Source organism: Orbicella faveolata, unplaced genomic scaffold (assembly GCF_042242905.1).
Source record: "Orbicella faveolata isolate gen_17 unplaced genomic scaffold, um_ofav_v1 contig_26, whole genome shotgun sequence".
Taxonomy (NCBI): domain Eukaryota; kingdom Metazoa; phylum Cnidaria; class Anthozoa; order Scleractinia; family Merulinidae; genus Orbicella; species Orbicella faveolata.
This window is the reverse complement of record NW_028301554.1, coordinates 20,876,514-21,018,019: the sequence shown is the minus strand read 5'-3', so window position 1 is coordinate 21,018,019 and position 141,506 is coordinate 20,876,514. Positions and strand designations below refer to the sequence as shown.

The following is a 141,506-nucleotide window of genomic DNA, read 5'->3' as shown; positions in this document are numbered from 1 at the left end:
ATTTCAACCAGTCACACACAGATTTCGACTGATATGAGGTTTACATCGATTTACAAGTTCGACACGAGGACGAGGTCTGTACCCTGGAATCCGCCGGTCAGATGGCTCTTGGTAGAAGGTTTTAACCAACAGAGTGAGCTATAACTTATTTGGATAAAATATTTACGTATTTACCTACAAAATGAGCTGCCTGCATGATTAGAGCAAGATTGCGACGACATAAACGGTAAGTATGGCAATCCTGTCCAGGAACTTGTACCTTGAATTACGATAGGTTGCGAATCTTTGCTTTTCACGTTCACCACTGCAGAGCATGTCGGCCAGCTCGAGACTCCTTTGAAAACTTTCAGGAACGCATAAGCAATGAATAATGTCATCTCTGGCGGTATTTTCAGAAGAAGAACGCCAGTTCTCCAACCTCTGTAAGACATGCATCTACATGTGTTCAAATTCAGCCGCCATCTTCAACTCAAATAAGCTTGGTAACCATTCCTTTTGTTCTAACCGGGGCAACAGGGGCAAATAATAATTCGCCCGAGGGAGGGGCGGGTAACCACTTCCGAAAATTGAAAGACATGTAAACGGTAAAGACAGAAGCAATTATGACCTACAGTGACTTTTGCACACTGCAGACTGCAGACCGCAGACAGCAGACGTTTTAACTAATATCATTAATCTCATTTCTATTACAGAGACCTAACCGTAAACAGGCTAACCTGAGCGCTATTCAAGATTAAAAGTTACCGAAGTATTAATTTTTCTTGCTTGAAAAAGCTTTTCACTAAACGTTACACGTTACACGACTGAAATCAAACTTCTTGCCAATCCTAGGCTAGCTTAATGACCTGAATCGGGCTTTTAATGAACTCGGCCCAGTGATGTTCAGGCAAATTATAAAATTTCAGGCCTAGATGTAGTTTGCAGTCTGCAGTCTGAACCAGCTGGTGTTCGAGTGTTCATATCGTCTCTACCTTTAATACGGACACCTCCATAATGCTACACTTGGTTCTGTTTCCATCAGTGTCCGTATTTTAAAAATCTCACCACCCCACCAGTTGGTGCGTCATCCCTCAGTTTTGCACGTATTGCGGGCGTATATTTGTCGCACGTCTAGTACAGCCCTTTATCCCCCGCCCCTGGTCTAGTATTTATAAAGGTCGCAAACATTTTATCCAAAAGTATTTGAAATTGCCCCTAAGTACAGGTTATTAGGGGTCCAAGAGATGATTTTGCTTAAGTCTCAATGGTAGACACTTGAAGGGTTCTTACATGACATAATTTCTTCTACTCGGGGAACACCGCTAATTTGAGCTATCGATGCATCTGACCCCTCGAATCTACTGTGAAAGACTGTTGCAGCTGAGAAAAAAATTCGCTGTTGTGGGTAGTATAATATTTTACTTCCTTTCCCGTGTTAAAGCTTTGACGGCTTCACAATATACAGCAAGTCTTATTGGATTGACCAAATTAACTTCAGACTTTAATCAAGAATTGTTTTTTACCGTGCCACGTGACCAAAACACCGTAACTTCCTTTCTTGGAATTGGAGAACGCTTTGTGATTTGTGGAAATGCTTCGCCGAACACCTTGGTTGTAGATTCAGCAGTAGATAGTGTAATGACAATTTAAAGGAGAGTAATGTGGTCCGACGACGACGACTATTTTTCATACTCGCCGTATTACTTCGGCTCGAACGATGACATGGACGATGACAGTGACGATCATTACCTCGAAGATGCGTATGATGATTACTACTATAGCAGCGGCGAGGATTGCTCCGGCCTCGTTCTCGCTCGTAATCGTCATCGAGCAATAAGCAACGAAAGCGTACCGCTTTCAGAGACAGATTCTATGCCAATTTACGAAGTGTCTTCTCTTCAAGACTTGTGCTGTCGCTTCATTGCAAGAAGATTTCCGTTCGCTTTTGTGGAGCACCGCTCGCCTCCCATTCCAGACGAACTCCAGCTTAAAATCATTCAGTTTTCATTTCCTGAAGATGAGAAGATGATTCAAAAGTATGCCGAGTTTAGTCGAAGCAATGTCGATTACTGCGCTGCGAAGAGGATGTTTGACAATGGCAATGTGAAGGACATGAATCAGATTGGTAGGTGTGAATGATAATGCTTCAAACAATGACACTCTGTGTTCCCAGGGTCACCCCCCTCCCCTCCCCGCTTCCTCCGCCTTAGCTAGAGCTGGTGTTCAGCTCAGTTTTAGGGCTAACATTGTGGCCTTACATACAATATGTGGAAATTTCCACGTTCACTCACTGTAACAAAGATGCTCGTTAATGATCTGGAGTGTTGCAATGGCAGGGGAAAAAAAGAGTGCTTTAGGATATTTGACTGCATAAAATTCCCCTCATGCAAAACATGTACTTCCAGGAGAGTTGACAGGAACATTAATTGCTCATATATGCTTACAATGTGTACATTGTATGAAATGGGTGGTGAAGCCCAGGTAGAGTGACTCAAATTTTTGCTGGTGAGTGGGATGCTTGCCCGGGGGGAGGGGGGGGAGGCACTGCCATATATGGGCTACATGTATATAGGTTTGTGCCGCTGTGAAGGGTATGGTTTTCAAGCAGTTTACTCTAGGATAGGGTATATAAATCAGAGCGTTTGGGTCTAGAATAGGGTATCATTTTTCCCAAAACTGACTAGTTGGTTGAAGATTTTATCTAGACTAAGGAAACCAGGAATTGCCACTCAAAAATATAAACAAATCAAATCGGCAAGTTTAAATTTACACAAATCAGCCTCAACAGTGTCGATAGATAGGAGGATTTGGGGAGTTTACTCTAGTATAGGTTAGTAAAATTCAGCTGAACTAGCTCTGGTATAGGCTAAGGGTTCCAGGGTCCCAGCGGCACATCCCCACCCAGAAATTCCTAAAGTACCTCCCCCGGGGATGCTTGTAGGTGAAGCTCTAGTGCTTTTATCTCTTAAAGCAATAACAAGTTATTGCAGTGGTACAAGTTACATTGTAGATCCATATCAGTCTGCATAACATGTGTGTTGTGTTGATGTGCCGTGTATGCATTACATTTGTGATACACCGACCAACACTGTCATTTTGTGTTTCAAATTAATACAGGCTTTCGTCTGAGTGCCTCTGTAGATGACAGGAGAAGCAGCATCCGAAGCTCTGACAATGGAAAGTATTATGTGACTGTCCATTTTGACCGAGGGAAGATCACATCTGCACACTGTTCTTGTGAATTGTCAACAAACTGGTGTTCACATGTCGTTGCAACATGTTTGGCTCGAATAAAGAACAAAAATGCTGTGACAATTCATATGCCAGTCTCAGATTCATTGAATTCACTGAACAGAGAGCAGCTGTTGAAATTTGCACAGTACCTTCTGTGTGAACACCAGAATGAACGTATTGTAGAAACCGCACAGCAGTTGCTTGGAAAGTTGTTATCAAGACAACAGAGAGACCAACAAGAGGACATCAATATGATTGCTGGTGCACCTGATCCAACTGCTGGCCCTGGTAAGGATGTTCATTAAGCTACAAGTAGCATAAGATTGTGAGTTCTAAATGTGCCATAGGGGAGCCTCAAGTATGTTTCTCACACATGTAATGGACAACGACAATTGTCAAGCTGACTGCTGCAAACAGAAAGAACTGCTCTCCCCACAGGTCACATGACCTATACCCAAGCCCCAGCAGTGTTTGAGAAGAACATTTTACACTTATTTCGTTTCATTCAGCAGTGAAAAATTACTCGTAGTCATAGGTGAGGCAAACTTTTCTAGACACTGGCCTGTTGGCTAGTGACTCATTAATTGTGACTGCAGATACACAAGACAGATCACTTTTTCAGTAACCAAAATTTTCCATGACTGATTTTGTTACATTAGCCTATGAGTCATATGTTCATGTACATCAATAAATACGCTAACCTGCTAAAAAATTCAGGTTTGGATGAAGAAGCTCACTGGTTTGTGTCTAAGACTGGATTCAAGTCTCGATGTGAAAGCCTGATGTATGAGTCCCAAACGGATCTGGGTTTTGTGATGTACAATGACAAGGACAATGAGAGAGGAAGCTCCGTAGCTGAACTGTGGGATAGGAACTGCCTTCAACGAGCACTTGTTAGAGGTACATGTACATATTAAACACATATGAATACTTTAGTGACGTAATTAAGTAGCAGATTATCTGTCCTGATTTTTCTGTGGTATTCAATGTAGACTGCATTTAAGTTGATTTATTGTGTGCTGTTGTAAATTAAAGCTACATTTCTTTAATTGCAAACAATGTAGAAAGAAATAAAACTTTAAATGTTTGGACATTGCCTATGCTAAGAAAATTAGTATAAATATGCACAGGTGTACATTTATCTGACTTTTGTCTGTCAGAGAGTGGTTTAAGAGAACTGGAAACAGATACATTTTTGCAAACATTAATTAACACAAACTCTTTAAAATTCTACTGTTGACTGTCCTTACAATCCACTGCTGTTTGAGAGCAATGTAATTTATCATGTTATGTGTAAACAGTGTCATTGTTAACTGTCATCTTTGAAAACCTTCAAATTAGATGAAATGGACCTACAGCTTGACAACGAGTATTGCAGCTATTCTTCATCCCGACGCCACAGTGTTCTTCAAGTCCTGGAAACCATAGCTGATCTTCTTCAGGATGATTTTATGAGTGCAGTGTCAGCTTTGACGATGTGCACAGAGCAGCTTATTGAAAAACTGACCAAGATCTGCCGTGTGGACTCTCCTTATGACAGATACAGAACAGTTCATAGGAGAAAACAAGAACAAAAAGAAGCCATTACATTGTGTGGATCTCTAGCTGGAGGCTTTACTCCAAGAGTTTCAGGGTAAGAGGGTACAAAATGTATAATGTAGAATTCCAAAAGTAAAGGCCCCCCTGAAAATAACAGCTCCCAGGAAGTAATGTTAAATTTTTACCTTTTTATCAAGCCCCAAAAGCAACGGTTCCCCCTGAGAGTAGGGGCCCTCCCAAAAGTAGTGGCCCTTTGGAGAATTCACTAAAAGAGAAAGTCTCTGTTCTCAGACATGGGTCATGCAGATGGAACAGCCTGACTGCAGGACTGAACATTGACTTGAAGAGTTATCTGTGATTTTATTTCGAAGTTGACTGAAATTTTCTTGAAACTATGATTTATAAGCCACAATTAGGAGCTGTGCTTTTAGGCTTGGCTAAATCTTTTATATATTACGTATATCATGTTTTTTTTTATGGCTTGTTCGCCATAAGATGCAGCCAATAGTAAATTAAAAATTGCCAAACTGAGAATTTTCTTCAGCAAATCAGTTTGCCTCAGATACTGCAATTTTGCCCCCCAGATTGTCTTGGAAGGGTGGCACTTTAAGCCCAAGAGAACATTTGGATGTTCACTTTTTCAAAACCTGGTTAAAAACTTGATATGCCTACATGTAATAAGTACTTTTGTGTACTAGTATTGTATAACCTAAAACAGAATGTGGATTTGGACAAAGGAAAAATAAAAAACAACTTGATTTCCAAACTTTATTCAAACCAAGAAAAACCTTGACACAATATGTCAAGCCTTCTTGAAAATTGCAAGTTTTTGACAATGCCCATAATTTCTCATCCAAGTTGTAGGACATTAAGTGATGAACTTTCCAGACTTTGGCGACTGGCTGTCCTCAGTCCTGGCATTCCCACCAAACAGCGCCAAGGGATGATTGATCAGCTGAGAACGTTGAATCAAACAGGTGATATATACAGTATATGTTCCAGCATGTACATGTCTAGGCACTAGGAAGATACAGGACTGCATCAGGCCAACTTATCATCTTACCAGAGCTTTTAAGCTTTCATTTTCTTTCCTTTTTTTTTTAGTGTTTCATTTTTATCTCAAGCAAGGTGTAAAAATGGACATGAAAATGGCTTTTGACTGAATAGCTTTTGGCTGGCATGCTTTGTATTTGTTGTAAGAAGATAGCAACAACTCCAATTAATTGTAATTTGGGTGACATTTTTTTTTTTTGTGCATTAACACAAACAGCTGGGGTTATAATAATAATAATAACAATAACAATAACAATGACAATAACAATAATAATAATAATTATAATAATAATAAGAATACTACTAATAATAATTATAATAAAAATATTTTATATTGTGCAAAATCCATATGTTCAAATGTGCATAACTATATTGAAAATGGAATAAATAATTAATTAATAAAAATGCTTGACAAAAACGGTGAGATTTTAATTTGGATTTAAAAGTACCCCTAGTTTTGGCACTCCTTATGTTATATGGTAGTGCATTTACCAGTTTTTGTTGTGTGGTCCCTTTTAGTTTCTGTACCTTTTGTAACTGGCACGTTACGTCCCTGGCAAGGCCTAGAGGTTGCTATTCGATTATCCTCCATCAACTGGCATGCCACTGAATTCCAGAAGGTGCTCAAAGGAGAATGGGTGTGGCTTCCTGTTGTAAGCAGCTGTATGGCAATCCAGCTAACCTGTCAATCAAAGAATCAGCATGTGTCAGAATGGATGGCAATGGAGGAAGGCAAAAGAAATGAGAATGCTGCTCAAAGTGGTTCAACCATGTCAGTAGCATTTCACAATCCTCACTGCATTTCATTTGGTGCACATTTTCACACTGACATACATTCAGTTTCCTCCATGATCGAAACTTTGAATACAACCGGTTATGAAGTGGGAGCTATGCGCCTGACAGTAGCACTATCCGCTGCCCTTGTGGCATTCTACAGGAGTGTTTTCTTTGGAATTTGCGATGTCAACGTATTGCCCATCTCTGCAAGATGCTTCCTGGGAACGGTGCATAAGATTGGAATGAAGCCTGAGGAAAAAGGAGAATCACCTATGGAATTTGAGACGTCTCATGGGAAGGCAAACAATGGGCTTGCCTGGCCAGAGGATACCATTTTGTCGATAACAACATTTGCATTTCTGTATCAGCTGCTTTCACAGAAGGCTGACCTAGCTGAATCATGTCTGGTAGAAATTAGGTCAAAGCTGGGGTCTGCAGAAACTGTCCCTGATCATTTAAAGAGTGTTCAGTCTCTCAAGTTTCATGTAGGAGTTCTTGGTCTGTTTTTACAGAGATTGCCAGCACCATCCCTCCATCATGAGGTGTGTGAAATTTTCTGCAACATGACAATGTACCTGTGCAGTATATGTACTTATTACATGGCTAGCTCCGTGAGCGGGCAAGATGAATCAAATCCTGCGCTGTGATTGGCTACCCGAGCAGGCAAGATGGAGCTATCTTGCCCGCTCAGGACTATCCGCCATGTCCCACAAGAAAATTTTCCCCAAAAGCCATATAATAAATCCTTTATTGACCAAGCTTGTTCGGTTAAGATGGCTTGATATTGGCCTCATTCTTTTTTTTGCAAGTTTAAAGACCTCGACTGCGTCTCGGCTTGTAAACACGCAAAAAAATAACTTGGCCAATATCCAGCTATCTTGACTTCACACTTGGTCAATAACCCATACATGTACAAATAAAGGTGTGCCTGGAAAAAAGCCCCAAGTGACTTCAGGTAAACTGCTAGATCCCTCTTCCAGATTGCCTTGTATTCCCTTGTGAAGCACAAGGAGAGTTTGCTGTTACATCAACAGTCACTTAGGACTTTATTCTGTGCACCCCTTCAAATGTACTTCAATTCCTTGGAGAAATTGAGACCTCAGCTCTGTTTTTGATTGCTCAAAAGAAAAACTCAGAGATTAATTTCAAATGTTAACGTACAGGTACAAATGAACTGACAGTCAGCACTTTTTTTTTTGAAGTATAGTTGGTCTAATCGTCACACAGGCAAAATAGTCAAAATGTAACGAGGAAAATTCTTTTTTTTGTACAGTGTAATTACATTTTTGTTACATACAGTGTGTACTGTTGATTATACATGTACGTCCACAAAAGTGGGTACCGGCAAATTCTTTTTAAGTGGTCATTTAAAATAGGTAACAGCGACATAACATAACCCAGTGACAGAATATTAAGTAAACGCGCAATCTAATCAGCTACACAGGCGTGGTCTAATTGTTTAATATCCGACAATGGGCGAACCAATGAGATTGGTTAAAGCATTCTCCTGATGTTGTTTGCTCATCAAAGGTTACAGGTTTGATTTTATATGCAATATAATGAGCCAGAGGATCGTTGTCATACATGTGTGTACACGTACTTAGAACTACTGAGAATTTTTCTTTTCTATCCTCAGGTAGAGCAGTACAACTATGAGTCCTGGCTGACTTACCAGCTGATCTGCAGTTCTCCAGCCGACTCTGAATTATCCTTCCTCACACATCTTGGACAACAAGTCCAAAGTACGACCACACCCAGGGTCACCCCACCCTCGTCTCTATGCCGTGTAATATTCCACCACCTCTTCAAGGGGGCCCCTGCTGCACTCAGTAAGTGTCTGACAGAACGGCAAAGCCAGGGGCTCGGAGCAGCGTTTCATGTCCTCGGACATGTTAACAAGTACACTGTTGAGCAGTGCTCTTCGTCTTGGATGCTGTTTCAGTATGCGAACTGCAGACTTTGGGCCAAACTGGCCGAAGTTGTTCTGCGCTCGCTTTCTGACTCGCAAGAGCTGTTGGAGAAAGCCATGGGTTACATTCATCAACCAAATGGAATGCTCGGTGCACAGTCCTTGCAGGACTTGCTAATTGAATCGACGCCTGTGAACGTGCTGTCGCGCTTGCGTGACGTGGAGTTTGTTGGAGCCAAATGTCGTGTTGCTTATTGCCTAGCCAAGTCACTCAGCGAGAAGCAGGGGAACTCCATAAAGATGATACAGTACAAAACGGAAACTGGTGATCGAGGACCGCGAAGCGAGAGCTTTGAGATGGGAATGCCGAGGAAGATCATGAAGTCGGGCGTTGAGAACGCACTTAAGTTGTGTGCCGTCCAGATTGCTGCTCACAGTTTGTGGTTGCAGAAGCTGTCTGACAGAAGCCGTATTCACAGCGATATCGTCAGGTATGTTACACAGTTTGTCTCCGATATTCCACTTGCGCAGAAACTGGCACAAGATTGTTTTTATAGTATGAGATCGAGGCTTGGTGTAGGTTGCCCTTCTTATTGAGTAATAAGCCCCATTTTGGCAGACATAAAGATCAGACAACGAGACTAAGACCTGTAAATTGAGAATTGAGCCTTAGCGAGTCTTACTGTGATTTTTTGCTTACGAAATGTGCGATGTTTTACAGATATCGATGCCATTGTAAGAAAACTACGTGTACATTTGTTCCTTGTGCTAAGCCTTGGGTGTATTTTCGCATCTACAAATGCCACACACGTAAAAGAATGACTTACATGTACACTATACATGTAGGTCACATTAAGTGTTCGATGTATAATTTTGTTCTTTCATTTCTTGAGGACAAAGGAATTGTTCCTTATCCCCGTTGACTGCAATTTTTAGGAACTTATAAGCTAACCTGACCATCGTATGCCTTACTGTACATGTAGGTGGTTGACAGACTTTGTGGTCAGTTCTGGAATGGAGACCGTGAGGTGTCTTGTAAAGTGCAAAGATAACGTCACTTCCTTTCTCGCGCAGAGCGAGCTTCTGGATCTCTGCGAGAAAGTCCTAAGGGTAAGAACATGTACAGTGCAGTAATGGAATCTACCATTTATCAAAATATTTTGGTAGGAGTTTTATGAACACGTTTTCTTGGCTCCTCTGAATAGACAGTCCTCTTTTGTCGGTTAGACGATCTGATATGCGATGTTTTTAACTCCTCACACGTCTCAAGGTTTTGATGTGGGTGGCTACTCAGTTCGGGTCCAGGCTTCTAGCCTAACTCAAGGCCCTCTGGAAGATGGAACAAACCAATCTTTGCCATGAGCTGTTCCTTTGTTTTTGTTTCTTCTTTTTTGTCTGTTTTTAACAGTTACAGAACGCAGTGAAGCAAATTAAAGTAAATCTGGGTTACTATCAGGAAACATTTTTTTAAAAATTGCTCCCAAAGAGGCTTTTTCAGCACATACAAGATAATTTTTATGTGTGTGTGAGTGAGGCAGTTTTTTTGTTTGTTTGTTTGTTTTTATCCTTGTAGAAAGAGAATCATGTAGTCACAAGTCACGGCCAGGACATCGTCCAAGGCATTCTTCTGTCCTTGTTGCAAAAGGCCAGTCAATCACAAGCTTCAGAAGACTTAAAGAGAATTGTTTCATTTTGCAGGTATATTTAAAGAAATGGTTTCACGGCTCGGTTCATGTACAATTTATAATGTTAACCCATTCGATTTCGTTGTGTATGAAACAATCGGAACCGAGCTGATCATTAGTACGGATAATATTTTTTTGAAAATTTTCCGGTCAGTTGTGAAAATAGGCTCGATTACCAGCCGCTGTTCGGGAAAGGAGCCCGCGCTCCTCCCCCGAACTCACTCTCTCTTCTCGGGGAGGAACTTAGACCGGACTCGAGAAAGCGGCGGAAATCGAGCCTATCGTGAACATTCGTTGATCCAGTGTTGCTTTTCTACTATGTGATTTGAATGACGTTGGCTGGCTTATGATCGTATTCATTTTCTAACTGTGCTCGCAAAAGGGAGATGCAACATACAGTGTTACTACTTTCTAAAGGAAGTTGGTACCGGCCGGCCGTCTCGGATACGTTACACAAATAACTTGATCGTGAAGACATAGGAAAAAGTCGGACAGGAACAAGGTCAAGGCCTCTCGAAACCAACCCAACCTTCTTAAGTGAATATTCGTTATGGAGCCTACAATCAATATATTGTCGGAGATTGGACTCTTTGTGAGTAAGCAGTATGCTTATAACAGAGTAAGTCACATTTTAGTAAACCGATTTTTGGAATTTATTGTACATTGTGGTAACTGTTTTTTTTTTTAGAGAGAAGCGATGTGCAACTAAAGTGGATTTACTGCCTTGGATCTGCAAAGGACTGCAATCTTTAGCATATAACAATGGGTTTTTACCATTTGAAGTACTTATGGACGCAAGTCACGGCATGCTTGAACATTACAAAGGGAAGCTTGCAACAACGGAGAACCTTAACAGGGTGCTGTGGAGTCAGAAAGGAGCGCTACATCTGGTAAGTGTACGTGTACGTGTATCTCTTGTTACTGCAACTTGAGAAATTACCGTTCAAGTGTAGCCTGCGTCGCAGACAGTCCAAACCGCCGGTGGATGTTATGGCACGTCCGGCTGCAACGCAGGCTATTCAAGTGCGGTTTCTGGAGAACAAATCAATTGGTAATATTGTGACCCTCCGTGTATGGCATCCGTATTATTATTATGTACTTTTGCTTGGAAGCCTGCCAATAAAAAAAGTTTAATGTTCCAGCGTAATTCGTCATTAGTCGAGAAGTTTTGAAAAGCTTTCAGTTTTCTTTGTCTGCTGTTTTTTCTTATTGACGTTTTACTGAGTTCTGTTAATGGTTCAAAACGCTCGTGCAACATGGTTTGACCGATAAGAAAAAAACCGGCTACTTTCTCAACCAATAAGGTGATAGATCAAAACGAATCTTAAACTTTTGGTTCTCTGGGCTCTCTACGTTTCCCGCGCTTTTCACCGGTTGCAAGGTTTCTCCGCGAGCCCTGATTGGTTGCAGTATTTGGCTGCGTTGTGATTGGCCAGGCAATACTTTGGTTTTGACTGATATGCAGTCATTTATTGAAAACCTACAATTAATTTTGAATTTTGTTACAACTATTTCTTTCTCATGCTTTTCAACCTCTTCCTTTCAGGATAGGCTATTTAACGAAGGTGTGCACGTCGAAGACGACTCAGACAATGAAGATGGTGAAAGTACGTTTGTCAACAGGAACCCGTACAGAACTCCCGAGCCCCATCCTTTCCTTCAAACCGCCTTCGATCTGGGCATGATGGGATTAGAGAAACTCAAAGAGAAACCTGATTTGTTAGATGGAGGGTATCGTCACTATCGGCGCTGTCCAGTCAAGGAACACTTGAGTGAATTTTGCAGGTGCGTGCTCTTGTTGTCTGTTTTGCTTGCATTCAGTACGTTCTAGTCGCAATGGCTGTGTTTTTTTTTTTAATTTCGAGCTGTAAACGACGTAAAAAATGGAGTCAAATTTTGATTCAAATACCGTCAAATATCGATCAACCACCCCTGACGTCAAACTTGGCCAGTTGGTCCCGGTGGTTGAAACTGATGTGTCTGACTCCTACAGCGATGTTTTTCAGTTGTGGGTTATTATGAACTTAATTTTCACTTGAATGGTCACGCACAAAGGTTTCCTCAATAGACTTACAAAGTTACTGTTTCATTATTTGGGTGGAGTCCTTACACTAATTTTGGTTATGTAGGTATGCTAGGGGTTAATACAAGCTTTTACTACGGGAAGATCAACGTACTCACATGTACCTTGATCATCTCTTGCTTTTTTACCACACTTCAGTTTATGTTTTGGGGTGAGTGGGGGGCAACCTCTTCTGTGGATTGTGACGGAGTATGTTTTCGACTTTACAGACTTGTGTGCTATATGGTCAACAAGAAATGGCTGGCAGATGCACCAGGAAGTCCCACGCAGATCAAAAAATCACCAAAGAAAGCAGACGAAACACCTCCGTCTGTCAGTGCTAAACCAGGCTGCAGCCATTGGATTGATGGTGAGCTGTGACGTCTGATGATTCTTGTATAGATGATTGAACCTGTTTTCCAAAACACGGTGTGAGCGATGTGATTTTGAATTGAGTTTCGTCAAAGAAAAATTAAAATAATCACTGGCCAATCACAAAGGACGTGGACAATCCAGTGAACCAATCAAAACTGGAAGCAAATACATGTAGCTGACGCGAAACGCGGGAAAACGTGTGCGAGCGAGGCGCGTACTGAGTATTTCAGCATTCCCTTCCCCCGTGGGGTGTGTAGCTATAATAATTATTCGCTGTTGATTACGGAAACAATTTTAGCACATCAGTGGAAGTCATGATTATTTTAATTATCCTTACAACCTGCTTCATTTTAATTGTAGCCAAATCTCAGCCTGACTCAAGGACGTCTGTTGACAGTTGCTATCTTCACAAGTTCGTTTGTTCTTTGATCAGTGGCGTTAGTAATCCCTTGTGGCTTTTCGAGGTGCTTCAAGAGGTATTTCAAAGGAACCGTTAATTTGTTATTTGTTTGGGGCGTTCGAGTAATTCAGCTTATGGATAATACACTAAATTGTTGTCAACACACTTATGCATAGACAGATAAACAGCCCATTTTCGTATTCCCGGTATTGGACTGAAACTAGCTTGCAACTGAGGCTAATGCAGGCAGGGAGTCTTTTCAACAGGCCAATGTCGATATATCCGAGGCTTAGAGAATAAAACAAAAGTAATTGAATCTAGCATGACAGATGAAAAGTTCATTTCTTTTGTTTTATTCCCTTTAAGCCTCGGGGCTAAGTTAGAATTTTAATATATTTTAATATATCTTAATATCTATATAATATAGAAATTAATATACATATATCATTCTCCCGCATGAGTCCCCATTGCAAGCTAGTTCCAACTCAATACCGAGCATACGCAAATGGTCCATTGCATTTCTTTGACTAAATCTACTTGACTAAATGAAGACTACACGATGCAGTGAATGAGACTTTCTTAGTATAACGGTGATGACCCCACTACCCCAGGTGTCCCGTTTTACGCAATATTCGACCAAGCTAGACGTGGAATGTCGCGTTTTTTCTGACTCAGTCGCGGCGCTCGGCATGGCTAAGGTTTGATATCTCTGGCAAGTTCCTCTCTCCTCTTAGTCCCCGTCCACATTCCGCCGGAAGAATTTGAAAACGGAGCCGGTTTCACTCTGAAAACGCATCAAATGTTAAAACGCAACAATCACCGGCCATTTTGGATTTGTGTGTGAGGAAAACTCGGTCTGGGAAATCACGTGATTATCGTGATGTCATCGTTTTCGACAAGCTCCGTTTTCAAAATGTTTTCTGTCCACCTGATAATGAAAAACCGGCGTTTTGCTCCGGTTTGAAGAGCGTTTTCGAAAAACTCTGTTTTCTTTACGGTGTAGTGTGACCGGTAGCCCTAACCGTAGAAATAAAGCTGCGTTTTCAAATTTCTCCGGTGTAATGCGGACGCTGCCTTATACAGCATCGTCAATGTTTTTCGCCCTTGATTTTTTTTTTTTTTTTTCGGTTTTAGCTTGGCGATCACTTGTGTACGGAAGTCCTACGTAGCAGTCCAACATCAAGGCAAGAAAGACAGAACCTTCAGATCAAAGAGGCTTGTCAAGGTTATCCCTCGGTGAAGCTTCTACTACAGAGGTAAGCAAACCTGTTACCAACTTACAAATTCTCTTTACTGGTTTCCTGCATATTTCTTATAGCATTAGTTGGGAGAATTTTAACTTAAGATCAGTAATAACTCTTGGGACTCGAAGGGATATGCATAAGGGCTAGGGCCGGTGGAACAAGTACATCTTGATGGCGAATTGACAATTTTCTAGATGTGTTTTGCCTCTGTTTGAAAACGAATTCAACGTGCAAAGCTTTACGTACAAAAATATGTTTAATTTGCACGAAAATGAACGTGCAGTTGAAATAAATGTTCGTACGACTGGTTTCTCACCAAGATTCGTTGTGACAACGAGGCAAAAGGTAACCCGAAAATAGCCGTTGCTTTCGTGTGAAAGTTACCTAGAATTTTGACTAGTCCTTCGACAAAGATTTGCCAAAAACAGCACTTGTTACTCCGACTGGACGCGAACAATAACGCCTGAGGGGAAAAAAATTGTTGGAATTATTGTCACTAATCGAAAGTGAGGAAATACGTTTGGGTAAGTTGCAAATTATGAATTGGTTTGGTTTGCATGAAAACTAGGCTTAACCAAAAAAAGACACTCTTGTTCTGGTTTTGAGCCAATTACGAAGCTTCTTAACGCAGAGATGAAACATCCTTTCCCTTATGTTTCCAGGAACTTGGATGAATTTTCCAAACTTCTTCTGGGCCCTGAAATGTCAACCTCGATCGATGAAGTTGTTCGTCGTCGCGATCGACGCCGACTTGAGCAGTCAGAATTCATTTACGAGCTGAGTCACTGTCAGCTAATGAACACAAGACTCAAGGAAGTGCTAAAGACCGCCAAGAGAGCCTTCAGTATCTCCGACTCCAGCGGATCCTTGTTCAAAAACCTCACTGACGAAATAACTTCTCAGCACTCTATTCTTCAACCTCTGGTCGATCGCGTTTTAAAAGACAAGGAGCTTTGTTCTTCTGACGAGCGCGAAATGGCCATGTTTCCCCATGCTAGTATTCTACCCGCTTTGTTTGCCCAAGGCTTGTTTCCGGGCCTGTTCGAGAGAAGTCCCATAGAAGAGTACTTTTAAAAACTTTTAAATGCCTCGTTCGGTTTCCTTATAAACCCGATAACGATTCATATCCTTGTGGCCTTTGTTAGTTTGATCATTTATCTGAGTCGGAGAAAGGAAGTTCATGTTCATTTGTTTAGCTTATAGACCGTTACTGTTCAAGAAAAACGCTTCATTTCATGCAAGGTCTACTCACTTCGATTCTTTTCGCTCTTCGAGCGGCGACATAATTGTTCCACCAGGTTCCACGCGCGTGTAGTGAAGAGCTGAGCCACGCGCGAAGCTCACGCTTCGCTTGAATGTTTGTGCGATTACAGAACAAAGTCTCCATCAGTAGTGGCCGCATTTTGCTCTGTATAATTTGCAGAGCTACCTCAACACATCGCAAAGCGACTCTGAGAAAAATCAGGGCAAACGTGTTGAATATTTTTAAAAAAAAACTTGCAACATGTTTACTGCACTAAGCGGTAAAGTTACACAGTTTGACTTTAGTATGTAGTTCAATGATATTGCGCTGCCAAAACAAGTCTTCACTTACTATGTCCGATCAACCCTATTACGTCGGTACGAAGTAGTCGTGTGTTAGTATTATGGATTAACTACAGACAGGCTTTCAGTCTCTACGTTTAGCGGAACATTAACCCATAAGTTGGTGAATTTTATCGACGAAACAAAATGCTAGAAGCTTCTCGGTCAGTTTTTCTAAAAAGATGGTAGATCGTATTTTTGAACCAATGTTTCCGTTATCGTTATCGAGTCGTTGTAAAGTGAAGGCTATATTTTTTACAGTAAGCGATAACTGTCTATTTGTTGTTTGGTTTTAGGGATCCCAGTTCACTGCATGGAGCTTTATTATGAAGTCCTTCCTGACTACGTAATGCAAATAAAACAACTTTGCTCTGAAATAATAAGAATTTGGTCTGGTTTTGTTCTTGTTTGGCTGAAAATAAATAAAACAAACAGAAAAAAGAATGAACAGTTTCTTTCACTCAAGAAACTCAAGCCCAGGCAACACAAATCCTTCGAGAGTCATCTAAAGCCGCTCGAAAAGAAACCGCAGTCTGTTCAACCTTAAGAAAAGTTTCAATATTCCATGGAAAGAGCGGGTTTTAAACTTGGTAGTTGATAGACCTGCTATGAAAATAGAGAGTCCAGCAGCCATGCAAATTTATTGGAACAAAAGAAATTGTTTACATAACAAAAGAGTTTAACTCCTACAGGATTGGTTCAGCACACCAACATGGCCGCCGTTTCATTGTTTTCGAACACCAATATAGCTGCTGTGACGTCATTTGGTATAGTAGAGAGGTTAAGCATGACGTTAACGGCAGACGGCAGACGGCAAACGGCAAAGAAAACTTCTGATTTTCAGTTCTTTTCTCCTAATCCGTAAATAAAGCACACAAAAATGGAATAACGTCTCGTACTATTCATTGCAAATACAAATAATTTCACTCTACTGTACACACAGCTGAAGAGAGACGACAAAAGTTTCATTTTTGCCGTTTGCCGTTTGCCGTTTGCCTTTTGCCGTAAACGTCATGCTTAACCTCTCTATTATCACAACGTCAATACGTCGCATTTGAAGCCTCGTGATTTAAAATGTTGGTTACGGAAAATAATCCAAAATGATTTTGTGGGTTGAGGCTCCTTTACCTACTCAGACCCTCTTAAACTCAATTGCTTACAAATTTTGAATTGCGATTTAAAGCGTGATGGACTCGATTATCCAGTTTCCACTTGGAAAAACCTGCATGTTTTAATTCCCGTCATGTGATGATAGGTTTGATTCGACAGCTCTGATAAATATTGTAGAATGCTGAATGGAAATACGTTCATTAACATTTTCTTCACCTGCAGTCCTCTTTCCTAAACATTCTTTCATTGTTATTTTATTTCATTTTATTTTTACTGTAAATCCTGATAATTTTCGAAAAAAAAAATGAAACAAAATTTTCTTTCGAAATAACCATCATTTATTCGCGGACTTACAATTTGCTTCTCATACTCATTTGTAATTCATCAAGTTTAAACCAAGAAAATCATGAGCGTGACGGTGTTTCGATATCTGATCTTAATTAGCATAGATTTTTACGATTTTATTCACGGCACGTTTCCTCCTTAGTTTAAGTTTCGATTGAGAAGATATATCAACTACTCAAGACCGTGTTTGACCTCATTTCCAAACACCTTCAAGTTCGTCAAAAATGCTCCGCTAGGCGTTGTATAGCCAACTTTCTTCTCGGTGTTTGGAAATGTGGTCAAACACGGTCTTTCGTGTTTAATATATTACGTATATTAATTTAAATTTCTATCGAGTTCTTTTTAGGTTTGTTTACAAATCATTAACTGATGTCATTTCAAACATTTCTTAGCGGAAACATCAGCTTGAGCTCGGGTAATTCATGGTCTACTCTTAGTAAGGTTGAGGTTGAATTCATAAAAAAGTCGCTCAATATAATTTACAACTGTGACCAAAATTATAACACTTGTTATTATAAAATCGAGCTATTCGCCTCCAAAGAAACAGCAGCAACAATAAAAAGTTCTTTATATTTTAATGCGAAGAGCTTTATTTTGTTGCGCCCGCCTAAATTGAGACAAAGTATGATTTTGAGCAACCGATTATTAACTAACTAAATCGAGTTGCCGCTTTATACACGAGAGTTTCCTCTTGCTCTTTTGAGATCAGTAAAATCAAAAGTTACTGTCAGAGTTTTTACTCCATAGAATACTCTTGACTCCTGTCTCACTCCTCTTCTGTTAAAACCATTCCCGCCTCCTGCTCTCCTTGGTGAAACCCAGTTCCACTCTGCACGACCTCCTAAATTGTTCGTAACAAACGCGTTCGAATATTCCGCAATACCTGCCTTCTTTGCAAAACTACAGCACACAAGTTTGTGAAGGTAGCTGAGAACGAAACGGTTTCTCAAGATGTAGAGGATTGGTAATAGAGATCCTTTCAGACGAAACAAGAAGTACACAGCAAATGCCGTCCCGGGGGCGAGAACGCGAGTTTTCGGGAACATCGTCCAAACAATTGCGACGAAAAACGGTGTCATGCATAAAATATACACCAGGAGCAAGATGATGGCCGTAATCGGTGATCTGGCATGCGCGCGCGTCACGAAACTTTCCGAAGGGACTCGTCTTGCGACTTGTAATGAACCTTCGTGTGTTTTAACTTTCCGTCTCCGCCGCACTGTACTAAAAACGCGGTAAGAAACGTAGCAGATACCGAGTAAAGGAAGGAGAACGGAGACCATCTTGTAGAACACGGACAGGGCTTTTAACGGTAATCCAGCCTCGAAAAGGCGTGGGAGTGTATGGCATAAAGCTCCCTTGTTTACAATTTTCTCGAGTCTTGCCAGTTTGTTCCATGGAGTCGCCACGACTGCAGACTGCAACCAGCACCAAGTTATGACCACCATTGTTCGCTCTTTGGACATTCGCTTACGAGAGTTTCTAACCAGGTGAACGTGTCTGTCGAGCGCTATGCCGCACATGCTTAGAATCGAAGCTGCTTTGAACAAGTTATCGAAGAAAGCTGACAGAGTGCAAAAGACATCGCCGTCCATCAGACTTGGGATGTAAGCTGGCGTTACATAAAACGCAATGTCTGACAAAACCAGGAACGTGTCTGCGAGGCAATGGTTCAACACCATCGTGTTCGTGGCAGTCCTCATCTTGTAGTTTTGGCAGTAGGAAAATATAATTACCGAGTTACCTAGCAAAGTGGAAGCAATTACTAGAAAGCTCAAAAAGAACTTGCCGTAATCATATTCATGCGGCAGATTATTCTCCACTGAGAGCGATCTGTTAGCGGAATATTCCAAATAAGATTGATTTGCCATACTATGCCAGAAAAATATCCGTAGAGGAGCTGAAGACGAGAAATGTACGCTTCGACGGTACTGATCTTTCATATGTTCGGAGCTTCATTAATATTCTGATATAGAAAATCAGTCCCTTTTTCTCCTTGCCGGTTTTGTTATCAACATGGAAGTCAGTTTTTGTTCCAGAGACGTAAGCATCGTCTATTGACTTCCTTCTCGTCATTGTCATGTAGATATCACTAGTTCCGCTGTTTTTTAACGCATTTATATCAAACGTATTACCAGAATATAAACAGCTGGCCTAATCTTCTGTAAAACACAAGAGTTATCCACGGTCTTTTATGATTCGCTGCTGAAAATAAAAATCAAATGTAAGGTTTTGTCCGCAAATGGGGTTTACGAACAGCGGAGCCAGTTACAAGCAAGCTCTTAGTTGTCCAGTCTTTAGCACGAAGCGTTGAGACAAATTAATAATCTCTAGAACTGCGCATTCTAGAAACTGTCACGAAGCCCATTTAAATCCAATGTTTTAATTTCGTCACGATTCTGCCAATATATTTAATTTTATTTAGCATATTTGATGTAGAAATACCGTCGGCGTTTTTGATAAGGCCAAACTATGAATTATATCTGTTAAATGAATTTACATGACGTTACGACCTTGTTTATTACATCACGCGCGGTTATCAAGGCAAGGCATGCCTTGAGTACTTTGAATGAAACTCGGCGAAATCATAAAATGTTGAAGTGCTCCGTCTTTTCCAGTCGAATCGAAAATATTTCAGTGGTACGACATATCCAAAGTTTTAAATGTCCTAAATTTAGACTGTGGTTACTTGTAGTTCTGATTCTATGCTTTAATTTTTGACCGAAATCTTGTAACTCGAGATCACTTTTCCTTGAGGTGCCCAAGCTGATTTTGACCTCATACCAACTATAGAAGTTTCAGAATACTTCACTGCATGGAAATGTTTTCAAGGAATTCGAGTTATGAAGCATATTATTGAAAAAATTTCATATTAAAAGGTTGATCGTAAATATAAATCAGTGTACATATAGTCTTCACCGCTCGCGAGCGTCTTTTCCAACAACAGTTACTGTGGGATGAAGACGCTTCAGTTTATGAGCTAGAGATAAACTAAAGAAAATATTTCTTTACTCTCGTCTTGTTTCTCCTTAGTTTATTTTTGAAAGTGAACCTGCATGTAAGTATAGTCTTTTGTCAACTGAAATGCTTATCAAAATATTGCTGTTTGCTTCTTCTCTTAAAGACCCTTTAACTTTCTTTTTCTGCAACTTTATAACCAGCTGAACTTTCTAATTTTACAGAACACGAGTCGACTTAGATGAATTAAAGAACACCACTGTGTTTTTGCAACTGATTTGAAATACAGTCATGCCTTTAATTTTGCATCAGCTCAACGGAGCAGTCTGTAAATCCCACCGAAAAAGCTGGTGCGATTTTACTTTTTGTCTATCGATATACATGAAAACGCCCTGAACTGATTCGATTCGGCCAAAGATGTGAAGCCACTCATTTGAACCACTCTATTTTGCATGCATTCTGTGTTTTTATCATCAAAGACCGATTCTGTATTGTTTTGTATATAGTTTGGCTTCTGTTCTCTGCAGGTGCTTTCCGCAAATGCAGTTTTCCAAATCCGCCTGTCCAAATGAACCCATTCTTCCTTGGTACAATGTCACGTTCATTTATATCCGACAAATTCGAAGTTATAGTGCGGTCTCTTGAGCGTTTAGCGGATACAAAAGATCCGCTCATTTGCTCTTGACGGATGATGCTTCAGTCAAATTCAAATGCGGTTGAAAATGAACTTATAGTGGTATTTTGTTGATAATTCGTGAATAATTAAACGATATGGCTTGAGGTAGTTCGTATGGCTTGACGTGTTGTTAAGTTATAAAGACATCGAAGCCGTGAAAGGGGACATTGCACTCTCAACCAAAACTGAAGAGTAGAAGACTCATCTTAGGAAAGCGTTGTTCTGCTGTGTCGGGTTGTTCACGAGTATCCCTAGCAGCCCTTCTCTTAAGCTTTTTCTTTTTATCATGATTTCGTGTTTGCCAGACGTGCTTGTACAGCATGTATTTTCAATTATTTTATCGGTATATCTATGAAAGAAACTGATAAACGGTGCAAATAACGCTTTCACGAACGAGATCGAAATCCTTGTGTCAGTTCAGGCAGCGTACACACTACGCCGAAGAACTTTGAAAACGCAGCTTTATTTCTACGGTTAGGTCTACCGTCCACACTGATCCGTCACGAAAACGGAGCTTTTCAAAAACGCTCTTTAAACCGGAGGAATTTGAAAACTTCGGCTCTTCGTTTTCTTGTGGGCGGAAAACACTTTGAAAACGGAGCTTTTCGAAAACGATGGCGTCACGGTTATCATATGATTTACCTGACGGAGCCGTTTCCCCCAAACATGAATCCAAAATGACCGGTGATTGTTGCGTTTTCAAATTCCTCCGGCGTAGTGTGGACGGAAAACATTTGATGCGTTTTCAGAGTGAAACCTCCGTTTTCAAATGCCGCGTAAAAATCCACCTGTCTTATAAAAGAATTAGAAAGGTTTTTCATGGACACGTGCTTTAGATTCCACGCTCATATCATTCGTGGGCCCCCAGAGTCACCTGTTCTGTTCCCTTAGACGATGGGAACCTGGGACATGAGAAAGGTGGCACTGAAAATCCTTGACTAAGGGTGCGTTTCTTTAAGAAAATCCAAGATTGAATTCTTAAATCCGAAAACGGATTTTGCGTTTCTTTTCTACACAGATTAATTTCCTTACTTAACAGATCAATCCGGCAAGATCAGTCGGATCATGGTGCATCAAAGGAACCGTAGAATCCTTTCCCAGAGCGGATTCTTCGGTTCCTTTGACGCAACATGATCTGAGAGATCTTGGATTGATCTGTTAAGTGAAGAAACGCAAAATCCGTTTTCGGATTTAAGAATCCAATCTTCATCACTGGTTTTCGTCCCTAAAATATTCCTATTCGGGAGTTGACCGAAAATTTTACTTCTGGTTAAATTCCCTTCTTTTAAAAAAATATTTTAAGGTCTGTAGGTGCTGCGGTTGAACAGTTTAAGGACTTTTAGCCAGAGATTAATCCAAACTCAGAGGAAACCGGTAAAAACCATGGTCCAAGACTCCTTTGGCTCAAGTTGTCCCCAGGGCCCCTCAGGGCAATGATTGGTACACGGCTGACCTGGGCACGAGCAACATTTCGACAAGAAAAGCAACATGGCTACCAGTGGTGACGTGGATGAACTCTTCGAAATCAGGAATTCCTTCTACATCGGCAATTATCAGTTCTGTGTAAACGAAGCCCAGAAGTTACATGTAAGTTTTGCAACTTATGTTACATTTTCAATCTCTTCTAGTGAAAACTTCTTGAGGTAAGGTTGAAATATTATGCACTGTGACTTGTCTGAATTCAGCTGCATTGTCTCTTATAGCCTTCCTCTCGTGAATTGGCCATTGAAAAGGATGTTTACATGTACAGGGCTTATACAGCTCAGGTAAGTAACTTTCAATCTTGTTAAAGACATCTGATTGCCAAGGAAATGTCGTAAACAAGATTCTGGCTTGTTCGTGTACATGTACTGTATGGTTAGTGTAACGGGTTGTTCGATCGTGTTCGAATTAACTTTGTGGTGACCGACAATAAGCTTAAGCCTAGTGGAAAAGCGTTTATTACAATTCAGTGGGTGTTGAATACCAAGTGCAGAACTTTTCGCGCCGAGTTGTAGATACAGCAGTCATCAATAACTCGCTGATGATTGCATCTTGACTTCAGAAAGACTTAAGATTGATTCAAGGTATCATGTTGATCCTTCAACCTCTGGACATGTATATACTGTAGTCTTAGCACAACAGTGCTGAGGCTCTTTACCTTTGTTGGTTTAAGTGATATCACTTTCTTTTGTTTTTACTTTTAAAACCAATTTTTTTTATCAAAGTCTTTTTCACTTTCTTTTGTTTTACTTTTAAAACCAATTTTTTTCTATCAAAGCCTTTGGTCTACACCATGATAGTAATGGTCCAGTTACAGTCAACTCTCTAGTAAGCCTCGGGAACCCTAGGGAATTGGAAAAAGTATCCGTTAGTAGAGCTCTCCTCTTACGAGAATTATACCCATAAGCAGACATCAAGAAAAATATGGCAGATGTCCACTTACAGGAGAGTTACATGTACATTGATCAATAATTGATCAATGTAATATACATGTAGGGCAGTAAAACGCCCAAAGTTTGTACTTGGATTCTGCATTGAATTTTATGACCCCTTGAACATTTGAACATTTGAACATTTTAAGTTAGAATTTTTCACATCTCGGGTGGCGCGTTTTTTATTTACGTATTTATTTGTTATTTTACTTAGGGTAAGCACAGAGTTGTTTTGGATGAGGTGTCATCATCATCTCCTCCTGAAGTACAGCCTGTCAGAATGTTAGCCGATTATCACCAGAATCCTAGCAAGAGGTATGTAATGAGTAATGTCTCTCACTTGTTGTCTCTCAGTCACCTGGTGATGGCTGCTATACAGCTACAGTACCACTCAAAAGAAAGTTTCTGTCTGTAATAATAGCCTGCGTATGTGTAGCTGGCGGGATTTTGTGCACAAGATCCCTTGCACACCTGAGAGGGAATAAAATGGTGGCTCTGCCGCCAGAACTTACTTAATTGCGAATCCCACCAGCTATACAGGCTACTGTAATAATCAAGGCCTTCATGGGATGCACTGTACAGTGCAGATATATGCAGAAGATGATGATATAAGCAGATAATGATGATCCCCTATCACCTCTCATGTCAGGAGGCACTATATGGCTGTACTGTACTGTGCTCTGTATATTATAGATACAGTATGGTGAAAATAAAAAAAATAAATATTTTTTGTCCATAATGATATTTGTATTCCTTTCACAATGTGGCTCAATATAGGGATTCAATCTTGAAGTCCATAGAAAAGAAGTTAAACTCTAGTGATCTCAATGACTATGACTTGTTAATGGCTGCATCTATATACTTCAATGAACAGGTACAGATGTACATTGGAAACTTAATCTCAGTTTTGCTTTTTGATTTACAATAGTCATACAACTTTACTTTATATGTACAGTTTTTTTATGTGAAGTAAAATTTTTCCTATAATTAATTACTATACCGTTCAACTGATTCAAACATTGTACAACAGTAATATCAGGGCTTCCCACAGGGTATGGGAAAACAAATTGTATTGTGTGGGATTTTGGAGGCAAATTGAGTGGAAAAGATAATTCAATTGTGTGGTGAATTGTTCGGAATTGTCTAATCAGGGTTTCTGTCGACAAAAGAGGCTTCTTAAGGTAATTACCTACACACATCTGAATATACATGTGTGTGCAATAGTGCAAGTACACTGTATAAACAGCGATGTTAGAGTTTCCATGCTCAGTTTAATAAACTTGTGTAGCAGTGTGGATTTTAAACTTTTAAACCAGAATTTATGAATTCCAACCTGATGTTGTTTCTGTTTTGAAACAGAATTATGAATCTGCATTGCGATGTCTTCATCAATCAGAATCACTGGAGTGGTAAGCAATACACGAGTTTTTTGATGCTTTAAAATATTTCAGAATCAGTTGGTTAAAGTTGTATCTGTTAACATGTAGAGCAATGTGTCCACTGCAGACGTACATGTACTTACGTGTACCACCTCTATTGTCTGTAATTGTCAGCTGTTAGGTTGGGTTGTCAGTTGCACTGTACATGTACATGTAATATTCTACATTACCTTTGACTTCAAACCAAAAGAGGCCATCTATATTTCTACTCTACTACATGTACATGACTCGTGTTCTTCTACATATACATGTACAGTAGCACCTGTTTTCTTGTTCTAATTGCAGAACTTATGTTTTTTTTTTTCCATTCCAGCTCATCACTGTCAGTGCAAATTTACATTAGCATGGACAGAATAGACTTAGCCAAGTGAGTTGAATTTTTGATAAAAGAATGTGTTTTGAGATATGTTTAAAAATCCCTAAAATTGCTGGGCTAATCGTTGTCATGTTAATTATTTTGTTTTGGTAGGAAAGAACTAAAAAGAATGCAGGTATGTCTTCTTAGTTACATATTACTTGCATGACTGATTGGACATTGGTTCAACTCAAGTAAACTATTTGTAATGTAGTCATTGCAACCTTGGTACATGCTCATGCTCATGCAAATGTCTGTAATACCCTGAATACATAGTGATGCTATGACTTTTTGTGTTTGTGGAAACTTCAATTTCTTATTTGTTAATGTAGAATGCCTTCAGCCAGGTTAAATGTACAATGTAGTTTAACTCTTCTGTAGGACCAAGATGATGATGCCACTCTGACACAACTCTCCCTGGCATGGTTCAATCTTGCTGTGGTAAGTGGGAACATGCAATAAGCTGTACATTTTTTAGTGCAGAGTGCACTATTAGGATGGTTTAGGGGGCTGCTGTCCGCTAAGGTACTAAGCAATAAGGCACTAATGCAATAAAGCAATAACGCAATAATGCACTAACACCATAAAGCACTAAGGCACTAGTGCAATGAGGCACTAGTCCAATAAGGCGATAACGCAATAAGGTGTAAACTTTAATGTTTGTTTAATTAATTAATTTCAATTAATCAATTAGCCTTGTGGGAAGGGGAGGGCTGGGTGGGGTAGCTATAGGTGTCCGTGTGCATTACGCAAAACGTTTCATACTTACAATGTACGTTACTTTCTTTGATAACATGACAAAAATATATATATATGGTTTTGCAAATCTCATGCTATCCTTGTGGTGCTATTCTCTTAAGAACAAAAGCAATTTGCCCTAAACGCATGCGCAGATTAGTTAGCATCAAAGTTGACCATATGTTAAGTGAAAGATACATTTCATACAAGACTACCCACGAACGTTGAGTTCTTTTCCTTGTGGTAGAACATAACATGTAAGACGCATGCATTCTGGCATTGCTTGTGTGATAAAGTCCATTCTTGAGTTCAGATGCACGCATTTTTTATTTTTTGCGATGAGTGATACCACACTCTCATTTTGGCCAGGGATAGCAGCTATATTTCAGGTAACATCAGTTCTCCTTTTTTGTTGCAAAGAATGCTACTGTAGTTTCGTATCTTCTGGAATCTTCCATAGCTCGATTCAAGAAATGTTGTCCGTTGTGTGTTTGCCAGGGTTCAAATTAAGAATGGAAACATATTGCTTCTCCTTAGGAGCTTGAAACTTTGTTATTATTGTGGCAGACTCCGTGACACTTATTGAAAACCGCCAATGAATTTTATCAGTCAATGAGGTGACTCCCTCACCAATGTGGGATATAATGTTGGTCAAGTAAAGATCTCTTCCTTCTGTCAATACTTCTTGTTGAAACGCTCCTCAGTTCTATTAATCCATAGCATTGTGTATTAGTTTGACGTGTTTTATTGTTAACACCATAGCTAGCAACAGAATGAGAACGCAGTATTCTGTGACTCGACGTGACTATTTGATAATTGCATTAGCTCTTGTTTACTGGTGAAATGAAAATTTGCGTTTTGAATAAAACAAAATCATTCCTCTTCAACTTTTCAGCAGATAACTTTTATATTCCATTTATCTCTAGCAGCGAGTAAAAAAATAGACATCTTTCTTATATTTTCGTGGAAAAAAAAGTATCTTGTTGCATACATTGGCATGGAAAACAAAAGTATCAAATTACAAATGTTGCCGTGAAAAGTAAAATTTGCTAACTCAACATAAAGTACAGTGTACCATGATAAATTTAAAATCGTCTTGACAAACGGTAATTGTAAGTTATCTTTGGGCCTTGAAAGAAAACATAAACATGAAACATAGATACTGCTAAGACTACATGTATGTCTCATCAAGTTTTTGTCCGCCTAGTTGACTACCAAGGGAGAGAACAGCATGGGTTAGGACCTGTGTGACTACTGTTTCAGAGCCGTAAATTACACTCTGCAGTATCTGAGATTGTCTCTGTAGTTAAATTACCTTTAATACCATACTGTCATATCACCATACAACACTGTAGTTGGAACTGAGTGCTACAATGCAGCATTAAAAGTAACTGAGACACCTCCAGTGTACAAATGTATGAGGAAATGACACTTAACAATATTTCACTGCTACTTCTACTTATTCTTTTAATGCATTTAGTGTACCTCTGTTGTCATAAATCTCTGATACCCCTGCCCTTTGATGTAGTTTACTGTTGTGCTGCTGCTGAGGCCTGTGTCATTTTAGAGATAGAAAATCCAATATTGCTCTTGCAGACAGAGTAAAACATGTCCATGGTACTTGCAGGGGTTTCATTAAGGGCTGGGCATGGGGCAAATTGATGGGCTGTGAGGATGACTTTTCCCACCTGGTTTGAGCATCTAGCGGAGCAGTTTTTCTTATAAAGAAGTTTAGTTCAAATAGGTTTGCCAGCCTGTGAAAATCAGTGGCCGTCCTGCTGTCTTAGTAATGAAATCCTGTGAAACTTGAAAATAGAATTTGAAATAATTACATGTATCAGTGTCTGTGTCGACCTTTGTTGCCCATTGTACACTGTACATGTAGCTTTGGGGGGTCTTTCAACAACATTTTTGAGTTATTTGTTTGTAAAAAAAAATACCTCTTAGTCAGTGAGTCGGGTATGTTATGGACGGGTCAATGGAATTATGAGTGAGTGAGTGAGAGAGATGTATGTATGTCACAGCAATCAGATTGGATCTACTATAAACAGCCAATCAAATTTCTTGTCGTAAAGGTAAATGGCACGTGAGAAGATTTGATCCTGATAGAGTTCAGAACGGCCATATTTATTGTTCTGTAAAAGAGGAGGAAATATTCATATATTGGGTTTACTTCGACATTTTTTGTGGGCTAGGCTGAGGATTTTAGTTATGAACAAAATGAGCCTTGAGGTTTGAAACATTTCGTGAGTTAGTAGTATGGAAGTGGAACAAGATATTTTCATTTTTAGTTACTAAGGTAACTTAATACTTTTGTTTTTCACAAGGAATAAATTCAGTTAGAGGTCACCAATCGTCACTTCTAGTTCTTAGGACATTTGTTTTGGAGGGGACGAGATTATTTAGATTTGAATCAGTTCTAACATTTACAATATCAAGTGCAGGTAACGATTGTTTTGTTCTTGTTGCATGCAAATATAACGTGATATTTTTATTTTTTAGTTACAAAGGGTAATTTGACACTCTTGTTTTTCACAAGGGAGTAAATTCAATTAGAGCGGACGAATCGTCACCACTCTTTCCCATGAGATGTTTGCTATCTTTAGTTACAAATGGTAACTTAACACTTTTGTTTTTTAAATGGGAGTAGATTCAATTAGAGCTGACAAGTTATCAGCTATTGTTTCCAGGGTATTAAACAAAAAAGAAGCTTTCATTTCTGGACGGTTTTTACGTCTCTTCAGTAGCAGTTTAATAGTTTTATTTGATGACATTCATTTCAGTCCGATATTTTTAAAGGTAAAAATCATGAAAACTGCTCAAATGTTCTTTGAAGACTGCGTTGCACCAAGTTAAAGTGCAATTTAATTAAATCAGACTTTCAACATGTCAGAGAGGTTTTTTTTCTCTTTTTTTGTATTTTCGGTGAGGTAGTGTCGTGTTGTGTTGTGTAAAAAGGGTAAACTTACGAGTTGTATAAAATGGGAAAAGGTCTCTTATTTAACTTGAGTATTTTTGAGCAAAAATTCCTCTTGGGGCTTGGAAGGGCTATGTGATTGGTGAGTGAGGGAGTTATGCATGTGCGTGTGTCACACCAATCACAGTGTGGGTTGTATCAAAGAATAAATCAAATTGCCTGTTAGAAAATAAGATGGTATCTACATTAATCTGGAGACATGTCAGATTACTGTAGTTTGTTCAGTCAAGCATTTTATGGCTTACTATTTAACTGTCTCACCATGACCGATGTAACATTGCGTGTACATCATAAATTAACAAGTCATTACTGTAAACAGCACCATGAATGCTCCTATCTCCGACACTGTTAACTGTTGCACGCCTTGCCTGCCTATGTTTCTGCAATGCATTCATGTACAGATAGTGTTTGTGCATGAACGTTATGCTTTTTTGCAAAAATCTTTGTACAGCTGTAATGTCACTTTGAGTAGGGATTTTGTCTGTCATACGCAATAGTATTCTTGCAAGAAATTAGTGTAATGCAGTAATTGGGCGGTTAACATATGCTGTATTGGAATCAACTATAGATTTTCCTTTCATCATAGGGTGGAGAGAAATATCAGGATGCCTACTACATTTTCCAGGAGCTTTCTGACAAATACACTCCTACAGTCATGTTGCTCAATGGCCAAGCCATTGCGTACATGCACATGGGAAAGTTTGAAGATGCAGAGAGTTTGCTGCAAGATGCGCTGGACAAAGTAAGAAAAATTTTGCCTTACTTGTATTTATAGCCTAAGAACACAATTATCTCATTGTACACCTTCTTACATCTCTCATTAGAAAGATGTTTGTGATTCAAGCTAAGAACTTCCATTGATTTTTCAGCGAAGAGATTTTGGAAATGCACAAAAGAGCATGTCTCTGGTTGAGTTGTTGAAACTCAGTAGAACATAACCAATTGGTAGCTAACTATAATGCAGGGACTAGTGCTTTCTAGAATTTTTGGCTGGAATCTTAGATGTCATTCTTGCAGAAGATGGATATGAGTGACCAACAAGAGAAATGAGACATCATCAAGGCTACAGTACATGTAGCTTATGCAAAATTCATTGTATTTGGCAGTCGAATCCCATTAAACTTCTACTTGATAATGCAAGCTATTATTTGGAAAAGTGTAGAAAATTTCCTTTCTTTTGTTTTGTTTCCCTTTGTAGGACAGTAGTAATCCAGAGACTCTAATTAACATGGTAGTTTTGTCACAGCACTTGGGAAAAGCCCCCGAGGTAAGTAGGACATCTATGCGAACTTGTATTGATGGCATGCCTGCAACATTGCTCTTTTAACTTTTCAACCAATGCCGGTTTCCCCTCCGAGGGAATTCCGCTGAACTTCTATTTTCAATTTTATGCTAAATTAGCCTTAAATAATTTTTACAACAATGCTGGCATTAATAGTTTCTCACTTTATAATTGTACACCCTTCAGGTTACAACACGATACATCTCTCAGCTTAAAGACAGTCACCCCAATCACCCCTTTACCAAAGATTTTGTAGCAAAGGTAGGTCATTTGTTCAGCTTTGGCTGGCGGTCTGTTGTTAACACAACCACACACCTTAAGACCTTACGGGCTTAGCAATATTCCTAACAGTAATGGGAAAAGGTTGGCAAAAAATTTTACTTGTAATTGTACTATTTGTAAACTAATTCTAATTGTAGATGTATACATGTATTGGGGTATCTCATGGGAAAAGTAACTGAAAATAGTTAGACCACTTTATTTCAAACACTTGTGCCTCAGAACTAATGCTTGAGAGTTCTGAAAGGAAAATTCTGGTAACAAATTTCTGCCCGGAGATGCAAATTAAATATTGTTGGGATTAAACTGAGTCAATATTTATTATTTGTTTTTATTCAGGAAAAAGATTTCGATCAGCTTGCTGGTCAATATGCAGTCAGTGTACAGTCGTGAAGATTCTAGTGTGGGAAAGGAAGCTGCGGAAGGAGGCACATTTGTAAACCAATAGAATTAAAAGTCTGGAGCTTAAGCATCAGCTCTGTTATCTATGAACGTTATGTGATCTTTTTTAATCCAATCTTAGTTTGGTTGTTCTCAGGGCTAAAAATTCCTACGCATTGTGAGATCTTTAATTTGAACTTCTTAATGTAGAATTTGCAAGAAAGGTCATAAATGTTTCTTTTCTCCCCAAAGCAGCAAATATAAAATAGCATCTACAAATATTTCCATTATTAAAAACTCGTTTTGAGTGGTTAAAGATATTCCTGTGTGACTTGCTACATATTTCTCCAAAGCGCGCTATTTAACCGTTTTATAAACAACTAATTGAGGAACTGGCAGTACAGACGCGTCTATATTATGTTATTTTCTGTTTTTGTAAGTGCTCGCACGCGAGACGCGCGTGTGCTCGTGCACGCTCGTACGTGGGCATGCTGCTATTTCAGTCAGGGGTAAAGGCTTTAAGCGCTCTAAGGTTACCAGCTGAACAACCCTGTTTAACTGGAAAAGTATCAGTAGCATTGTTAGTGATGCGGGTACTTTAAATCCAAAGCCCCCGACAGGTTCCTTAGAAATCTCATTACGAAGCTACAAAGGTAACGTTAGTCTCTCGGTGGTGTACACTGTATTTCAGTACCGGGCCAGGGGCCCGTTTCTCGAAAGACCCGGAAACCTTTTCGGGCCCGTAAAGCCATAGCAAAATCTTGAACCTTACGATTACAGAGCTGTTTTATTCACATATTCTTAATGTGAAGAAAAGTTCCCTTCATACAGGAAGTTTCAGGCGTATGCACTTCTCCAGATGGGCTAAAAATGGCTTTACGGACCCGAAAAGTTTCCGGGACTTTCGAGAAACGGACCCCAGAGCCTTTTCGGTGTTTTATTCGGAAGCAGATTGCTGTGTCAGTTTTAGCACAAAAATAGCGTACAACCAGTCACCTATAACTATCTATCTAGAACTAGCATTAACATAGGTACTTGACAATACGTATTTCAATCTCCGATGTTGAAGCAAATGAGGGAAATCGCTCAGATGTAACAATCTAGAAAAGTACTACCACAAGCAAAAAGCCTTCAGATTGTTCTCTGTGGTTTTATTTTGTCTCCTAAACATAACAGTTGAAATCTCTATTGTAGCAAAGCTTGTGGATTGCCCCGAAGGGTCTTCAAGAAGTCGTTCACACTTACTATAGCCCCTGGCAACTCTGCCTGCTTCCCTTCGAACAGGTTTTGTGTTGGCATAAAGAAGCTGTAGAGAATCCCAGTTCGTAGGCGCTTCAAAAGCCTGTCTATCAACTCTTTGAAGCGTGGTACGAGCATTCCTTGTGCCCAGTCTTTAGAATGCCTCTTTTCGTCATTCATATGGAGCAGGATGGTCTTTAGGTGGTACGAGGCCAGTGGATGCCATCTTCCCACAGATTTCCCCTTGAAGTACTTGGCCAGTTGGAGGACCTTTTTCCGACAACCGCCGTCGCTGTCGATATTCTCCATGATGGCCTTCTCGACTTGAGCAAAGGAAATTTGCCAAAATGCGGAGTTCTCGTCCTTGACTTTCGGTACAAGCTGTGCTTTGGCGCTCTTGACACCTGCAGGGTGTGGTCGTGCTCCCGGAGGCCAGTGCGGCAGATCGATCCCGATCGCCAAGTCAATGCTTATGTAGAGGAACTCTGGATCGCCGGAAACGAATTCAAACGTGACTGCGGGCCCTCCTTCCCAAGGTCTCTTCACGAACCTGCCCTTCATCCCCAGCTGGAGCATCGCCTCCTCCACCAAATTGCGCAGATGACCTCTGACCTTGCTAGCGTCGACGCGTTTGGTGCCTGGTACCTTGAATTTGTCCAGACAGGTTGCGATGTTTTGAACCGCGTAACCAAACCCGACGGGTGTGGTTGCATCGACCAAGACGGAAATTTTACCCTTCCAGTTGTCGTTCACCAATCCGTAATCGAACTCGTCTGGTTTGCCGATCTTCAGGCCTTCGTAGCTGGAACCCTTGAACTCGACTCTAAAAGTGTAGCAAGGATCGTTAAAGGCCACTTTCGCCAAGATCTTAGCCAGCTCGTCATACAACTTTACCTTCACGCTGACCTTCTTTTGGACGTTCACTTGTATGTTACTGTACGCATTGTTAAGGAATGTTTTGAATGCCTCATCATCGTTTCCTATTGAAATTGCCAGAAGAGAAAATTAACTTAATTAATATCGTTTCAGTACTTTTTTTTTTTTCTTCACTGCTGAAAACACCGAAGTTCTATGAACGTATAGAAATGATTTGCTTTCAAGGCTAAGACCGTTTACTACACTGCACAATAGAAGACCTTGCAATCGTTGAGCTTTCTTCCCCTTACTTCTCCTCACCTTTCTGAGTGACATTCCAAGGCCACAAAAAAAAATCGGTTGATATTTCGTGGTAAAATCAGGTTTTCAATCAACAAGTATTTCCCATCCTGGAGGCCCCTAAAAACGAGGTTTGGTATACTACTTACCTTGAAAAACTACTTCGCTGGCACTCGCATAGATCCAGGCCCCAGTAAGTAACACAAGGGCCGTAAAGGCCTTGGAACTGGACGCTGTCATTTCGAACCTCTAGAACAAAAGGTGAAGCATTGCTATAAGCGCTTTATTGTCGTTGCTTACGTGCCCTCCACCTGCCCAAATGCCTCTGGCTAAATCCAAACGAATAATAAACCATTTTCTGTCCGTTTCTAACCGTTTCCTGCTGCAAAACCTTTCTTGTGAAAGTGAGTTTCATTTGCATGAACATGAACATTCGTATGGAAATGTTGTAGGTGGTTTTCAGTACTTGTTTTGAGCCCTAGAGAAGTGAAACCAGAGTCATCAAATTTTCCCAAAATTCAAAAGACTCCAACGTATCAAAAGCCGACCAATAAAGATATATTTTGCAAAATATTTCCTAGATTGAGAGTGTGACTTCGTAAAATGGTCAACATTGTCGACAGTTTACAAGAAGTGTCTTCATTTGTTTTCCTTTGTTCTCCAAGGGCTAAACAATTGAAAATTATATTACCTTGAAAGTACAAATGTAACAATTGAGCCACTCGCTTGTTTTGTTTACGTACAGAAGCTGTTAAAGAAATACGTCAGGTAACAACTGCTTACCGTTTCGCTGACGGGGGGTGAAAAAAACGCCTTGCTAGTAATTGTAATCGGTGTGAATATATTGTGGAATTCACCCCGGATCTTTGACAAAGATAGAACCCGTTTTATTCCGCGCATTTCAGACACGTGTGTGACCTGCCGAACAGCACAGGGGGCTGCATTGTTCATATCAAATTACCGTCATTTAACCAATGTTGTTGCTTCGCTTATCTTTCACATTTCAGGTCTTTTATTGTTTAATAGGCTAACATGCACTGTCGGCAATCTCGAGCTCAACCCAACCGCTGCCCGAGCCAGGAAGACTCTGGGCCACTGACGATCATTGGTCAAATAATTACTCTTTTTTATTAGTGAACCTGAACCAACCCTCTAGATATTTTCGTTCGTTTTATAACTCCGTCAAAGTTCCTCTGAGCCCGATTACGGGCGGCGATTCTTTTTCCTTATACTTCTGCGGCAAAAAAGGTTTTTTCCCTTCTTCTTCTCTTACACAGAGTCCTCAATCCTCCTGACCAATGGTCGGGGGGTTCCGATTGGAAGTATATTGCATTAGCGAAAGTCGGGGGAAAGTCGATAATCTCGTTAAACTTGCGCAATAAGGAACGAAGACTCGAGGAACGAGATTGGCTCGACGTGCCTTGCCTAGTTCCTGTACGACTTTCTCCTAGGCCTTCACGGTCAATTGATTTCGGTGACGTATCCGAGACGAACGGCCCAGACCTCGCCTCGGATTAAGTGACCCGAAAACGATTGACCGAGGCGAAACATCGAGGCCTAGCTAAGAACTAGGCAGCGACTAAGGAAAAGGCCTTGCAAGAGCATACACCATGGATTACTCGTGTAATCCTTTAAAAAGCATTTTGAGGCGTTTGACAACAAAAATATGGCCTTCCTTACGGACTATACTATTCTAGTATATTCTAGTACAGGGCTCGTGCAGGGCATGGGTAAAAGAAAATGACAATAAAGATGTTATGCACAAAAGTTTGAGATTGTAGTGCACGTTGTGAGTAACACAAATGTAAAACAAGGTCAAGCGTTTAATTAAGCCCACAAATCTTATAATGATAGAGCGGAACCTCTGTACGATCTGATACGGACCCACTCTTCACTCTTCTCTCTCCACTCTCCATTCTTCACTCTTTACTCTTCACTCTTCACTCTTCTCTCTCCACTCTCCACTCTCCACTCTCCACTCTCCACTCTCCACTCTCCACTCTCCACTCTCCACTCTCCACTCTCCACTCTCCACTCTCCACTCTCCACTCTCCACTCTCCACTCTCCACTCTCCACTCTTCACTCTTCACTCTTCACTCTTCACTCTCCACTCTCCACTCTCCACTCTTCACTCTTCACTCTCCACTCTTTACTCTTCACTCTTCACTCTCCACTCTCCACTCTTCACTCTTCACTCTCCACTCTCCACTCTTCACTCTTCTCTCTCCACTCTCCACTCTCAACTCTCCACTCTCCACTCTCCACTCTCCACTCTCCACTCTCCACTCTCCACTCTTCACTCTTCACTCTCCACTCTCCACTCTTCACTCTTCACTCTTCACTCTTCACTCTTCACTCTCCACTCTCCACTCTCCACTCTCCACTCTCCACTCTCCACGCTCCAACCTCCACTCTCCACTCTCCACTCTCCACTCTCCACTCTCCACTCTCCACTCCCACTCTTCAATCTTCACTCTTCACTCTTCACTCTTCACTCTTCACTCTTCACTCTTCACTCTTCCTTCTTCACTCTTTTTGCAAATCAAACAATTTCAAAGCAAGTGATATTGAACCTCATCACAAATTCAAGTGTGATACTCCACTCCTCTCGACTTAGGTCCCGTCTACACTACGCAGGAGAAATTTAAAAACGCAGTTTTTTTCTACGGTTAGGCCTACAGTCCACACTAATCCGTCACGGAAACGAAGCTTTTCGAAAATGCTCTTCAAATCAGAGAAATGTGAAAACGCTAGCTTTCCGCGGCTTTAGAGTGGACGAAAAACGATTTGAAAACGGGGCTTTTCGAAAACGATGACATCGCGATCATGATGTGATTTCCTTGCCAGAGGTTTCCTCAAACACAAATCCGAAATGACCGATAATTGTTGCATTTTTAAATTTCTCCGGCGTAGTGTACACGGAAAACACTTGATGCGTCTTCGGAATGAACGGCACCGTTTTCAAATTTTTCCGGCGTAGTGTGGACGGGAAGTCATATCAGTATTCTTACAGACAAGGTGAAAAACAGGTCAACCGGCATTTACTTAAAACTGTAATTAAAACATGTGCAGTTGTCGCTTCATTTATGAAGCGAAATATCTATTATATCTTGCACCATGATGTTTGCTGAAATCTTTAAGAAAGACCAGAGCTAAATATTTTAAAACGTAGGCGACCCGGTTTTCTTTTTATTTGCCCCTTTTTTGGTGAATTTAGGCAATTAAAATTGTCCTTAGAGCGTTTCTCAATTGAGTGTCGTAAAACCGAAACCAAAATAATATATAACTCTAGTCAATAACAAAGGACGCAAACAATCCAATGAACCAATCAAAACCCGAAGTAATTTCATGCGGCTGATGCGAAGTACGAGAAAGCATATGCCCGCGAGTCACGCTCGTCACGTTGTTCTACTTCTGGTGGGACGACAAAGTGGCGCGAGTTTCCCAAGCCAGTCATGTAGTATGGTAACGCAGACAAGCAAACGCGAATCACTTTCGACACTCAAATGAAAACCGCTCGATTTACTCTGGTGCCTGAGGAGCTTTTTATCGCCACGTCTTCTGCTTAAGTCGAAGAAACTGGCAAAGAAAACCCCTGTACGCGGTCGGGGAACTTGGTAAGCGTTAACTAACATACTTCCTCACGGATTCCTATTACTTTACAAGCATTTTTTTGTTTGTTTGACAGCATCAATTACGATTCTTAATTGGTTTCCCTTCATCTACGATAGGACGATGGTGAACTTTTGGGTTCATGTAAATATATTCAGAGTCTGAAGTTATAAACATGCACCTTTTGAAGCTATAACCAGCATCAATGAGTATGTACAAAACCTTAAGTTATACTTTAAACCTTGTTCCATGCATGTCGAATAACGTTCACATAGGCATTAAGCTCTAACTTTACAATTATTTTCCGTTATCTTGAGTTTAAACTCAAATAAGAGAAAGCGTTTTTTAGGCTAACGCTTCAGGCAGTGTCATCCATAGACACGTTACTCGGGTGCTCGTTAACAGGCAGCAAGCAGCGTCTATCGTCATCGTTATTGCTTTCATCTTCTCTTGCACTCGCATCGCATTCACTATTTTCAGTTCGAACCGAATCGCCATTGTCGCGACTGTTACCAGTGACAACAAGAAGATACAAAATAGCACCTACTAGAACGACCAGAACACATGAATTGACACACATCACAACCCAGACGAATGCAACTGTGTAGGAGCTGTCCAAAGCCGAAAACCTCACCAGCATAAATGACATGGACAATACGAACAACACTAAGGGCTCGAAAACATTCTCTTGGGCCCATCGGTTAATGGGCCGTTTGTTATAGGGCTCTAAACATAGGTAAAGAATGGCTGAGACCATAAGTATCAGCCAAACCACAAACGTTTGCAAAGAAGAGGAAGAAGAAATCATAGATAACGCTATGGCGAGTAGCAAGCGTCGAATAAGCATGAAAATCTCGAAGTACTGGTACTTTGGTTTGTAGGGTAAATAGACAGGACCAAGCCAAGCATCAAGTTTCTGGCGATCTTCAGGACTCATGATGTCTCTCTTTCGAAAGAAAACAACCATCAGATAAACGAGAAGCAAGGGAAACCCAATAAGATAAAACACAAGAGAGACGAAACTGAGGGCTGATAGTGTTTTATAAGTGTGAGAGGTGCATTCAATCCAGGGAAAGTTTGGCATGTAAAGAACATTACGGTCATCGTGGCATGGGCGTAGAATGGAGAGAGTTTGCTTGACAATAGGAAAGTAACTAAAGTTAAGGCAAAAGAAGGCACTTTGACGACATTTGAAATGAATGTTTTCCTTGCGTCGCTGGTGTGGGCGGAACCTGTCGTAAGTCATCAAAATGATGAAATACAAACCTATCATTGCCATGCAGGCAACTGGAAGAAGAAGCAGAAAAGCAAACTTACCAACGGGAGTGAAAAAGGAAGGTAAGTCGCAGGAAAGCGAAGGAAAATAAAGGTTCCAGTAACTACTTAAGTACGTCTGAGCCACTACGACTTTTTTGGGCCAAACATTGACACTGGATATCATGAAATCCATGGTTTGGATATAAAACACTGTGATGCTGATGAGAGATTGGGCGGCTTTTCCTCTACTGGTCATACACAGCACAAAGATCACCAGATTTAATTTGAAAACCCAGGCTGGCAGTAATTCCAACAACATTAATGTTAACATTAAAATAAAATGAGTTGCCGTAACTGCAAACCATTTGATTGGTTTCAGCTCGAAGTAAAAATATGACCAAAGTAAAGCAAGGAATGACACAGCAAAGGAAGGAATAAACAGATAGTAGTAAATTAGGTTGCCCTTTGCACATTTAAAGCACAGTCCACCAAGTTTATAAAATCCGTCTTGACAACGAGAGCAAAACCTGTCTGTATTACCTTGATGACAGATGCAGGATTGATTGCATGTTGTGATCAGTGACGATACTGAAGGTCTGTAGTGGGACGAGTTTGTGTGTTTTGGTGTGGTTTCGAGGCGACATGTGCAGGAATCTGATGGATTACATGCCGCTGACACGGGACACTTGGCCAGATGGGTGGCACTGTTAGGAGTGGGTGAAGGCCAGTAGCCACTTCGCAATGTCATGATGTTCGGGTGGAGATCATTTGATTCAGTGAAGCCAAACTGAGGGCACTTCCCACCATCCATGCATTTCTTGCACAGTCCGCTATCTCCGTAGAAACCTGTATCGCAGACGCAATGTTTGTAGTCGTAAAATGTTGGATCCAGTCGAATGCGGCCATTGCTTATTGTGAGCCGTCCTTCAGGACAAGTAAAGTTATCTGCTTGAGGTGGTCTGAACATTCTTGAAAAGTCAGGACGAAAGACGAGCGACGATGCTCTAGTTGCTTCTCGCATAGAAGGATTTCCAGAAATATCCAAATATTGTAGGGCGATGAGATTTTGGATCCCTACTGGAAAGCTTCCCGACAGGCTATTCGAGGAGATGTCAAAATAAGTCAGGATGGATTTGTCGGTAAAAATATCCGGTATCTTTCCATAAAACTTGTTTTTATGTAAATCGCAGGTATTCATTCCAAAGTAAAACAAGTTTGCGGGCAAAGGACTTTCTATGTCACAATTGCTCAAGTTTAAAACTAATGGACCTCCTTGATGGTTGACAAATCTGGAGAAGATTTCCATAAAGCTTGTCAATTCAATGTTCAAATTTCTATTTCCTGCCAGCGAAACGTGCCATTTAACTCCTGCGCTGACATTTTTTGACCACGGCTTCCCCTTGTTAATTGAAGAAAACTTGTTTTGCGACAAATCGATCATTTCAATATTTGGAAAAAGAAGCAACTGACCAGGGATATCTCCTGTCAGTTGATTGTTTGCCACATTTAGCTCCGTAAGGTTGTTAATTTCCGGAATTATTTGGGGAAATTGGCCCGAAATGTTGTTTCCAGGAAGAACGAGACTTCGTAATTTTGCTGGCAGCATTGAAGGCATTTTGCCAATTAATTTGACCCCAGACACTAACAAATAACTCAACGAAGAAATCGAGAATAAGTCACTTAGATGGCCATGCATCATATCAGGTGTGTTTCGGAGGTCCAGATAGTAGAGCTTTTTTAATCTAGAAATGCTTCTTGGAATTTGTCCGGTTAGGTTATTTCCTCCAAGACACAGTAATCGTAGCTCTGTCATGTTTCCTATGTCGTCTGGCAAACGACCAGTGAACCCCTCACCGTGCATGGTGCAGCCCAGGAAGTTCTGTAGATTTCCCAGCCTGACGATATCTTGAGGAATATCTCCTGAAATAGAGGCTGCGTTGAGTTCGACGGTGAGTAGTTTGCTCATATTTCCAAACAAAAAGTCACCAATGCGTCCCCTCAGTCTTGGATTGCCAGGAGTGCACAATGCCATCAAGTTCCGGAGCTTCCACAAATTTGAAGGAAGAGAACCGTCCAAGTTGTTGTAAGCCAATACGATAGTTTTAACGTATGTGTTGTCGTGGCACGTGATACCATACCAGGCACAGTGAGCTGTTGAACTATTCCACGCGGTATTGTTGTACCACTGCTGGCCGTTTGTTGCTGTGTAAATGTCGAGGAGAACTTCCCTTTCTTGGTCGGGTGTAAACGTCTTATCGTAGGTGACAATGGGAAACTCGCCATCCTTATAAACGCGTTTCAAACAATCGTAGCCCTCGTTGGCAACGAAGATTTGCCAATCTGAAAGGAGATAATTTTGTATTACTCAATGCTGATGTCTAACTAGTCTAAACTGTTTACGGAGATTTGAAAGACTTCGCGTAGGGGCACCTGGCATTTTGTATCAATTGGTGTTAGGAAAACACGTACGTTTCTGCTATCCATATGGATGGACGAAATTTGGTTCATAGATTTATTAAAGGACCTACGTCACGGTTTGTGCATCTTTAAAAAAGTAGGCTAAATTTTTCAAGTTCGTAATCTTCTGGATCCTTAACCATCCTTGTTCCTTCATGGTTTATTATTAGCTCTTCGATGTTTTTCTATCTTAGTAAAAATACTATTTTCAAGTTTCTTTCAATTTAAAGTTGATTTTCAGTACGTGGCCAAAATGATTCAAAAAGCTTTGACTGAGCTCCTTTAAGTAACAATTCCTTATACACATGGCAATCATGAAATCATGCACTGGAATAGACCATTTTACAGTTGTCTGCTCAGTGACCTGGCCTTTGTATGGCAGCGAGGCTAGAATTGACCTTGTTTTGATACAGACCTCACTGCTTTTGCTGTGTAAAACAAGTTGTTCGGATGCTAACTAGGTGCATTTACATGACAAAAGCAGTGAGGTCTGTATCAAAACAAGGTCAACTCTTGCTTCGTTGCCATACAAAGGCCAGGTCACTGAGCAGACAACTGTAAAATGGTCTATTAACCAGACGGCGATCTTTTTTCTGTTCATTCAATTCCAGAGGTCATGAACCATATAGTATGATGTAATGTGCACGTGTAGTCCAAGAATATCATTGAGCTATTAGTTTCCTTTGATAAAAATTTCTTTTGCATTTTCTCCTTCGATCGAGCAAGCAGTATCGAAACCATATTCTTTCCAAGTTTACATTGTTATTCCTTGGCAGTCTGACTTTAATGCTAGTTACGCCTTCTTCCATAAAAACTAAGTTGTTTACAAGCTCAGATCAGAAATTAATTCAAAAACGTGATAAAAGGTGCGTTTTGAAATATGCTGAATTAAAGGAACTATGGAACTTTGCATAAATAGCGCCTAAATTTGAATAAAAATACTGTCTTGACATCCTAAGCCTCGCATTCATGTGAAAAATCCTTTGTCTTGAAACATAAGTACGAGGCTAAGGATGTACAAAGTATTGTTATTCAAATTCATACGCCCTTTCTGAAAGTGTTTATTTGTGCGTGCAGCGACAATACATATTTGTACAAAAATGAACAAAGTTTACGAGCACGTCCGCTTACGGAAATGAATAAATACATCGTTTGTATGGGAGTTCAAACCGGCCTTTTTGAAGTAGAGATGTCCGCTTACCAGAGTGCCCTGTAAGAGAGCTTCCACTCTATTTGTACAGTGACAATGTTTGTACGAATGTATACAAAGTTTTTTTTTTTTTTTATCGGCGAAATGGATTGCTTGACTTGTCAAGATAAGAACAACCGAAAAAACATCCAAAATAGAAAGGCAGACAATTCCATGAAAGTTAGCGTAAATAAAGGTTATAAGAACCAACTATGAGATCATTTTGGTTAAGCAAGTCAAATTACGTTTGATCCGAATTTGAGGTCACTAAAGTCGGATGGCCGTTGTTTTCTGTGTCGCTACTTTGAGATTTGCTATCAACAATGAAATTTTATCGCTGCGGGCATTCGTTTCTTTCGGAACTTTGCTGTGAAGGACCTCGTGAAGCTCCTAATAGGAGGAACGTTAACTGAGTTCGAGAACCTCACACGCCGTGATCTTGATCATAAACGAACACGGAAAATTGGGTTGTGTCCTGGTGTACCAGTACACAGAGGGAGTAACCATTGTACTCCTTTCTTTACGAACCTTTGTTTCGCTGTTGAACATTGTTGGGTCTTTTGTATTGGTTCTTGTGAACGGGTACACGAGGACAGAACCGAAAATTGCATATTTTAAAACGAAGACTACAGACAGCAGACCTGGGGGAAAATTCAGACTGAAGGTAAAATGCAGACTGTATGGTCGTTTTGCTTCCAATGTCAAGAGCTTAAACCGTAAACAGACTAACCTAGGCGTTATTCACGCTAATCGGAGTGCAGTCTGCGCTCCCGGTTAGCCTGAATATTAATCGGGTTAGCCCGGACGGTCTTCGTTTTACATTGACCGCTTCAAGAACAGCACAACGTTGGGACATCTCAGAGCTAAAATCGACTGATTAGTGTTCGTCCGGTCGCCTGAGACGACCCAAAAGGTCACCTGGCAACCATTTTTTTCAGTGAAATTAAGAGCTTTGCATTGTTGCCACACGAGAAAACAACGGAGAGCCCAGCTAAATTAGTAATCACAAACAACATCCAACTTCCGTAATGGTTCGGTTGGTGATGATGTCCGTAATGGTTCGGTTGGTGATGATGTCCGATAGCATAAAGTTGATTTGATAATCAACTCGCGGTTTGAATACCCGCAAATTTTACTCAAGCAACGTTAAGTTTTTGAACCTCCGAGGCGAAATGAACATTTCCCATATCATTTCACTCACCGTAGGTATCTCGGGGTCCCAATGATAACTCTCCGGAGGAAAGCTGAACACGCACACTCAGAAGAATCAGTGTCTGAAGGAGCCCCATCCCAAGCAGATAGAAAAGGGGAACACTCGTCATAGCAACTCTATAAACTGAGTCACGAACTTTGAATTTTGTTAACGTGACATGTAAACGCAAATTTTGATGTATCCGCATAATGGGTTTTTATCTATTCGTAATGGTTGACTACTGGCGAATGAAAGTGTCTCGCAATTCAGCATATTATTAGACGAAGACGGAAATGTGGACCGGAAGTCCATAAGGGTGGGGAGTATTCCCTTATATGGGCTATATAGGTATATAGTCAGGGTCGCTCTTCTACCCGCTCCAGGTGGGCGGGTAGAAGAGAGGTTGATGTAGATATGTGCGGCCCCAAAGGGTATGGTTTTTCAGCCGTTTTGGTCATAAATAGGGTATGGCTTTTGCACCCTAGACTTGAATTAAGTATGTCTTTTAGGAGGAAGCTAATTGTAGTTTTTCATCATTATCGATGAGACCATCAACAAAAGCCCTTCGTCAATTGTGCCAGCCGCAACGGTCATAAATCTCATTTTTGGTCAAGGTATCGAATTTTTGGCCAGGTCATAAATCGGGTAGGAAAAATCGCAGATTTTGGACATAAATTGGGTAATCATGGTTTTTGGAAGAGGGCCGCACACCCCCACCCACTTTTTTCTGGGAGTACCACCCCCCCCCCCCCCCGGGTCGGACCGGAAGGAAATTGGAACTCGCATAATTTCGTCGTAAAAAGTCAATAACGTACCTTTGCTGGTGTGATCCTTGGGTCGCAGTATTAGCCGGTCAGTAACTACTTGAAGGGAATCATTCAATAAAAGTCCGATAACCTTCGGCAGCCGTTCTTGTTCTCGTTCTTGATAAAGAGAAGCATGGCTCGGCTAGCTTGTAGCTGATTGTTGGCCACGTTAAGATTGCTACACTACTATTTTATGGAAACAAGTCTGTAAATGTCCCCTAAACGACTTACGGTCAGAAAATTACATGTAAAAAAAAAAAACAGGTTTTGTGGTTCTTTGTCTTCTTCTTGTCCGTGGATCGTTATCTGTAATCACCTGTTTGCTTGTTTCAGTCCTAGTTTCAGTTTCTGTAGATCATCTCTGCCTGTACTGTCGGTTCGAAAGTACCTGGGGAATGTACCTTTATTTAAGAAATAGCGGAAAACATGTACCGTGTTTCTATCGAGAAACATGAATGGAAGTTTGGGCGAACGAGAAATGCTGTGGGAGCAATTAGATTATTCGCTCTCGATTTCTATCGCGTGATAGTTGACGAGGGTGCAGCCCGGGTCACGCATAGAGAGCGAATAATCTAACTGTTTTAGTGTAAATCTACTCGTCGTTCAAACTTTATCTAAATCCTCTTCACAGACACTTCGAAAACGCCAAGAAACGGCCATCATTTTGTGAACAAGAGCACACTGCTACGCTACTCACTATCTATCACCATCTGACACGGAGAACATGTTTTCTAATTCTTTCAGAAATTTCCGCGACTAGAACAAAAAAAAAAAAACAACTCGTTTACTTTAATCATCAAAATGTAAATTCTCTTTGCTTGCGCCATCATTACGTCAACAGCTCGTGCTTGTTCCGTTTCTATTTAACCTGTTCTAAAACCGGGAATACCAGAATAGCAGCGTATCGCTAACAGCTAACTGTCAACGGCTTCCAGCTGAAAAACTAGCTGTTCCTGTCGAAAATTATACTGAAGTCCAACTGTAAACATATACCTGCAGATGGCGTACTGTGCGCGCAAAACAAGTGCGAGAGACGCAAGTATCTTACTTACTGGGAAGGTGACAGGAAAAAATGTAACGGTACATGTAACAGTAAAAGTTTTCAAAAACTGAAGATGAATAACTTTAAAAAATGCGTGCTTACTCCTTCATTTTATGTTATGAAATGGAAGTGGCAAGCCTATTCAACACGTGATTAGTTTCTGGTTGTGAGGAAAAGCTATTTAGACTGTATTTTCGCTGAACCAGAGGAAGGCTTTCAGAGACGCTAAAAGCGCTGTTACAACCATTTTGTTATTAAAAACATACCAAAAATGGTTTTTATGTTACCTTTTACCAAGTACTTTTAAGATCTTTATAAATGTGTTTGCCTTTCTGTAGGGAGATTTTGTGAAGAAATGTCCTTTTCTTCCTTTTTCAGAAAAATGCTGATGTCAACATTTTGTTGAGGTTCAAGGCTAATTATCTGTTAAAAATGCTTGGCTAACCCCCATTTTTCTTTGTGGATTCCAATAACCCTTGCAAAGATCTACTTTTTCCACATGGTCCTAATCTGGTGCAAAAATCTTTGTATATAGTAGGGACCGTCCTTATTAGAAACACGATTGTTAACCAGTGAGTGTGCGTAGTGTTTGTGGGCTATTTTTTAACATGCTTTATAAAAGGGGTCTTTAGAGTGCCGGCCACTGAGAAGAAATTTTCGAATCTGAGATTTTTGCTCAATAATAAAGTTTGAACCTCACCTAAAAACTCTGTCGACTTTTTTTTTTTTTTTTTTTTTTTGCGAACTGTGAGGGAAAACTGCTTTTCCAGCCGTTTGAAGTGGCTGCTTGAGCCTAAAATTGGCGGCAATCTTGGCGCGCCCAAAATTAAACAGCCTTGTAACGTCACTGGATGTATTACGTACTCTCATGCCAAAAATCAAGTGTAGTGTAGAGCAGTAAGTGTAAACCGCAGACTGCGCTACAGACTACAGACTGCGGACCGAGAGTAGGCAAGACTAAGGGTAAAATGCAGACTGCAGAATGCAGAGCGAACCGCAAAAAGGCTAACCGGAACGGTTATTAAGGCTAACATGAGTGATATTTAAGCTAACCAGAGTGCAGACTTTCACTCCGATTGCTAAAATGTGGCATTAATAACCCTGTTTTACGATTAGAACTCAATAATGGAAATAACACGATATATATTTAAAAAGTATGCAGTATGCAGTCTTCATTTTACCCCCAGTCTGCATTTTACTCGTGGTCTGCAGTCCACAACTCTTTGGCTACCTCCAACGTCTGTAATGTGTATTTTCTGTCAAGGATGGACAAAACATTATCAGGGTGAAAACTAGTAGGTCACGACAATATGAAGAACATACTTGAACAAATCAGCTGAAAACAAGAAAAAACTACTGCGCTTCCTGCGTGTATGCAACCAGCCTAGTCAGTAAGATCCTTTCTAGAGCTCACGTACCGCGAAAAGTCGATTTCGGCAGCTCAGAACAGCACTCTCCGTTACATGTAAGTTTTTTTTTTCTTAGATTTTTGAAAATTCCCATCGTTTAGTTTTCGGCTACCGTTATAATTTAGCTTTTAACATTCAAGTTGCGTGTACAGCTTGCGTTGAATGAAAAAGAAAATTCTGGCCGGTAAGTAAAAGGATTCTAACCAAAGCGCTTTTGCTGGTTGGGTACTTGCTCTTAGTAATTTTTCAGTTGCGATATTATAGTACACGTTCAATTAAAGAAAGATTTTGATTCGATATTCACAAGAAGGGCGCGAAATATTAAAAAGTCAGTGCAACAGAAAGTGAAAAGCAGTCCACGACAAGCCAAATTTTAATTCGGAAAGTGTTCGTTTTATTTCCGCTTCCGAACATAACTCGAAGAGACGATTTGACGCAGTACGTGTCCACGGCAAATGAAATCAAACATGGCGGCCTGACAGCGGAAAAGAGCGGTGGGTCTACGGTGGCCGTTTATTGTTGGCTCGAGGAAATTCTGCACAGAGAGGGCCAATTAGCAAAGCAGAATCGATGAAGATAAAGTATGTCGCCCATTGTTCACAATGTCGTGAGAATTTTAACACTATTTAAAGTACTGAATCCTATCTTTCGATTGAAGCTGATTGATGCTTACGTGCAAACATCTTATCCATCAGGGGGAACTAGAGATGACTAGAGCTTATAGCTCGTCGGAGGCAACGCTCCACGGATGACTTGTTCACAATGTATTCAGTTCAAGCCATTTTTGGTTGATTAATGGATATGCTGTCATGGGACGTGACCAAGGTGCATGGGACCTTTTTTGTCTTACGGTGAAGTTTACATAACACGTAGTCGAAGGTAAGCTAAATTTGTTTCTCATTTTATTCTCTTTTTTTTTTACTCTCAATACTGCACAACCGCAATATTATAAAACACGTAATGTTTCAGCCAGGCTGGTACGGTTTATACATGCTCTGCAAATTATCGCACACACATGCTAACTTAACTTACTTTGTTAATCTAAATTAGCGACCGCATATGGGGATTGGAATTTACTTTGCTTATACTAGGTTGTACTAGTAAACAACTAAGATATTACCAAAGAAGTAATGACAGCAAATACAGACCAGTAAAAATAAGGATCAAGTGCTCTTAGCTTTCCGTTACTTTGGTTGTCGCGCAAAGTAACGGAACGCTTTGATACTAGCTACAAAGAATTGAAAAGGAGACTACAATGCCCTAGAATGACTTTTTGATGAGAATGCCAGTACCTTACAATTCAAGGAATGTTTGGAAATTTGCCAGAATGTGGCATTTTTGCCTTGCTGTCTTTTCTGACACTCATTTTTCACGGTGGCAAGTGACTATGATTATCAGTTGAGTTAGGCGTGATGGAGCTTTGGTGAAAAAAATGCTGTAGCTATGGGCAACTTACCTCGTTTCCAATGGTAACAAATATATTGCCTGCTACAATTTCGGGTGCTTTGCTGCCAATGACATCAAAGGCCGACAAGTTACCAGTGGAAATGCAGCCTGTTGCCCGTGACAACAACACAAGTTGAACGTTAAAACCTGGTCACCAAACTTTCGTTGCATCTTACAATTACTGATTGTGGCAAGTTGTCTTTGGTGTTAGCCTCCTGATTCTGCATGAACAATGTTGAGCTGTAGCTCCTGCATGACTGAAAGTTTGTTACCCAAGCCAATCAGGCAAAGCATGAAAAACACTCAGATGTGATATCAGCTTTCTTATTATGTCATGTCACTAAGTAACCACTCACAACAGTTCCAAGCATTTCCCAACCGTTTTTTAGGTATCAAAACTTTCACTCTCTTTTAATCAATGCCATATAATTTACATGTAATGAAATCAGTGGTCATTGCAAAGGGTTAATTAGATTATCATAGCATTAGCAAAACACCCTTAATTTTAAGAGAGATCACATCTGCTTTAATTTCCTGAACATTTTAAGATGGTTCTTGAATGATCTTGGCTGATTACAACTCTGTCATAAAAAATGGGGTTACAAACCTCGTTTTTTAGTTAAAAACACTCTAAGGTAAAATTAAGGATATTTTTGAACACGTCATACAGTTGCCTTGGTAACTTGAAATGGCAAGGAATTGATCATAACTTGTCACCAATGTTTGGTCCTTTGTTTGATGCCATTGTTGTAGCATTAACTGAGAAAGTACCGCAGCACTGACTCATCAAAATCGTCAAAAAAGAAGCGCTAAAAATGCTTGAAACTTCTATGAGCCACCTGAACTAAGTCTCCTTTGCAGACGTTATTTGGGTCTGAAACACTAAAGACCTAAAAGAAACACTGCAGGAGGCCTGTAATGATCCTACGAAGATCTGATAATATGTAACAGTATATCAATACTATGTATGCCGTTTTAGGAGTCAAATCTTATGATTATAAATCGCTTCAAGCCACTCCAAACTCACCTTAATGTATCACTCAGGTTATTTGAAATAAGCTTTTCAAGACTTTCAGAAGTTATGTTATCGCGGCTCAACATGTTAAGTTGCAATAGCGGTATTTTTAATACGAGATCGATGACTGCGCCTTCATTTGTTCTCATTTGGTACAGATGGTTGAAACAGATGAAGTCAGAAATTGAAAAGAGCACTAGAATTGACTGAACTAACATCACAAGCTAAAACAACATTAAGTGAAACCATGAACGGGAGCGCGATGGAAATCCATCTGGCATAGCGTAATGGATCAGTCATCAGTCGCAAAGTTGTCAGAGTGGGGACTGAGGCTGGGGGGTGGAGATGGAGGAGTGGCGAGGGAGGGACTCGAAACTTTTGTTTATCTTGTGTGTTGTTTCAGAAAACAGTAGTCATTGAACAATAAACAGAGTCCAAGAGGCGTGAAAGAGAACGTGACCGTGTTCAATTATATAACAAAGCGTACATAACGTGATCGTGAGAACCATGACAGTGCAGGAAAACCAGTAAAACCCGAATGCCAAAGAAGTTGGCGAGTAACCGGCTGCATTCTCGCAGAAATTAAAACTTCTCTCACAATCGGTTTAGGTTACCGAAACGTCTGATTAATTTGACTCTTGTAATAACATCTCCTGGGGTTTTGCAATTGTTCAAATACCTCTTAAGTGGAACGATGTTTTGCGTGCACTACGACGTTTTCAAGTCTTTTATCGGACCACCATTCGCTAACCTCCAGTCACCTCTTAGTGGCCCGGAAGCAACTTATTGAAAATGAATTCTTGTTAATTAACTATTTCCGCTGAAGGAATAATTGATCTTCATTGCCAAGTTCATCGGCTTGTTGCCAGTATATTTACATGTTTCATCTCTGTTCAGTACTCGAATTTGACTTAAGTTTAGATAAGGAGCTTCCTTTGACAAACACGTACGGCTAGGTAAACGATGGATTCCTCTGAGCAAAGAATTCCAAAGAAGTGGTTTTCGTTGTTCGTTCCTCTCCCGTAAGATATGTTACTCTGAATTCAGTTTGTCTCAGCCCCGGCCCAGCAGATGATCCTGGTGTGTAGATGAGTAAGGGCTACCTCTTAGAATAGGGCCATGTAGGGGTGGGTGTGGAGTGGCAAGAGGGAGAAGTAAGGGGCTACTTGCAATGGACTAATTCGATCCCATCCCCCCATATAGAGTAACAATTCTGCTAGTTAGTGTTTGCTATAAAACGCGGGATTAACTCTAGTTGCGCCGTTCATTTGGCCGTGAATTGAGTTGCCCTATTCAATACTGACCGTCTAACGCAATGTTAGAACAGGTCATGGGCTCCTGTGATGGAAGGTTTGGTTGAATTTCAAGAAAAGTTTCCTACTGTGTAATAGTTTCCTTATTTGTTTCGATATTGATGCCATTATGTCATTATTGGTATCGCGCGCCTAAAATTACTTGGTTACTACTGTTTGGTGTAAGGGGTTGATGAGTGTGGAAACAAAGGTCGTCAAGAAAACTCAACAGTACTGCAAGCATCTTTATATTTCCGTTTGCAAAGAAGCTATGTTTGCTTGTCTCGTGCCGATCCTGTGTTCGAAGGCTAATGAAAACCGTCACGTTTGAACTTCTAGTTCTAAGGTTAGTTCAACAGTCCAAAGTAAAATTCAGTCCTCGTTGATTAGCATTGAATAGTTTGCCTCGTGCCCGCCTTGTGGGTGATTGTGAGCCAAATTCAGCCTCAAGTTTCAAGTTGCAGAGTCCTGTGCGCGTAAAGACCGACTAACTGACTTCTAATACTTCACTGGGAAAAGCCGGCAATTCCCAAGTTTCGACATTGACGCACTGAATAGATGTACTGTGCACTTTTTTTGGTAGGGTTTTACGAATCTGGCAATAGGTCAAGAAAACATTCCTTATGTTTAATTCTTTTTTTTTTTTGTCTCACTATAGTCACGAGAGGTCACATTTGTTTGGAATGCCTGATCACACCAGATATTGCTTTCTAGAATGTGATAAAAACCTGCAGTTTAATTTTATGTTTGTACAATTTAACTTGGAACTCTCATAATAAGATAATATTAATTTCTGTTGTTTTCAGATGGACAAGAAAAATGTCGTTTTAGGACCAAAAAAGGCCAGCTCTTGAATTTTCGTACAGGCAACGACAGTTGGTAAATTTGGCATATAAGATTTCGTAACCACAAAAATTCCGTTGGGTAAAGAATTCAACATCACTGTGTCAGGTTATACAGATATTCCCTATACCAAGGCTTGAACGATATTGGAAAACGGAACCATGGCATCCCAAATCTTATATTTTGTTCTTTTTTATAATTATGTCATTTGTTGTCCAAGTAAAGGGAGCCGAGAAAACATTGCATTGACTGTGGTTCTGACTGAATTATTGCGTCGGGGGAAACTCTCTAAAGTGTTTGGTGGAGGTGTGCGGCCCGAACCTTGAAACCTGCACCCTATTAATGACCAAACTCTCTGATTGTCCATGAGCCAAGAATCGGTACGCTATTTCAATTAGTACACGACTTCAAAATATTACCGCAGCTAACCAGAAATGGCTTCTATTTCTGTAAACATTTGAGAGGGGCTATAAATATGCCACTGTTAATGGGAAAAAAATAGTTCTTTGTAAACAAGATATCCAATGCCAAACGAGAGTGAAAAGCACACGATATTTCAGACTAAAATGATCTATACCCTTTTTTCGGACCAAAATATACCAAAAACTATACTCTTTGGGGCTGTACATACCTATATAACCCATATAAGAGAGAATCCCCGGGACGACGGTCAACCAACAATTTGATGTTAAGGAATGGCATCAAATAAATGAAGAGCGAATGTGGAGTTCAGAGAGCGCTTCCATGCATGGTTATATTGAAGTGAATATCCCCAAGATTTCACTGCTATATTCTCAAGACAAGTATACTTGACTGTGTATCGATGTTGCTAGGAGAACTAAGTTGCTGACCACTTCCGTCCGAATCAGCCCAGTAACGTTTTGCGTTCATTCCGTTGGCTACCTGACAGAGAACTTACTGAGTCATCTTTTGCGTTTAAATCGATTTTCATTTGTTTCCTTGTTATGGCACTTTCTTCAGTTTTGCTCGGAAAGCTGATATCAATAACTTTTTATCCACTTTCAAAACCGGACGGTGTAGGCGTTCTGTAGTTGACGAATTTCCGTTGTCAGTCAAGGTTAATAGGTACGGGTTTCCACAGGTCATGTACTTTGAAAATTTGATTTCCTGGATTAGAAGACCTACAGGCACGATCCATGGCAATTAGAGATATTTTGAGGTAAACAAGATGCTAAACGCGCTCCGATTGATTAAAAGCCAATTACAGTACCATCTCTGAGAACTGACATATATTTCAACCGTTCATTTCATTCAAAGAAACGAGGAAAATGTCAGTGCTTGTTTCCATTGTAGAGTTATATAAACACTCGTTATTTGTTTTGAAGAACTCAGAAATATAAGATAGATACAAGAGGTGACCACAGCTTTTGTCCCTCTCGGAATACTGTCTGTTTATATTACCCTGTGCGTGTACGCAACTCTAAAGACAGAAAAACGTTTAAAATATTTCCTCAGCCTTGAAAACAAAGGCGTCTTTAATTAAATAAATCGTCACTAACGGGCGAAAAGAAACGTCTACAAAACGTTCTGTTCATTTAAAACCAGGCTGGACAGTTTTAATTTGCGTCAGTTTGTCACACATCGTTTTGTCACTCTATTGCATTTAATCCATCCAGACGCGTGATATCAACATAAAAATTTTCAATAACTGTCGCTACATATTCTAGTTCTTGTTGGGAGAATTTATAAATTTGTCGAAGGGACGTAAAATTAAAGCGCTAAATTTAACGTTGCAATTAACGATGTACTCCTCCGGTTAGGCAGTTCCAAACTTAAATCAAAGAAAAAAATTAATGAAAACACGAAAAGAATAGAATGTAAACTGCAAATAAGCGGACTGAGGCTTTTTAAGGTGATGGAAGCCTGGTTTCCGTCAGAAATCACGTTCTGGAGATGTTTATTGCGAACCTTTAAACTGATTATTTCACTTCTTCTCTAATTGTCTTTCCTGTATTAGTGCGGGATAGGAAATTGAAATCCGGTTAACCTTGAAACTCACTCTGACAAACGCTACGGAACAAAGATAGCATTTGCTGTCGCATGTTGTATTCCAATGTTCTGCTAAACTTTTGACCTTCAAGATATCCCATAGTGATTCTAAGACTTTAAGTCGCCCTCCTCTTCTCTGTATTACAGGATTCCGTTTCCTCTGACTCAGTTTCCCTTTGTATTTTTGCATTTTGAAAGAAAACTTATCAGAAAAGAGGATAGAGAATTTAGACGCAAAGATGATTACATAGTGCAGCTTATACACCTCCAAAGTTCTGACAATTTTTTTTTCGTCGTCTGTGCCGGCTATTTGTGTTGCTGATTAAACTTGTTGTAACAGGAACATTATCTTTATTATTTTATTTAAGCAAAGAATATTCCAGGAAGAACAAATTACCCCATTACGTAGATTTTACGTAAGTCGGATGAGCTATGAAAATCAACACTATCACGTTCGTGTTTTGCTCCACCGGGCATTCACGAACTCTTCAAAAGGGACACGAGCTGTGACAGCTGCAGATCGATGAAGGGGGGAGGATAAAGAAAAGCAAACAAAAACATTTTTCAACTGGCTGACCATGGCAGTGATGAATTCTTAGAGAACAGAAAAAATGGAAACTTTGGAAAGAAAGATTAAAAATACCAATTGGAAAATGAAAGAGGGGGATTCACGTTGAGTGGAAAAAGATGCAGAGCTAAAGAGAGATGTTATCTACTTTACCCCCGTGCATATCCCCCCCTCTCCGAGCCCCACTTCAACAATACTCCCGGGTGCTCCCCCTTCCCAACATTGTTGTATCTATTATGATAAGTCTTTCTCCAACCTCTTTGGTTACCGAGAATTGCTTATATCTCGTATATGCTTGTTCAGTCTGGGCTGGAATGATCAAGATGCCAAGTGACAGGGGCACCCAACGACCGTTTTCTCTCGAATGCTGTTAGACGCTGTTTTAGGCTATCTGGAGTACTTTTAAAGCTCTGTAGGTTAATTTTAGGTTGCACTAAAAAAATTTTATCTGTTCGGATATTCTAGGGGAACTTGAGTATTCTCGAATTTATTAGGGCTTTTTTGTCCATTTCCCGAAAACCTTAGGTCTTATAGCCTTTCCGAAAATGATAGCTGACCTTTTTTCGGTACCCAAAACGACATTTTCAACAGTCCGAAAACAACAGACATTAAATTTCTCATATCACGAAAGTTCGAGGTGCCAATTCTCTCAAGAAAATCAGAGGGGATTAAAGGCCTTCCGAACAGATAATTTACCGAAACGATCCGTTGGGTGCCCCTGAAGTGAATCAAAAAACTGTACACACTCCTGGCTCGCGCTGCACTGGAGGTTAGGTGTATATTGCACAATATTTGGGGGTTTTTTCCCTGTCTATTTTTAACTCGTGGCCGCAAGCACGAGCAATGTCATGTTGTTGACAGCTTTGACGTTCTCCGACAAATTTCAGAGTCTAAAACTGTCTTCTCTATTTCAAATCAGTAGTGTTTGTTCGTTGAGGAAAAAAAAGGCTGACGAAAACTGTTCAAATTTAGGGTTTTAACAATTTAAACGCTTTTCACCGCGTGAGCGAATAAAGATTGTTGATTGTTGTTGAAAGCTTGCAGAGGGATACGTGCGCGCAATTTGAAACGATTACACTGAGGTGGACGAGGAAAGGGGGGGGGGCTGCACATCCACCTTCATAAAGAAACAAACCATTTACTAAAGCCTCTGAATACGGAGAACGTATTTTAAGCAGAATATTCACACGCGATAGCACAGGTGTTGAAAATATTGTTCAGGTAACAAGTTTATGTTTGATTGTCTGGAAAGACGTTTCCTTGACTCCTTTAAGAACTTACAGATGCGTAGCATCCTCCCCCCGGATCTTAATCCCAGGGGTGTTTATAACTGACCGAGACCGGAAGTAATCAACAGAGATTGTTAGTTTTTTTTTTTTTTTGATCTGCACGGCGTGATAGCCGCGTTGAATCCTCCTTGCTCCGACTGGTTTTTAACAAAGTGCAAGCCTAATCATCGATCAATCAATCACTCAAAGTTATTATCGCTCGTCTAATTCAATAATAGATGAACTGTACACTTCACAAAATGCTGTATGTGGAATTTGAATTTTACTCACCAAACGCGAATCCCAAAATAATTGCATCGAAATTGTACACAGAAATCTTGTTTGAACTCGTCTACAGTTTAAGGTCAGAGGCTCATCATATTCATGTGATTGCATTGGGTGTTAAATTAAGAGACCCATGCGGGTTTCCTTATCTTAAGATGATGGTATATTGTTACACAAGCGGTGTTGTTTGACGCTATCATGTCAATATAAATACTCCGTAATTTCCAAAGCTGCATCAGTAGCTCCCAACAGTAGCTCCAACACATAACTGTGCAAGATGAGAGTACTGATAGCTTGCCTGCTCATAGGCGGAGTGCTAGCTGGTAAGGAAAACTTTATCAGGTGTTTTGCTTCTGAGGGATTTTTTTGTTTTTTACCAATGCCCTGTTTGTATGCACTCTATTATGTATTTGGTCGATCTTAACTACGCGAGAGTCTTGTCGCATTCAATGCTTTGCGTAGCTGCAAGGACGTTTTGGAACTGTGAAACATCTAGGTTATGTGCGCTTGAGAATTTGTAGCTACCTGTCCAGTTCTGGATCGTGCCTGGGGACTCCGTTTGTTTTCCCTTTCTAGGATTCTAGGCTTCCAAGAAGCAAAAAAAAATTGTCCATCTTGTGGCGTCGTAGATTATCGTTTTCTCGTTGTTCTGTCAGCTGGCATTCTTCTGCATTCTCTGTACGCAACAAGAAGCCCCGGCCGTTTTTCCGCCTTCTTCGAAGGGTATTTTTTTTTTTTAGACGGCGTCAGATTTAGTATTTTCCGTCAGGGAAAAACCTTTCCTAACAATTGAAACCCTATATGTCTGCAAGTCGGGCAGCTAGCATCACACCCTCACGCACAAAAAAAGTTCAGCATTTCTTCACTGCCGGTAACTGGGGTTCGTTTTGTTTGTTCTGTTGTTTGTTTTGTTCTAACACTCATGTTATCTGTTTCCTTGCAGTTCCTGTCAAAAGAAGCGTAGATGACTTCTGCGAAACAGGTACAAATTTTAACCTACAGATTCCAAAACCCTGCAGTGATATCACATGACAATTTTTTTTTAGATCACTCTGGATTAGAGTTTTTTTTTTTGCTACTATCGCCACGGTATCAGGCAGGAGTTGCCTTTTTTGTGCAAAATAAAAGATACGTGACGCAGCGTCCAAAGTGATGATATTCAATTAATTAACTAAACTGAGGAATTTGCATTCTATGAGAAACCAGTTATCTTGGAGAAACTATTTTATTCGACACTGCATTGTGGATGTATGACATTTATTCATTAGAATTTGCAAATGATTTGAGGTTGAGGAAAGATACTTAAGTCTAGTTAAAGATGCCTAATAATTGCGGTTTTCTTCACAAACAGCTATTGTTTCTATTGTCCAAAAATCCCACTAAATGCTATTGTTCTGTATGAAAGGGAATTTGATTACAATGATAATATTTCCCTGAATTCCTCCACAAAGAAAATGGACATTTCAAGACGTACGTCTTTCCTTATAGTTACAAATTCAACGGCAAAAACTGGTTAGCCCTCGGATGTGTCAAGAGGGTATTTTGTCGCTTATGTCCGTCGAGTCACCTCGATCAGAAAATTGGACATCTTCCCAGAGATTATTTGACCTCCTCCGTTGACATTTTATGCAATGTAGATATTCAGATATCATGAGCGCGTGAACAGGTTCCAATACACATATAATGTGCCCATGATACATAATCTTAGTTCTCTCCTTACGTCCTAAAATACCCCAATGACATGACATGTCCCACGCCTTTGATAACTGAGATTTCCGCTTCATCACAAAGAAGAGTTTTTCTTTGGGTGGAATTTGACGTCAAACACCTGCTCCGTGTGTGTGGCGAACATGGGTTTCACGTGGGAAGTGGGTTTCACGTGGAAAATGGGTTTCACGTGCAAAACCGGGTCTCTGTACTCGAGAGCCTTCTGACAAACAGGTTTGAACTTGTTTTCTCAAGGCGGAAAGGATAAAAAGCCTTATTATGTTTATGAAATCGCTAAAGATCAAACCAATACGTTGCAGTTAAAGCACTGCCAAACACGAGTGCAAAAGAAGTCACAAATCTTGACGAGTATTTACATTCTCAATCTTTGGTACATGCACATGTCCATGCATTCAGGGTCACAGGTGGGATTAGTCACAAAAGCAAAAAAATTCAAAGAAATCAATCTCATTCTAGTCTTCACTAGTACCTATACCTACTGGGTACGGCTCATAGTTCATGTCACAAAATTCACGCCAGTTTATTGCATAACGGATCCTCATCTTTTCTTTTTGTAATTATTTTTAAAAACACATCCATTTGAAAGATTGTGGTGGTGCCTCCATCCTGTTTCTTATAGCTTCCACCACAAAGTCAGAGCTACGTTGTTGAATGTCAATCTTTGCTAAAAGCCCAAGAAAACATTAATGCACCGGAATGTCCACAAAGATCACATTTGCGTGGGAGTGAAAAACTTCGCGAAACGGGAATCGGTTTACCATCTAGAAAATCCTTTGACATCTGTTTAAAAGGTCAAGAACACAGGTTGTGTAAGCATGTACAAGATAAGTAGGTACGCATGCAAACGGACTGATTTGTTTTCAAGAGAGATCCATGACAAAGTCAAGAATACTCCCAAGGACACGCACTCGCATACAGAGATGTAAAAATAAGCGAAACTAAAAGAAAGAAATGAAAAAGAAGGGACCACTGCTACCTCTTTGTTTTGTTTTGTGTTATTTTTCGTGGGAATGTTGACACATTCGTGATTTATAGGTAATCAAAGCAAACGTGCGTTTGCGTCATTGTTCTAAACGACTTTGTCCTACTAGAAAGAAAACAGATCATTTTTTTCGTGCCAAAATCCGTTCGTGATCAGTTTGCAAACCTTTCACCCGTTACTACTGTTTGATAACAGAGAAACCCAACCCAACCCCACAAGTCTGACGGTTTTGTACTTTCCTGAGAAAAGCGAGTCGGTTCGTAGAGTTTTTGCTCTGAAGTCAGGTGGAGTGCGTCATGATATTTGGCAAATCAGTCAGCTCTTTTGAACAATAACCTTCGCAGCAAAGACTTGACAGGATTGGATTTTTGGATTTCTTGGCGATTTGGGGAAAACTATTAAAAATCGAAGTGTATTGTCCTACAAAGCTTCACTTTATGACCATGCTCGTGCCTCTATTTTGACGTTGCAGACCTTTCCCTGTTATTAGCAATATTGCCCCTTACCTCCCCCAGTAAAACCACCTTAAAAATCGTCAGAAAGTTGTGTAAGGTCGGGTGCAGTTTTGCTTGATCTGGGATTATGGCCGTGATTTCTAAGTATCCATTTAACACGAACCCCGGGTCACAAAGCACTCAACATGGTGGTCTTTGGTTTGATGAATAGCCGCCAAATTTCAATCTGTGTTATTATTACTACTATTATTCATCGGAGCGATGTAAAACGTATGGCAGAAAAGAAATGCTGTATAATGGCTGTAGCCAGTGGTTATATTTCATTCTTCAGTATTACAACTGATTTATGGATCACATTTTTGCAAATGATCCGTGATGCAGATTCTATACTGACGTGACATGCCTGCTTGTACCAGGTCCCACCCGTTTCAAGCCTAACACAAGGTACACATACCGCTATGTTGCCACCAGCGTGACTGGTGTGAACGGAACCACCAATCAAACCACTGGACTTCGGCTCGAAGCTAAATGTGAGATCGAGGGCGTGGGAGAGTGCCAGAATCTTCTCAGGGTTTGTGTTTTATTTGTACTTTGTATTCTCCCATATTTAGCTTGGATGTTGCTCACATCCTGCGTCTACTTCTCTTCGCAGTAATAGGAGAATAGCTTTAAGATGTTCAATTTTAAGTTTAATCAGACTTAAAACTTGAACTTTCCAAACAAGAATTAAGCCTTTAGTCCTTGCGTTATGCATGCGATTTAGGTCTGTAAATAGAATCCTCGTGGACTGATCTGTTTCTTTTGGTGCACAATGTAGATCTAACGTTTACTACTATTGATAAAACCCTAGTGCCTGTCCATTATAACTGAGCAATACTTTTATGTGGTGCTTTTAAATCATGCTTCTATAATAAATCTCATGTTCAAATCTCTGGATCATGTCATGTTTAAATCTCTGGGTAAAACCATACTGACCCATTCCGAAATGAAACCTGCAGAGCAGAACTTCCCTTTAAAATTTGAGAGATGCTAAGTCGACGAACAACATATTTGTAATATCACCAATGGACATTAATACAGCAATAAAGGGAAAAGGAATTGGTATATCGAGCTTATGAAGAAAAGGGTTTTCATTGTGTCATATTTTTCAGGTAACAAATGTGCGACTCTTCGAAGTCACACCCGACAGGAAATTCAAGCCCTCTCCCAACGAGGAGAGCTTCAAGGCCGCCATCGAGGCTGATCACTTGTTCTTTACAGAAAACAATGGCGCTTTTGTCAGGGTATCTCCTGTCAAGACAGAACCTGTGTACGTCACCAACATCAAACGTGGTATTTTGAGCGCTCTGCAGCTGCAGTTCACTGAGGAACCTTTGATCGTCCTTCCAGAGGTATGCAGTTGTCTAACTGTGTAGTTCCAAAAATATGACTGAGGTTTAATTTCTCTTAAGGTCTAACGTCTCTTAATATCAATACATCGATAAGCAGTCAGTTGATGAGAACCAGGTGAATCATCAACTGTTCAGAGAAAATTCTTAGTAGCTCAGTCATTTCTTAAGTGATCGTATAATTCTAGAAAAGTCAACAGTAGTATTTTACGTTACAACGCCGTCCAATTTTTCTTGCTCTCACTTAGGGTTTGCTTCAACTGAACTTTGTACTTTTCGAATTTTGCTTTAGCTGCATTCTAAAATTGCCTTTGTTAGATAAAGTATTAATTTTAGATTGAACATGCAAGCTGCTCTTCTTAAAACAAAGAACAAAGAAATAAAGATTTCTTTGTTCGATGTACATTTGCTTATACTGCCACCGAACTTTGTACCTGTGCCACGGACGCTTCTTTCAAGGGGCGGTTCTCCCTGCTGTCAGTCACTTGGTGTAACAAAGAAATCGCTGTAGTAAGCAAATTTTTTAATTAAGAAACTCAAACTCTGAAAATAATATTCCAAGCACCTTTTGTTACCGCACGTGGGCGTATATACTTCCTAGCAAAATAACTTGTACTTTGTACCGAGGAAAAACAAATAACGCCCCATTCACACTACGCCGGAGGAATTTGAAAAAAGAGGTTTGACTGAAAATGCATCAAATGTTTTCCGTCCACACTACGCCGGAGAGATTCGAAAACGCAACAATCACCGGTCATTTTGGTATGTGTTTGAGGAAGACTGCGGCGGGGAAATCACATCATTATCGTGATAACATCGTTTTGGAAAAGCTCCGTTTTCGCAAAGTCGGAGTTTCGAAATTCCTCCGGTTTGAAGGGCATTTTCGAAAAGCCCCGTTTTTGTGACGGATTAGTGTGGAAGGTAGGCCTAACCGTAGAAATAAAGCGGCGTTTTCAAATTTCTCCTCCGACGTAGTGGACGCCGCTTGAGAACAACGTATAAGCAGGCAGTATTGAAGAGGTTTTCTGATTACATCTTCGATTAACAACGAGTGCAGAATATACGGTAAACTCCTGCTGGACCAACTTTTGTCTCATCCTTGCGGCCCGTGAGAAGACCATTGAAGTAGATCCTCGCGTACCAAGAAATCGTGACGAATTTCCGTTCCCGCAAAGCCAAGCATGGCAGTGCTCCCCAGAGTTAGATTCTCCGAGTTTTCAGAACGTTCCCCGCTCAGTTTAGTTCCAGTGTGCGTTGACCCAAAACGATTTGATTTAGTTTGATGCAAAAAAACGAGCAGATGGACGCGTGGTTTCTTATTTTGCATTTTTGGTCCACGACTCAGGATATTTTTGATTGCTTGTGATATTGGGTCAGTTTCTATATACTAGACTGGACGTTTTTGTGGCTAACGGTCTGTTTGCACTTGACTGATAGCTAACTTCATTCAAAAGAACCAAATGACCAAAGCAAACAAAAAACATAAATGAACGCGCAGGTTTTTCTCGTTTCTTTGGGCATGCCAGATCGACCATCTTATAAACAAAGAAACAAACACGCATGCGAACTTCCTCGTCTTTTGGCCACAGGAAGTATGCCGCGTTGAACGTCTTGCGGATCAATCAAAGAAAAATGGAGCGTGCGCGTTTTTTCGTTTCTTGGACATGCCAGGTAGATCGTCTTGTAAAGCAATGTAAGACGTGAGCGTGCGGGTTTCCCCGTTTTTAGGCATACCTGGTTCCAGCGAGCAAATTAGCGGCTAGCCTCCCATGTACAGACGCTCTTTTCGCTCGTCACGCAATCTTCCTCCCCAAAGATTGCATGACGAGCCCAAAGAACGTCTGAATAGGCGGCTAATTAGTGGGCGACCTCTTTGTCTTTAAACAAATAGTAAAACGAGCGTACGTTTGTCCTTTTTTTCTTACTTCCTAGGTTGACGTGTCAGGAAACTGTTCGTCAGAATACAGGATCTTGAAAGATAAGGAGTCTGAGACCGAGATTATCAAAACTAGGAACCTCTCCAATTGCACTAAGCGGTCACACAACATCACCAAGCTGAACCCAGTCATGTATGGCTCGAACTCGGTAAGGACAATTTCAGTTCATGTCAGTACGTTTGAAGTGACACAATAAAGCATAGCTTGAACAAGTATCTTATTACTTTTTCCAGACGGTGCAGGGTCTTTTCAACTCAACAAGTTTCTGTCGGTACATGGTGGAAAATCACGTCAAGACCGTTGAATGTAACGAAACACACCTGTTACGGCCATTCAGCTTTAACGGAGCTGGTGTGACAACCAATGTCACGTAAGTACCTATTTACACATGTAGCGCGTGACTTGTCGTCCTATAATGTCGCTTAGTATACGATCCTGAGGGTAGAATAAATTTATGTTCAGGAAGGTGAAATCTCTTTTGTTATTTCTTTCCACAGTTTGAATTTGACGTTGGAGTCGACTCAGAGGCTTCGTTTCCCTGACTACGAATCTAGAGGTAACGTAGTTGTTTTTCAATCATGCAAACTAAAGGATGTAAAATCTCCAAGCATAGCCCATCATCTATTCGAATAAATTCGCAGCGGGAGAGCAGTCAAATGCCTAGTTTTTTTACAATCCCTTTTGGCTTTGCTATATTTCATTCGAGGTCCTGCACAGTTTTGAACATTTTTGAAATCGATTGCAACATTTCTATAATGGTTAACGACTATTTCTTGTATAACAGAATCTCCTCAAATAGTATTGTCCGCCAAGTAGAGAAGAATAATCGGAAATATCTTTTCGTTAATTTTATTCTTTCATCCAACAGAGACACGAAAGTCCAACTTGTTGTACGAGCACATTGCTCCAGAAAACAGTGAACCAGTTTTCGAGAGCACTTCTCAGAATGCAGAAGCCATTCTTGAAGAGTTGATCACAGCTCTGCCTATCAACGAGACCAAACCAATCACTGCAGTTAAATTTACCAGCCTCGTGTTTTCGATCCGAAAGCTTGACGTGAAAGCACTGAGGGACATCTGGACTCGATTTTACAACTGCGATGAAGAAGAAGACAACGAGTTCACAGACAAACAGTGCAAGAAATCACAGTGAGTGGTAGATAGATGTATAAAAAGCAACTGTAAAAGGGACTTTTGCACTCGAGAATCCTACTGTTGACGTCTAAAAGTGGCTGCAACCTCGTTCCCAAGGTCGTTTTGTCTTAATATAATTCCATCTTCTTTTCATTCAGGGCGTATGTGCTTGATGCTTTCACCCAGTGTGGTTCCACTCCATGCATGAGGTACATCATTGAAGCCATCAGGGACTACGACCAAGTAAAACCTGAGCACTTGACCTACCTGCTGACTGGGATGAGTTCTGTACAAAATCCATCACCGTACCTCTTCGCAGAAGTGATTGTAAGTGGCCATTTTCCTTTAAACTGGTTTTCAGACCGACTTACTCGTGTATGTGGCTTTAGCTAGGCAGTAGACACTCAGCAGAAGTCATTAGACGACAGTACCCAAAGCGGTTTACTTTTGAAGAAAACATTACCTTAATCTGACATCAAAGGTTATCTTACAGGACCTGCTGCAACAGAAGGAAAATCTGCCCAAGACCACGCTGCTGTCCCTTGGAACTATGATCAGGAAGTACTGCCAACTTGTACCAGAAGAGTGCTTGAGGGAATCTGTAAGTTTATTGAAGGAAATTTCTCAAAAAAACCACGAATTCTCACGTGCTGTCAAAGACATTATTGAGATGATTCTCCAATAACTAAAAAAAAAAACCACAATTACTACCAACGACAAAAGTATCATTGAACTGGAAAATTAGGGTCGTAACTTTCTCATGGCCTTTGCCTTTATTATGATACTTTTAGGTGGTGAAATTCTGTCCACAGTTAACCAGCAAATTGAGTTTGATTATTGTTGAAAGGGTTTTTGGCGATTCTTTTAATGAAAGGATCGTTACTTTCAGCTTTGAAGGTTAACTGGTTACTCCAGCAGTGGAATTTATTAACCATTGTTTCATTACATGGGGTTCGATTTAGGAATCTGAGGTGATGGATGCAGTGGATTACCTGGAAAAACAACTTCCAAAACACTGTGACGCCACCCCGTCAACAGTAGATGACGTCATTATTACGCTGAAGGCCATTGGTAATGCAGGACGCATGCGCTCGAAAGGAACAGAGCTCGTGAAATGTTCACAAGGCGCCAATTACCTCAATGTCTCCGTGGTTGCCATAGAGACCATTCGACGCTTCGCTTATTGCCCGGACACATGGAAGTCTTTGAAGAGGGAGGTGTTTGGTGACTTTGGAATAGACCCCGAGTTGAGGCTGCAGGCGTACCTTGCCTTGATGAAGTACCCCAGTGAACAGACAGTCAGATACGTTGCAGAGGTGCTGGATGACGAAATCAACACACAAGTTGGCGCTTTTGTTAGTACACATCTGAAGCAAATGAACGACTCCGTGGAACCCACACACGGAAAGATGTAAGTTGTTTCTGGGCACGAAATAAAGATTGTTGTTGTTGTTTCTCGTAATTTAATTTTCCCAGCGTATCTCTTTGTAGCGTTATGGCCCGGTCAGGACGAATAGAATAAGAAAAGTAAACATAGACTCATTGATTCTTGATTCGAATGTCTTGTTTATGTTCCACGCCAAAGTCGCGTTTATGTCATACCTCATATAAAGATATGACTTTTTCAATAGTTTTAACTTTAGTGATATTTCCCGTAGATGAGCTAGGTGGATTCTTTACCAGTTTCTTTTCGAAAACGATGAGGATAGCAGTTAACTATCGACCATTAAGTGTGTAATTTTGCCATCTCAGAATAGTGGAAAATGTTAACTAATTTGGAATTAAAAATTGCTTTTCGCAAATGCTTTTGTATCAGGTTGAGTGAGATAATAAAGAAGGCTCTTAAAGAGAGAGACAGTCCTTTGCGTGAATTCAACACAACCTACAAGTCACGCTTCATGCAGAAAAGTTATATCAATGGTAAGCACTTACCACACTGGATGGTGCAATGTACTGTGGAGTATTTAAGACCTTTTTCAGCTCTGTGGTTTGTACAAACGTTGTTAACAGAAAGCTAAGACCGAGATTCAGTGCCTCAATGATAAACTGACACCTTTCGTTTCAACACACTGACTCACTTAGAACTTACTGGTTAAATGACAGACTGATGTAGATCGTTGATCACCTACTGAGTCTTCTCACCTAATCTCGATCATTTTGTTGTAAAAATATATCTTCTCCAGAGGAAAACAATCTCGGCTTCAGCACCGAAAGTCACGTCATCTACCACCCAGAGAGCCTTCTCCCGCGAAGTGCTGAGCTGAACATGACTCTTGATTTGTGGGGTGGAGCTTTCCCAGTGGTCGAGACAAGCACGCGTTTTGAGGGCCTGGAGATTATCTGGGAGAAGCTTTTTGGACACAAAGGGTACTTCCCTGACAACCACATCCGGGGACTCATAGACACGCCAATGATGAAGAAGAGTGAAAACGACCCCAGGGAAGTGGAAAAGAGATATGCCGACAATCTGGTCGACATGGAAACTCTTGATAGCAAGGTAACATTGACAATCCTTAAAGTTTTGTCAGAATAGAAAACGCGAAGCGTATGTAGTTTGAAGTCATTTCAAGATTGCATCATTACAGCTAGTGAGACTATCTGCATTTGAGGGCTCATTCAAAGTTGGCGCATCTTGAAATACCTAGGCCTAAATTTTTCCATCTCGTCTGACAGTTTTGTAATTCGTTTCACTTTTCCTGAATCACTACTATCCTTTTTCCTCTTTGGTATGTTATGTTATCTTGGTGCTTTTATACCTAAATAGACGAAGTTTGAAGTTTCCTTCGACTCGATCTTTTGAGTGTGGAAAAGTTAATTTTATACTCTTAGGAGTGTGAGCAAAATCATCTTTCTTTATTTAAGAACAGTTCTGTCTTCCGAGATTAAGTAAAGTTTCCTGGCCTAAACCACGTTTACTTTATTTGCCTCACAGGTAAACCTCCGTACAATGACACCCAGCGGTTTTCTGTCTCTGAAACTCTTTGGCAACGATTTTGACCTGTTCACCTTGAAAGACCTGGAGTGGCTGGAAGAGGATGATATCCCCCTGGCCGACCTCATTGAGTTGCTGCGAATGCTGTCACGAGGAGTTGACAAAACTTTCACAAAGAGTGTCCTTTTCCTGGAAGAGACATACGTCATCCCAACCTGCCTTGGACTGCCACTGAACCTGAGTATCAACGGCACGTCTGTCACCAGTGTGAACGTGCAGGGAAAAGCAGACCTGTTGAACCTTTTCTGGGGCATTAAAAAAGCTGTCATTAAGGGAACTGTAAAACCAAGGTAACGACATAGACATTGCTGCTAATACTGTTTAGTTTTTGTCGTTGGCATTTCCCTAACACACAAGAACTGGAAACAGCGCTTTCCAGAGATTAGCTGTGAATATCTCGGGGCTTGGAAGCAGCAGTTTCGTAATTGGAACTTATATTCAGTTGAAGTGTGTATTATGTTTGTAACATTCACATCGACCCAAGAACATGTTCTAGTTGGAGCTAATCAGTGACTTGATGATTTTTAAAACTCTTTTGTCTTTCGTTGACTTGGTGCTTTAATTATTATTTTTTTGCTTGTTTACTCTCTAGCGCTGCCATTGTGCTTTCTGGTAAGGTCACCTTAGACGCCTTCCACTTCTCATCAGGCGTGCTGCTGAATGGTTCTATCTCCACTTCTACTGAACTGCAAGGCAACGTGACCTACAACGAAGAACAGGGACTGAAGTCACATATCAATGTCACTGAGAAGCCACAAGAGATCTTGAACATCACGTAAGACATCACACATTCTTCCTGTTTCCACTGTGATTTTCTGCCATCCTCTAGCCTGTACTTATTTGCAGTTGTTATTGGGTCAGTCACGCAACTATGACCAATCATTGCATGAAGCATAGCTCAAGTAAAGCGTCAAATCACATGAAGCTACGGAAAATCGTTAATTTTTGAAAGCACCAAGTTTGTGAGGGTTCGAGGACAGTTCAATAATAGGGAGCTTAAGCAAACCACGACGACGACGGCAACGTGAACGTCACAAAACAAAAGGTTTAATTAGCACAACAATGGCTGTGCACGTGCGTTGTAAATCGTTGTACATTTCTCTGCCGTCCTCTGCAAAACACCAACGTGAAATGACCAAGTTCTGCGTCGTCTACGGAACATGGACGACGACGGCTAATGTTTCGTACTTCCATTTGGAATTGAACGCCGTCGTTGCATATTTAGCTTAAGCACGTTTTTAGAGCCATTGGCGTACCCAACAGATCTAGACAATCGCGAATTTCGAGGGTAAAATATAAATTCATTTTTTACTAGTCGTCGTCCTCGGTGTGGTCTTCGTCGTTGCTTAAGCTCCCAAACATCAGGGATGTCTCGCGACTTATCCACTGGCACGGGACAAAGTCCCTGATCACAACATGTAACTGTCCTAACGTTACTGATTCTTCAATACTTATGGCATGCATTCGTAATTCTGTATTGATAATCTTGAGAGAAATAAGAAATTGATCACTCGTTGATTTATCCCATTACAGGACTTCCCTTTTCCATCATATGAACAACGTAAAGATCCCGATCCGTGGACTGGAACATCGTAACACGGTATGAGATTTTTCTTTCTTGCAGCATTTTGTGCATAAATTTCTGTTTTTTTAGTAAATAGTCGAGTTGTAGGATGAATTGAGGTGAAGTGAGGGTAAGTTATCTAGCTGTTACGGCATATGCGTTCTAGAGGCACACGCGGCGAAAAAGATTTAAAGGCTAACTGTAGTTCTCAGTGACAACCCATCTGTTTTTCCTCATCGCTTCCTCTTTTCATTTTAGACTGGAATCTGCAGCATGGATATCTTTAACAGTACCAAGCTCATCGGCCTTAACCTTTGTTCAAACATCTCCATACCAGTGGCCTGGAACAACAAAACCGCTCCATTCTTCCCGCTTACCGGCCCAGCCAACTTCTCCATATACTTAAACAAGACCGATCCACTGCTGACCAACTTTAAGCTGGAAGCCAACTTCACCAAGCCGGACAAGAACACGAACAAGACGGTCATTGCTATTTGTACACCTGGAGCATCCTTTAAGCGGGAGTATTTCTTCAACGTCACAGTTAACCATACAGAAGAGGTGTATCGCTGGAATGCCAGCATTGGTGCAAATCAAGAGAACGCTACCACGATTGACTTAATCCACGTCCCCCTCTCCAAGGCTGTCAATATCACTGAATGTGACGAAAAATCTCACCGCGTTCTACTTCCACCGCACGTGCCACATGACCCACAAGATCAAGTACGGGCTTGCTTTGAATGCCACACTTTTCAACAGGTCGCTCTACCATACTTTCTTCTTGATGAATGACACACACCAGTGGTATCTGGAGACCAACACGACCGTAAAAAACACCACAGAGAGCAGTCCCATTTCTGTTTTGTACCTCAACACAGCGCTGAACCTTAACGCGAACACAACAGGCAACATGACCCTGAACATCACACACCGTCCATTGAACCTCACATTGCACCTTCAAGGCCTGCATAACATGACTGATGGCAGTACGAACGTGACCTGGAATGTAAGTTGCCCTGCCTGGAGCACCCCAATCTTGAACAACAACATGACCATCAATGTTACCTACATCAATGCCACCAACGGATACAAGACCCAGGTAAACGTGTCCAGCAATGGGACTCAGATGTTGTCGTGCTACAAGGAGTTCGTGAACTCCACCAACATGAACATGACAGTTTTCTACTGCAAAGCCACGACCTTTAACAAGACATCCTCGCTGAATATGACTCTGACGAACACAACTCAGGGTATCAAGATTTGCCATGTGAACATCACCCACCAGAACAGGTCGATCACCTTGAATACCACGTGGATGTACAATCCCGAAATCAGAAACGTCAGCTTGAACATCACGTATCTGAACCATTCGATCGTCCTCTTAGGTTCTTTGAAGAACTTCACCCTTGAGAAAGGAATCTGTTTGAACAGCACTTACTTCAACGGCACCCACTCAAACGTCACCTTTCTAGCGACGTGCTTAAGCTATGTGAACGCAACGGAAAGGAAATCCTTGATCTTTAACATCACAAGTGTAAACACAACTGCAATGGTCAATACAACATGGTTTGCGTACTCCACGGCTAGAGGAATCCTGGTTAACTGCACTTACCACAACAGGACAATTTTCAACATGACGGCCACCTACTCTAACACCACAACCACCAAGAATCTTCATTTTAATTTCTCGATGGGTAACTGGAGTGCAGAGCTGAATCACACGTACTTCTCCACTGAGATGCTACCTGACGTCGACCAAATTCGCAGCATCAACATCACGCATAGGATCAAGAACGGCACCACCGTCATGTTGAATAGCACTTACATATTTACCTTCTTTAACACCACCACCAAGAAAGATATTGTGCTCAACCTCACGTTCACCAACCGAACCTATGGAGCTCAAGTGTCCATGTTAAACAAGACCACTTCGGAAGGGCTGCATCACATCGTTAAGATGATTGGCTACACCCCTAACAGGACCGTCAGTTGGATCGGTATCTTGAAGAATACAACCAAGATGTTCAACCTCACATCCCTTGTGCGGTACCAACCAGAGAAGATCCTGAATCACACGGTCGTGTGGAACAAAGAGATAAATCATGTCAATGTCTCCATCGACATCCTTCCAAACATTACAGTTAGCCTGAACTGCTCTGGAACCTTCAACACCAGTATCAATGCGACTGCTAATGTAACAGTTTACAACCACACTCTTCTATGGGATGGATTTGCCAGCAACATGAGCGTAGTGTCGAACCTGACATTATGGAACCGAACCATCGAATTTGTAACCAGAACGTGCAACGTGTCCCATAGTGCGTTCTTCAACCTGAGTACGTGGCACCACTACAACAAAACAGCATTCAACGGCTCCGTCGCTTGGTATATCAACGCCACAGAGAGGATTTCTTACTTCAATGTCTCTTCGCAGAACGTGACGTGGACCCTGAAGATTTTCTCGGACAACGAGACGCACATTAACAACACGATCTACAGGATTAATGGCAGTGAGATCTATACTGAATGGAGCAGGGAGGTAAGAGCTGAGGACACCATTTACGACTTCCTAAACATGACATCCGTCAGGAATGGCTGGAAGGAATTGAATAACTGCACCTTCAACATCCCAAGCAAACTAGCCAACATCACTCTTAACGTGACATTGGGCGGCGTGAACATGACCAAATTCCGAACACACTTCAAATACGTGCTGAGAAACGTCACTCAAGAGATGCTTGTGTGGAACTACACCACGGAGAATGTCACTGAAAATCTCTTCAATCTCACCATGCATCTTTTAAACGTTACTTCCCGCAGCATCCCTAACGTCACTGCAAATTATCTCAGGTACTTCCACGGCAAGAGCAACAAACTGGACGCCAAGCTCTTCTACTACAACTTGGCGTATGCCGTTTACGACGTGAGGTTGAGCAATGTTACCTTGAAAAACATCACGGAAGAGATGATCGTGATTCTGCAGAACTTTACCGACCACGTAAATACCACAGCCGTTCTTGGAAACATCACGAATATCATCAGAAACATGACTTGGTACAACCAAACTTATGAAGCGTTTATTTTTAATTTGACTGAGTGGGGAAGAAACGCTACTTGCAACTTCACTGCCTGGTTGAACAGAACAGTCAGCGAGATTGGAAACTGGACAATCGCCAACAAGACTGTAAACTATCACCTGAAGACATACCTACCGGAAGTTCACAATCTCACCCTAGAGTTGTTAAATGGCACTGTCAACTTTACAGATACTCTGAAGAACGTCAGCTTGGTGTTGAGAAATTTCACCCACAACGTTACTGAGTATATCCTGAACGTCACACATCCCGTGCTTTATAACATAAGCAGGGAAATACTTGTGAACATTACAGGCTATATTAACGGCTCTTCATTCCTTGGAGGAGTCGCGTACCCGGTCTGGCAGAACTTTACCGAAGCACTCAATATTAGCGTATTTAACTTCACTTACGAGCTCTTCCACAATTGGACCATCTGCAACTCATCTTTGGAATGGTTCCTTCCATCGCTTCGCTATCCAGTGAACATCACCTTGTCCTTCCACAACTTAACTTCCAACACAACCTTGTATCAAGCCATTGAAGGCCTGTTGAACAAAACCCTCGAGATGTACAATGCAACAATACGGTCCCCAGCGTGTGGTATGAACAGAACTCACGAGTGGCTGGTGAATGTCACTGACTTCGCTGTTATGCTTGTCAACGACACTGTCAATGTCTTAAACGTGACAAGCAACAAGACTACACAAGAGATTATAGAGCTCTACATCAACCGCACTCACAATATGACCATTCAGGTTTGGAACATGACGGTACAACTACTGACCTTAACCAACTTCAGCAAACCACTGAATGAGACGTGGGAGCTATTGAATTTCACAACGCATTACAACAACTGGACTCACTGGTAAGGCTGGTAATTAGGCGCTGAAGTGTTATGAAATTTTATTTTTTCCCTGTAAACAAGACTAAAAAGAATATTCAACTAACTTTGTTTTGGCCGTTCGGTCTCAAATGTGATTTTAATCTTGAACGCTTGAACACATTTCATTTAAGCATTTTAAAAACGTTTTAAGATTAAATCATTTGCTAATTTCTTTTTGTTGTTGTTATTGTTCTCCTAACAGCATGCCATGGACTCGTCCTGCTCTGAAGAACTGGAACTCGACAATGTTCCAAGTCATCAGCGTTATGCGAAACAACAGCTGGCAAAACTACACACGGTACTACTTCCCACGACTGGTCCAAACCGTCGCTGAACCAATAGAAACAACCATCTATGTCATGACGTGGTACCTTACTACGTACCCATACAACACAACCGTGACCGAGCAGATGATGAACAGCAGCTTCGCGTGCCCGCTAGCTCTGCGAAAGAACTACACGAAGTTTTTCTATCAGTTCGCCCATAGTTACATGAACATGACGGGCTCCACGCTGAATGTGACACGAAACATGACAGAACTGTTCCTCAACAGCACTTACAACTTGACCATGACTGCTGTCAACATCACTGCAAACTTTACCCGCGTCATCTACAACCTCACATTTGTGGTGGTCAACACGACAGCCAGCTTTGTCAACGGCTCACTGGTCAACGAGACGATTCACCACAATGCCCATCTTCCCAAATACTTCTACTTCAATATGATGAATTTCACGATGAACATCACTGACCACGCCTTGAACTACACCATGTGCATGCTGAATCAAACCGTTCACGAGTATCTGAACAGAACTCTCTCGCCGGTATTCACCACATGGAAGACCCTGAAGGCGCTGAGTGAGCTGAAACCTGAAGATATTGTGGAGATGCTTCAACCAAAGAGTAAGTCATAGTAGGGAAAAAGAGTATAACTTCAAGTCAGTCCCCATGTTCCCTTTCGCTTCTTTTCCAATCATTTCTCTTGTCCTATAGGTCGCTTATTTACTTTCATAAGTGCAGCAGCAAAACGAAATGTTTTAAAAGCATTGGTATTAAGCATTCGCGACGAAAAAGTATGTGACGTATTGATGAATGTTGCTAAGTGTTTCCTCTCCCTAGATAATTTATATACAGGTTATGCAGGCACGAATTTGTACAAAAAAACACTCACTTTTTCTGGCAACTGTTGTCTGGTGGTTAGTTAGTTGAGGCCGGTAAAGTGATAACCACAACCAAGGGCTGTTTTTGAAGAGAGGATCGGATATGAAACAACTCCAGTTTCATTAACAGGTTTTCAGTAAACTTTAGAAAAACAGTTTGAAAGCAGCGCAACTAGAATTCGTATTTGAAAGCAGCGCAACGACAAGTCGTTTGTTTTCTCGCCCAACTTATCCAAATAAGTCAACACATTACTTCCTAACTTACGCCGTCCTTCTCTTTCCCTAGATGACACTGCCATGATATTCGGCAAGCATTTTTACACTTTTGACAAACGCTACTTCCAATTCCCTGGATTAAAGAAACCTGAGTGTGAGTACCTTGTGACACGTGACTTCAAGGACGGAAACTTTACGGTCATTTCCGCTTCTGAGTCTCTCATTATCACTACTAATGATGCTGTGGTGAAGATCTACCGTGATGGCAAGGTCAAGTTGGAGGATCTCCTTAGCCCGGGGGGCAAGCTGTTTGAAGAACTTCCAGTGCAGTTTAGGAACACGACTGTAGTCCGAGATGGGCCTTATATTAACTTGACCAATGACTTTGGCTTCTCTGTGGAATGTGACATGGAGCACTTCATCTGCAGCCATGTTGTCTCTGGCTTCTATCACAACAGAACGGCTGGTACGTAGAATGAATTGTTCTCGCTATTAGATTTTACTGGTTTGAATGGGGTAGTGTAACTCTAGCACAGAGTGTAGTTCACGTATAGCATCTATTCACACTCAAGTCTTCCTCTTCCAACAATGCAGCAATAATGAAGGCAGCGTGACCTAGTGGTTAGGGCGCTGGAGGTTCCTCTCTGCCACTAGATGTTGTGTTTGGTTGTCCCAAGTTCAACTCCTTCACGCTTTGTAAATAGCCAACTGATCATCCTCCCCCCAGTTTGGATTTGTAACCAGTTTCTGTTCAATTTTCAATATTTGTTTGCTTGTTTCAGTGTTCCCAAGTAGTAAAGTAGTGCTAAACTCTTCGACGCTTAGATAAAATGATTTATTTATTTATTTATTTATTTATTTATTTATTTATTTATTTTATACATAAATTCTACGTTCTGCAAGAGCAGGGCAATCTTTGATAATAAACTGCTGATGAATAGCTCCCCTTTCTTTTCTCGCTCATCAACGCTACTATTGAAACAACTAAAAAAACTGGACTCTTCTTTTTGCTTCAGGGCTCCTTGGCACTAATAATGGTGAACCAAGCGATGACTGGCTGTCGCCAACTGGCAAGAACCGAACTAAGTTGTCTGACTTCGTCAACTCCTGGCTTGTACGCGGTGACTGCAAGGTGGCGCCTGAGAATGAAGTAGAAGTGCCTTGTAATAGGGCGGAGTTACAGGGCAAACGATGTGATGAGCTTTTCTTCCAGAAGACCTCGCCACTCAGCAGATGCTTCTCTAAGGTATTGTAGTCGTTGTTTTCTCTCTTAAATATTTCCTTTGGCCTTATCGGATTGGCGACAGTAGTTCGAATGGCGACGTTCTCAAAATTCTCTGGACCATCTCCCACTAGCTACGATTGCACCTCTGGATACATTTATCTCAGGATTTTTAAAGATGTTCGGGTTTTTCTCGTCTTGGTTCTTATTCCGAGACCATTTGCCTTGCGTACTACTGAAATTTAGCGTTGTAGTAGGATCCAAAGATCCCTATAAACTCGAGTGGTTTGGAATCACTTCTAACTGCAACGTCGATCAGATAACAACCCAATTATGTTTCTTAAAGGAGCTCAGTTAATTAAGATAGAAGAACACCAAAGAGATAATATTGAACCATAAAGGAACAAGGATAGTTAAGGATGGAGAAGATTGACACGGATTACAAACGACGACTTGAAAAATTTAGGCTAACCTTTTCAAGATGCATAAACCGTGGCGTTGCTCCTTAACCCTTCACATATCTATCGCTAAACCTTGTAGACATTTATTACGTCGAGTTCGAATTCCTCGCCTCACCTTTTTTTTAACATTGTTTAGGTCAATCCACTTGATTTCATGGCTGCATGCGAGGCTGATTACGAAGACTGCGACATTTCTGCTCCAGTGAAGACTTTGCATTGCAACGTGACTGCAGCATACGTCAGGGAATGCAAGCGTCACGGAATTGAGATGCCTCTACCAGACGAGTGCTGTGAGTGTCATGACTTTTCTCATAACATGTTGGATTAGAACTCTGAGAGAGTTGGCAAAACAAACAAACAAACAAAAACAAAACAAAACAAAAAACAAATATGTCAAAGTAAAAATTAATTATCTGGGACTTCATGATATATCTTTACTTAAGAGTCGCTTAACTTTTGCATCGTTCTTGAAGTGATCTGGGACAATGAACCCTGTCAGAGGACGAAACCTGAACATTACTGACCGGTAGTCTGATACCAAGCATGGTTCATCAACAAAATTCGATAGTTGACGATTCAATATTCTTGGCCTTGTATCGATATTGTAGAGAGAGTTTAGAATTAGAGCTGGCTTACTTTTCTTGTTTTATTTACATCCACAGCATCCTGTGATGTCGAAGAGGTTATACATGAGAAGAACTCCACGTGGAAAGAACTAAAGCCTCCTCGCAAGGTGGATGTTGTTTTCGTGTGTAGCGAAGGAGAAAAAATGGAGTCCGTCGCCAAATTATTAGTGCCTGAAAAGACGTCCAAAGGCTATTTGCCTGGATTTGTCCAACTTCTTGACGAAGAGCTGAAGAGGCTTGGCATTTTACCGCAGTTTGGTCTGGTAGGGTTCAGCGGTAAAGCGCCAGTGCACAAGCCTGGTCACGTCCACACGATCAAGGGAAGGTTCTTAAGTGACGCGAAGGACTTCAGCCCTGAAGTCATCGAAAACATGGAATTCGCCGAAAGGTGTGAATTTGTTATTGTCTTTTTTTTTCGGAGGGGGGTGAGGGGAGGAGGGGGGAAGGGTAGCTTTTTAAAACAAAATGCAAATATAAACCCCTCAGCCTCCCTTTTGTTCCCTTTGTAAAATACAAGAGCGAACAAAAGAATATACAGCTTTCACAAACTGTGTTAGTTTTGCAAGTATGTCGGTCAAGACAAATCCCGTAGTTTTCTTCCTTTTTCTCTGTTGTTTGTAGGGCGAAATTGGATGGTTGTTATCCTTGTTAATTAAAGGAATTAAGTGAAAGGTCACATCGTTTAGATTGTAATATGAGTGACTGACTCAAAGGCATTTTATTTTCAATTTTGGGCTGCTAGGTAAAAGTGGTTTTTCTCGCTGTCCTAGCTGACTTGTCGTTTCTGTCATCCCAATTACAATACCTTGCTTCTCTAAATGTCTTCTAATGTCTTATACCCGGAGATTATTATATAACGCAATCGACTGACAAACACTATTCACTTGACTCTGAAGATGACTTCCGCTCAGGTTGTCGAAACGTCAGTCACCATCAACAGCAGTTCTTTTCAGAACTACCCTCACCCGGACGATCACGCTAGACGAACTACTGATACTCCTGGGTTCAAACCATTTACGAAGAATATCGCATAGTTGACGGTGATTTTCTTTCGTAGCTGACTTTTCGTTGTTTCCATATTTTCAATCTACAGCAAAAAAGATCTCGACTTCCAGGAAAGTGACGGCTATCTTGGTTTGATGAAGGCAGCGGAGTATCCCTTCAGGCCTGCTGCCAGCAAACTCATCATCCTCGTCACGGACAGCGTCCGTGTCAGTCACAGTAGCTTGACCAATGAAACAGTCGCCAACGCTCTTAAGAACATTAGTGCCAGGCTTGTGGTCATCGGGGACTTCCCGTAAGTATGAATTTGCGGTACACCTCTACTTTAATTGCTGTTCTAAGAATCTCCCAGATATACCGGCTGTCCTGACAGACTAGTTTCTAATCAAAGAAGAAAGAATGAATGAAACCTAAGGGAGCTCAGTCACGGTATTTTAAGTAGGTAAAGTCTGCGTACGAGCCAAGTGGCCCATCAGGCCGGAGCTTATCCCGGTTTCTGTAGCATGAAGCGACTAGGAGTATTTCTACTACCCCCTGGATGGGATGCTAGTCCATCGCAAGGTTACCCCCAGCATTAAGTTCGCCGGTACCCATTTATACCCCTGGGTGGAGAGAGGCACTGTGAGAGTAAAGTGTCTTGCCCAAGAGCACAACACAATGTCCCCGGCCAGGGCTCGAACCCGAACCGCTCGATCCGGAGACGAGCGCACTAACCATGGGGCCACCGCGTCTCCCAAAATTACCTTTACATTGAAGGAAACCTGAAAATAGTAGTTTACTAACTAAAGATAGGAAAACAGCAAAGAGATTATAATGAACCATGAAGGAACAAGGATGGTTAACGATGGAAAAGATTAACACGGATAACAAACGACCAACTTGAAAAATTTGGGCTAAACTTTTCAAGATGCGCAAATCGTGACATCATTTAACAAGTGAAACGCGAAACAGGCGGACAGAAAAATCGCCCATGAAATTATCAGTCAATCCGTTAATTAGTAAGGAACAAATTTTATTTCAAATTGTTAATGTCACCTAGATCAAAATAGTCTGATTTGCTTTTATCCCACTGTTTGCTCTAGCTTCAAAAAGGCGATTGCGGTAGACACTTTCGATTACTTATACCGCAAGAAAGGAGTGTTCAAGGTCACCAAATGGTCCGACAAACTTCCAGAATATGACGAATACGCTCAAGTCGTCGCCAAGACACGGGGAGTCGCCATCAACCTGAAGACGTTTGAGTTCCCGAGACCCGATGCCAACATCTGGCAAACAATGCGGGTGTTTGAGACCATTCGTAAACAAGTAGAGGAAGACATCGACAAGTGCAAACAGTGCACATGTGTCAGTAATGAGGTTGGAAAAGGAAAGACCGTCTGCAAGACAGTTTCTTGCTAGAAAACCAAACGTAAGTGAAACTTTATTGTGTTTCATCATAAGATGCCATTCAGGGAAAAGATTGAGCGCTTAAAGGGGCTCAGTCCCTGTATTTTGAGGCTACGTACAAAATTACCTTTAAATTGAAGGAAACCTGAAAATAATAGTCTACTAAGATAGAAAAACACTAAAGAGATAGTAATAAACCGTGAAGAAACAAGGATGGTTAAAGATGGGGAAGATTAACACGGATTACAAACAACTTACTTGAACAATCTACAGGCTAAACTTTTAACAAGGTGCGCAAACCTTGGCGTAGCTCCTTCTTGTGTTGTAGCTGAGGGAACTTAGAAGAGACCATGTGATACTGACTCTTTTGCAACTCGATGTTGCGGAAATTATTGTTTATTGCAAAGTTTCGCCATTGACGTAAGAGTTCGTAGAACACCAAAATGAAGACACGGTAAAAAAAAAAAAGTGTCTTAAAGGCGTGCCTGCGAGATAATAACTTCCTTTCGCTCTCTTGATGATTGGATATTACAGTTTTTATCTAAAAACCTACTTGTATCGTGTAATTTACAGGGTGATTTCTTACTTTTATTCTTTTCTTATTTTCAGGTCTGACGAATACAAACCGTCCTCGGATATCATACGCACCTCAATTAATCGAATATAGCGAATGCGTTTAGTTAGAGCAGAATAAAGTTACCACCATTTATTGTTTTCACTTTTTTTATTCAAGATATTGCAACTCTTGCTTTCTCTGTTAGTAGTTGTTAAATTTTATGCGTTGTTACATTTTAAAGGTTTTTTTTGTTTTTCTCGCCTCTTTTATTTTCATTTTGCGCTGTTGCTCATGTAACCATATCTTTTTACTGGCATTCATAAAAATATCATAGCATATTTACAGAGGGAGTAGACTTGCATTCCGCGTGTAGCTTGTGGATCAAGGGATTTTATCTCTCTACGCTGGCATTAAAGTTCATTTGAAGCATTTAAAACATGGTGTTTTTTATTAGCCTGTTTATTTTGTAAAGATTTCAGTCCTTGCTTCTTCTATTACCTCCTCTCCTCTTCTCCTCATGATTAGACGGTGTTCGATGCCCTTCCACCTGCCTTTCTAGTCTCCCAGCCGGACCAAACGACGCCAAACCCTTATCAGTTGTCCAGTCAGCCCATCTCCCTAGTGTATAAGGCCATGCGAGCAAGGCTGCGCAAGTGCAGTTACCAATTGACTCCAGCCATTACGTTCTGCTGAAGTTTTGTCACATTCGGTAATGACCGCACGCTCACAAAGGCGCACGGGTGGCAATTAAGTAATTCGGTAATGACCGCACGCATGTATTCAAAACCGTAGAACTCAGGGTTTGTGCTTTTCGTTCTACAGCGGTATAAACCATAGCCTGCGAACAGGTTCCCGGCGAGGACGGAAAACAAATTTGCGAGCGCGAAACACAAGAATTCGGAGAGCGAAGCGGTCGGGGCGGGATGCTTCGTTGGGGCTCACCAGGAGCTTGTTCGCAGGCTACGCCATTCCATGATACCAGCTCCTGGTAATTTGGGCTCAATGCCGCCATCCCGCCCCACCACATTAGAATGTTCATCCCGATCCCGTATGGATCTGGTCAGAGTTCCAGTTAGCCGCGTAATTAACGTTCGTAACGTGTGAATTTCTATTTTCATTCCACATCCTGCCGTCAATTCTAGAACTATCCCGCATCCCGCCTGTCAAAATGAGTAAATTCCGCTGTAACCGAAATATGTTTTTTTTCCCTCATGCATCCCGACTCCATTTTTACTCCAATTTTACTCTCATCCCCCGGCTGTCATCCCGCGAGCTTATGTCCAAATGCGTGGGCGATAACAGATTCAACAGAAAAGCGAGTATTTCTAACGAATAAGGAGTGATTGAAGAGTTGTTTCAATCTAGTTTAAAAAGACAGGTAGAATACTCGCAGAGTTTTGTCACGTGACGTGTACAGGTGTATCGGTACATTGGTTGGGCCCATATCAGTCGTTTAGTCCTCTTCTTAAAGCGCCGCAGGAGCTGAGTGCGAGCCCTAGCCCTTTTCACAGTTGACAGCGTTATGAGAACCCTTTTAGAATGTTCACATTATGTTCACTTAATTTTCATTTGCACATTCAAGCGGGAAATAACAGCACGCACAGAAACAGCTGACCCAGGGCGCTTGGCTGACCCGCGGAAACCCGCAAACGACGAAACTTTAATCAGCGGCTTCTAACCAAAAATCAAGCGCGCGTTCAAAGAGAGCGAGAGTTAAAATGGCGGCCTGTCGAGCTGTTCGATGAACTTTCTTTGCTCCTTTAGGTAAGAAATTCTTCCCTGTTCTGTTGTTTGAGGTTGGAAACCGTTCACTCTGTGAATCAGTTTACGTACTTTCCCATAGTGTTAGTATTTATAGAAAAGCTTTGTGAGTTTGATTTTAAAAAGTCGTGGCGGCGGCCTTCTGATTTTGAAAACCTTCGTTTTATTTTGAGCATGAGAAGTGTATTAAATGCGCCCTTGGCCGTGAGGCTGGACAACTTTTGCATGTTGTTATTTTCTTGGGGAAAAGGCAATGAAGTCTTAATTGACGTAGGTTATGTTTAATTTCATTTGCACCGAACAAGAGCTCTATAAATTACATGTAATATATCATCTGTACAAGGGAACAAACAAAGAAATCATGAAACCTACATTTAACCCTTTTATCCCAACCAAAGAGGCAACATTCTCTGTCTGTTTGTTTAGTCCTTAGATTCTTGAAATTTTGGGGATTAAATTTGTTTATTTTATGAACCTATCATAATCATAATCATAGTTTGCAAAATGCAATGAACATGTAGGTGGACAAATTTCAGAGAGTTCATTGGATGATTCCAGAAAATATCCATACCATACCATGGGCGGCATCTTGGAATTCCAAGGGAGAGGGGGGGTTTCTTGGACTGGAATCCTGAAGGCATGGGGGGTAATGCAGTTTGGAATTCCAAACGCATGGGAGGGGGGGGGGGGGGGGTTCAGCTCTGAATTTCCAGAGGGGGAAGACGAAAAGCTTCACTTGAAATCATTGATCTAATAACTTTTCCAGTTTGTAAATCATCAAGCACAAACCAACTGCTTCAGCAGGATACATATTGATCAGGCAGGTGCTAGCGATCACGCAGAAAAGTGAGTGGATGGATTGTGCAGCGAGCTCTACATCAAAGAGGCCTTAAAGTTGATGAATTGGTCGATAGATTAATAAAATATAAAACAAGTCTGTGTTTCTTTCCGATCTAAAATTGTCAATCCGTGAGAAAAACTCGCACCAGTCTCTCGTTTCCAAATGGAATGCCTGGCAGATTATTTTGTAGGCTGCACTACTAGTGATCAGCAGTTCCTCGATGAACGTAATTTTCAATATGGCAGGAGATGGCACATCATGAACTTCACTTTTGTCTCCCACTGGTATGAATATGATGTACTCCTGAAAATATGAAGCTAATGAGCTGAAAACAAAAAGTTTTATTTGGTGGTAAGCAACTTCAAGATAACACCTAGAAGGGAAAGCTACAGTGTACTTTATTAAACGTTTATACTGTAACAAACTTGAGTTACTTGTTTGCTTGAAGGAAAATTGTGAGCAGAATTTTCTTGGAGGGCGAAAAAAGTGCAAGTTTCCCGTTCAGTGGAAGTTTTAGGGCGTCAAACAGGAATTCCAAAGGGTCTGAAAAAAACTTGGAAATTCCGGAGGGAAGGAGGGGTTAACGAATTTGGAATACAGAGGGTAAGGTGGGGGGTTAAAATGTGCATGCCGCCTGTGGTAGGGTATGGATATTTTCTGGAATCACCCATCCTGGACATGCATTTAATGTCCACATTTTTGTAGGGTTACAGGATGACTTTCCTTAAAATTGACAGATGTATGACAATATGGAAAACAGAAAATCAAACAAATAAATAGTGGAAAGAGAGATGCAAATTAACGTAGTGTAGTTGTTGATTAAGAACCGGCTTCTCCCAATTTATATGCATTCCTTGAGTGTTGTTTAAACTTGCTGGTGACAGAGTCTAAGATAATAACCAATCAAGTTCAGTATTTTGCTGATTGGTAGTTTGGATTAATTGCACATGCAGTGTGTGAATTCATTTGATGAATTTTCCAACCTAATTTGTGGGTCATCTTTTGTTTTGTTTTCCAGATGTCATCACAGTTGTAGAATCCAATCATCTCTAAGTACCTTAGCTCGATATCAAAATATCTTTATAGTGTTTTCTAAGGTACTATTTCATATTACTGGGACCTTAAAAAAACATTGTCTGAGTATATACAAATATATTGCACACAAGATTATGTTGCCAGTGACTAGTTCTTCACAAAACCAGGTCTAATGGAAAATGGATGTTATTTAGAGCTGAAGAGAGTTAAAACTCTTGAGATCATTTTACTGTTAACTGACCTGGATATAATTGTTGTACAAATGTATGTAGTCACTGGAAACACACATAAAATTGCAAGAAAACTGTGTGGGATAATTCAGGACAGTACCTGGTCCAAAAAGACAATACCTGGTCCAAAATATTAGAGCAATCTGATTGGCTGGTTTTAGATATTACTATTGATCCCAGACATCTGTTGAAGTGGCTTATTTTTGCTATGCTGTTGCACGCACCATTGTTTTCATTCATTCATTCACGTGGTTCAAAAAAGTGATCTTGTGATTGCAAATTCCATGATCATGTGGTGAGTGAATCTCTGCCATTGGGGAAGTTGCTCCATAGTTTGTTTGCAAGTTTGTTGAGTTTTGCACTCTCTAGCAAGATACAACCCAAGATATGTTACAGAGAAGAGTTCAGCAGATGCAAAATCCATCGCATGGATAAGATTTGCCTTGAACTCAGTACTTTTGAGGAATTTGCAACAGCTGTGCTGCAAACTGTGGCCATCTGCTCCAAGAGATGTTTTTCATCACGTGATGACCTTTTTTGAATCACACGAGTGAAACCAACAGCACGTGGAATGGCCTTATAAAAAAAGCCATAATTTTCAACAGACATCTGGGATCAATAATGCATGTGGCACTCTGAGCAAAGTAGTCAGTTTACTCATGGAGTATCCTTACTAAGCGTGGCATTAAATGTAATTAGTGATTGCTTTCTTCTTTATTAGCATGTAATCAAGACCATGGCCAACTATAACAAAGATAGAGGAACACCTTATTATTGGCACGAGCAGTCAGTGCAAACCCCGACATTCATTGATCTTGATAAATACCTTCCCAAGCCTGAAGAAAGTGGTGTCTCGCCGTTCAACAGGCAGTACCCAAAGCCAATAACATCAATATTAATTAACCAAAAATCCAGCATTGATGCTCAGTTTAAGGGAAGGAAAAACAAGAACTTTAAAAGGACCACAGCAAGTAGCACAACCTCTGATGGTGATACACTCAAGGTGAATGTCACTCGTGAACAGAGAACTGTAAGTTTAAGCAGTGGGGAGGTACTTTACACTAAAAGTGAAAAAGACAGTAGGAGAAGACCAGCAAAACGTCGTCATCACTCTACTGCTACACCAGACCTTCAAGATGAAATAGAAGCAAAAAGAACTAAAAGAAATTATGGCACTCCCCAAGTACCGCAACCTGCTAGATCATTGCAGTTCAACCTATTTGACACAGAACAACCTGTATTTACTCTGGAAACAGTGAGTATTTTGTCAAATTGTCCTACAGACTTGTACATTCATTGTGACTCTCAAACCAAGCTTTAACAGGGATGTACAGGAGCTAAGAAAGAACTTAGCAGGCTCACTTGCAAACTCTATCCTGTGCATCTTCAAAATTACCTGAAGACTTATTAGTCTTATTCTGAGACTTTTCACACACAAAATTGCACACTGTAGATGAACTTCAATCTTGTTCTCTGCAGTATTTTTGTAGTGGCCTTGAGGACACTTTTAAATGGTTTAAGCTTTGAATGAAGTTTTTTTTTTTCTTGAGCAAGAAACCCTACCTTTTACTTTACTCTGTTAATGCCTTTACTTGTACATGTATGACTATCCACCCAGGAGAATTCAAGAACTTACATATCGTCAGTTGCATTGTACATAGACATTTAGAATACTCAGCAGTGGACCAACATCCCGTCCAGTTTAAGTTCACAATTTGTTTAGTAACAGTCCTAGTCACTACAGCTGTACATTTAGTCTATGGACACCAGTGTTGAGCTTCAGTTTAGTATTCTAGCTAGCCTTGATAACAAAAGCACCCATTATTGCTCAACCACAATAACATTTTTTTACCTTTAGCTCACCAATGAGATACAAGAGGAATGTGTCAAGTGTGTGCAAACAATGGAAACATTACAGAAGAAGTTAAAGTTGCAGTCATTTCTAGAAAGGAGTTTGTCACCAGCTTTTCCAGGTACATGTACATTAGGTTACCATACTTCACATAAACATGTAGGCACATGTACCCAATCAGTTGTTATACACTATCATGGAATAAGATTTAAGGAAGGTCAGAAGTTACATTTTATTACTTTCCCTACCAGAGAAAGGGATTGACCCACAGAATGAACCTGCAAATGAACTACCTTAAGTACATGTATCACAGGACTTTTTGCGTCATGTTAATTTTGCAACTAAATTTTGCAATTAAAGTGACGTGAACAATAAGTGTCGCGAACATAACATGACGTGAAAATTACAGTGTAAGTGACTCACATTATGTTACTGTTAACATATAGTCCCGCCCTTGCATTTTTGTTAAGTCGATTTACTAAACTCAAGGACATGTTTAAGTAACATTGCCAAGGAAATAAATTGTGTGTTACTTGATTGTTACGAAATTTTACTCAATTTCGCAAAATCACAGAATTTAAGTGTCGCAAAATATGTGTGCCTCAAAATCGCAAAATAAATGGTCGCGAAAATTTCATGTAGTAAGGAAAAGTCGGTCTCTCTTCTTGTACATTTGTCTTCTTTCTGTAGCTTTATCCCTGTCTCAGAGGTCTCAGTGTTTTTGTTTGGAATTTTTTCATTGGACTGTGTTAAGTACTGCATTTCAAGTGAAGTAATTTGTATATGATGTGTTTTTGTTACTTTCCCATAGTTGGCGGATAAAGTCAGAGTTGTACATGTACAGTACTGTAATTATTTTTGTCATTATTTCAGGTTGTTCTCTACATCTCTGTGGCTCATCAAGCAATGGCTTTGGTCATGATTCAAGTGATGCAGATTTCTGTTGCATCGTGAATCATTTAAGACAGGTGTGATTATACAATTTATGTCTTGTGATATTACTGTTAAGCATGCATGCAGTTAACAAGTTGCTGTTTTACAGCCTGGTGTCTTTCTTTGTGTTATAGGGAAACAATAGACATTATGTCTTATCAGTTCTGCGGCAAATGCAGAGATTGCTCAACAGTGACCCTAATAACTGTAAGTACAATACCACTATTTTTTATCCCTTGAAGCAGGTTTTTGAAAACAGCACATTTATTTTGGGCAAACAAATTGTGTACTTCTTTTTTAAGTCCTGAAATTAGTGAAATTACTATGATTTTGATTGAAGTTTCAAACAGATTCTCCCAGACTGCCAGGTTATATTTTTTCATGAAATTCTGCAAAGTCCCTCTGGCCTGCTTTCACTTGAAACATGCACAAAGAATATCCAAATATATCTGCAATTGAATCTGCCCCTCAGTTTGGTAAGGATTGAAAGAATAACGAACAAACAAATGAATCAATAAAACTACTTAAAGAGGATGTTCAGAAGTAATCATGAATATGTATTTAAGATTATGACAACTTTATCTTTTAACAGCTTTCCTTAGTAAATGTTCAGTTATCCCTGCCACAGTGCCAATTTTGAAATTCAAGGATTCAATTAGGTGGGATGATGAGTATTATTATTAATAGTGCATTATTTTATGAGTTCATGTATAATTATGATTGTGTTGTTTAAGGCTAATTTACATAAAGCTATATTCATTTGCTTTCCCTTTCATAAAGTCATGGGGAAAGAAGGGTTGCCACAATGGTGAGAGCACTTGCCTTCCACCAAGGTGGCCCAGGTTTTATTCTGTCATAAAAAAAAATTATTTAAGTTGTGTTTGTTGTTGGTTCTTGCCTTGCTCTGAGGGCTTTTCTTTGGGTGCTCTGGTTTTTCTCCCTCCTGAAAAACCAACATTGCAAATCAAAAATTCCAGAGTACCTGTTTTCATGGCTTACATGGTTCCCTCTCTCTCTCTCTCTCTCTCTCTCTCTCTCTCTCTCTCTCTCTCTCTCTCTCTCTCTCTCACACTCTCTCTGAACATTATAATTCATTTTTATTATTTTTTAAAGGGTTTATGTGCATGTACTTTCTCTGACAGTTTTTCCCATATTAAGATCAAAGATCTCTTAAAGCTCACCATACTGGGATAGTCGTGTGCCATTGATGTACATTTACAGCATTTTAACTTACAACAGTATTTTTGTTGCTGGACTCTTTAATTCATGATAGTATTATTCTTTTCCTTGTTTAGTGGCTGTGAGTGTGATATTAACATTAACAATGTTGTGGTAAGTTTCTCTTTTCTGCATTGCTGGCCATTTACACATTCTTAAACATTATCCTTGTCAGGTAGGCAACAATTGTTACATGTAGCTAGTTTAATTAAAGGCTGCCTGTCATGGACTACACTGTTATACATTTCCTTGGCCATAAAGGCACAATACTCCTAGCCACTCAAAGCTACAAAAACTGGCATTCTACTCAACCCTATGATTGGTACAGACTTATTCAGTTTACATGTAACCAGAGTTAGTAAATATGGTGTAGCTTAATCTTTGTCAGCCCTGCTCTTGTTCACTGGAAAATGCTATTTGCCATAAATGCACAGCATCTTAACTTGCCACCGTTTATTTGTGGTACAACTGTTTCACTGACACTCTGTACTTAAGATCACAAAATGGAAACTACATAATGAAAATCATGGCTGATCATTTATGGTGTTTTCAGTAAAATGGAATCTCTAACATGATAGAAAGGCATTTAATTGTTTAGTCCAAGTATTATAGTTCCTCCTGACTCTCTTTGTCTGCGACACGTGCTATTGTCTGTGGTGTGTAATCAGTTATATTGTACAATTTGTTAAATTTTCAGGGTGTTAGGAACACTCACTTACTTCGAGCATATTGTGGAGGTAATTGTCAATACAGTCAAACCTCAATTATCTGGGTTTCTCGATTATCCGGACTTTTTCTCTAGTCCCAATTTTGTCATGAATATTTATAAGTCATGATTAAGATCCGTAGCAATATTCTTTTTAAAACTATAGCATTGAAAAGTGCAGTCAAAAGCAAGTTTGTTTTGCTGTTGAAGAGCAAAAGCAGCGCTCGTATGCGTGGTAACTAATGAAGAACACTCAAGTGAGTTCTGATTAGCTCAGAGTTGAGTGGTTCAAGATATACAGTAGACCATATTGTTTTCCAAACAATTTGTAAAAGTGTTGTTTCACAATTAAATGTTGCTTTATTTAAACAGTTTTGTCCTTCATTAATATTCATATTTTCAATTACCCGGACCCTTGATTATCCGGACTATGTCGTCTAGTCCGAACAAGTGTGGATAATCGAGGTTCGACTGTGATGATAATAATAATTATGCCATACTGAAATGATACCATTATAGAAGGTACATGTCCAGTACCTAACATTCAATCATCATTAGAATGTCAGGAGTTTTGAATGAATACTTTGTGCTATCTGCACAGATGTAGTTTGACTCAGTTTTGATCTTAAAGTCACAACCCTGGAATTCCAACAGGGTAAATGCAAATGCTCGTAAAGAGGAAACAAGAGCAAGCATATTTCAAGTAATGTTGAGAATTAAATAAGATGGTCTAGTGGTTGACATGTTGGGTCCAGAGTTTGGTTTGTGTTGCATTCTTTCAACCTTTAAATAAGGCACTTCACTCATACATGTAGGCCTATCTTCATAAAGTGCAGGGGGTCTCAGTTATTTGACAAAGCACCCAAATTCTTACATGGTTTCTAACAGTTGCTGTATGTCTTACATGGATGTTGTTTTATTTGTTATTTTAGTGGACTATCGTGTCCAACCCTTAGTGATGCTTGTGAAGAAGTGGGCCAAGAAACATGACATCAATGATGCTAGTTGTGGAACACTCTCCAGTTATGCTCTTACGCTGATGGTTATTCACTATTTACAAGGTGACATTGTTATAAAATGTCACCTGAAAACAGTGTTGCAGAATAATTTGTAATATTGACCACCTTTGAGAACAAGAAGGTTAACTGTTATATGTGTAAAGTACATCTCCAGCAAATAAAACCAATTGATGTCCTAGCCAAAACGTCATCCTCACTAGCCCCCCCCCCCCCCTGAAGCTTAATTCATTTAGAATGCAATTAATTTCATTTTTTGCATGCTTTTTGTATTTGAATTCTTAAAAAATTCCCCAAAGAACTTCACTCGTCCATTGGCTAGTGACAGAAGGGGGGGGGGGGGGGGTACTGTCCAAAAACCTTTTGCAGGCTATGCTGCAACTCTTGAAAGCCTTGCCGTAGATGCACATGAATGTGTTTTCAGATCAAGGTATTTGACTTTCCGCACCCTTTTTGAAAAAAAAGAAAATGTCAAATTCGTTGTGCAATATCTTATTGAGAGCAACATCATACCGCAGTATATAGCTTTTATAGGAGAGCAATGCCCCTCCTGGGCATGTCCATGGACATGATTGTACAGTGTATTCAATTAGTGTGTTTTTTTCTGTTTTTGTTATTGGCAGGCATTTGTAAGCCTGCTGTAGTTCCTGTCTTACAGAGGCAATATCCAGTAAGTGCATTGTACATCTGCATGTTTGATTACTAATGACCGCTGGATAAAACAAAATAAAATAGATGCTGGGTATAACAAAGACAATGTACCACTACTGGGACCCTACAAGAGGCTTCTACAAAAAATCTACTCTCTTACTAGCCAGCCTGTAGTATTTTAGCCCCCAATACGGACACTCTCTGGGCTCGTCATGCAGTCTTCCTTCCCCAGTGAGGAAGGAAGATTTCTCGACAGCCCAAACAGCATGTGCATAGTAGGCAATATGTATGGGTTATTGACCAAGTGTGAGGTCAAGATGGCTTGATATTGGCTAAGTTCTTTTTTTGCGAGTTTATGGACCAAGACGGAGTCGAAGTCCATAAACTCGCAAAAAAAAGAACGAGGCCAATATCCAGCCATCTTGACTGGACAAGCTTGGTCAATAAAGAATTTATTATATGGCTTTCGCAGAAATTTTTCTTGCGGGACACGGCGGGTACAGTGTAGTCCTGAGCGGGCAAGATAGCTCCATCTTGCCCACTCGGGTAGCCAATCACAGTGCAGGATTTGATTCATCTTGCCCGCTCACGGAGCTAGCCATATAATAAGTAGGTGTATGTGGAATTAGTCCATTCTCTTCAAGCTTTCTTTTTGGCCTGCTCCCTTGGCCCATTTTACATTGAGTTTGTACTCGCTAAAAATTAGCAACAGTGTGGTGCTGTTAGTGATTGATACCTGCAATTCCAAGTTTTCTGTCAAAAACGACGAACATAATCTTCAAACTTCTTTTGATACAATTATTTGTTTACTACAATTTATTGCCAAATTGAAAAGAAATGGTGTTAATATTAGTGTTGTTCTCTTTTACCAGGCAGTGTTTAAGTACCATGGAGATGTATCAAATCTTATAAGTCAAGATCCGTGTAAACATATTGCTTGCAATCAGTAAGTCTAGTAAATATTTAGTCTAGCTTTCTTTGGGTTTATCAATTAGAAAACATCGTTACATATCTCTAGCAGAAAGAGTTGAGAATGAATAAGAATGTCTTAATTACTGTATGCTAATCTAAACTCACCTTGTATAAGGCTTAAAGTAAACATTACACCTATAAAACATTCACAAAATCTATTAGAAAACAGACCTCAGAAAATACGCGCGCTGATTGGTTAAAAGTCGTGTTTCTATAACTTGATAGAAACACAGAACTAGCACGAGCTGTTGACGTAATGATGGCGCGAGCAAAGAGAATTTACATTTTGATAATCAAAGCTAACAAGTTGTTTTCCTTCTTTTCGTCGCGGTGTTTTCTAAAACAAATAGAAAACATGTTCTCCGTATTTCTATCGATTTATAGAAACACTCGTGAAAGTTTGGGAGAACTCGTTTTCTATGTTTTCTATTTCTTAAACAATAGCCTACGAAGCAAGCATTTCCATACAAGGGACAGGTTTCTCACCTGCTGGTCGTGCAAAAACTGGGGTCAGAGCACAAAATTGACAAAGATGGGGCTGGTGGGGCAAGCATAGGCCGCGATAATTAAAACAAATTCCATTCATATGGGAACGCTTGCTACATGTACGCAGGCTAATATTTAATTATGACTATTTTTGTTCCACTTTAAACAAGTACAATGCAGCTCAGATATATCCGAACCAAAATATACGCGTAATTCGCGTCAGCCCAATACGCGTATACGCGTATGTATATACGCACATACGCGTATGCATATACGCACATACGCGTATACAGTATATACGCGTATGCCTGATTAGTGTGTATGAGCTAACCTATTGTTTTTTCTTTTCTTAGCAGGTCATTGTAGTTTTCAATGGCTTGACAGCTTGCCACAGAGCGAGAAAGAGTTTTCTTTATTTTGAATACGCGTATACAGTATACGCGCGTATGCCTTCAGACTAGACTGACTTATTAGCAAAATGTTAGTTGAAACTAACATTTTGCAATTGGGCACTTGACAGAAAATTAACTGACTGATTATAATTAAAAGAGAGAGTATTTTGCCGTTAAATCAAAAATTTACCCGTTTTTTTGTCAAATAGAACCGGGGATACATGCTTCAACAATCCCATCTTCATGGAACAAACACAACTGAAAGATAACTTTTTCGACACAAAGTAAACACGGTCCAAGCAAGCGCGCGACTTGGAAACGTGTGCCGAAACACACAACTTTTCCTTGAAGAAAATTAAAAATAACAAAATGTGAGCGGCGCACCATAGAAACTTCAATAAACAATTCTTTCGTCGGGGAAAGAGTATTTTACCATTTGAATGAACGGTTTGTGTCAGATATAACCGGGGATATCATTTTCTCGACAAGGTTTTCGGAACGCTTCAAACAATAAACATTCTCGCAAGCGACTTGCCGACGCATGCCGAAACACAGAACTTTTCCTCCAAGAAAAAATAACTCAACATGAGCGACGCGCCAGTGAAACTTTGATAAACAATTATTTGGCTAAAGAAAGAGCATTTTATCGTTTGAATGAACGGTTTGTGTCAAATATAACCGGAGATATCATTTTTTTCGACAAAGTCTTCGGAACGCTTCACACAGTAAACATCTCGCAAGCGACTTGCCGACGCGTGCCTAAACACGAACTTTTCCTTGAAGAAAAAAATAACTAAACGTGAGCACGCCATAGAAACTTTGACAAACAATTATTTGGCTAAAGAAAGAGCATTTTACCGTTTGAATGAACGATTTGTGCCAAATAAAACCTGAGATATCATTTTTTCAACGAAGATCTTCAGAACGGTTCAGACAATAAACACTTCCCAAACGACTTGCCGACGCGTGCCGAAACACAGAACTTTTCCTTGAAGAAAAAATAACTAAACGTGAGCGGCGCACCATAGAAACTTTGATAAACAATTTTTTTCGTCAAGGAAAGATTATTTTACCATTTGAATGAATGATCTGTGTCAAATATAACCGGAGATATAATTTTTTCGACTAGGATCTTCAGAACGCTTAATTCAGACAAACATTTCGCAAACGACTTGCCGACACGTGCCGAAACACAGATCTTTGCTTGTAAAAACATTAAGTTCACGTGTTAAAGTAGGGAGTTCAAGCGACTGTTTCAATTTTCTTCCCATTTTTGGTAGCTTAAGATCAAGCAAGTGTTAATAAACGGTAGTTTGTCGGTGAATTTGCGAAGTGATCGAAAACTCGAAATGTGATAGCTTTCATTGATCGGCAGGACGTTTCAACAACATGCAAATTTCGCTTTGAAGCCTTCTTCATTCCCAGAAATGTAATGTCCTTTGTTTGACCAACAATGCTTCACATAAAGAAACTTATGGGAATGCATAACAAAGAGACATATACGCGCGTATATACGCGCATATGTGCGCGTATTAACATACGCGTATACGCAAAATACGTGCGTATAATACGCGTATGCGTAGTTCGCATATATCTGAGCTGCACTGTACATGTACTTGCATTTATTTAATTGTACAATGTACATACATACACACATATATACTAGAACTTATTTTACTTTCCACAGCCTTAATTGAAAAGAATTGTCAAATTTTGTGTGCAATGCCTTATAAAATCTCAAGTTTATGGTTGAAAGTTATAGTTTTTATTTGCTGTTTTCTTACAGGTCAGGGAACAGGCAATCCCTAGGAGAGCTGTTTGTGGGCTTTTTTAAGTACTATGCATTGGATTTTAGGTATGGCTTTCGTGTTCAACATGTTGTTTGTATGAGGTTTAACAATGGTCAGTGATCCATTTGGGTTTGATGTAAAAATGGTTCACGTTATGCCCTTTACAGATGGAACAGTGACTATATATCAATTGCAAGGGGTACTGCCTATCCAAGATATTCTGGACAATGGAAGACAAAGCCTATTGTTATAGAGGGTAAGTTGTTACTACAATGCACGTGTATTGTCAGTGTAACATAACTAAATGCCAAGGATGTTTCAGGAATTCCCTAGGGGATGTACATGAATTGGGGAGACTTGCCTAACTGTGAATCTTGTTTTATAAACCGTACACATGTACAATGGAATTCGTGTTATTAATTTTTCTTACGTATATTACCTAAGCTTTGTTTGTGTGCACTGTTCTCAGTTGTCACTAATTTACAAAACAATGCAGTGTTTCTTCACCCAATCGGTGGACTTGACAAGTCTGAATGTAATCTTGTAGGGCATCTTTTACAACGTTTAAACTAAACTTCCTACAACAGTGTTTGAAATCTCGTAATTGGCATTAACGCCCAAGTCGCTAGTGGAGGGAAGGTGCCTACGAAGCCCGGGGGCTGCAACCGCAGTCACATCCCCAAGGCGCTAGAACACCCGACTGGCCTGCCCAACCCGCAACCAAGCCACGAGCCCCCCGCGCTAAGCCCCCTACAGGTACCCGTCACACTCAAGCCAGATGGCATTGGTGGGAAAAAGAAAAAAGAAAGAAAGAAAAAATGCTAAAAAGAGAGGGGGGGATAGGGAGGGAACGCCGAGAACCGGTAAACTATAATTCAATCCACAACGCCACACTAACAGAGCGATGAACACACTGCGAGCACATGGGACTTCAACACATGTACTAACCAAAAATACCGCTGGACAATGTCAGCCCCAGGGCTCTCACGACCATATGACTGCTGCAAACGCTACAGAACGCACCAAACGCTAAACAAACGCTGACAGATGGCCAAGGCACTAACAAACGCATACAAAAATGCTACTGACCAGACTGGCTCCTGGTATAAACTATGTAAAATTTCATTGAACTATATCAAACGCTACAGAACGCACCAAACGCTAAACAAACGCTGACAGATGGCCAAGGCACTATCAAACGCATACAAAAAAACGTTACTGACCAGACTAGCTCCTGGTCATAAACTATGTAAAATTTCATTGAACTATATCAAACGCTACAGAACGCACCAAACGCTAACCAAACGCTCACAGACGGCCAAGACATTAACACCCGCCTATAAAAACGCTACTGACCAGACTAGCTCCTAGTCGTTAACTATGTTAAGGGCCCATTAACCGATCTTTTCGAGCCGTTACTAAAAAAATTTAGTCTCATATAACCTCATCATTTTTACTTAGTTCAGAGTTATTTCATGTGTTCCGACTTTTTCATGATCAGTAATACTATTGATGACGTCATCAGGCCACGCCCATGGTCATGTGACTAATACAGCAAAAATACAAAGGCTCCCAGGCAAATTACTTTCTCGGGACTTTTTTCATTGATTTGATATTTTAATTTAAATCCTCATTACCCTATGCATCGATTTTGTTTCATTTCTAAAAGGTCAGATTTTGAGAGCATTTCAAAATATTGAAAAATTCGTAATTTTCTGAAAAAAGCATGATTTCAAAAAAGGAATGCATAGCTATGTTGCCAACGTTGGCTTTAATCGAAATTCGTCGAAAAAGGCTGGATTTAATGAAAAACCGCGTTTCCTTTAGCATTGAAAGAAACCGGAAGTGCGCCCGATATCTATTGGAAGTTACCCTATCAGCGCGTGCGCAATTTACACTACCAGCGCATTTCGGTAAGATCAAACAAAGCCACACGGAGTTAGTTTTTCTCTTTCTCTTGCTCTTGTTTTTCTGTCTTTCTCTTATTTTGTCTTTGCCTATTCTTTTTATACTTTGTATTTTGCGAAACACAAAGAAAAACATCTAAAATGGATGCGAATTTGGAAGTTATTGAGTTGTTTTTATTTTCCGCGCTCAGGCTGACGTAAATGACTGGAAGTGAAATTTTACCTCCTTAGCAACGCGCGCGAGCGCGCGCATGAATCGGTTAATGGACCCTTAAATTTCATTTAACTATATTTATATTATTTCTTTTGACTCTCTTCAATATTTGATTAAGACCTTCTTCCGACTTCATTCCCTTTCTCCACTGTAAAACTTCACTCCATCCGAGGCACCGTTTTGATGCGAGAAAAAGCCCTCTTTCTTCACCGGTAAAAGTCGACCCTTTCTTCACCCCACAACACCCCACAACTCACCCGTTTTGAGCATCTCTGGATCCGGTACTGTTTTGTTTAGACAACTCTAAGAATTTGTGATCACAATAGATACTTGGCAAGCTTTTATAGGCTTGAGCAATGCGTTCTTTAACTTGCAGAACCTTTTGATGGGAATAATGTTGCTAAAGCCGTCAACCATCACTTTGACAAGATCCATATGAAGTTCAGGCTGGTAGGTTTATGGCAATCGCGTTGATGTAATATATCAAACACGAGTGACAGTGTTTCATCGGGATATCCAAACATCGAGAAGAGAGTTGAAAATACGACGCGCAGCGGGGTATTTTTGTCGAAATTCGAGGTGTTTGGATAGCCGGTGAAACAGTCTCGAGTGTTTGATATATCTTCTCAATCGAAGCAAAAAATAAGGAGTAAACGGAGAAGTAAAATCATGAAAATCTATGCTAATTAAGACCGGGTATCTAAACCTCCTTCACGGTTGTGATTTTCTTTGTTTTAACTTGATTGATTATTAATGAGTTTGAGAAAATCATATGAATCATGATTCATGTTCCACGCAAGTCGTTCATCAAGGACATCGACGTATGCTTTCTCTGTGATTACGAATAAAAGGGATAAGTCTATATGGGAATTATGGTTGAAAAATGTGCAATGTAGAGAGAGGATCTCACTTTTACAGCAGCTTAAGTTGTTGAAAAAGAAAATCTTCTGACGTCAACAAGTTTCTAGCCCATGATGACCTTTCTTATGTTAGGGTCATTGCTTCCCACCAGCCTGCAAGCCGTAGCAGTCTTTTGCCTCCTGAGAGTGCCTTGCTCTCGGTCACAAAGTCAACGACCGCTACACAGGATCAGTACTTTACGACTACACGGACATAAAGCGTTGCCTTTTTGCGTGTGTTAACTAAATTCCAGCCCCCTCCCCACCCCACCCCCAAAAAACTCCCTCTGCAAGCCTCGTTTTGAAGTGAAAAGCAGCAAGGTTGAAAAGAATACCCACGTAAATTGATGGTACAAGTTTTAACACGAGTTAACTTCGACTTTCCTTTAGGCATGGCACACGCTTAAAATCTCACCAAGTCTTGAAAGCGTCAAGGTTACCTAGACACGACTAGACGTCCTGTGTTGAAAAGAATACCCACGTAAATTGATGGTACAAGTTTTAACAGAGTTAACTTCGACTTTCCTTTAGGCATGGCACACGCTTAATATCTCACCAAGTCTTGAAAGCATCAAGGTTACCTAGACACGACTAGACGTCCTGTGTACAGAACCATACCGTGCATCCTCTCTATGTGTCATTACTGAACATGAATTGGAAAAAAGGTTGGCCTGGATGCCTTTAAATACGCGGCTTACATTGGCCAAAGATTCTTGTGTGGACCAACATTTGTGTTTGACGCGGCTTTGAATCGCGATTCATCGTTACTTCATCTTCGGGTTGCAAAGCAAGTGCAACGAGACTGTCATTCCAAATACAACCATTCAAATGACAGACTCTCCTTTGAAATCTGTCTTTGCCCATCTACAAATGCTGTACGTTTTGAATGCAAAGTTCATTTTGTGAGCATGTTTCCCTGGCTGGTTTTAAATAGCAGCAACTCCAAGAGAGGTTTTGGCTCTTTGAAACTCGAATTTCTTCACACCAGCAGACGGAACATTTACCAGTGACTGAAGCCCTGTCCAAACGGGAAATGTTTGGCGACCAAACTCGATCAAACATTGTTTTTGGTGACCAAACATGTTGATGTTGTACCAGTATCAAACATGTCTGAACATGGTCGGTGTCCAAACGAACAACATGTTTTACAATGTGTGATCCATTGTTTGTCGGCGTTCAGATTCTATTATACACGATCAAACAAGGTGATGTCCAAACGGAAAAATGTTTGATCGTCTTTAGTGGCCAAACATTTCTCGTTTGGACTGGGCTTTTAAAACATCGCGTACACTATAAACATGGTTTTGACGCAACAGCATTTTAAATCCCCTAAGTTGAAATGAGTCGTTTTTACTCAGTTATGTAAATGATCGATGCACTGTTTAAATGGCGTAATTCATGACATAAAAGAGAAATTATGATAAGTACACCGTAATCTGTAAACTGTACCTTTATTTATATATCTAAAGTGTATAGCCTAGAGTATTGTATTAATAGATATTATATTATTGCTATAGTTTTTGAAATAAAGTGTACATGATATATGCTCAAATTGACGTACATGACTGATTTTGATAATTTATCTGCCGCTTGTTATTCGGGCTTATTTTCTGTTGAAGCTTAATAAGCTAGTTCAATATCCTATCTTGTGCCTGTAATTTCCTCTGGTAGCATTTTGAGATGCGGCTTTCGTGCCGTTATGAATGCAGCCGTGAGTAAAGAATAACTTGAACATCTTGTGATTGGAGTTTTCCATTCTAACTTTTCTCGCTTATTTGCATTTTGTGTGACAAAAAGAGCTTTTTTCTTTCTTGACACCCTGTTTCAGTTGCTTCGTCGAGTCAACTCTGCCTGTTCTTTGCTAGCATGGCCCTCTTCAACTTGTGAGCTGAATTTGTGGTAACATAGCTTGTTGGTGTGTATTCCAAACAGTGCCGCTGTAGTCTCCACGTGAAAATATTTCCATTGCCGTATCAGCGTTATCCCTGGTTCAAGGTAGCAGCGTTAGCAAGAGTCCAAAACCCAAACAGTTCCCCACTCTGTGACATTGTTTTCTCACGGGTTGCTTTCTTTTGGAATCCCCCTCAACACTATGTAGGGAACTCCCCATTCAGATGACCAACAAGGCCAGAAGGTCAGCGCTGGGCGAAGCTGTGGAAACTCCGTTGCAGCGTAGAAGTAAGCGCCGAGGACACAACCAGTGTATCCGGCGATAAATATCAGTATATGCCACGCGCAGTGAAGATAAGGGAACGACACGGACCTCCATATATCACAGAATACTCTGTCATTCACCCAGAAGAGCACAGCAACAAACCACCATCCAGCACACGTAAATCCCAGTCTCCTGACTTTCAGATTTTGACAGCTGTGGACGGAAAAATAATCCGAAAACTTTGATGTTTTCTTTTACTGACGTTTCGAGTATTATATCGTAAAACAAATCGAATTGCTCGTCAAGGCAGAACAACTTTTATCTTCAGAAAGCCAAGTGACCTCCCAGTACACTTCCAGCGTTCTTACTTATCGATTCGCGTGTGTAGTATTTAAGCCTTATATTTTACTTACGGTATAGTACCAGAAGCTGTAGAGAGAATGTGCTTAGAATGTACCCAAGATGAGAACAAATGAGATCATTTCGGGTTGAGCCTCAGTTCGAACATTACATTGAAACGTTCTTGTAACTGAGAAAAGAGAGTACAAGTTACCTTTTCAGTTCAGCAAACAGCATGAACAGAAACGGAGCTCCAAAGGTCATCAACACGAACGCGTTAGCCACAGGGTAGACAAAGCCCAGCCAAGTACAAATCAACGATAAGGCCAGGATAGCATACTGAAACGTCTCTCTGTTTGAAAAAAAAAGGAATACGAAAATGCCTTCAATGATTTCCCGGAGGAACAAGATATTGATATTGGCTTTTTAGACTGAAGTAATATATCAAACACGAAAGAACATGTTTGGAAATGTGGTCAAACACTGGCTTGAATGATTGGTATATCTTCTCAATCGAACCTAAACTAAGGAGAAAACGGAGAAATAACATTGTGACAATCTATGCTAATTAAGATGAGATATCCAAACACTGTCACGGCCATGATTTCCTTTATTATTGAGTTGGAGAAGCATATGAGTAAATTACGAGCCGCCCCTCTTTTCTCAGTCTCTTTGTCAAGTTTGACGCGATAGAACGTGTGATATCCAGCCATCTTGACCAAACAAGTTTACTCTTGAAAAGATGAAGAACACCATTATCTTGCGGGATACAACGGGTAAACCCGTCCGAGTGGGCAAGATAGTCCCACTTGCCCGCTCGAGTAGCCAATCACAGCGTAAGATTTGATTCACTTTACCCGCTCAAAACATATACCTGTCTTCCCCAAACGGTCCGTGAGCGAGCATCCACTTAGGCGTCCACAAGGCAAACGCCACCATCAAACCCCACAAGATGGCGAGTTCGTCAAGCAGCTGTCCCACCAGGCTGAGAGTGGCGTGAAAATACGCTGAACTGACTCCAATCACGATGAATAAAGCCCAGATAATGTTCACTCCGGAACAGACGTGCTTGGAGTATGGACGAAACAGGTATCTGCAACAAGAGGAAGTCCACTTGTAAAAGATCAGTGGAGTTTGATAAAGTCATTATTTTGCGCTTCCGATCGGAGGAAAAGTGCGACTGAATAACAGTTTACTGACTCTGGAAAACATCAAAAGCATAGTAATCATGAACCGAACAGAAACAAGAATGGTTCAAAATGAGGAAGAATAAAGAGACAGGTGTGAAAAAAAAAACAGCTTATTTTTCAATGTGCCATCTTTGCCGTACTTTAAATGATACATTCTGGGTTAGATAAAGCAGGGTCATAGCGAGAACAAGTTATGACTGAGGCAAGGTCCATAATACGCATTTCGCGGTGTTTATTGTCAGTTCTCCCTTCAAACAAAAACGAGAAAAATTACTGAGGCAATTAAGTGCCTCAGTTTGCACAGCCCCGTATAGATTGCGAGCAAAGGAGCTGGTGCTTGAAAGAAAACTGTTGTTATTCTTTACTGTTTCTTTGCGTCTTTTTTTCTTTTTTTTTTTTACTTTAAGAGCCCATTAACCGATCTTTTCGAGCCGTTGCTAAGGAAAATTTACTCTCATATAACCTCATCATTTTTAGTTCGTTCAGAGTTATTTCATGTGTTTTAACTTTTTCATGATCAGTAACACTATTGATGACGTCATCAGGCCACGCCCATGGTCATGTGACTAATACTGAAAAAACGCAAAGGCTCCCAGGCAAATTACTTTATCGGGATTTTTTTCATTGATTTGATATTTTAATTTGAATCCCCATTACGCTATGCATAGATTTTGTTTCATTTCTAAAAGGTCAGATTTTGAGAGAATTTCAAAATATTGAAAAATTCGTAATTTTCTGAAAAAAGCATGATTTTGAAAAAGGAATGCATAGCTATCTTTCCAAAGTTGTCTTTGATCGAAATCCGTCGAAAAAGGCTGGATTTAATGAAAAAACGCGTTCCTTTAGCATTTAAAGAAACCGGAAGTGCGCCCGATATCTATTGGAAGTTACCCTATCAGCGCGTGCGCAATTTACACTACCAGCGCACTTCGGTAAGATCAAACAAAGCCACACGGAGTTAGGTTTTCTCTTTCTTTTGCTCTTGTTTTTCTGTCTTTTTCTTATTTTTTCTCTTCTTGTACAATTTTAGTTTGCATTTTGCGAAACACAAAGAAAAACATCTATAATGTAAGCGGATTTGGAAGTTATTGAGTTGTTTTTATTTTCCGTGCTCAGGCTGACGTAAGTAACAGGAAGTGAAATTTCACCTCCTTAGCAACGCGCGCGAGCGCGCGCATAAATCGGTTAATGGGCCCTTAACCGGCCTGTTTGATGATGAACATCTACTTAAAATACTTGAAAATGAACTGGTTACTATCAGTGCTATTCTGTCGCACTTGGTCGCATTCACCACATTTTCATACAACCTGATCTTATGTTAGGTTGAACTGAACTCGCTATGGCTTGCGAACATTTCTTTTCTGTTTTTTTTTTCATCTGCTTAAGCTATTCTTTAGATAATTTAGTTGGCTTAAGCACCGCCTAGATTGATAGGAATTTTGTGACACACGTAGAACAGTAGCGTGAAATCTTTACAAATGCACAGCTGTTTTTCTTTTGTTTCTAAATTACCGTCCACACCCCAACGGGTGGTCAATAATGTTAGCACTTTTATACGCTGAAGACAAAACAAAATATGAATCGAGTAATTTTGCGATAAGTGTTTTGCGCTTGCGATAGCTCATTAAATTCAAACAACGTAAAAAACCTAATGCGGTTACAGCGAAACGGGGAAGTAATTTTCAGACGGTATGTTACACCGCGACCAGTGAGAAACGCCCGTCACATGTCATGCTGGCTATAGACTATACACCAGTGAAGCAATTTTTATGCAATAAATACAACTTTTCTAAAACACCATACAGACCGCCTGCGGTTCCTGTGATATGCATGAGTCAGTGCACAGCTCAAGCCGTTTACGCCAGCCGTTTACAGGTTACCGCTCTACTCGCACGAGTGCATCGTTCCAAGGAAAGCTTTGTTTCATTCTTCACATGTATCAGTAACGGGTTGACAGCAAATCTGATTTCTATTTGCCAAGCAAATTATTTTTATATACTTTATAAGAACTCAGTGCTGCCAAGGAGACGATATGCAAATAGGCCAAATTGGCAAATGCTCATGAACAGGTACTTTACCAGTACCTGCAGTAAACGCCTTTCATATGTATATTTTTTGTTCTCGTTTGATTTGAAAGCCGTTCAGAAATGCCAGTATAAATTCAGCGTGTCGTGAACGTGTGTCGTATTTCTGTGATATTTACTCAGAAGTCAGTTACAACAAAGCAAACTTGTCAGATTAAAATCTATTCCCAGAATTATAAGTTAAGTAAATATCTTGTCTTCGAGAGCGAAATCAACTCAGTTATAAATCGACTACAACGAAGAAATCTTTATCGTTCCATGTCAGAATAATCTTGTTTGTGTTTCTTATTTTGAGTATATACCTTATCCTCGGGAATAATTTTAATCTGGTGTAATATATTACACCACGCCCGGAACTTACATGTCATAGCGTAACATCTGCACGCGTTGAAGAGGAAAAAATAAAAAATAAAAAGAGGAAGTTGAAACGTTACTGGAGCGCAAAAGTAAACCCAGAATAATTAAAGCTGAAGATATAAGAGGTAATAAAACATGGTACTTACATGAAGAAAGGCGGTAGAACAAGGAAGATGGCGTTGCTGACCTGAGTTAAAAACACATCTGTATTAATACTGTTCCTCTAGAACATTGAAAAATGATAAGCAAGACTCGAGCACTTAATTAAAAGCAAAAACAAAAGCGCCGGCTCGCTGTACCGTGTTGTAAAACTCGGCGATAAAAGCTACATGAGCATAATTCGATTCGCACCAATCGACTTCTGAGCTGCCCCTAGCAAAATGTGCCAGCATTTTGCTTGAACTCCTCGCTGCTCACTGTATTTTCTTTGTTAAACTCGCACTAACCATGAGGGTCCAAACGTCTAGTAATATTTTTATGTTTCTATTCTTCTCTTATACGTAAACAAAACAAACCGGGTAATTGCGCGCGAGCGAGGTTACAAAGCTTTCCGGATATAACACATGGTGGAGATTTTTGCAGGGGTAGGGTGAAGGGCGCCTTTAAGTGAAAGCTTCAGAGGTTTATGTAGGTGTTGTTGTTGTTGTTGTTGTTTTTTTTTTTCTTAAACTTTTCCTTTTTTCCGCCCGCTATGTTGGAAAGTAACAAAGCAGTATCAAACCCAAATCTATCGATTATTGTAGATGGATTCGGGTGACGTGTTTCACTCCTTGTTCTCACCCAATTTAGATCACGTGATGTTTCATTTGGGTCGTTACAATTGTTCTGTTTGCACATACTCCCATGCAATCAGTTGCGTGTGACAAATTGCATAATTGTAACCTCCCAAATGAATCATGGTGTTGTCTGAATTTGGTAGCAACAGGGATGTAAGCACATTTTTCCCAATCTGTCTATTCTTCTGAACGCTTTCATGCACGATCACAAAAGCAGTACCGCCTTTTAAACAAATCGCGCGATGAAAGCCTGAAATTTCAGCCTGGCTAACCAGGCTGAAATTCGCCATGTGATCAGGCCCTTAGGTTTTCGTGGGCGGCGTTGAATGCCGACTTTAACATTTGTGGTTTTGCCGCTCGCGCGTTCGCGTGGGAAACCTTCTCAAAAGTCACGCAACGATTCTGGCCGTAATGGTTAGCGAGTTGCGTGACGGCTCAAATATGGGGGACTGCCAAACAGTGGCTTTCTGAAAAGTCATTGTGTTATAAATATTTATCTCTAAAACACGTTATGGCGCACAAGCGTTGCTCTCTTTCCGTACGAAAAGATGAATCAGTTGGCTTATTGTCTTCCGGTTACAATAGTTTCCCGGGAGGTTTTCTTTGTTCCGGATGGTAGAACTCTTTACACATGCATGTAGACTACTTCGCAGCCGTCGTTTTTGAAACGCAAAGAAGGAAAGCAAGAGAAACGTCCAGTTACCTCGCGATTCTATTCGCGCGTTCAGTGGTAAAAGAGAAATACAAGAAAATAGAAGGCTTTGAACAGTCTAGAACTCCATCTCCTGTTGCAATAATCGGATATTCGCAGGCTTAATTAGTTCCTATTATTATGTCGGTTACGCCTTTCCGGTTTTTGCGTAATCGCCGTCACATGGCGCAAACGTAAACAATATAGTACGTGACGATCGAGTACAGCATGGAGGGTTGTGTGGACTGTGTTTTTTAGTGATTGTGAAATCCTCACAAAGTAGTCAGGTGTATTTGAGATAAACTACTTCTTTCTCAAGGGGTGAGTTTACTTCCTTCGTCGACGTATGGAAATTGTGGAATCTCAAGGGAATCTGAAAAAGCTGAATGCCGCTGAAAGGAAGTGATTGCTATTCAAATTCCTTGCATGTCACGTCATTAGCAAGTGGTTATTACAGCCCGTTCATTTAATCTCAGTTGACACAAAGCTGCAGAGATTGAGAAGGAAAGCGAGAGGTAGAATCCCTTCAACGTTTTACGCCAGTTTGAGGAGTCCCAGGAATCCATCGTAAAGAGGTAAGCTACCTTGGAGGAAAGGGAAGGTTATGATAGAATGAGTACGTAAGACACAATGTCATGTTTCGTATCTCTGCACTTTGTGTCTGAAGATGCTGCTTCACTGCATGCTGTGTGTCCATGATGTTGTTTGATGTCCAAACTTTGTATGGATTAGCTGCTTCCTTGTTTCGAACCGGTCATTATAATCGTAAAAAAAAATACGCAGACAGTGATAACAGATTTTCTACTGCTTTACTCCTGTAGTTTTTGTTTCTTTGCGGTGTGGACGACTCGTGGACCAACAGGTCTAAATTGTCTCTCAAATTTGCCCCAACGAACGAGTTGCAAAAATAAGGTAAACGAAAGAAGGCATACTGTGTTGATATTCCGCAATACTTTCATGGGATTGATGTTTGGGGTTACCACAAATTGTCTGATACTTCTCGCTTCTCTTCATTAGTATCTGCTTTACGTTTCCCCTGGCGTCTTTCAGACAGTGAACTCGCATACATGCAGTGAAACATGCAATACAGCTCACTTTGAAACAAAATACCTTACTCTCTTGTAGTTCAATAGTTAACTACATATTTTTTACCCAGTACAGCATTTTGCCATCATTTCAGTTATACCCCCACTTTCCCCGTAAAAGATACTAGAGATCGCGTGTCAATTCTTGTCGGGTATAGGGCATCGTTTTCCAGGGCTGTTAAAGGACACTGCCCTGCATTATTTCGTCAGAGCATTAACTATATTTCTCATTGTTGAGACTATTTCAATTACTATTAAGAATAATAATAGTATAGCTCTGTAAATTATAGTTGACCACATTTCTAATAAGATATCTACAAATTCAAGCTTTTTTTTTTTGCTTTTCCATGGGCTCCTCTGTCACTCATATTGCAAGAATCAGCTTAAATGTAAAATAAAAAAAATTAAAACAATTTATTCAAGTTGAAGCTGGCAGAGCTAAAATGATGACTAAGTACGCTTGCTGTTCGGTACACGAAATGCATCCAGCATAGCAAGATGAAGGCGTTTAAGTGAATTGCTGAAGGAACAAGAAGCTACGACGGACTTTGACATCAGAACCTATGTGCATGCGTACCGCCTTATTATAATATGCCTTTTGAGGCTTCTGTGTACATATATAGTGGTCTAGACAATTATTTTTCGGTTTCAATCAATCGAGGAAAAAATGTCTTTCGTTTTGAATTGTTGAAGTGTTCATCAGTGGGGATGATGTAGTGCCCCTAACAGACGTTTACGTTAGTCTTGTTTTGTGGCAAAAGTTGTTTTCTGAGGTTTATTGCCCCGAAAGGTAATCTTATTTTTGTGGCTTTAAGTTAAAGAGAACTTTGAATTCCTCTCATCTTTGAAAGATGGACTAATTCCGCAGTCTTAATTAAAGTTAACCAGACCTTAGTCATGTAGGAACGTCCAATTTGCTTCCTTCCTGGGTCCTTTCGCGAAGTGATTTGTTTTAATTTTTCTTTTTTAGTAGTTTAACGTGAACTTTGAGACAATGTCAAGACTGCTTTGGTCTTTTCTGTTCCTCGCCGTTATCATGGTGGTGGACCGAACAGAAGGGTGGAGGAGGCGACGAAGACGAAGGTGCCCAGTAACAAATTGCGCTGTCGATAACTGGTCCACGTGGAGTCCTTGCACCCAGCCCTGCGGTACTGGAGGGACACAGAGGCGTCAACGGAAAGTGATCCGAGGAGCGACATGCGGTGGATCCTGTTCGTTTGCACTCGTGGATAGCCAACCTTGTAATTTGGGATGCTCTAATGGCGGAACTCCGCTTCCTGGAAGATGTAACTGTAAAACTGGATACAGCGGAAAGTGCTGCACTGGGGGTAAATATGACGTATATCTCGTTTTAATCTTCGTTCATTCGTTGGTTCCTAAACTTCGTTAGTTAAGTTCTTTCTTAAGTTCATCCGTTCCCTAGTGCCTAAGCTCGTTCCTTAAGGTTTGATTTTCATTTGATCGCTACGATCGCTGCGATCGGCGACCTTAAGAGCAGGAATGGAGGAACGGCGAAATGATGGAACGGCGAAAAATCAGCCGAAATCTTAAAAGACGGAATGACGGAACGACAAAAAGTTGTTGAGTGAATTAGTGTTTATTAATTTCGTCCATTTCCAAGTTCGTTCTTTCCTACCTTCTTCCGTTTCGAAGTTGGTGCGTTGCCGAGTTCCAAAGTTCCCTCGTTCCTCAGGGACCTCAGGGACCGCGGAGACCATTTTTAAGTCGTAAGGCTAAAACCTCTGTCCAATGCAAACAAGCACTAGCAATCACTGTTCCTCCGTTTTAGTACTTTCAAGTAGTACAACTCATGCATTGTCCATGACATCTGGAGCCCTTAGAGTTCAACCCAAGCAAAAAAGTGATAGGACAGCCACTCCCCTTCAGTGTTCCCTGTTCCATAAGTTCATTCTTTCTTGCTTTCATTTGTTGCTAAGTTCCTTCGGTCCTTCGGCTTCCCTGCGGTTTTCTCGCGTGTGCATTTATTATTATCATTTTCTTTCTTTCTGTTTTAGTGGATGGAGGTTGGTCTACTTGGAGTTCATGGAACACATGTAGTAAAAACTGTGGAACTGGTCAACAAGAACGCAGACGAAGCTGTACAAAACCGTCGCCTAGCAACGGTGGTAAAACTTGCGTTGGATCATCCCGAGACGATCGAGCGTGCAACACGCGCAACTGTCCAGGTGACGACCTAAGGAGTCAAACATCTTTGTTTTGAGAAACAATTTTGTTTGTCTTTTTTTTGTTGGTCTCGAGTGCTTAAGGATATCTGTGAGCCGGGGCCTGTTAACTTCACTTCGTTGTAATACGTACCGTCTCAATCAATAGTATCTGCGGCAATAGATGCTAAATAATTATTGACCTCGCTGTTTCGTAAAAGCGCGCTTCCAAAGGCACAAACTTGATCAGTGAGCAGTTAGAAAACCGATGATTTTTTTTTTCTCTCTCTTTTCAAATACCGCATGTGATAGTTATTTTTTTTTCGATCTCGTTTTCTTCTTCTGGGTAAGGTCTACTTCACTTTTTCTCCCAGCTGATTTTTTTTAGTTCCTTCCCTGTTGTTTTCCTTTTTTTCCTGTACCCACCGCCGTTGTTGTCTATTTTCTTGCCTTCTTTTAAAGTCTACTCTTCACTTTTGCTCGAAGTTGATTAACTTTTTGTTTTGTGGTTACAATACAGTACACGGTGGTTGGTCAAGTTGGAGTGAATGGAGTTCATGCACTCAGTCCTGTGATACCGGTTCTCAAGAACGTTCTCGAACCTGTACCAGTCCCCCTCCACGTTATGGCGGGAACTTTTGCCTTGGAAACCCGCGGGAAAAACAACTGTGCAACAAGGAGTCATGCCCTGGTAAGAAACGAATTGTTTGTCGTCCATTACTTCTTCTTTGTTAATTTCTTTAAGATTTGTTTTCTGTTAATATCCATCGGAAAGGTTTGTATTACTAGATCCGGCTTAGTTAATCATGAAATTAGAGAAATGGATCTTTAAAGTTCTAATTTTAACGATTCCCTTGAAATTTTCAAATCTCTCAGCATTTTTGAGGGCAGGAGGGGCGGGAAGAGATTTCGTTTTCGGAGTTTGCTATAGAGTTTGGTTTCCGCTATTTGTATTATTTCACTCGGCTAGTGACCGGAAATAGCATGTTCTAGTTCCTGTCCAAGTCTCACTGATGTCTCTCGTTGGGTCTGTTTTTGTGCTTCTATGATGTCACAGGGTCAACTTTAATCCACACCAAAAATGTCTGTTTAGACTTTTCTGGCTAAACAAACCTTTGCAGTTTGACCTTAGTGAATTCTGAGATATAAGGCAGCATTATGCCGCCACACTTTCGCGAATTATCAAAAAAGGAACGGCGTGTAACGACGAGTAATGCATCAGTCAATTCCAGCAGTGCCCATCCCCCCCCCCACCCCCCGGGCTAACCCCCAGGCATTAGCTTTTTTTAAAAAAAATTGGCAAATTCCTCGGGGTGGGGACACATAAGCTGTCTAAATGCCCCGGGGTGGGGACGAAGAAAGAGGGCAAATGCCCCGCCCCCGGGATCGTCGCATTCCAACACCTCCACAGTTTTTTAATTAATCAGTGAATAAAACGGTCAACTGTTCAGTATTTTATTGTAACAGTAAGACTTCAAAGACAACAGTACGCGTTAGTTGATTCTGATTATATTTATTTCTTTATATTTGTTTTTAACAGTCAAAATTGCTAGAGGATAGCTGGGATTGCGGCGGACGTGTCCCCAGCCGCGAGCGATGATAGGCGCCTGTATTCGCAGGCTACTTTTTCTGTGAAGAATCAAGACATTTTAAATGATGATGCATTGCATTTTAAGCTCGCGGGATCTGTCTTGAAGATCGCATCATTTGATTTCGCAAACCTTAAGTATTTTAACTCCACTTTCATGAATTTAAAAAATGCTAGGCTAGTTTTGAATGCGAAATGCGAAATAGTCGAGTTCATGTCACTGATTGCTTTGTGATAAACAAAATATAGTTCACCTTGTCGCTTATATTTATATGCTTACAAGTAATGAAGAAATATCTAACATTGAGAAAACATTGTTCGACAAACGCCTCGTCTTTCCCGATGAACTCATCCATGGTACTTTCCAAAACACGTGTGTCGAATGCCCGGGGTTCGCCCCGGGGTACGCAAATGCCCAGCCCCCGGGCCGCGATAAAATTGCGGGTGCCCCACCCCCGGGACTGACAACGTGAGCAAATGCCCCGCGGTTGCCCGGGGGGGGCATGGGCACTGCTGGAATTGACTGATGCATATAAGCATGGAAACGGTCTTAAAATCCGCCGTATTCTTCGTGTTGTTTTTCACGGAGACGATTGCTCCTATATGTGACCGCGACTCTCAAATAGCAGCTGGAAACGATCCCGATCCATGGAATGAAGATCGGCGCTGGGACACTGATCAGGATTACATGACTTACTACTGTGTTTGGAAAAGTTGGGGCAGTTGGAGCGGTTGTTTTTTTGGAAAAAAGACACGTTATCGCGTAGAGGAGGATGACGTGAACAACTGTCGATGTGACATAGGATTTCAAACGCATTCGTGTAGGACTTTTGGTAAGTCTCCGAAATTTGGTGTTCTCCTTTCGGCTGTCCCTCAGTGGGCCCGTGTCCACTAAGTAAACAATGAATCAGGCCTGGAAAAATTGCTCACGAAATGCGAGTGTTCGGCAGCTCACAATTGTGCCAACTTGAGTTGTTCATTTTCACAGAGCAGCTTGATGGCCCTGTGTTGGGAGAGGGTGTTGTTTATTACTGTTTGATAAGTACTGATATGGCAGGCACAATGCGACAGCAAAGTGTAATCTTCAATCTTTAATTTATATGTGTCATACTGAGCACATCGACGTTGTTAGGAAGTGTCCGAAGAATTTCTTTTTTGTGCTGTAAAGCATAATCGTATTAATCTACAAATCGTTGTGTGACTTTTTTTGCTTTTCGGCTTCCGCGATGTCACTGGGTCAACTTTAATCTACATATATAGGTGTCTTCTGTTGTAAATCTCGCCCTATTTGACACTGTAGTATCCAGTTTCACTCTGACCTTGGTGTAACTTTCTTCGTAACAGTTCATGTTCGGCTCCGTCGCAAGAATGCCTTCGTGGACATTGTGAAGTACTTGTGAAGTAATTGTGAAGTTTCCCAGCCTCTCTTTGCTCTTCCCTTCTGACAACCTGCCCTACTCTGTTTGGCAACACATTGCCCGCTCGTTTTATTTTATACATGCAGATGATTATTCAATTTTCCATGCTAGTTATATCCTCCCGTCATCTTTCCAACAAACTAGCTTCTTCCAGACCCTCCCTTACATGTCCTTTCAGCTTATTTCTGTTTACTTTTGTTACAATACAGTACACGGTGGTTGGTCAAGTTGGAGTGGATGGACAACATGCACTCAGTCCTGTGGAACCGGTTCTCAAGAACGTTCTCGAACCTGTACCAGTCCCCCTCCACGTTATGGCGGGAGATCATGCATAGGAGCAGCGCGGCAAACACAAACGTGCAACAAGCAGGCGTGCCCTGGTAAGAGGTGAAAAATGTAGTGTAACATCTTCTAACGCCTGCACAGCCCTGGGTCCTTTCCTACTTTCCATGCGCAGGTTTTTGTTTTTTATTCCACCTCGATCGGAAAAGCTGTGAGCTGCTGTTGAGTGTTTTATCTCGTTTGGCGCACGCTCGCTACTAATTGAACAAATCTCCCTTGCAAGTTTTGTCATTGAACTACATGTGTCGGCGACTCTCGTTCTTGACATAATCATGATCAGTGATCTGCTAATCGAGAATGGGGTGGCAACTTTGCCGTGAAACGTAACAGAAAGACAGACAGACAGACAGACAAGCAAACAAGTGCCTCCACTTGTTTGTCGTTACTCATTGCTCTTTCACTCTGTAGTTCACGGCGGCTGGTCAGGTTGGGGTGTTTGGTCAAGCTGCAGCAAGTCGTGCGATGTTGGGATACAAGGAAGATCACGGAGCTGCACGAATCCACGACCTCGAAATGGCGGGAAATCTTGTCCAGGAGCGGCCAATGAACAACGCGTGTGTAACACGCACTCATGTCCGGGTAAGGAAAAAAAACACAATTTTCCTGTCACGTGAAAAGAGCTCAATATGGTTGAAAACCTAACCTTATTATATGTCTTGTGCTTTCGGAGAAATGCGATTGTAAATCTTATGTGACACGAAGTTAAGAAAGTTTAAAGCGAGAGTCGATTATCGTGTACTTTCGTTTACTCCCACCCGCTGGTTAGTCAAGCTGGTCTGTGGTAAAACCATGAAGCGTTATTTGAAGCGATGGAGTAGAAATTCTTACTTGTACTTGCACAAATCCTGCTCCTAAACATGGCGGAAGATCTTGCCCTGGAGCTAGCTACTCAGTTTCCTCGTCGCAGAAAACTAATTTTCATCTCGTATTTTAATTTACAGTTGACGGTGGTTGGTCAAGTTGGAGTGGGTGGACTTCATGCACGAAAACTTGTGGATCTGGTTCACGACAACGTTCTCGAAGCTGTACGCGACCGCGTCCTCGTTATGGTGGGAAATCTTGCCCTGGAAGTGGGTTGGAAAGACAAGTGTGCAACAGGAAACCTTGCCCGGGTAAGAAATGAAACGTTTCGTGGAATTACAGTTTAGTGTTTCAACTATTCCTACCTTTAAGAACAATACATCAGCAAAATACCTATTTTTGTTATGGAATATATAGTTGATAATGGACTACTCTTCCTTTTTAAGAAGACAGGAAAACTTAAGTAAAGGTCGGGCCCTTCTATCATTGACCTTTTTGTAGCGGAACGCTTTAAAATTACAAAATTATCAAAATGTAAATTCTCTTTGCTCGCGCCATCATTACGTCAACAGCTCGTGCTAGTACTGTGTTTCTATCGAGTTTTAGTATAAATCTACTAGCGTTCTATCACGACTGGCGTTCTCTGATTGGCTACGCTACTCACTATCTACTCTGTAATAGATAGTGAGTAGCGTAGCAGTGTGCCCTTGTTAACTAAATGACGGCCGCTTCTTGCCGTGAGTGTCTGTGAAGAGGATTTAGATTAAGTTTTGAACGACTTCTAGATTTATACTAAAACAATTAGGTTATTCGCTCTCGATGTCTATCGCGTGATGGTTTACGAGGGCGCACCCCGAGTCAGCTATCACGCGATAGAAATCGAGAGCGAATAATCTAATTGTTTAATAGAAACACGATTTTTAACCAATCAGCGCGCGTATTTTCTTAGGACTGTTTTCTAATAGAATATATAGAGATGAGAGCGTTAACAAGATTTTTGAGACAAGCACTTGTGAATTTTCTTTCCCGTTGAACAGTTCACGGTGGTTGGACAAGTTGGAGTGCATGGAATTCCTGCAATAAACCCTGTGGAACCGGTTTTCAAGAACGTTCCCGGAGCTGCACGAGCCCAGCGCCAAGTAATGGCGGGAAACCTTGCGAAGGAGCTGCGCGGGAAAATAATGAATGTAATACGCATGCGTGTCCAGGTAAGACGAGTAAGAACATCATGTTGACATAGATGTTGCCACAATCAGGGACGGAGTCCCCGATTATGGCTCCTGATGTTGGTCGATAGGACGTCATCTATTAGCAACTCTCAAGCAGTCTTCACTGAGCATGCTGCAAAGTAACACCTCTTTTGACCATTTTTTATCCTTTCTTCATTACTTAGTTGATGGCGGTTGGTCAAGCTGGTCTGTGTCGACACCCTGTAGCGTTACTTGCGGGAGTGGGGTAGAAATCCTTTCTCGTACTTGCACAAATCCCGCACCTAAACATGGCGGAAGGTCTTGCCCTGGGGCGGGGCGAAAGGAGCAGGCATGTAGCAAGAACCCTTGCCCAAGTAAGTACTGTGAAAAAATTACAATTCGACTTTGCCTTTCCACGCCCCCCCCCCCCCCCCGGCGCCCCCGCCATCATTTTAGTGTTGTGTTTATATGTGTGGCTTACAATGGCTAGGGTTAGGGTCATTTCGAATCAGTCTTTTTCACTAACGACCATGTTAGATGAATGTCAATTGACATCGGTCTTTCTGTGTTACATAGTTCATGGCGGATGGTCAAGCTGGTCTGTGTCGACACCATGCAGCGTTACATGTGGTAGTGGAGTGGAAATTCTTTCTCGTAGTTGCACGAATCCCGCGCCTAAATATGGCGGACGATCTTGCCAAGGAGATGCCCAGAAACAACAAGCGTGCACAAAGAAACCCTGTCCAAGTAAGTACTTTGTGTTCACTCTGCTATGTGTGTTATTCTTGGGCTTTGGGATTGAATAGCAATATTGAGGACTATGCAACACTGAAAACACTCCAAATAACGTCTTGATCCTCTCTATATTACTCAGTTCATGGCGGATGGTCTAGCTGGTCTGTCGCAAAACCTTGCAGCGTATCTTGTGGCAGTGGAGTAGAAATCCATGCTCGCTCTTGCACAAAACCTGCGCAAAAACATGGCGGAAAACCTTGCCATGGAGACGCACAGAAACAACAGGCGTGTACAGAGAACCCTTGTCCAAGTATGTACAGCTTGTTTAATATTGTCTTGATTTTTCTGTAAGAACTCACGCAAAACGTTCGTCAAGAAAGAGCTTTAGTCTTATGGCTGTCAACATGAGAAGCAGTTACAGAACGTTTTATTGTGGCTTCTCACGAGCCATGCAATATGGGAACACAAGGAAAATTCGTCAGAGCTCAAGGAAAACTGAGGAAGCTAGAATTACACGTATACCTGACTTGTAATGCATAGGTAGTTCTGTCTTGATGTTTAATCTACTGAATAATTTTCATAAAAATCATAGCAAATGTTAAAACCAAAACAAGCTGGATAAAATGTTGCGTCTACGAAATACTTCTTCGTACACCGCAGCATCCACTTGTCTTGAAGAGGAGTTAAATATACACTGTTTTGTGGCAAGCGCAAAAATAAAAACGCATCTAATTTGAAACGGAGTATGAATACAATAAGCATTGTGATTTTACTTCGTCTTGTTTTACTGCTGTATTTTATAGTCGACGGTGGTTGGTCAAGTTGGAGTGACTGGAAGCCCTGTAGTAAATCCTGTGGAACCGGTATTCAGGAACATTTTAGGAGCTGCAATCGACCTGCGCCCAGTTATGGCGGGAAATCTTGCGATGGAGAAGCGCGGGAAAGCCGTTGGTGTAATACACATTCATGCCCTGGTAAGTATAGAGTAGGCGAGTCGTTGAGGCATTTTTTTTTTTTCAGTCCTAAGAATTAAACTTTTGCCAGGAAGCTCTTCCTCTTCGTTTGTTTGGGGTGCTCAGGATTTCTAACTTCATAATTTCAGTTGAGGTCTGCAAGCTGCTGTTGCTGTTGCTGTTCTTGCAGAAAAAACTTGCAACCAGCTCAGCTCCCTTCAGTTTGTAGTCAAATAAATAGATTTGTCCCCTTCGGGGGTTCCGTATGTATTACTTTGGGTTCAACAAGTTGTCTCTGTTACAGTGGATGGCGGCTGGAGTGCTTGGAGCTTTTGGTCTCCTTGTGATAAACTCTGTGGTGGTGGCGTCAGAGAACGCATTCGTTCCTGTACAAACCCACCTCCCTTTAGTGGTGGGAAAGGCTGTGGCTCGCACTACCATGAGTCTAAGGAGTGTGCTGTAAATAAATGCCCAGGTTAGCACCTGTATTCTGCAGTCCTGTCATCTGTCTGTCCGTCTGTTCGTTCTTTCATCTGTCTGTCTGTCTGTCTGTCTGTCTGTCGTATCCGTCAGTCTGTCTGTCTCTGTCTGTTTCACGGTTTGAGTTTTGGTTCATCTCTCTGCACACATCAGTCAGTCCGTCTGTCTGATTGTCTGTCTGTCTGTCAATCTCTGTCATTTAGTCAGCTTCTGTCCGTTTGCCAACTTTTCTGTCTCATTGTCTGTCTCCCAGTCATTATCACGGTCTGTTTTTCGGTTTAGTGTTCTGTCTGTCTGTCTTTTTGTCGGTTATGTCATACTTACCTGGAAATCGCTGTTAATTTAAACATCTTTAATTAAATATTGGTAGCCACGCAGTACTGTCTCACTGTGAAGGTTGCAATTCACAATATGCAGGCAGCCGACTTCAACTACTAAGGAAAGCGATCTCTTGTACATATATCAAAATCAAACGAAAATTCTTATCAGCCTATAAAATATCTTCTTCCGGTATTTTTACAGTTGATGGTAGTTGGTCAAGCTGGAGCACATGGACGCCTTGTAATCAATCCTGCGGAACAGGTTTTCAGGAGCGTTCTCGGAGCTGCACCCAACCGGCTCCCAGACATGGCGGGAAAGAGTGCCACGGGGATCCGCGAGAAAGTCGTGAGTGCAACACGCACTCGTGCCCCGGTAAGAACAACTGCAGGCTAAGTTTTTGCAATTATATAGACTACCATTTTTATCCAGTCTACCAGGTAGCCATAGGAGCTAATGGTTGTTTGCTCTTTTGTTCCATCTTTTAAATGGAGAAGACAAGGATAGGTAGGCAATCAATCGTGTGTCTAGATTTCTCCGGCTTCGAGGATACTGTTTGTTAGGAGATCAGTACTTAAAAGTTAAAATTTTCGTTCGCAGTGGACGGCGGTTGGAGTGTCTGGGGTTCTTGGTCTAACTGTGGGAAAACTTGTGGTGGTGGCGTGATAGAACGCTTTCGTTCCTGTACAAACCCACCTCCCTTTAATGGTGGGAAAGGCTGTGGCTCAGACTATCATGAGTCAAAGGAGTGTGCTGTAAATAAATGCCCAGGTTAGTACTTTAACATGTCTTGTCCGTCATGTTATTTCTTCTGAAAGGTCTGTTGGTACGCCATTCACTTTAGTAACTTTTGCATCAAATTTAACACATATTTAAGAAAACCGAACTTCTCGCTGACATCAATTTTTTTTTACGTCACGCAGTCAACGGTGGTTGGTCTAAATGGGGCAACTGGACGGAATGCAGCGTGACATGTGGCGCTGGTATAATGTCACGCGAGCGGCACTGCGACAATCCTGCACCGGCCTACGGTGGAAGTCCTTGTGGAGGAAGACACAGGGATACAAAGTCGTGCGTCACTGGTGAAGTTTGTATAGGTAGGTGTTAAGTCCAGTCCGTGGTCTTTAAGTAACCTAAGACCATTTCTTTTTACTTTTTTTGGAGGGAGGGAGGCATAGGGGTAGAAAGTTGGGACGAAGGGAGGGAGGGAAGAATTAAAAACGTTTGGAAAGTCGGTTTTTGTTGTGGGAGGAAAACCAGAGAACTCAGATAAAAACCCTCGCAGCAAGAACGAGAACCAATTCAATAACAAAGAAAGAAAAGGAGGGAGCTTTGTGAACAAAACAGTAGGCTCTGTTGGGATTTGTAACCATGAATTCAAAGTCAGTGATGGTCCTAGGTTAGAATACATGTAACCTTCCTTGAGCAACCAGGCCGTGTTGTTTATTCAGCACTTTACGTGTAATGCAAGTCTATTAAATAATTATGTGAGGTGCGGTGGCCTCGTGGTTACTGTCCTGGACTCCAGATCCAGTGGTCCAGGTTTGAGCCCTGGCCGAGGACATCGTGTTGTGTTCTTGGGCAAGACACTTTACTCTCACAGCGCATCTCTCCATTCAGGTGTACAAATGGGTACGTCGAATTTAATGCTGAGGGTGACCATGCGATGGACGAGCACCCCATCCAAGGAAGGAATAAAAATACTCATAATCGCTTCATGCTACGCAAACTGGAGATAAGGGCCGGCTCTGATGGGCCACTTGGCTCGTATGCAGACTTAGCCTATCAAGTCGAAGTCACGTTTGTATTTTTTTTTTCTACCTTTCAGCTGGCATAGGCTGCTATGACAACTATCCTTCAGTTCTCCTAGACAGTTATACTGACGAGATCGACTGGTTCGCTCAGTTTGCCTCTCAAATGGAAAAGATTATAAAGAAATGTGCTCAGTTAGCAGCAAAGAAGCGGTACAGATACTTTGCAGTGGAAGGCTATGGAAATTGTTACGGAGCGCAAAATTCTCCATCTGGTGGAGGACCGAAGGCGACCCGGTGTAATTTCGGTGTCGGTCTGGACAATTACTACTATGTATATGAGGTTTTTCTGTAAATGTTGGATGACCGAATTGTCAATGGCTTATCAACGAAAAATAGTAAAATAATGTTTTACGAGTAAAAATATTTTAAGTATAATGTATGCAAGTCAACACAGCGGTCCACAAGGAGATCTCAACTAATAGAACTTATTTTCCTTCATTTTTCCTGTCAAAGTTTTTATTTTTGAGTATAGTTTTTGCTTCCTTTTTTTTCAAACCATTTTTTTCTAATTTATTGTAAAAGTAAATAAATATATCGAAGCGCAGATCATGATTGTGTTATGTACTATTTTCGTCTTTTGATGGTTCTGTTTTCCTGATATTCCTTCCTTTAGGGAAAGTGGTAAAAGATCTGGTATAATTTAGGGTTATTCCAAGGATTAAATTTGCCAGTGGTCACCTTAACGCCTAGATAGACTACACAGAGCAGAGAGGCACTGTGAGAGTGAAGTGTCTTTTTCCAGAACACAATGCAATAACCCCAGCCAGGGCTTGCACCAGGACCGCTCGATCTGGAGTGCAGTGTGCTAATTACCAGGTCACGGTTCCTCCCACAATGCACAGAGAGTGGCATTTTCGCCGAGTTCAAGGGCTATGCAAATCAGAATTTTCGAAGGCTTGATAGTGATAGTTATGCAACCAAAATGACTAGCGAATCGGTCAGCTTTACAAAATGAAACTTCCGCGCGCACCCACGACCATATTTTTCCGGGACGTGCGCTACTGGCCGGTGCCAAGACTTTCTGCCGCAGGATAAACGTCGGTATCCTGAAGATAGGATAGTGTTTTTATAGTTTGTGGCGAAGCAAAAAAGAAACATTTAAATCTCACGTGAACTTTTACGTCTTGTTATTATTGGTTACAGTTTTGAAATTAAGTTTAACTTGTTCAGCATGTATCAGTCAAATCGAACTCCCACAGCCCCTTGGCATTAGAGGTCATTAGACATTCTAAATTTTTAGTCGGCCAAATTTCCAGCCCCCCGGGCATTATTGGTGTTCAGGTGCCCCACCTTAGGGTCATACTGCGCGATCAAATGCCCGCACCTGAAAAGGAAAAATGACAAAAATATATTCTTTGAACGACCCCTTATAGCTTCGACTGTGCCAAGAATTATTCTTTTATATATTATTAGTTAAACCATAGAGTAAGCAAAATATTGACTTGACGTTTATAAGTGATCCTTTATAACATTAGCTTCAAACACTGTGCAAACCTCAAAAAGGCATACTGTCTGATCCAAAGTATACAGGGAACTTCAAAATAGCGTCAATTTGCAAAATGTGAATATTCAGTCCGTACTGCAGTCCACGTTTTGATCTGATTTACGAGTTTTATAACAAGCAATTCTTGAGATTCTTTAGTTCGAAGGGAGTTCTTTCAACCAGGGAGAGCTAATGGTAGCAAAAGCTCAAACATGGTTTCTTCAAAGCTTAAACAACTTCTGAACTTTGCGCGGGTGAAAATGACGACGATAATTTCAAGCTGCCAGCAGTGGATTTAACTGTTCCTGGAGGCAGGCAAACGCTTCTGAGTTATAAAAATATAAGTGAAGTCCACTGAACGATGTTTTTGACGATTCGAATTATAAGTTGAATAAGCCGGACAATTTGACCAGATTTGTTTGTAACTCCATATTTAATTACGAATGCAACTTTTAAGTCTCGCTCTGCTAATGATAGGGACAGTACATCTGCGGAAAAATGTGGTTGGAAACATGTGAAAACTGCAACTTAAGATCGTTTTAATAAGTGCCCGCTTTCCATGTTGGGAAATGGGTAGATGTGCTCTCATCTGTAAGATAAAACGTTTTTGTCAACATTGGCCCGGGATCTCCCGGCACGCCTTGCGAGTCATTCCAACACCGCCTGGGAATGGGGAGGTCTACATCAGATGCGACCAAGACTGTAGCTGTTCGGACGCACGAAGGATAATCTAAACAATTAGATTATGAGCTCGAAATTTCTATGAGGTGACGAGTTGAGGAGGCCGAAGGCCGAATCAGCTATCGCCTCAGAATTCGAGAGAGAAATCAATAAGCTTACATTAGAAAAACACAGTAATTATTCCAAGTCGTATATGGTGCCGGTAGTTGTTAACATCTGTTGAGGGGCATTTGTTCGAAATTCTTGTACCAGCTCATTGTCTGGAGTAGTATTGTGAGTCGTGCATATTGAGCAGAACCCTACTCCTCTTATAGCCTCACTTTTACTCCCTAGGACGCTTTTCTTCTCTCCCCAAACCACTTCTGAGTTTCAATTCAAGATGGCGCTCGCTTGATCAAACCTCGCTCGCGCGCCAAAATACGCCTTTTGCTGACCAGCCCACATTCCTTCGTGTTGTTGTGAGTAGACTGTGAGCGAAGTTCAAACTAAAGGTGGAGATAGGGAAAGAAGCAGATAGATGTTGTAAAAATATTTAAACACATTTTTCTGCTTCATTCCCTTTGCCCACAATTTGAATTCCTACATTGCATCCATCGCTGCTTTTCGCTTACAGTCAACTCACAACAACACGAAGGAAAGTGGGCGAGTCAGCAAAAGTAAGTGGCAGTGGTTGCTGTATAAACATTCGAGCCCATTCCACGGTTAATTGTTTATTTTGGAAAAATTGGTACCAATGCCCCCGAGCACTTTTATGTATAAACTGCGAATTTCTTCACAGCTTTATATCCAAAATGCTGGATTGTATGGCGAGCTATGGCGAGCAAAGACAAAATTGAGTTTTTGTATCTTCGAGTTTAAGCTTAATAACGATAAATCAATAATGTAGAGGTTTGGTCAAGACTAAAAGCTAAGCACTTAATTTTTAATACAGTAAGAAAGGAAAAAGAGGGTTTGTTTTTCTTGGATCAGAAACTCAAAATATGATCAACTGTGAACATGTAATATTGTTCAGCGTGTGGTTTAACTGTTTTTTCCAGCTAAATTTTGACAAATTATACCCAATAAGCGTAACCAAGATTGTAGAAATTACGTACGCAATATATCAGGGACTTTCCAAGAAACGATTGTGCAAGGAATATGTCGAAAGAAGGATTAACAACGCGCCAGGGGATAATTTGCGCCGACGTTTTGCTTTTGCACGTACTCCCTCCTTCTCCCCCAGAGTAGTAACTTGACTTGAGCCTGCTATCCAAACGAAAACCAGTACCGGCTCAGCGGTCAACTTAAAAAAATACAAGCAACCACGATCAGCTCTAAAAATGAGCCTGCCATATGGTCACGTGATACTGGTAAGCGGATACCTTGTTTTGACAGCTGTCAATTAACCATAACATGGATCTCCAATATCAAAGATGTACCTATTGTAATGGTACTACTCTCTTATTTTTCAAGGTATTGAGCTTGTCGTACGAACTTACGCCAAGAAGATCTGGGTAGATATGCTGGATCCATTTCAACATCGTCAGGGGAATATATAAAAGATAAGTTTTTAACAAAACAGTATCCGGTAGGTCACACAGTTTGCAACTCTTAGTTGTCCTCACCATACCAATCCTTGAATACCTAACTTGTTCTGTTACTAGAATATTGTAGATTAGGATCGATACCACCAGTTTGCACTGGACCACCATCGACCAAAACAGTAAATTATATTTGCGGCCCCCAGAAAATTTCTTAGAAGATAAAAAAATAGTTGGAAGGTACAGAAAGAAATTTTTTTACGACCTTCGACTGTCTGCATGCATAGAAAGGATCTTGAAGTTTATACAAGAGGCGGGTGTAAGTACTGACCTACAAAAGAGTTGGTTCCATTCAACAAATTCCTGACCCTCCCTAAAAAATTGAAGAAGAAAAATTGTTTTGGCCATGGGACTGTCTGCGTCTACTTAGAGTTCATGGAGCACATGTAGTATAAGCTGTGGAACCGGTCAATAAGAACGTAGACGAAGCTGTACAAAACCATCGCCTAGCAACAATGGTAGAAATTGCGATGGATCATCCCGAGACGATCGAGCGTGCAACACGCGCAACTGTCCAGGTGATAACCTAAGGAGTCAAACATCTTTCTTTGTTTTGAGAAACAATTTTGTTTGTCTTTTTTGTTAGTCTCGAGTGCGTAAGTGAATAAAGATATCTGTGAGTTGGGGTTTGTTAACTTCACTTCGTTGTAATACTTACCACTTAAATCAATAGTATCTACGGCAATAGATGCTAAATTGACCTCGCTGATTTTTAAAAGCGCTCTTCCAAAGGCACAAACTTGTTCAGTGAGCATTCAGAAAACCGATGATATTTTTTTCTGTCTTTTTAAATAGCACGTGTCATTGGTTTTTTTTTTTTTTTTTTCGATCTCGTTTCGTTCTTCTGCATGGGTAAGGTTCCTCCCAGCTGATTTTTTTTTTAAAATTCCTTCTCCTTTCTTTTCCTTTATTCCTGTACCCACCGTTTGTTGTCTATTTTCTTGCCTTCTTTTAAAGTCTACTCTTCACTTTTGCTCGAAGTTGATTAACTTTTCATTTTGTCGTCACAATACAGTACACGGTGGTTGGTCAAGTTGGAGTGGATGGACTTCATGCACTCAGTCCTGTGGAACCGGTTCTCAAGAACGTTCTCGAACCTGTACCAGTCCCCCTCCACGTTATGGCGGGAACTTTTGCCTTGGAAACCCGCGGGAAAAACTCCACGTTTTAATCTTGACCTTTACCTCAGAGTTCCACAGCGTCGTACAATTTTTCTTAGCCTTAATATGCGTTTCTACGCATCACATCTCAATCTACGTTCGCTTCGAAATTCTCTGAGCTCTCTTACGAAACTTTCTTCGCGAACTTCGCGAACTAACTTACATACTAATTCTCAAAGAGTAAAGTTGAACGTACTTATTCAAAACAAAATGTCACGTGCACGCGAAACTTATCACATCAGTCGGATTCTATTGATATTCTATTCGATGGATGTTCATTTGACTTGTCAATTATTCGAATTCACGTGCTAGCAGGCGTTTTTAAAATATTTTCGGTCGACACGCATACAAAAGACACGACAACTGTGCAACAAGCAGTTATGCCCTGGTAAGAAATAAATTGTTTGTCTTCCATTATCCCTTGTTTGTTCATTTCATAAGATTTGTTTTCTGTTAATATCCCACGGAAAACTTTGTATTACTAAGTCCGGCTTCGTTTATCGCGAAATTAGAGGAATGTATCTTTAAAGTTCTATTTTTAGCGATTCCCTTGAAATTCTCAGCATCTCTTAGCATTTTTGAGGGCAGGAGGGCAGGAAGAGATGTTGTTTTCGGAGTTGGCTATAGTGATTGGTTTCCGTTATTTGTATTATTTCGCTCGGCTAGTGACCGGAAATAGCATGTTCTAGTTCCTGTCCAAGTCTCACTGATGTCTCTCGTTGGTTCTGTGGTTTTTGTGCTTCTACGATGTCACCGGGTCAACTTTAATCCACACCAAAAATGTGTGTTTAGACGTTTCAGGCATAGCAAACCTTTGCAGTTTGACCTTAGTGAATTCTGAAATACAAGGCAGCATTATACCGCCACACTTTCGCGAATTATCAAAAAAGGAAAGATGTGTAACAACGAGTAAAAGCATGGAAACGGTCTTAAAATCCGCCGTATTCTCCGTGTTGTTTTTTACGGAGTCGATTGCTCCTATATGTGACCTCGACTCTCAAATAGCAGCTGGAAACGATCCCGATCCATGGGATGAAGATCGGCGCTGGGACACTGATCAGGATTACATGACTTACTACTGTGTTTGGAAAAGTTGGAGCAGTTGGAGCAGTTGTTCTCGTGGAAAAAAGACACGTTATCGCGTAGAGGAGGATGACGTGAACAATTGTCGATGTGACATGGAATTTCAAACGCATACGTGTAGGATTTTGGGTAAGTCTTCGAAATTTGGTGTTCTCCTTTCGGCTGTCCCTCAGTGGGCCCGTGTTCACCAAGTAAACAATGAATCAGGCCTGGAAAAATTTCTCAGCAAATATGAGTGTTCGGCAGCTCACAGTTGTGCTAACTGGAGTTGTTCATTTTTGCAGAGTAGCTTGGTGGCCCTGTGTTCGGAGAGGGTGTTGTTTATTGTTTGATAAGTAGTGATATGGCAGGCACAATGCGACAGCAAAGTGTGGTCTCAAATCTTTAATTGGTATACTTCTACAGTTCCCTAAAACATCGCGCAGCTGTAGGTCGTCTATGTCGACACTTGAAAACATACTCGAGATCGCTTTAATTTGCCTCAAAAGTATGGTGAATACGTACACTCGAGAACATTTATGTCAAATTATTATCACTCATCCAGCTCCGCTTAGTAGAGTACAATATAACTCGCAAAAGAGTTGCACTGCCTTTTGCCAAGCTCTGTGTTCTTGACGGCACAACGGTTGTGCTTAGGTCCGATTCCGTCGGACCATTTAACAAAGGAAGTAAGGATTAACAAATATGTGTCATATTGAGCACATCGACGTTATTAGGAATTAGAAGTGTCCGAAGAATTTCCTTTCTGTGCTTTAAATCACAACAGTGTTGATCTACAAATCGTTGTGTGACTTTTTTTGCTTTTCCGCTTCCGCGATGTGACTGGGTCAACTTTAATCTACATATAGAGGTGTCTTGTTTTGTAAATCTCGCCCTATTTTTTACTGTAGTATCCAGTTTTACTCTGACCTTGGTGTAATTCAGTTTCTTCGTAACAATTCATGTTCGGCTCCGTCGCATGAATGCCTACGTGGACATTGTGAAGTAATTGTGAAGTTTACCAGCCTTTCTTTGCTCTGTCTGGCAATACATTGATCGCTCGTTTTATTTATACATGTAGATGATTATTCAATTTTCCATGCTAGTAATTTCCTCCCGTCAACTTTCCAACAAACTAGCTTCTTCCAGACCCTGCCTTACATGTCCTTTCAGCTAATTTCTGTTCACTTTTGTTACAATGCAGTACACGGTGGCTGGTCAAACTGGAGTGAATGGACTTCATGCAGTCAGTCCTGTGGAACCGGTTCCCAAGAACGTTCTCGAACCTGTACCAGTCCCCCTCCACGTTATGGCGGGAGATCATGCGCAGGAGCAGCGCGGCAAACGCAAACATGCAACAAGCAGGCGTGCCCTGGTAAGAAGTGAAAAATGTATCGTAACATCTTCTAACGCTTGCACAGCCCTGGGTATTTTCCTAATTACCATGCGCGGGATTTTGTTTTTGTTTTTGTTTTTTTTTCTCTCATCACAATCGGAAAAGCTATGAGCTGTTGTTGATGTTTTCTCGTTTGGCGCACGCTCGCTGATAATTGAACAAATCCCTCCTGCAAGTTTTGTCATTCAACTACATGTACCGTCCACTCTCATTCTTGGTTTTCCTATAGGATAAACATAACTATGATCAGTGATCTGTTAATCGAGAATGGGGTTACAACTTTACCGTGAAACGTAACAGACAGACAGACAAACAAACAAGTGTCTCCACTTGTTTGTCGTTACTTATTGCTCTTTCACTCTGTAGTTAATGGCGGCTGGTCAGGTTGGGGTGTATGGTCAAGCTGCAGGAACCCGTGTGATGTTGTTGGGACACAAGGAAGATCACGGAGCTGCACGAATCCACGACCTCGAAATGGCGGGAAATCTTGTCCGGGAGCGGCCAATGAACAACGCTTGTGTATCACGCACTCATGTCCGGGTAAGGAAAAAAAGATAATTTTCCTGTTGTGTGAAAAGACCTTAATATGGTTAAAAATCTAATCTTATCATATATCTTGTGCTTTCGGAGAAATACGAATGTAAATCTTATTTGACACAAAGTTAAGAAAGTTTTAAGGGCCCATTAACCGATCTTTTCGAACCGTTGCTAAGGAAAATTTATTCTCATATAACCTCATCATTTTTGGTTAGTTCAGAGTCATTTCATGTGTTTTAACTTTTCATGATCAGTAACACTAGTGATGACGTCATCAGGCCACGCCCATGGTCATGTGACTAATACTGAAAAAACGCAAAGGCTCCCAGGCAAATTACTTTATCGGGATTTTTTTCATTGATTTCATATTTTAATTTAAATCCTCATTACGCTATGCATAGATTTTGTCTCATTTTCAAAAGGTAAGATTTTGAGAGAATTTCAAAATATTAAAAAGTTCGTAATTTTCTGAAAAAAGTATGATTTTGAGAAAAGAATGCATAGCTATCTTTCCAACGTTGGCTTTAATCGAAATCCGTCGAAAAAGGCTGGATTTAAGGAAAAACCGCGTTTCCTTTAGCATTTAAAGAAACCGGAAGTACGCCCGATATATGTTGGAAAAAACCCTATCAGCGCGTGCGCAATTTACACTACCAGCGCACTTCGGTAAGATCAAACAAAGCCTCGAGGAGTTAGTTGTTCTCTTTCTGTTGCTCTTATTTTTCTGTCTTTTTCTTATTTTGTCTTTGCTTGTACCTTTTTTTTACTTTACATTTTGTGAAACACAAAGAAAAACATCTAAAATGTAAGCGAATTTGGAAGTTATTGAGTTGTTTTGATTTTCCGCGCTCAGGCTGACGTAAGTAACCGGAAGTGAAATTTCACCTCCTTAGCAACGCGCGCGAGTGCGCGCATAGGTGAGTGAGAGTCGATTATCGTGTACTTTCGTTTACTCCTGCCCGTTGGTTACTCAAGCTGGTCCGTGTCGACATCATGTGGCGTTACTTGTGGCAATGGAGTAGAAGTTCTTTTTCGTGCTTGCACAAATCCTGCTCCTAAACATGGCGGAAGATCTCGCCCTGGAGCTAGCTACTCATTTTCCTCGTCGCAGAAAACTAATTTTCATCTCGTATTTTAATTCACAGTTGACGGTGGTTGGTCAAGTTGGAGTGGATGGACTTCATGCTCGAAAATTTGTGGAGCTGGTTCACGACAACGTTCTCGAAGCTGCACGCGACCGCCTCCTCGTTACGGTGGGAAATCTTGCCCTGGAAGTGGATTGGAAAGACAAGTGTGCAACAAACAACCTTGCCCGGGTAAGAAATGAAGCGTTTCGTGGAATTACAGATTAGTGTTTCAACTATTCCTACCTTTAAGAGTTAGTTTTCCATATAGTATATCTGCAAAATATCGATTTGTGTTATCAAATGTATAGTTGATAATGGACTACTCTTCCTTTTTAAGAAGCCAGGAAAACTTAATCAAAGGTTGGGCCGTTCTGTCATTGACCGGTTTGTAACGGAACGCTTTACAATTACAAAGCTGATAACCGACTATTTAACAATTAGATTATGGGCTCGAGATTTCTATGAGGTGATAGTTGATGAGGCCGAAGGCCGAATCAACTATCACCTCATTGAAATCGACAGCAAATAATCTAATTGTTTTAGTAGAATTCTTCAAATAACGGTTTCCAATTATTTCTTGACGTATTATTAAACTTTGCCCCTGAAAAAGATCGCTCGGATTGAATTGTCGCTTAAAATTGAAGTTGTGTGCAGGTGCGCATCAGTTTTTTCAATAATTTAAACTTTTTTAAATGCCAAGAAACCGTAAATGTCCTTCGTTAAGACTTCTCAGGAATTTAATTATCCATTTGCATCAAAATTTGCCTCCAAAACTTTGAAAAAATGATAAAACGTCGCCACTTCCTAGACGACCTCCAGCCACTGCACACTAATGGCTGATAGTGTCCAATGGCTCAGCCAATCAGATTACGGCATTTGCATTAGTATACTAGTAGAATTCTACTAAAGCTGCTTAGAGTGTTACAAGGTAATAGAATATATAGAGGTGAGATCATTACTACGATTATCAGTTGAATAAGGCACGAGGGAAGTTTGGTTACGAAGTTTTGGCCTTAAAATTATGGTGTTGTCACGGGCAACTTACTCCGTTTCCATTGGTAACAATATCAACGGCCGTTGGTAGCCTGTCGCGATCGCCTACAATTTCGCGCGCTTTGCTGCCAATGACGTCAAAGGCCGACAAGTTACCAGTGGATACGGAGCCAGTTGCTCGTGACAACAACAAGATTTTTACGTTAAAACCTGGTGACCAAACTTTCGTCCCGCCTTACTTAACTGATAATCGTAGTAACTAGTTTTTTTGAGACAATTTCCTTTCCCGTTGAACAGTTCACGGTGGTTGGTCAAGTTGGAGTGCATGGAATTCCTGTAATAAACCCTGTGGAACCGGTTTTCAAGAGCGTTCTCGGAGTTGTACGAGCCCCGCGCCTAGTTTTGGCGGGAAACCATGCAAAGGAGCAGCGCGGCAAAATAACGAGTGTAATACGCATGCGTGTCCAGGTAAGACAAATAAGGACACGTGCCCTGTTCTTAGAACAGGCCATTTTCAAGTTGATAGAAATTAGCTTTTCTGAACGACATCGTGTTGACAAAAATGTTGTTCGATAGGACGTCATCTATTGGCAACTCTCAAACAATCTTCACTTAGCATGCTGCAAAATAACACCTCTTTTGACTATATTTTATCCTTCCTTCGTTACTTAGTTGATGGCGGTTGGTCAAGCTGGTCTGTGTCGACCCCCTGTAGCGTTACTTGTGGCAGTGGAGTAGAAATCCTTTCTCGTACCTGCACAAATCCCGCACCTAAACATGGCGGAAGATCTTGCTCTGGGGCGGGGCGAAAGGAACAGGCATGTAGTAAGAACCCTTGCCCAAGTAAGTACTTTTGGACTGCCCCTTAAAATTTGAAAAAATTACAATTCGACTTTGCCTCCCCCTCCCCTCCCCCCCCCCCCCCGGCCCCTCCTTTTTGTGTTCTGTTTATATGTGTGGCTTACAATGGCTAGGGTCATTTTGAATCAGTCTTTTTCACGAAAAGGCCATGTCAGTTGAATGTCAATTGACATCGGTCTTTCTGTATCACATAGTTCATGGCGGATGGTCAAGCTGGTCTGTGTCGACATCATGTAGCGTTACTTGTGGTAGTGGAGTGGAAATTCTTTCTCGTAGTTGCACGAATCCCGCGCCTAAATATGGCGGACGATCTTGCCAAGGAGATGCCCAGAAACAACAAGCGTGCATAAAGAAACCCTGTCCAAGTTAGTACTTTGTATTCACTCTGCTATGTATGTTATTCTTGCGCTTTGGGTTTGAATAGCAATATTGAGGACCATTCAACACTGAAAACACTACAAATAAAGTCTTTATCCTTTCTTTATTACTCAGTTCATGGCGGATGGTCTAGCTGGTATGTGGCAAAACCTTGCAGCGTATCTTGTGGCAGTGGAGTAGCAATCCATTCTCGCTCTTGTACAAATCCTGCGCCAAAACATGGCGGAAAACCTTGCAATGGACACGCACAGAAACAACAGGCGTGTACAGAGGACCCTTGTCCAAGTGTGTGCAGCTTGTTAATGTTATGTCTTAATTTTCTGTAAGAACGCACGTAAAACGTTCGTTAAGAGCTTTAGTTTTATGGCCATTTAGAGAACGTTTTATTGTGGCTTCTTACGAGCCATGCAATATGGGAACACAAGGAAAATTCGTCAGAGCTCAAGGAAAACTGAGGAAGCTAAAATTACACGTATACCTGACTTGTAATGCATAGGTAGTTCTGTCTTGATGTTTAATCTACTGTAGAATTTTCATAAAATTCATAGCAAATGTTAAAACCAAAACAAGCTGGATAAAGTGTTGCGTCTACGAAATACTTCTTCGTACACTGCAGTATCTGCTTTGTCTTGAAGAGGAGTTAAATATACATTGTTTTGTGGCAAGCGCAAAAATGAAAATGCATCTAACTTGAAACGGAGTATGAATACATTAAGCATTGCGATCTTACTTCGTCTTGTTTTACTGCTGTATTTTATAGTCGACGGTGGTTGGTCAAGTTGGAGTGACTGGAAGCCCTGTAGTAAATCCTGTGGAACCGGTATTCAGGAACACTCAAGGAGCTGCACGCGACCTACGCCCAGTTATGGCGGGAAATCTTGCGATGGAGAAGCGCGGGAAAGCCGTTGGTGCAATACACATTCATGCCCTGGTAAGTATAGAGTAGGCGAGTAATTGAGGTATTTTTTTTCTGTCAGTCTTAAGAATTAAACTTTTGCCAGGAAGCTGTTCCTCTTCGTTTCTTTGGAGTGCTCAGGATTTCTAACTTCATAATTTCAGTTGAGTTCTTCAAACTTTGTGCTGTTACTGTTCGTGCGGAAAAAACTTGCAACCAGCTAAGCTCCTTTCAGTTTGTAGTCAAATAAATAGATTTGTCCCCTTCAGATGTATTACTTTGGGTTCAGCAAGTTATCTCTGTTACAGTGGATGGCGGCTGGAGTGCTTGGAGCTTTTGGTCTCCCTGTGATAAACTCTGTGGTGGTGGCGTCAGAGAACGCATTCGTTCCTGTACAAATCCACCTCCCTTTAGTGGTGGGAAAGGCTGTGGCTCGCACTATCATGAGTCTAAGGAGTGTGCTGTAAATAAATGCCCAGGTTAGCAAGTGTATTCTGCAGTCCTGTCATCTGTCTGTTCGTCTGTCCGTTCGTTCATCTGTCTGTCTGTCTGTCTGTTGTGTCCGTCAGTCTGTCTGTCTCTGTCTGTTTCACGGTTTGAGTTTTGGTTCATCTCTCTGCACACATCGGTCAGTCCGTCTGTCTGTTTGTCTGTCTGTCAATCTCTGTCATGTAGTCAGTTTCTGTCCGTTTGCCAGCTTTTCTGTCTCATTGTCTGTCTCCCAGTCATTATCACGGTCTGTTTTTTTGGTTTAGTGTTCTGTCTGTCTGTCTTTTTGTCGGTTATGTTATACTTACACTGAAAATCGCTGTTAATTGAAACGTCTTTAATTATATATTGGTAGCCACGCAGTACTGTCTCACTGTGAAGGTTGCAATTCACAATATGCAGGCAGCCGACTTCAACTACTAAGGAAGGTGATCTCTTGTAGATATATCAAAAGTAAACGAAAATTCTTATCAACCTATAAAATATCTTCTTCCGGTATTTTTACAGTTGATGGTGGTTGGTCAAGCTGGAGCACATGGACGCCTTGTAATCGATCCTGCGGAACAGGTTTTCAGGAGCGCTCTCGGAGCTGCACCGAACCGGCGCCCAGACATGGCGGGAAAGAGTGCCACGGGGATCCGCAGGAAAGGCATGAGTGCAACACGCACTCGTGCCCCGGTAAGAACAACTGCTGGCCAAGTTTTTGCAATTATATAGACTACCATTTTTATCCAGGCTACCATGTAGCCATAGGAGCTAATGGCTGATTGTTTGCTCTTTTGTCTCATCTTTTAAATGGAGAAGACGAGGATAGGTAGGCAATCATTCGTGCGTCTAGATTTCTCCGGCTTCGAGGATACTGTTTGTCAGAGTATCATACTAAAAAGTTAAATATTTTCGTTCGCAGTGGACGGCGGTTGGAGTGTCTGGGGTTCTTGGTCTTCCTGTGGGAAAACTTGTGGTGGTGGCGTGATAGAACGCTTTCGTTCCTGTACAAACCCACCTCCCTTTAATGGTGGGAAAGGCTGTGGCTCAGACTATCATGAGTCAAAGGAGTGTGCTGTAAATAAATGCCCAGGTTAGTACTTTAACATGTCTTGTCCGTCATGTAATTTCTTCTGAAAGGTTGATTGGTACGCCATTCACTTTGGTAGCTTTTGTATCAAATTTAAAACGTATTTAAGAAAACCGAACTTCTCGCTGACATCAAGTTTGTTTGTTTTTTTTTACGTCACGCAGTCAATGGTGGTTGGTCTAAATGGAGCAACTGGACGGAATGCAGCGTGACATGTGGCGCTGGTATAATGTCACGCGAGCGGCACTGCGACAATCCTGCACCGGCCAACGGTGGAAGTCTTTGTGAAGGAAGACACAGGGATACAAAGTCGTGCGTCACTGGTGAAGTTTGTATAGGTAGGTGTTAAGTCCAGTCCGTGGTCTTTCAGTAACCTAAGACCATTTCTTTTTACTTTTTTTGGAGGGAGGGAGGCATAGGGGTAGAAAGTTGGGACGAAGGGAGGGAGGGAAGAATAAAGACGTTTGGAAAGTCTTGGTTTTTGTTGTGGGAGGAAAACCAGAGAACTCAGATAAAAACCCTCGCAGCAAGGGCGAGAACGAATTCAATAAAAAAAACAAAGAAAGGGAGGGAGCTGTGTGAACAAAACAGTAGGCTCTGTTGGGATTTGTAACCATGAATTCAAAGTCAGTGATGGTCCTAGGTTAGAATACATGTAACCTTCCTTGAGCAACCAGGCCGTGTTGTTTATTTAGCGCTTTACGTGTAATGTAAGTCTATTAAATAATTGTGTGAGGCGCGGTGGCCTCATGGTTAGTGCCCTGGACTCCAGATCCAGTGGTCCAGGTTTGAGCCCTGGCCGAAGACACTGTGTTGTGTTCTTGGCCAAGACACTGTACTCTTACAGTGCCTCTCTCCATTCAGGTGTATAAATGGGTACGCAAACCGGAGATAAGGGGCGGCTCTGATGGGCCACTTGGCTCGTATGCAAACTTAGCCTATCAAGTCGAAGTCACGTTTGTATTTTTTTTTTTTTCTCTCTTTCAGCTGGAATAGGCTGCTATGAGAGCTATCCTTCAGTTTTCCTAAGCAGTTATACTGACGAGATCGACTGGTTCGCTCACTTTGCCCCTCAAATGGAAAAGATTATAAAGAAATGTGCTCTTTTAGCAGTAAAGAAGCGGTACAGATACTTTGGAGTGGAAGGCTATAGAAATTGTTACGGAGCGCAAAATTCTCCTTCTAACGGAGGACCGAAGGCGACCCAGTGTAATTTCGGTGTCGGTCTGGACAATTACTACTATGTATATGAGGTTTCTTTGTAAATGTTGGATGACCGAATTGTCAATGGCTTATCAACGAAAAATAGTAAAATAATGTTTTACGAGTAAAAATATTTTAAGTATAATATATACAAGTCAACACAGCGGTCCACAAGGAGATCTCAACTAATAGGACTTATTTTCCTTCATCTTTCCTGTCAAAGTTCTTATTTCTGAGTTTAGCTTTTGCTTCATTTTCTTTTCCAAACCATTTTTTTCTAATTTATTGTAAAAGTAAATAAATATATCAAAGCGCAGATCATGATGTGTGTTATGTACTATTTTCGTCTTTTAATACGGGTTCTGTTTTCCTGATGTTCCTTCCTTTAGGGAAAGTGGTAAAAGATCTGGTATGATTTCATAGCACGTTTCCCAATGCAAGATTAGCCTGTCAATAAAAACTACATTTCATGTGTATATAGCTAGCGTTAAATTTGCTACCCAATTCAAGGATTCCCCCTGTAGCCCAGTGGTTACATTTCCGAGCTTCGGTTCGGAAGGGTATGGCGTTCAGCGCCCCCGCAGAGGGACTCCAATTTTTTTTTCTGTTTTTTTTTTTTTTTTTTCTCTTGAACGCTATTTTTGTTTTGTTTTGAAAAGATTAAGTAATGGACGTAAAAAAACTCTATAACTCATGCAAGGTCTGTCATTTTTCCATAGCACATTTCCCAATGCAAGATTAGCCTGTCGATAAAACTACATGTGTCTCTAATTTGAATCTAGGCACTTGACTGAATAATTATAGTGTATATCGATTTACATGCAAGGAGCAGGTTTGAAAAAGAGTACGGAAAATAGCGTTTTTTGATTTAAAGCGTCGACTGGCCGCACACCCCCATCCAAATGTTTGTGGAACACCTCCTTCCGGAAGATAGCCGATTTTGTTAGCGCGAGATGACAAAACGCCATTACAACCAGGTTTGAGAGTTTTAGCAGTGTGATAGAATTCTTCGGTCTTGTAGTTTTCTTCATTTCAGGGTTAGCCACGAGAGGAATTCTCGTGCGTCTTGCCCTTGCTTGGTAACAAACTCAAGTTATTATTATTTGTAAAAATGCTTAATATAATGGCTGACTATCTAACTACCTATAAATTTCCTGCCAGGAGGTACGTAGAGGGAGGTTTGGTCCGGTCACAACAGACTTCAACTAAAGTATCAATCTGTGCAGGTATGAATGGGAGTCAATCAAAATATCCCGGGGGAGAGGTTCTCCCTGAAGCCTACCTGGGACATCGTTACGGCACATGTGAACATTTGTCGTCGAATCATAATCTGTCCCAGGCAGTAACCGCCGGTTTGCCTGCGAAGTTGAGCTGAGTTCAACTTCGCAGGCAAGCCGGCGGTTGTCGACGATTGTCAGCGATGAAAATATTACATGTGAACATCACCTACGGCGCAACGACGATTCCATCCATATTTACAGGTGGAATGGTCGAAAATTGCGCCCATTCGATCTGCATTACGCGCAAATTTGAGTGCGTCGGCGATCCATCGCAGATGCGCCGGGACCCACTGGAACAGATCGCCGAACATTTTCAGTTGCGACCGACGACTACGTCGCAGGTAGGTCGGCGGGATATGAGAACCAGGCTTTATATGGGTTATATAGGTATATGTTGCCCCAAAAGGTATATCCCGACAACAACTCGCGCGGGTAACGCGCGAGATGAGTGAACGCTCCCAGCATTCTTTGCAACAATAGTTCGGCCATGTTGTTGAACCGCGAAAGTTGAACGAGACCGAAAAAAGGCAGACTAACAGGTTTGTTCTTATTCACTGTGTATTTAGTACCTTTCCTTGTGGTGCGTTCATGTTTTGTTCGTATTGAGGACTTTCTCCTTATCAGTGAACCTGTTGTATATTCAGGGAGAACTTTGCTTGGAGCAGGAGAGCTTTGTTGGCGAGCGATTGAACTCGGATTGCAGGTACACAGTAAGCTAATTGGACAAACAAAATATATTTGATTTATTTCCATTGTTAACTGTAGTAATATGTATTTCTTCCCCTTTTGATCGGGTTCCCGCTTGCTTCTAAGATAGCTTCGTTCTGTGTGAAACATCACCATGTATGTCCCCCCCCCCCCCCCCACCATATGTGTATTTTCGTGAGTGTTGCCCACCCCCCACCGGCGGTATCTTCAGTGGTTTGCGAGTGTTGCCCCCCGCTCCCCCTTCTCCCACGCATAATAAATATAATGTCTATATCTGCCTTAGAAGGTGAATAATTTTATCTCAGATGAATTATTTGACTGTCTTTGTTTAATCATAACGAGATTTTTTAGAGTAATTTATCTGGAATGAGACAGAACATGGCAATTAAGCTTATGTGTAAACTGCTATATGTTTTGAAATTAATTTGTTTGAAATGGTTTTACTTGTAATGTACATATTTGTATGAGTCAATTTGAAACCACCACATCCCCTCCCTATGCCCACAGGGGAGGGGGTACTCCCAGAAAAATTGAGTGGGGGCACTTCCAAAAACCCTTACCCTATTTAAGAGCAAAATTGATTTTTTTTGGCAACGATTTTTCCTACCTTGTTAATGTACTGACCCTTAAGGTGGCTCCCTATAGTTTTACAATTGCATGCATGCATAGGACGAAAGCTCAATTAATCTGAGCACGCTCAAAGCAAAACGTAAGTGTTTTTGGATTGTTATGACATCATTATGAGGACAAAACGCAAAGCTGACAGTGAATTTTTGTGTGTTTCCTTTGGTGAATTTTTTTTTTAAATCTGGCTCAGTTGTAATCACATACAATTCCTATAAAATACCCTATTTTAAAAATGTTAAAATCTGTCTCAGCTAATGTGATATATTTTGAAGAATGACAAATTACAGAAGATTGGAAAAACGGTCGAACAACCTTGACTTTTTACCAATTCAAAATGTCAGGCAATATCATTTCCATGATGTGGCAAAGTATGAAAAAATTTCACCGAAGGAAAGTATAAATATTAAGGAGTTTAGGCCAAAATGAGAAATACATCTGCCTGTTTTTAGATGAGATGGTGCCATGCTAAAGGCCTTAATCCAAAAATTTACAACCAAAAAATAAGCCTTATTGTAACAGTGCCCATACTGGTAAATGTCTACAGGGAAAACTTTAAGAGAAATTAAATAAGTTTCCTTTTCTAACTCGTGCTCTTTAGGGAGGGTGTTCGTTAATACTCTAGGGAGCCACCTTAAATTAATACCCTAGCTGTTTCAGACCTGGTAGCATTTAAGAATGTTTTGTATTTTCAATTACAGTAACTGATCTTAAAGACCTAGAGACAATTTTACTAGAATTAGAGATACAGGCAAACATTTCTGGATCAATGTTGGAGATAATGATCATGGTGTGAAAGGTCAAAATGTCAGGCAATTATCTTAAGTGCCTAGTCTTCAAGATGCTCTCAATTTTTGTGTGTGTTTTATAATTTCATTTTTTGTTTTGCCCAAGCTAGTTTTGCAATAAAAATTTAGATTAAGGGATACTTTTAACCAGGAAAATTGTTTTGACAGGTACATGCAAACCATGTACCATGAAATTGGTCCACCAACTTGAACTAAATTTTCATACGACACAACACTATCAAAGCATATAATTTTGAAAATTTGATGAAAATTCAGGTTTCAATTACATACAAATCTGACAGTGCTCAATAACTGCTAAAAGATGATATTTTAGTATTATGGGTTAGCTTTTCCAGCCACACTTGTTATTTTGGCTATCTAGCATTTGTAAAAAGTGTAATTTTAGGGTTGCATTTTGCTTTTTGCAGGGCAAAATATGTACATGTAAGGCTATCTCAAAAAGAAAATAATATCCAAACAACCTCAAAGTCACAGTTTTGAAACAAGTTACTGAAAACCTTCTTCCTGACAAAGTTTGAGAAAATCATTTTTTTTCTATCCTACATAGGTATAGGTGATTGTTACAGCAAGCTGCTCTTAATTTCTGGTCGCAAACACTCGATTTTGGATCTCATTGGTGACCAGAGAATCTCTATTTTTGAGCCCTGAAATCATTAAAATAAGCAGATATTTAGTAATTAGTACAGTGAAACAAGGATACATGTAATTTAAAATCACAACAAGTCAAAACTATTTGACTTTTTTCTAAGTAAATTCCTCCTCTTTGAACAATGTTAAAGGATATGTAGATTTGAAAGATTTCTATGAAACTTAAGGGGACAGTGTAGTGAATTGTACATGTGGTAAGTTTGGTTTACTACTGAAAAAGTTTAGGCTGAATTTTTCAACTTTGTTTGACAAATTCGAAATGGGGACGAGTAGCAGAACAAGTGGAAACAAGCCGCAGTGTGTGAACAAGAGGCATCTGCAATCAGGAAAAGGGGTTTGATGAATATGTGAAAGAAGAATAAGCCTTCATAAGCTTTGTGTCCAGCTGTCAGTCTTGAAAGCATTGTGAGTGAAAACTTGGATCAGTCTTTCACTGCCGATATGTAACCCCTGTCAGAATTGGTAAATAAGTTTGGAGTGGGTTTGTTGGGCTTGCTTTTTAGTGTTTCTCAGGAATTGCCCTTTTGCAAAAATATTTGACAAAGTACATGTACTTTCACGGGTCATGTAGCCTACAGAACAGGCGGATTAGCGGGACAGAGAGTGAAACCTGCCCACAAGCATGGAGACAAAAAAAATCCCACTGTAGTCACACCACTGTTTATGCTCTTCCAGCTGTTCGCCTGGCGAACGGTTTTGCTGATTGGTTGCTTTAAGCCAAGTGAAGTTGACACGAGAAAAAAACAAAATGTGTTAAATTGGGTGACAGGCCTACACGGACTCCTATGGCTCGTGACATTCTACATTTCCATTCTCTTATAAATTCCAACCTCTTGACCTTTTATTTTGCTCCTCATTTGTTTTGAAGGGTACTTTTTTATCAGGAGGACTTCTTTAAGAGTTGAGTAGAGCCGTTGGACTGTTAGAGGTCAAAGTTCTTCACCATAAACATTTGTACAGTAGCCGAAGACAGTAGCTGAAGACAAAATACCTGAGGACAAGACAGGAGGAGGATATCATGGACAAGTTTATTCTAGAATGATGACTCTTTTTGCAATCCAGGACCAGGTAAACATTTGTGTTCTTATGCAATGATCAAATCAAAACTTAACCTGGTTCCTTCAGGGGAATCCCCCAAGGGCATCCCTACAGGGTACTCGAGTCATCAAATTCTACAGCAGAAAAAGAATTAAAATGCACCACTTTTTTTTCCTTCTTAATTAATGCACTATTATTATAGGATCCAAAAAAAGTCAGGGAAATTTTCGTCTTTCAAAATCAGGGAAAGTTCATGGAATAAATAGAGAAAATGGGAAGGTTCCCTTTTGTACTGTACCTTTGGAAAAAAAAATAACTAGACCAAAGTACTGATTTAATTCCATTCAAATTAAAACCTACAGCTGTATAGTACAACACACTTTCAATAAGTGACCACCAAACTAACTAAGAACAGACTCTACTCAACTTGCACCAACAACTACAGTACTCGCCCCTACAGTAGTCACTATGGTATTTCTTGACCTCAACAGAACTCACATGATGTTCTTCAACCAGCCTCAACACAGACTTCACCAAAAGTAAACCAGTTGAAGCAGACCATAACTGATCAGTCACTGATTACTACCTTTTCACAATGGCTTGACAGGTTCTCAAAGCATCAGTGCTTTTACACTAGGCAAACTACATAATGATACTTGTCCACTTTTTTTCTTTGTGGTTGGTAGCTTGACAGTTGTTCCTTTGGGCACCAGAGTGGAACATACTGTAATGACTTTCTCAATCCCTCCCTCCCTCCCCCACCCCCACACTCTCCACCCTCTTCATGATTCACTATTATTTCCCAGGGTTCCCCAGGTTAAGAATTAGTTTTGAGTTGATCATTGCATTCCATGATGTAAACCAAGTTCTGCTTTTTATTTTGAAATACCACAGACATAAAAATAATTTAAAATGCTTTCATTGGCCCAGTAACTAAATTAGTTTTAAAGTAGATAACATTTCATTTGGTTATATTTTATGTTTTTACTGTATTTCCTCTTTGAAACCCCAGCTGGACTTCCTGATTTTTGCCCTTACATATATGTAAGAAGGTGAAGCTCTTTGGAAGAAGGACTTTATAGTAATATCAAATATCAAAACTGCAATTTGTAGGTTGAAAAGGAAATTCAAAAGACTTCCTTATTAGAATGGAGACTCGATATTATCAATACTTCCAATTCAAAGTTCTGGGATTGTACAAAACAATCAGATGATCTGTATAAATTTGTCGTGGACACCACCAGGAAATTCTGTCCTTTTTGACCTCAACTGGAAGAGCTTAGAAATTTAGGCTGAAAGAGTGTTGAGCTGCTGTTTCACTGCTACACTGTAATATGATAACCCATCATATGGATCTAAACAGAAAAAAGAAAGAGATTGGGGCTAATTATAAATGATACTGGATAGAAAGAGTTGAAAGGAAATTCGGACTAAAATTCATCATTTAACACTCCCCTCCCCCTTCCTTCTCCCCTTTCAAAAAATTCAAGCAAACTGCAATTTTCATCGTTATTGAAAATTTGTAAGGAAAATTGTACTAGGGCAGGGGTTGGGTTGGTGTCCTTATACAGATGGGCATGAGGATCAGTGGAAGAGATTGTTCTGTGATAATGTGAGAATGGTGTCACATTCTAGACAACACCCTGCCATTTAGATCATTAGGATCAAAAAAAGATTGGCATAGGTTTAATAAGGGGGTAGGGAGATGCATGCTACAACATGGCAATCTTGCCAGTTCATAGGCACAAGTAACAAAGTAAGTACATTGTATGTTATCTTCCCTGATAGGGGTACTGAACAACAAGTAAAAATAGATCAACAGGTTGGACTCTTTATAGAGGGAAAGGGGCCAACTGAGGAAATACAGTAATTTTTCAGGAGAGCGAGAACACTTCTGAATGAAGATGACTTATCATTTCATTCATTCTTGTACTACATGTGCATGTATATTTTAAGATATTTCTGCATTTCAATTGTAAAGAAAAGTTTTTTTCTAAAAGGAGAAGGGAAGGAAGAAAAACCTGCAACTGACTTGCATCAAAATGTATTTTTTCCAAGCGATTATCCACTTCACTATCTTCAATGCTATCATTTCTGAGTCTAGAGCATGTTTGGCTCAAAATAATATGGCTCAAGAGCAGCCATAACCCAGAGTGGTAGTTAAAAGGCTTGTTGGAAGCCATTTGGACAAAATCTCTTGGACGGAATGATGTAACAGAAATGCAGCCTGGCTGCTAAGTACTGTTCAAATTGGGGTAACCGTGTCAAATTTTGGGCTTCTTTGGAGACGGATTTCATAAGGAAAACCTGCACTTTAGAGGCTGAAACTTTGGTGAGTGGCTAAACTCAGTGCGAGGTTTTTATTAGCATTGACAAAAAAAATATACGTTTATTTACCTGTTTTGGAGTGACCATCTCCTTTAACCATTTCAAAACAACAAGAGACTTCATTTTGTAGTCCAATGAATTTTTATTGACATGCTGAACAAAAACTCTGCTGTTGTGGCCACAGTGTCTTGACATATTAATTGCTAAGAAAGTGAATATAATTTGGCAAATAAATATTGATAATTGAGTAACTGCTAAATTGAAGACTCCTTATCAAAACATGTAAAGGACTGGTTGATTTTAGCAGTGGTTGTTACAGCTGACAACTACAATAAAATTATTGAGTAACTAATATTATTACTCTCTGAAAAGCTGTTTTACAAATTCTATGGCTTGCCTGTAATTTTTTTTGAAGATTTCTTTGTTTATGTTTATTCACATTATTATTCACATTCTTCTCTGAGGTGTTATCCACTTTCAACAAATTAATTTAGAATACATGTTATTGTTTGCAATGTCTGTTAGTTTTCATTTGACCTCTGTTTGGCTATGCATGTCTGTGGTATTTGTAGTTACTGTACAGTGGCCCATTGGTAAAAATATGACTTCACCATTCAGTTTATTTATTAACACTTATCCCTTCAGCATGAGTTTGAAAACAATACATTTTGCAAGTTACCCAAATCTGCAAAATACTTGGAAAATATGACGACTGGCAATGAAAAAGTTTGAAATATTTTGCTTTGTTCAATCTGTAAATCACCAGATAAGTGCAATGTGCAAGTGTTAAAATGAATTGTTGATGAAGTAAAAAAAAAATAGTAACTGCACTTTGGTATTCAAAAGTTCTACGGGGCAGGGGGACGAGTGTTTTCAAGTTCCAAGATGTTAATTGTGTATCACCTCAATCAAAGAGACTTAGTTTCGATTTCTACTGATTTCCAATTACTTTGACAATAAGGCTAAAGTTATCAAAACGAATTATTGATCCCACTTTGCTATTCTGTAGTTTTATCGTTTTTTATGGAGTTCAAAAACGACTTGCGAGTTTTCAAAAAGATTTTATTTTCATTTCTGCCAAACTCTCGTTACTTTGACTATGCAGATTTATCACAATGCGTTATTGATGAATTTAGAAATCAAAATTGGGATTTCACTGTGTGATTCAGATATTTTATTTCTTTTTAAAACTTAACTCTCGTAACTTTGTTTGACCTTTTGCTGAAGTGATAAGTACAAAATAAATGCCAATTACCTGTTCTATTTATTAATCCCTTTGAAATTAGGCTATGAAGTCTTGGTTGTTTTATGGTCCAGAACTCGGGGAAAATCCATGAAAACAATTACACCCCATCAGGGTTGTGTTTTAAGTGAACCATAACGAAAACTCGACCCATTCCCTTGCTCGAACAGAAACATGCGTAGCTTGGGTAAAATTTGCTTTCCCGCGACGTCACTTTACGCATACAGGTCTCTCGTATTTTTAGCTACTACAACTTAAGATGTGGATATCTAGACAACCAATTAGAATATCTTAAAAGCTTAACACACTTTCGTCTAGCAAATAAAATACCGCGCTACAAAGTTGCGCCGAATAGAATACTTTGTTTTGTTTGTTTGTTTTTTTTCCAAATAATCCCCTTTCGTACTGGAAATTAAAGATACACAGTCGAGTCTAGCCTTAATCACAGATATCTCAATAATACAAACAATTCTATGTTACATATCGTTTACATGGTCCCAGAGAAACTAGCTTTAGATTACCTCTACCTCTTTGGTGTCTGTAAAACGGGAGGATTGAATGTACATTGGCCGGGTGAACTCGCACCGGTGTAGTCTAAGTACTCTCCTGCGTGGCGGCCGTAGAAGGGGAGGGAAAGGGTCAAAATGAGCGCGGAGGATAGAGTACGCTTCGATAGAGCGCGCTACCCTCACGCGCTTCGCTCGCTCGTTTTTCCCCTTTTCCTCCCCTTCGGACGCCTGCCACATAGGCTATAGAAGTAGTTAAACGTTTTTTTTTTTTTTTTTTCTTTTCAAGGGCCAACCATGGTGTGACTGCTGTGAACACTCAGGGTGTGACCCAGGGTGTGACTTGTCTGGTCTGACAGTCAGGGCAGGTATCATGTAAAAGAATACATAGAGTGATAAAGAGCCTAGCTCAATTAGGAACCTGGGTGAACTCGCTCGTACCGGCACGAAAAGTAATTTTCTTAGTAGACAGATTAAGCATGACGTTACGTCAAACGGCAAACGGCAAAAATGAAACTTGTCTGTCTTCAGCTGTCTGTACAGCAGAGTGAAAATATTTGTATTTGCGGTAAATAGTAAAAGACGTTTTTCTATTTTTGTGTAATTTATTTAAGGATTACAAGAAAATAATAAAACATAAGAGGTAATCTTTACCGTTTGCCGTAAACGTCATGCTTAAACTCTCTATTATTTAGGAACGCGGAAGTTGATTCAGAGGCGAATAAACCTTATGTGATCTCTCACTGCGCATGTACGTGCACAGCACACGTACATGTTCATTGATCGCGAAAGTTTTGAAATGATTATCAATGAATTGTCAGGCGTTAAACGGGGAAAGAGGGGGACTTCCTCGCATTTTTTGCCTCCCTACCCTTCCCCGTTTACGCCCGCAACGCAGGCTATTATTAATGCAGAATTCGAACGAATTTATATGGAAAATGAAAATAGAGCTGTAACTGCTAGGTCACTACACTCTGTTTTTTGGTCATTCAATGAGGAAAGTGTTGGGGATTAGATTCGAGATCACGAAAAAATATCTGTTACGTGACATGGTGTCTGTTATTCCTGAAGCGCTATTGACCTAGAGTCGTTTACGCCCTGCATACACGTTGTAAACTGAAAAATACCTCGATATAACACTCACTAGTTTTAAAAAACGACGAGAAAACTCACAGCGAAACGATCTTTCACTGTGTATCAATCAATTCTCGTAAAAACTGAAAATGTGCGCTTGTTTAAAGTCTGATTTGAGTCACATTGGAAAATACCTCTTCCGGTACTGATAACCTTTGTTCCACTGGCAAGGACATGAAGGAATTTGGGACTAGCGCTCAAGGAAGCTTGGTTTTATTATATTTTTTCACGTCTTCAGTGCTATATAAAAGATGCACTTCCCTTCACTTCTGCAGATTCGAAGTTGCGGCAAGGACTTTCATAAGTTACTACTAGAGGAGAAAGCATCACACTCGATCTTGAGGCAATCAAAAAGAAGACTAAGGAGGTAAACCAAACCTAGCACTAACAGGAACATACAGAGATAATTATGCTACATAAATATGTTCATATAATGGAACTCTGTTATGCGTAAAGCTCAGTCGGGACTACTCACTGGGCACTTTTTTTTTTTTTTTAATTCTATGCTATTTTTTTCAGGGTTCGTAAACTTCGGAGTCCGGAGAAAGCGTTTCAATATTTAGAACCGTAGACTTAAAGAATTCATAGTTCTAAATATTGGAATCTGTTTCGTTTGTGTCAAATTTCTCCTTTCCAGTCTTCGTAAATAAACATGGTGGGCGCTGAAGGGAAGTCTTCTTTACTTTTGCTCGGCTTAAACAGCTCAACTATTTACATCCCGTTCGTACCCTACTCAATTGCTTGAACGCGCTGGTCAAGACTGCAACTCGATTATTTAGTTTTTCATCCCCGTCAGGCGTAATCACAGAAATTGAGTCAAAGAAGTTCGATAGCATTCACATTGAAAAGTGAAAGAGAGACAGAACTCAGAAGTAAGACGATCAAAACTGAAGAAGTACGAGTAAAGCTGTAATGAAGACAACATTGCACGACTGGGAAACTGATTTCTAAAACTGAAGTTAGCGTTTGTTTTTCATTCGTAAGGCTTAGGTCAAGCCTTGTTTTGAAAGCGCGAAGTAAAAATACTTTTGCGTACGGAAGTTCTTATTTTGAATATTTTGATCTTCCGATTGTTATTTTCGTGTTTCGTCTTGTGACTTTTGACATTCGTTACTCCATGCGTGCTGTAATGTTTCGTGATTCAGCGAGGAGAGTTAAGGGGTCGCGTGACTAGAAGTTCTACTTTTTAACATCCCGCTCTTTAAGAGCATTGCGGGACAAAGAACCTTTATATCGAA

General features: G+C 40.6%; 9 protein-coding genes and 1 pseudogene across 17 annotated transcripts; 6 read left to right on the top strand and 4 right to left on the bottom strand.

Moving 5' to 3' along the window:
* The first annotated feature begins 1,295 nt into the window (after positions 1–1,295).
* LOC110069592 (uncharacterized) lies at positions 1,296–16,227 on the top strand. Its single transcript, XM_089295511.1, has 15 exons — positions 1,296–2,104; positions 3,097–3,501; positions 3,931–4,113; positions 4,555–4,846; positions 5,611–5,729; positions 6,325–7,124; positions 8,219–8,982; positions 9,475–9,601; positions 10,065–10,189; positions 10,865–11,066; positions 11,723–11,961; positions 12,469–12,608; positions 12,974–13,089; positions 14,148–14,269; positions 14,920–16,227. The coding sequence occupies exons 1-15, from the start codon at positions 1,639–1,641 to the stop codon at positions 15,329–15,331; spliced, it is 4,512 nt and encodes a 1,503-aa protein (XP_089151637.1). The 5' UTR covers positions 1,296–1,638; the 3' UTR covers positions 15,332–16,227.
* Positions 16,228–17,178: 951 nt separating this feature from the next.
* On the bottom strand, positions 17,179–19,664 carry LOC110069579 (histamine H2 receptor-like). Its single transcript, XM_020777102.2, has one exon. It carries the CDS (start codon positions 19,237–19,239, stop codon positions 17,968–17,970), a length of 1,272 nt encoding a protein of 423 aa, XP_020632761.2. The 5' UTR covers positions 19,240–19,664; the 3' UTR covers positions 17,179–17,967.
* A 2,712-nt stretch (positions 19,665–22,376) lies between these two features.
* Positions 22,377–30,898, top strand: LOC110069623 (coatomer subunit epsilon-like). Its single transcript, XM_089295721.1, has 12 exons — positions 22,377–22,517; positions 22,634–22,696; positions 23,559–23,659; positions 24,122–24,218; positions 24,704–24,753; positions 25,097–25,150; positions 25,253–25,274; positions 25,520–25,579; positions 29,440–29,595; positions 30,052–30,120; positions 30,322–30,396; positions 30,754–30,898. The coding sequence occupies exons 1-12, from the start codon at positions 22,419–22,421 to the stop codon at positions 30,805–30,807; spliced, it is 900 nt and encodes a 299-aa protein (XP_089151847.1). The 5' UTR covers positions 22,377–22,418; the 3' UTR covers positions 30,808–30,898.
* Positions 30,899–31,925: 1,027 nt separating this feature from the next.
* Positions 31,926–34,032, bottom strand: LOC110069622 (cyclic GMP-AMP synthase-like receptor 1). The gene is made up of 3 exons (XM_089295720.1): positions 33,973–34,032; positions 33,339–33,438; positions 31,926–33,014 (listed from the first exon to the last, which is right to left on the bottom strand). Exons 2-3 carry the CDS (start codon positions 33,427–33,429, stop codon positions 31,981–31,983), a joined length of 1,125 nt encoding a protein of 374 aa, XP_089151846.1. The 5' UTR covers positions 33,430–33,438; positions 33,973–34,032; the 3' UTR covers positions 31,926–31,980.
* Positions 34,033–34,994: 962 nt separating this feature from the next.
* On the bottom strand, positions 34,995–43,640 carry LOC110069566 (uncharacterized). Its single transcript, XM_089296272.1, has 2 exons — positions 42,907–43,640; positions 34,995–40,399 (listed from the first exon to the last, which is right to left on the bottom strand). The coding sequence occupies exons 1-2, from the start codon at positions 43,103–43,105 to the stop codon at positions 37,161–37,163; spliced, it is 3,438 nt and encodes a 1,145-aa protein (XP_089152398.1). The 5' UTR covers positions 43,106–43,640; the 3' UTR covers positions 34,995–37,160.
* Positions 43,641–55,095: 11,455 nt separating this feature from the next.
* Positions 55,096–78,085, top strand: LOC110069557 (uncharacterized; annotated as a pseudogene). Its single transcript, XR_016209244.1, has 25 exons — positions 55,096–55,204; positions 55,825–55,863; positions 58,463–58,617; positions 59,198–59,437; positions 61,367–61,519; positions 61,605–61,741; positions 61,869–61,927; positions 62,240–62,519; positions 62,663–62,831; positions 62,998–63,105; positions 63,467–63,915; positions 64,321–64,424; positions 64,688–65,001; positions 65,437–65,786; positions 66,089–66,271; positions 67,030–67,096; positions 67,319–71,002; positions 71,223–71,923; positions 72,467–72,862; positions 73,413–73,642; positions 74,216–74,369; positions 74,742–75,093; positions 75,799–76,002; positions 76,790–77,115; positions 77,703–78,085. The product of XR_016209244.1 is annotated as an uncharacterized LOC110069557 (transcript).
* A 1,212-nt stretch (positions 78,086–79,297) lies between these two features.
* Positions 79,298–96,104, top strand: LOC110069559 (poly(A) RNA polymerase GLD2-like). 3 transcript variants are annotated; one of them, XM_089296283.1, is made up of 16 exons: positions 79,318–79,413; positions 81,270–81,348; positions 82,238–82,771; positions 83,375–83,489; positions 84,242–84,336; positions 84,436–84,508; positions 84,894–84,960; positions 85,597–85,633; positions 86,217–86,256; positions 87,158–87,286; positions 87,865–87,911; positions 88,765–88,838; positions 91,529–91,597; positions 91,700–91,788; positions 94,030–94,103; positions 95,084–96,104. In XM_089296283.1, the coding sequence occupies exons 1-16, from the start codon at positions 79,391–79,393 to the stop codon at positions 95,135–95,137; spliced, it is 1,599 nt and encodes a 532-aa protein (XP_089152409.1). In that variant the 5' UTR covers positions 79,318–79,390; the 3' UTR covers positions 95,138–96,104. The 3 variants fall into 3 exon arrangements, with proteins under 3 accessions (XP_089152410.1, XP_089152409.1, XP_089152408.1); XM_089296282.1 differs by having other exon boundaries at positions 94,943–96,104; XM_089296284.1 differs by lacking the exon at positions 81,270–81,348 and having other exon boundaries at positions 79,298–79,413; positions 94,943–96,104.
* Positions 95,988–101,893, bottom strand: LOC110069615 (alkaline ceramidase 2-like). Its single transcript, XM_020777135.2, has 5 exons — positions 100,977–101,893; positions 100,824–100,864; positions 97,921–98,139; positions 97,261–97,398; positions 95,988–96,920 (listed from the first exon to the last, which is right to left on the bottom strand). Exons 1-5 carry the CDS (start codon positions 101,067–101,069, stop codon positions 96,608–96,610), a joined length of 804 nt encoding a protein of 267 aa, XP_020632794.1. The 5' UTR covers positions 101,070–101,893; the 3' UTR covers positions 95,988–96,607.
* A 471-nt stretch (positions 101,894–102,364) lies between these two features.
* LOC110069596 (SCO-spondin-like) lies at positions 102,365–115,574 on the top strand. 5 transcript variants are annotated; one of them, XM_089296273.1, is made up of 18 exons: positions 102,366–102,719; positions 104,200–104,557; positions 105,245–105,415; positions 105,912–106,082; positions 107,606–107,812; positions 108,607–108,777; positions 109,148–109,318; positions 109,681–109,851; positions 110,578–110,748; positions 110,934–111,104; positions 111,307–111,477; positions 111,605–111,775; positions 112,269–112,439; positions 112,723–112,893; positions 113,421–113,591; positions 113,817–113,987; positions 114,140–114,313; positions 115,045–115,574. In XM_089296273.1, the coding sequence occupies exons 2-18, from the start codon at positions 104,224–104,226 to the stop codon at positions 115,320–115,322; spliced, it is 3,216 nt and encodes a 1,071-aa protein (XP_089152399.1). In that variant the 5' UTR covers positions 102,366–102,719; positions 104,200–104,223; the 3' UTR covers positions 115,323–115,574. The 5 variants fall into 5 exon arrangements, with proteins under 5 accessions (XP_089152401.1, XP_089152399.1, XP_089152400.1 ...); XM_089296275.1 differs by lacking the exon at positions 111,605–111,775 and having other exon boundaries at positions 102,365–102,719; XM_089296274.1 differs by lacking the exon at positions 112,723–112,893 and having other exon boundaries at positions 102,367–102,719.
* A 4,927-nt stretch (positions 115,575–120,501) lies between these two features.
* LOC110069597 (SCO-spondin-like) lies at positions 120,502–140,625 on the top strand. 2 transcript variants are annotated; one of them, XM_089296278.1, is made up of 18 exons: positions 120,503–121,146; positions 122,201–122,371; positions 122,759–122,932; positions 124,075–124,245; positions 125,347–125,517; positions 125,722–125,892; positions 126,105–126,275; positions 126,403–126,573; positions 127,049–127,219; positions 127,492–127,662; positions 128,180–128,350; positions 128,580–128,750; positions 128,912–129,085; positions 129,735–131,769; positions 131,875–131,933; positions 134,888–135,087; positions 135,549–135,664; positions 139,424–140,625. In XM_089296278.1, the coding sequence occupies exons 1-14, from the start codon at positions 120,852–120,854 to the stop codon at positions 130,010–130,012; spliced, it is 2,631 nt and encodes an 876-aa protein (XP_089152404.1). In that variant the 5' UTR covers positions 120,503–120,851; the 3' UTR covers positions 130,013–131,769; positions 131,875–131,933; positions 134,888–135,087; positions 135,549–135,664; positions 139,424–140,625. The 2 variants fall into 2 exon arrangements, with proteins under 2 accessions (XP_089152405.1, XP_089152404.1); XM_089296279.1 differs by lacking the exon at positions 124,075–124,245 and having other exon boundaries at positions 120,502–121,146.
* Positions 140,626–141,506: the final 881 nt, after the last annotated feature.

Bases quoted from the DNA above. Each gene is read 5' to 3' on its own strand.
- LOC110069592 (XM_089295511.1), top strand. From the start codon at position 1,639: ATGTGGTCCGACGACGACGACTATTTTTCATACTCGCCGTATTACTTC. The intron at 4,847-5,610 runs GTAAGAGGGTAC...TTCTCATCCAAG, and splicing joins TTTACTCCAAGAGTTTCAGG to TTGTAGGACATTAAGTGATG. The intron at 5,730-6,324 runs GTGATATATACA...GGTCCCTTTTAG, and splicing joins GAGAACGTTGAATCAAACAG to TTTCTGTACCTTTTGTAACT.
- LOC110069579 (XM_020777102.2), bottom strand. From the start codon at position 19,239: ATGAAAGATCAGTACCGTCGAAGCGTACATTTCTCGTCTTCAGCTCCT.
- LOC110069623 (XM_089295721.1), top strand. From the start codon at position 22,419: ATGGCTACCAGTGGTGACGTGGATGAACTCTTCGAAATCAGGAATTCC. The intron at 24,754-25,096 runs GTAAGCAATACA...TTTCCATTCCAG, and splicing joins CAATCAGAATCACTGGAGTG to CTCATCACTGTCAGTGCAAA. The intron at 25,151-25,252 runs GTGAGTTGAATT...TTGTTTTGGTAG, and splicing joins GACAGAATAGACTTAGCCAA to GAAAGAACTAAAAAGAATGC.
- LOC110069622 (XM_089295720.1), bottom strand. From the start codon at position 33,429: ATGACAGCGTCCAGTTCCAAGGCCTTTACGGCCCTTGTGTTACTTACT. The intron at 33,015-33,338 runs GTAAGTAGTATA...CAATTTCAATAG, and splicing joins CAGCGAAGTAGTTTTTCAAG to GAAACGATGATGAGGCATTC.
- LOC110069566 (XM_089296272.1), bottom strand. From the start codon at position 43,105: ATGCGGATACATCAAAATTTGCGTTTACATGTCACGTTAACAAAATTC. The intron at 40,400-42,906 runs GTGAGTGAAATG...ATCTCCTTTCAG, and splicing joins GGGACCCCGAGATACCTACG to ATTGGCAAATCTTCGTTGCC.
- LOC110069559 (XM_089296283.1), top strand. From the start codon at position 79,391: ATGAACTTTCTTTGCTCCTTTAG. The intron at 84,961-85,596 runs GTGGGATGATGA...TTCCTTGTTTAG, and splicing joins AAATTCAAGGATTCAATTAG to TGGCTGTGAGTGTGATATTA. The intron at 94,104-95,083 runs GTAGGTTTATGG...ACTTTCCTTTAG, and splicing joins TCCATATGAAGTTCAGGCTG to GCATGGCACACGCTTAATAT.
- LOC110069615 (XM_020777135.2), bottom strand. From the start codon at position 101,069: ATGCTGGCACATTTTGCTAGGGGCAGCTCAGAAGTCGATTGGTGCGAA. The intron at 100,865-100,976 runs GTACAGCGAGCC...TTTTTAACTCAG, and splicing joins TCGCCGAGTTTTACAACACG to GTCAGCAACGCCATCTTCCT. The intron at 98,140-100,823 runs GTAAGTACCATG...CTCTTGTTGCAG, and splicing joins GTTCTACCGCCTTTCTTCAT to ATACCTGTTTCGTCCATACT.
- LOC110069596 (XM_089296273.1), top strand. From the start codon at position 104,224: ATGTCAAGACTGCTTTGGTCTTTTCTGTTCCTCGCCGTTATCATGGTG. The intron at 109,319-109,680 runs GTAAGGAAAAAA...TTTAATTTACAG, and splicing joins TAACACGCACTCATGTCCGG to TTGACGGTGGTTGGTCAAGT. The intron at 112,894-113,420 runs GTTAGCACCTGT...GTATTTTTACAG, and splicing joins TGCTGTAAATAAATGCCCAG to TTGATGGTAGTTGGTCAAGC.
- LOC110069597 (XM_089296278.1), top strand. From the start codon at position 120,852: ATGGAAACGGTCTTAAAATCCGCCGTATTCTCCGTGTTGTTTTTTACG. The intron at 127,220-127,491 runs GTAAGTATAGAG...TCTCTGTTACAG, and splicing joins CAATACACATTCATGCCCTG to TGGATGGCGGCTGGAGTGCT. The intron at 129,086-129,734 runs GTAGGTGTTAAG...TCTCTCTTTCAG, and splicing joins CACTGGTGAAGTTTGTATAG to CTGGAATAGGCTGCTATGAG.